The 144,179-nt window shown below is 41.0% G+C and overlaps 1 protein-coding gene across 4 annotated transcripts; it reads left to right on the top strand.

The window, feature by feature from the left end:
- Positions 1-25,206: 25,206 nt before the first annotated feature.
- IGF1 (insulin like growth factor 1) lies at positions 25,207-100,963 on the top strand. Of its 4 annotated transcripts, XM_082851192.1 has the most exons (5): positions 25,207-25,455; positions 29,998-30,154; positions 79,380-79,561; positions 81,047-81,098; positions 94,420-100,963. In XM_082851192.1, the coding sequence occupies exons 1-5, from the start codon at positions 25,393-25,395 to the stop codon at positions 94,443-94,445; spliced, it is 480 nt and encodes a 159-aa protein (XP_082707318.1). In that variant the 5' UTR covers positions 25,207-25,392; the 3' UTR covers positions 94,446-100,963. The 4 variants fall into 4 exon arrangements, with proteins under 4 accessions (XP_082707318.1, XP_082707319.1, XP_082707316.1 ...); XM_082851193.1 differs by lacking the exon at positions 81,047-81,098; XM_082851190.1 differs by lacking the exon at positions 94,420-100,963 and having other exon boundaries at positions 81,047-81,748.
- The last annotated feature ends 43,216 nt before the right edge of the window (positions 100,964-144,179 follow it).

The raw sequence follows: 144,179 nt of genomic DNA, 5'->3' as shown, positions 1-144,179 counted from the left end.
TGCTTCTCTTGGGACACTTGTCTTTGTAACCTAGACACTATGCTGTGAGGAAGCCCAAGTCACCCTGTGGAGAGGCCCACGTGGAGAGAAACTGACAGTCAGCACTGAATTGCAAGCTGTGTGAATAAGCCATCCTGGAAGTGAATCATCAGTACTAGATGAGCCACCCCAACTGGGAAGAGTAGAGATGAAACGTTCCTGCTGAGCACTGACCAGGCTGAAGATTCATGAATCAAATAAATGATTGGTTTTACTTTAAGACATAAGTTTGTGATGGTATGTTATGGATCAATAGATCAAGAAAGTTTGGTACGGAGAATGGAAAAAAAATGTGTGCATGTGTATGTGTATATGTACACACATATATACATACACACACACATATATATAAGTACATACATATATACGTATATATAAAGTCAGTGCCATATGTGTACATGGCACTGACTTTAGGATTGGACAGTGGGCAGAAACCTAGAGGGTCTCGAAGGGAGTGTTAGTGAAAGCCTAAAGAGTCTCAGGAGGCATCAGAAAGAAAAGTGAATAAAATGTTGTACTGAAGCTGGAGGAAAGAGTTTCCACGTTAGGTAGTGGCAGAAAATCTGACAAGTCAGTCACCTGGGTTAGCATGGCCCATAGGAAATATACCTAGTGAATGTGATGATTCAGCTAAGGAGATTTCCAAAAAGACTATTGGAAGAGTCCCCTTGCTTCTTCTGACTACCTATGATAAAATGTGAGAGGAGAGAGACAAGCCAAAGAATAAACTGTTGCGTACAAGTGAGCCAGGGTTGGCAGAGTTTGAAAAATAAAACCATTTCTCACTCCTGGCCTTTCTAAGATTTTTAAATCTATTAATGGTTTCAAGGCAAAGATAGCTGAATAAAGGGTGTGACTATAAACCCCTTTGTCTTCAGAAATATTTAAGGTGGTACCTCAGAGACACTTTCAGATAAAAGAACTACCAAGGATATGAGCTGCATCTCACAGATCCTCCCATTAAATGATAGGGCTTCCAAGAATCTTAAGGGCAATGTACTTCAGAAGACTTACAGGGGGCCAAAGATTAACAGCCTGTCTAACATAGGTTTGTAGGTATAACTTTTGTCTAATGGGTAAACATCAATACGATTCATGGAAAACCCACAATATATTTATGATAATTTTTTCTGGCGGAAGCACTGCTGATTTGGGCTAAAGGCGACAGCAACTATACAAACTTAAAAGAGACCTTTGGACTGGGATATGGACTAAGAAAATTACTCAACTACAAACATGGGTTACAGTTTATGGAAGATAAAGGATAATTTGGAAGATAGAACCAAGAGTCAGATGGTAGAACCAAGTGCTGTGGAGAACCATTCCAGGGAGTGTGAACCATAATCAAGGAACTAAGAATATGTGTCTGGCCGGATTCCAGAATTATTGTGGCCCCAAACAGTTTTGTGTTTCTTGTTTTTCTCTCTCTTTGAATAGAAATGTCTATGAGGTTATTCAATGCCTGTCTCAAATTATATATTGGGTATGAGGAGAGCAAATAACTTGCTTTGGTCATAGATCTTCAGAATGGTACTCAAATGGCTATACCCAAATGCCATAATGGGATAAAACTAGGATTCTGGGAAAGGAGTAAGAGTATATTTTGCATAAAGGATGAATATGAATCATTGTGCCCAAAGCGTAGATTATGCAAGATTGTATTTTCTAAAAATAGCCATAAGAATAGCTCCAATCTCACATGGTTTTTTTTTTTTACAACGTAGCACTGACATCCTCTATCAAAATGTGATGACCTGTGACTTCTGAGGCTAGGTCATAAAGGTGATACAGATTCTGCCTAGTTATCTTGAAATGCTTATCCTTGGAATCCAGGCACCATGCTGTAAGGAAGTCCAAGCTCACTGGCGGAGAGGTCATTGCTGAAATTGCCGGTCATGTAAGTGAGCCATCTTGGAAGTGGATCTTCCAACCTTAGATGAGCCATCCCAGCCAATGCCATATAGAGCAGAAATGAGCTGTCCCCACTGAACCTTACTCACATTGAAGATTTGTGCTATAAAAAAAAATGACTGTTGCTTTTAAAGCCATTAAATTTGGGGTTGTTTGTCACATAGCAATAGATAACTGGAACACTTAGCAAATGGTGGAGCTCACATTTGAACACAAATATGGATTTGCAGTTGGTACAGAGTGCTGCACTGCCCAGATCCCCCTTCAGGACTAATAGGCATATTCACTCTAATGCTGGGAGTGTTTCCCACCAACAGCTCTCAGCTCTCAGGCTTCCACAGTAATTGGCCTTGGCTGAAAATAGCCATCTTCCCCAAGGTCATGACTCCATCCAGGGGCAGCCTGCATCCAACATCTGGTTGATACAAGGATATAAAACCTCAGCCTCCGCACCCCAACTTGGGTCAACTCCAAAAACCCACCCCAGTTTCAGAACTCTCTACGGGGTCATCTAAGGCCCTGTTGCTACTGCACCACAGCCCAACTTCTCTCTTTTCCCCATCCGCTTCTTTCACTTCCTCCACAGGTGCTGATCCCAAGAGACCTCCCCCAAAACTTCTTACACACAAATCTCCATTTCAGAATCTTCTTGGGGAACCCAACCTGCAACACTATTCTTAACTATCATTAAAATAGTAAGAGTAGAATGAGATGTCTACAGAGGTGGTAAGCTCGAAGCATTTAAGTATAGGCACTTGAAGGGAATAGGGTAGAAGAAATTAGTCTATGAAAACAACTTTTACTGAATGCCTACTGCATGGAAGTATAAATTTAAGGGACTGTCTTTATCTAGAAACGTTTACCATCTAATAAAGGATATAGATAAGGAAATACGAAATTACAATACAGTGTAATAATTACTATAGTAGAGAAGAATTCTAACAGGGCCATGGGAACCCAAAGGGCTGGGAAAGGTGTCTTTGAGCTTGAAAATATAGAACAAGAGCAGCATATAAATATCCACAGGCACTGCCAAAAATACAAACAGATGAGAAACGGTAGGTGATATAGCTAGAAAAGCCGGCAAGACCTGGACCACGAGAGACTAAGTACCCTGGTTAGTGGAATGCATTTTACCTTACAGGAAACATGGAAGGCTTTCAAGAAATGCATCATCAAGGTTATATCCACATTCTAGAAAGGTCACTATGGCCACATCTTGGTAGATGGTATTAAAAGTAGCAAGACTGGAGACATGGAGAACATTTAGGATTTGCTGTTGCAATGATCCTGATGAGAAATTATGATCTTTTCTATTATTATTCAATGGCACCAACTGAGAGAAATGGGAATTCTGTACCTCTCCCCCAACTGCCTGCCAAAGATTAAACCATCTAATCTGGGCAGTCTGTACTGATTACACTGAGCAATTAGATGATTAATCCTCTTCTCCCCGAGAAGCTGAGAAAGCAGAAGAAACATCAGCAGTTCACCAGTTTCATAAGGGCAAATTAGTTCCTCTATCCCCCAGCACTCCAGAAAAAGCATCAGTTCCTCAAAATGAAGATCTATGTTAATTAGACATTTCTGTGACATGCCACTACCCAGCCAAATGTTGAGACATTCTGGGTGCCCCTACAGAGTGGCTTCCCTGCCCAAGAGTGTCATGACCACTTGAAAGACTTTCCCCAAGAATGACAACATTTCTGCTGGCAATGTATTATCAAGAACATCTAGTCTGGTTTGTGCCAGAACTTATTTGTTGTTTGTGTTTGTCTTAAAAAACATTCATCAGCCACCATTTCTTTGGTTCACAGGAAAGCAGAGACCTGTAAAACGCAACAGAAAAAGAACCCTGGAGCAGGTCACTTTCCTGATTGTCTTGGAATGGAATCATCCCAACACTAGGGCATCTAAGAGCCCCAGCAAACTGCTGGAATCCTTTTAGATTCAATACCCTTGGGATTAGAAGGTGGGAATGGAGGTAGGAGAAGAAGTTTCTATTTTGTTTTATTAACTATATCTACACTCACATACAAACACAACTACAATTCATTTAAATTTTAATTTCTTAAAATACATTCTACATGAACATATTTAAAAATTAGACAGTACAACAGATTATGGTAGAAAAAAATTGTATGTTTCCCTTTCACCTTGTCTGCCTTTTCTCTCATTCCCAATTTCCATGCCAGAGGAATCACTGGTTCCAATTTCTTCTGTATCCTCCCAGTGATACTCCATGCACATGTAACTATATATACTACATGGACGCACACCTCAAACTACTTGCCTCAAATCTTTGTCTCGGGGTGACTTCTGAGGAAACTCAGTTGAAAGGTACCCTCCACAAAAGTTGGGATAAATTGCACTTCCACCAAAAATTCTGTTCTCTGTCCCCACCTCAATTCTATCTCCACCCCAACTCACCACCAGTTTTATTGTTTATTCATTCATTTACTCATCTGTTCATTCATTCAGTAGATACTTGTTGAGCATTTTCTATGTCAGGCCTGCCCCTAGATACAAGATAGAGCCCTGGAGAGCAGACATACCATCTCCATCACCTGCACACCTTCTCCTTTAAATTGACACCTAAACATCTTTTTTTTAAAATGTAGGTCCAATATTCTTCCACAATTGGAGCAAAAGCATTTAAAATGCATAATCTTGACAAAGCAACACATGAAATGAGAGCTTCCAACAAACTGTACTGGGCAACAGGAAGAGTGATGATCAAATCCTTTCCAGGCTTGCTAGGGGATGGGGTTGAAGAGAACAGGAGATGTCAGCCCCTTGAATAAGGTCAAGGGGACCTAGGACAGAAGATATTTTTCAGAGATTTCATGTGTTGATCTAGACAAGGGTCTGGTCCAGGACAAAAAGAAGCTATGTACAGAACAATTTTGTCATAAGGCTACAAATGTTCTGCTTTCATGATTTATGGACATGTTTTTGTTTTTCAGACTGCCTGTTTTCATAGTAAAGTGCTTTATTCCCAGAGCACAAATTAATGGAGGTATTATTGTTTATAAAAGAACAAGGAAAGTCACCCCTATCCTGGATGAATGCCACAGTCTGCCTTGTCTGCTCCTAAACCAGGGCTGCCAAGCGTTGCTGGGAATTCCCTCTATTCTATAATCATGGACTCCAACCACAGCTGGGCCCTTGATGCTCTGAATAAAACTTGCACTTATCCATGGTCAGCTTTTTCACATTCTTCTCAGCAGCTCTTTCAAACTTTCTCCTTTCTCTTTAAAGCCCCTGTTCTTCTACTTTCCCCCTTGCTCTAAGCACATTAACTTCTTTTCTAATTTAAGTGGAAAATCAGGCAATCCAAACATGGGCTCCTGCCTCCACAAACCTCTCCACATCTGCTTCCATCCTCTTTTCTCAGTTACTGGCCTCTCCACCCGAGGACCTCAACTCTTTTCTCTGGTCCCCTCCAACTCATTACTCTAGGGCTTACCACCTGTATCTTCAGCTTCTCCAGGCTTCATTACAACCTTTTGTCTTCAGCAAATAAACATGCCCAAATCTCTCCCATCTTTAAACAAAAAGGCTTCCCCTGTCACTCCCTCTAGCTGGCTCCTTCTCTCATTTCTTTGATAATTTAATGCCTTGAAAATATTATCTACCTCACTGCCTCCACTTCTCCCAATCATTTCTAATTCCCTGCATCTTCTTGTGCCCGCCATAACACAGACACAGACACTGTTCTCCTTTCCCCTCTTCAAATCTTGCCTTATTCAAAACCTCTATAGCAGTGTTTCTCAAAGCTGGTCCCTAGACCAGCCAAAAAAAAAAAAAAAAAATTACCTGGGAACTTGTTAAAGACTTAAACTCTTGGGCCCCACCCAAACTTACTGAATTGAAACTCTGGGTTGGGGTTCAGCCATCTGTGCTTTAGCAAGCCCTCCAGGTGACTCTCATGTACATGCTGAGGTTTGAGCTCAATACTGCTAACCTCTCCTCTTCCTTTTCAAAATTCTTTCTTTATTTGGTTTCTGTGAACTTGATATTGCTGGTTCTGCTTTTGCATTTTAAGCTGTTTCTTTTTAGTCTCCTTCTCCTGGTCATCCATAAATATGGTATTCTCAGTGCTCTATTCTCACACTATCTCTTCTGTCCATGTGATGTCATCTATTTACAACACTTCAGTTACAACCTGTATTCATCAGGACTTTTGGTTATAAATGGCAGAAAATGCAATTCAACTTAGGTGAAGGTGAACAAAATTAAATAAAAGATAGAATTTATTGGCTCAATGTTACATGCTTGTCTTGATCCAGGATCTTAAATAATGTCATCAGGATTTGGTCTCATTCTTTTTGTCTCTCAGCACTGCATTGAGACTGGAAACAAAACCTCTGAGCTGGTTTTGTTTCCAGTCCAGCTTCTTCTGTGAAGCCCCTTGAAGCTCCAAAAGTACATGCTCACAGTTCTAGGGCCATGGTGGTTTATGTGCCCATTCTAAACCAATCGTTGTCACCAATAAAGTAGAATATGATGGTTTTATTAAGCTTTAGGCACATCACCACCCCTAAAGAGAGAAGTCAGGCCAACCTTAACCAAATTGACACTGATTTGTTTAACATACATTGAACACCTATTACTTGCCAAGTGCTGTTCTTGGTTCTGGGAATGAAACAGTGAACAACAGAGTCAAAGTGCCTAGGCTCATGGAGTTTATATTCCAGAGGCGGATATAGGCAGTAAGCAAATAAAACAAACCAATAAACAAAGATAAGCATAGGAAGATAAAAGACGTGAAGAGTGATGAGGCTGCTGGGGCAGGACACGGGTAACTTCGCAGAGAATATCAGAATGTTGTTAACAGAAGGATTAACATATTCTAGGCAGACAAAAACAATAGATACAATACCTAGGTCTACATCTTTAACCGTTATATCCAATTACCTATTGACCCTGTCACTCAATAAGGAAATTGAAATGTTCCAAACTGAAATTAGCCTATTCCCTATTTTTAACCTCCTACTCAGTTTTATTTTAATTGATTTTTCTTTTTAAATAAATAATTTTTAAACGAATAGAGTTCAATATCTTCTCTCCACCCCCTTGTATTGGAGATAATAAATAGTAAAGGGTAGTAGGCTAGAAGCCACAAAAATAGGAGTAGAGAGAAGCTACAAAGACCATTTTTGAGAAGTCTGAGGTAGGAAGCTTGTGGAAAGATAGTTAAGGTAGAAAGATATGAGTGACCTTCTTAAGAAGTCCCCTCCAATACCCCAATGAAGCATCTGAGTAAAATTCTTAAATTTAAAATGACTTCATTTGTCCATTGTTTCTAGCTTCTACCCAGCGGTTCATGATATAAGCAAAGCTAGTTATCCAATTGCCCAAGCTCAGTTTCACTCCCCAAATCATGCCAATACTGCCTCCTAAATGTTTCTGGAGAGCATCCTCTGACCTACATGCCTGTGACCACTTCCTTAGCCCACAAGTCAATCATCTCTTTTCTGAATCTCTCATCCAAATTCTACCCAGTCTTCTTGCTTGTAGTCTTGTCCCATCCCCCAATATTCTCCACATTATTTCTGGAAGTGTCATGGATTTCCAAGCAGTTCTGAAGGTTGACTTTATGTTTGTGGTCAAAAATCTAAGTGAGCCCTCTCACCTGATTTTGTGTTTTCTTCAGCCACATTCAGCTGTCCAGGTGCAGGCATGGAGTTGACAGAGGTCCAGAGTTGGGGCTTTGTCTGACAAGTACGATGGGAGGATAGATGGATGAGGTATAGGAACACAAGAGGATGGATTATAGCGGTGCGTCATGGAATCTAAGTTGAGTAAAGAGGGAAGCAAAGGCATGAGGAGACAATAGACAGGAAAATATGGTAGAATCAAAGGACTGGAGATCCCAATGGGGCAAAGAACGGTTAGAGGAAAAGTACCAAAATAAGTGAGCTGGAAAGATAGAAGATGGTTTTCAGGGAGTGGGGTATGTGGAATGAAGATTTTGGAGATAATTCTTTTTTTTCTTCCCTGAGAAGATGTTTATCTAGCATATTCTGAAATCAGTGGAAAATGAACTGAACTTGGTTTAAGGTTTAAGCACACTTAGGCACTGGGCTTTTCGTGTGATAACATTTAATAAACTAAGTAAGGGGCAAAAACCACAAATGACTGCCAGACTAGGACTTGAACCCTGGATCCTCAGATTGAAAGTCTACTGTTCTATGGACTGAGCTATCCAGGCCAGAAGACATTCAGTTAACAATGAATAAGGTATGAACATGGGGAGTGATAGCTGGAGTGGAGGAACAGATGACTGGATGTAAGGAAGTCAAGGAGTTCAGAGGTCACGTTGTCAAATAGCCTGTCCGTATGGATGCTGACCTCAAGAATGGTGCAAGAACAATGGTGGAAAGAAAGTCAATAACATAGACAATAAATCTTCAGCAAATGAAAGGGAATGATCAGGAAGACAATGGGTAACAGCAAGAAGGTGGGAAAGAAGGTGGCATATTCTGACAGCTTGTACTTCAAAGGAGCTGGAAGTGCAGTAGCTTAGGGAAGAGAGAGCAAAAATAATAAAGTAGTCACAGGGACACCCATCCGTCAACTCCAGACCCGGTTGTGCGTGAAATACAAGAAGAAAAAGGAAAAAAGTCACAAGAGAAGGCTAGGAAAAATCACTGTCCTGGAGAGGCAGATGAGTTTCTGTTAGAGCAAAAAGGGGAAGCAAAGAAGATGAAGAAATGGGAGATTTTGCTGATGACATGTCATGAGTTCCAGAGGACACAGCAGAAAAGTTTGCAGAAGGGGTACAGAGAGTAAGTCACATTGAGGGATGTGCAGAGCAGTATAGAGAGTCCCCATGGTGACATGTGACCTGTAAAGAGGGATCAAAAGCATAAGGCAGTTAGTCCATGTGGTCTTTTAGAAGAAAGTTAGGGACTTCCCTGGTGGCGCACTGGTTAAGAATCCGCCTGCCAATGCAGGGGACACGGGTTCGAGCCCTGGTGCAGGAAGATCCCACATGCCTCGGAGCAACTAAGCCCGTGCACCACAGCTACTGAGCCTGCGATCTAGTGCCCTCGAGCCACAACTACTGAAGCCCGCGTGCCTAGAGCCCATGCTCTGCAACGAGAAGCCACTGCAATGAGAAGCACGTGCAGCGCAACAAAGAGTAGCCTCCGCTCACCGCAACTAAAGAAAAGCCCGTGCGCAGCAAGGAAGACCCAAGGCAGCCAAAAATAAATAGCTAAATTTTTTTTTTAAAAGAAGAAAGTTAGTAACCAGCTCTGATTGTAGCCTCCTTTCTAAGACTTGTCTCTGAAGCAGTTTTCAGGGATGACTTAGGAAGGGTTGGAAAGCAACATGTCCTTGATAAAAAGTATGAGAACCTCCATTAGTCTTATATGGAACCCCAAAGCAATTCCTTTTAAGCTCTGGGTAAACCGGAACCTTTCCAGGGGCTGTTTGTATCTTTAAGGGAAGATGTTGTCCAGTCTAGCAGATGGAGGACAGGGATTTTGAGCCCCTACACCTTGCCTCCTCTGATCCACCTCTATGTATGCTCCCCACTTCACCTCAGCTAATCGTCTAGAGAGTTCATATGGCAGAACAAAGATTATAGCTGCACCTTTCCCATCATTAATCACTAAAATCAGATAAATACTAATATTTGATGTCATGTCTCTTGAAATCACAGCAGGTAAATATGACAGGAAGATCAATGTGACCACTTGTAGTTTGAATAAAATGTTAAAATCAGAAATTCTTCTGGGTTGAACCTTTAGATTTGGTTTCCACTATGGACTGATGACAGGGGTGATAAATTTCATAGTAGGTGAAACTTCCTAAGGGCTTTGCAATCATTCATGTGATTTGTGAGTTATTTCTCAAGGCTTAAATAAATTTAGGACTACCTAAAATCAGTTTGAAAGAGGTCACGTTAATTTTGACCCGAATTTTCTACTAAGGAGAGGCCATCAGACAGCTCTGTATGCAGATAACACACGACAGCTTCCAAATTGAAGAACTTTATAGGCCAGACGTTTATACTAAATAGATACAAACATCCTTGTACTAATAACGTCTACTCTATTAGCACTTTTTGTGTGCTCAATCTGTGAGGTAGGTATTAATATCCCAATTTTATAGGTAAGTAGTTTCCTAGAGAATGAATAATTTGTCCAAGGTCACACACAGTCAGTGATGCTGTTGGGATTTCCATCCCAGTCTGTCACATCCTAGGATTGTAGATAGGGACATTCAGGGAGAATGAGTAACTTGCCCAAGGTCATAGAACTATTTGGTGATACTCCTGGGATTTAAACCCAGGTCTTGTCTCAGTTTCTGTGACACTTACTTTGGGGGACAGTTATTTACTCTTTCTCACATGATGCTTCTATTTCCCCATCTGGACCATCTTGAAGCTTGGCCTATCCATCCAAAAATCTGTTTCTAAACTTCCTTTCTTTTAGTGTCGTCCCTCTTTTCTGAGGCACACAAATCTAGAAGAAATGCTTTTCCCCAGCAGGTGCCCATCTATGTGTCCAAGAAGCCATTCTGTTTACCATGTGCCTTTTCTACAAAGTGCCACATTAGAGAACATATGTAGCAAAAATACACATTTTTTCCTTCTTGTTCTCTTGCCCAGTTGGGATCACTGTACCCATTATTCTGTATACTATCCCTCATCAGATCTCCCATTCTCCATTTCAATGAGATATCAAATGAATAGGCAGTTGGACCTGAGATGGCCTCTAGGGTCCCCTCCAATTCTAAAGTTCCATGAGTCTATCAATACTGTACTTCTGATTCTTGTCTTGAAACATGGTCCATTAAGCACTAGTAGCAGATATTATTTTTGTTGGCACTCCCCTATCCCCCCCAGCAAAAATATGCACAGTGATTATTTTAAATGTTGGATTTGCATTTCTGTAGCTTCTTCTATGATGTCAAGTAACAAGGTTTGATCGTGAAGAGGGAAGATGGTCATGGTTTTCTGTATTTGCCATCCAAAATTCCAGTACCCAGTAGTAAGAGGAAAAGGTGACACTGATTGCCTTTATCTTTGATGCTGGGGATAGATATGTATTTATCAGATAGTTCACGTTCATCTAGATGTCTGCAGATCAACTGTTTTAGAAACTGTCTTAGCAATTTACCAGTTGACCTTTGTCTATTGCTGTTTCTGACTTTCCATGATTTTTCTCAAGTAGCTCTCCACCTACATCTAACAATTTTGGTGCAGTTCTACAAGATAAATTATTCCCTGCCAATAGACTAAAATTATCATAGTTATAATTCAGTTTTATAGATAGCAGTACCTAATTCACAAATGATTTGTGTTCTCAATGTGCATCCACTCCAAGAAATCAGAGCTGCATGAAGAAATTGAGGCTCAGGGGCATTAATCCACTTGCTAGACTATTGGCTATGACGTCTCACAGTACACAAGTGCTTACTTTTATACCAAGTCTCTTTTTACTGTACCTAATTTTAAGTGGTGCCTTCTTTTTTTCCGAAAGAAAACATTTTATTTGTATGCAGTTGGAAGCAGACCCTTAGGAATCCTCAGTACTAAGAAACTGTGATTTTCCCTGCTCTCCATAACAATACTTTTTATTTATTTATACAGCAGGTTCTTATTACTTATCTATTTTACACATATTAGTGTATATATGTCAATCCCAATCTCCCCATTCGTCCCACCACCCCATAACAATAATTAAAAAAAAATAAGTTAAGTGGGGAAAAGTTCAACAAAATAATGCTTGTGGTAAAAGGAGGGAGAGAAACGAGGTGGCAGCTACATGGGGAAGTAGAATCAAAATGGGAGAAGGGCCAGAATATTTATGTGCTGATGAGAACGATGCAGGAGAGAGAGAGCTGAGAATACAGGAGGGGGGGAAGAATTTCTGGAGTGTGGTCCTTGATAGGAGAGAGGGGACACAAGTGGCGGTTGGCCTCAACTAGGAGCATGGACCTTTATGACTACTAATAGGAAAGAAAACAGTATGTGACAAAAAAATGAGTGAGTAGGTGAGTATTATGGGAAGAGCTTGCAGAAAGTCTCTTACGGTTGTTTCTATCTCTTTGATGAAACAAGAAGTAAGGTCTTCAACTAAGAGTGAGGATGGTGGTAAAGGTGGTAGAGAATTGGGGCAAGAAGAGAAGATCTGAAAGAGTTATCTACAAAAGGAGGTGAGTGAACAGACAAGGGAAATGGAGTATGATTGTCAGGCAAGGTCAAGGGCCCATTCTCTGCTCTCTGCCCACCACAGCAATACACATGTAACAATAATCATATAATTTGGAAATTGATCATGTGCTTAATTTAACACTTCATGACTATATCATATTTGACTTTGTGTGTGTGTGTTTAGTCTCTAAAGCAAGACAGCAAATTTCTCAAGGTCATAGATCATGTCTTGTATTTCTCTGTGTCCTTATAGCGACTCCCAAGGGAGCTGGACACATAGCAGAGGTTCCGTGAATACTCACTGCATCCAGTTAGAACCGGATCTGCTACCTGTCTAGAATCAGAAACTGCCGTGGTATAGCAGAGCTTACAAGCCTGATGCCAGCACAGAAAGTGAATGTGCTTCAGGACTGTTGATTTGGAGCTCCTTGACCTTTTTAACTTGGAGATTTGGGCTTGGGGTTGGGGAGGGGTGGGGGGAGGGCGGGCGGGGCGGGGGGCGGGTCATAGGCTAGGAGGGCACCGACTGAGATACAAATATCCACACTGGAGAGTCGTCTGCTCTGTGTAGACTTAAGACCACAGAGGTCACTTTGGAAGACTTGCTTGTGTTGATCATAATGTTGCCAGGCAGGCATGGTGAAAGCTTATCCGGCCCAAGGCAACTATAGTAAAATCTTTATCTGTAGCATTGAGATGAGTTAACTGAGATTTATTCTTAATCCATTTGCTTCCTCATTTTTCAAGAACATGTGGATATTTGTTTCCTACCTCTGTGCTTTCAACTTATGGAAACTACAATTTTAATGTGGAGAAGATTTGATTCGGCTTATAACACTAAGCTTGTTCTGCCAGCTAAGAGGTTTGAAGCAACTTGAGATTTTAGCTTTTATTATTGCTTCTTTAAACCATGATGGCTATATCAGGTAATTTTTACATGCTCATTTTTTTTTTTAAAGAATGACCTCTAGATTCTTCTGTTTCTAGTCTTATTTCAACATTAAATGTACTACCATCTCTCAAGTCAACCTGCATTAAAAAAAGTTACTCAGGGCTCATGTTATTTGGTTAAAGCCCACAGTTAGTAGCCACAACACTCTTACCCTTTGTGTTTCTAGGAGGCCTTTTTTCTAAGTGGGTCAAGGCCACAATTAATTAATGCAGGTACTGGGTAGAAGAACACAGGTAGAAGAACATAGGTTGTATTTCTAGTTCTTAGCATGTTGCCTATTATGCTCAGCAGCTATTTTATGAATGAAGGAATAAATATATGAATAAAAATCTACATATGTACATAAGTGCCTACAAGAGGAGAAGGCATGAACAAAGTGATATGCGAGTTGACAAGGATGACACATCCCTTCTAGCTGGTGCAGGAATGGAGGGGTGAAGAGAGAGCAGGAGGGCTGAGGAAGGGCAGGTGGAAAATGTGCTGAAATTTTCAACCCAAAAAGCTGGGGTTGAGGTGGGGGGCGAAGATACTTCATCAGGAACTAAAGGGTCAAACGGGGCAAAGCATGTTGACAGTGTGGTAAGTAGTCCCAATTTGGCCAGAGGGGCCAATTAAGTTATGTGACGAGGTACATTTGTTTGAAAAGATCAGTTCAAGCTGAATTATAAAGGGCTTGGGAATTGTACTGGTTCCACAATAACTTCAACCAAAAAGTTGGTGTGATTCAGTACACTACCCTCCAGGATAAAGAACACTGTGAAGCAGAAAGCTACAGTCTAAAAGTCTAAACAGTTTTTAAGAGGGTCAGTAGAGGTTGCTTGGAACTAATTCCTTTTGGAGGAGATACTGAAATGTAAGCAACTCGATGAATAAAAGCATCTTTTTCTGATTGTGCAGGACATTGAATGGTCTGATTTTACAAAGGTTAGTTACTCAGTGATCCATTCGAGCTGATATACAGCTGCATTTACGTTCTGTGCCCCTAGACCTTTCCAGCAAAGGTTGTTTGACAGTAGAAATGAGCATAGCGCTGTGAGGCTTAAACAAGGAAAGAAAGACCTCAGATGGAAAGGTCCTATAGTATTGCCTCGGCTTGCTCTTTTTCTTTTTCTCTTTCTTTCTTTCCACTCGTTTTCACATGTTTGTTTTGTTTTGCACACATACACTTACCTAACTGGAACTGTAGGATTTAGCATTATAATTCCAAGTGTTTCAGATTTCAAGTGTGTCTCTGTCTCAATTACTAAAATCAGGCTTCCTGGGCAAGGAGAAAGCCTCCACTCTGCTCCCAGCGAATGATTGGGACATAATGAACATCTGGAATGTATACTCGGCTTCTTTACATGATTACTGATAGACCCAATCCCATCGCATTCTTCCAGGACTATAAAAACGTGTTAACATGGTTACATCACACACTTCAGCTGGTTTGTATAAGGCATGATTTTGCCACATGATATTTACTTAAGAAAGTAAGTAATAGTCCCATTCAAAGTGATGCTGTAGCTCAGGGCACCCATGTCAGCCCAGCCCTGGCATTTCCTGCTCATTTTCTGGACTTAACCAAATTGCTTGACACTGAGCTGTGTAAACTTACTTTCCAGTCAGCATAGTTTAGTAGTTCCAAGAGAATGATGTTTTTTCTAGTTCGGGGTGACCCCAGCTTTAGTGTGGGTACTTGGACTACCCCAACTGATGAGTTGCGTCTTTTCGTCATGTGTTTCGGAAATGGTTTCCCTCTACAAAGAAAATCCCTCTTGTGTAGGATAACACAGCCCTGGGCTTGGCATGCTCAGGACATGGTTGCTGTGAAATTTTTCAAAAGGGCTCAATGAAGATCCTGTGGAATTGTTATTTATAAACCGTAAAAATGCAGATTTATCACCACTGATGCTAACTGCTGATGATTGCTATTGTCTGGTTATTCCTGACTGCACTTATTGTCTGTTCTCGGTTCTTCTCTCCCACTGCAAAGATTCCTTTCATTCCCCAGGGTTTCGGGGTTTACGTTTTGTCTGTTTTGTGTCTGGGTCCTGCGAGTTGGCTGGGTTTGGATCACAAGAGTCCCCTGTCCCATTGAGGCTGTCCATAGGGGCAACACCTGGCTAATTGTCTGTAGTTTGAAAACCTTTGCTTTATCTGCAAAATCCACAAAAGTTACTGGGTCAGAAGAGTCCAGATATTGGAAGACTTGACCTAGATAGCCCCTTGGGAAAAACAGATGTCCTTACTTAGCAGTCCCAAACTGTCTCCAAACTTCACAAATGCTACTGGGTGTCTCTTGCTCTTCAAAGCAGAGAAGCTAGCCAGTGCAGGATGTGGGATTGCTACCTTGATGGGAACTCAAGCTAGGGAGGAGCCTGCCAGTTGGATTGACAGTGCTCTAGCCCCAGCAAGATCCAAATTTTAAGTCACTGTTTTCCTTGTGAAGAATCAGGGATGTAAAGCCAGAGAGCAGTTGATTAAAAGGAAATAGTTCAGCTAAGATTCAATAACCAGGGAAAGAAGGGGGTACACACACACACACACACACACACACACACACACAAAGAATAACTGGGAGCAAAAGGCTAAAATACTAGTCAGTGAGAATATAATCTGGTCAAACCATCCTATCTTGAATTGCAGGAAAGTCAGTAAGACTTTAGGAACTGTCCCTAATCCATCATAAGCTCCATTTGGGACTTGCCAGACAGGAAAAGCAATAGCTTTCTGAGAACCCCCAAGTTGCACCAATTCTAAGGCAGGTTGCGAGGGATTTGCTATGTCGTCTATTCCACAACAATCTGTAGATTCTTCCCTAATCTAAGGAAGTATAGACACTAAAGACTGAGTTTGCACTAGCCTCTAGAACGCTAAGAAGTACAGCATAAACCGTCATTGAGTGGGAAATGTTAAGGCCTTTATGTCTCAACAGAACAAAGTTTATTTATTTATTTTTAAAATTTTTTATTGGAATATAGTTGACTTAAAATGTTATGTTAGTTTCTGCTGTACAGCAAAGTGAAGCAGCTATACATATACATATATCCACTCTTTTTAAAATCCTTTTCCCATATAGGTCATTACAGAGTACTGAGAAGAGTTCCCTGTGCTATACAGTAGGTCATTATTAGTTAACTATTTTATATATAGTAGTGTGTATATGTCAGTCCCAATCTCCCAATTTATCCTTCCCTTCCCCCCTGGTAACCATAAGTTTGTTTTCTACACCTATGACTCTATTTCTGTTTTGTAAGTAAGTTAATTTGTACCATTTTTTTCGATTCCACATATAAGCGATATCATATGATATTGGTCTTTCTCTGTCTGACTTGCTTCACTCAGTATGACAATCTCTAGGTCCATCCATGTTGCTGCAAATGACATTATTTCATTCTTTTTTATGGCTGAGTAGTATTCCATCATATATATGTGCCACATCTTCTTTATCCATTTATCTGTCAGTGGACACTTAGGTTGCTTCCATGTCTTGGCTATTGTAAATAGTGCTGCAATGAACATTGGGGTGCATGTATCTTTTTGAATTATGGTTTTCTCTGGATACATGCCCAGGAGTGGAATTGCAGGATCATATGGTAGTGCTATTTTTAGTTTTTTAAGGAACCTCCATACCGTTCTCCATAATGGATTCAGTTGACAAATGTTTGCCAGTGTGAGTTGCTTTACTTCAGTTGCCCACAGGGAAAGCTCCAGGAAGACTACACCCCAGAAAGTCTATCCTCTGTTCTTACTGTAATTAGAAGAGTATAAGTGGCTTTCAGTATGAGGCAGGCCTTGCCTGAGCTCCTGGCTTGTACATCTTGTTTCTGGAGAGTAATTGTCTCTGCCACTTTGGTTGCTTGTTTTGTTTTATTAGAAGCAACATGATATAGAGAAAAATCTGCAGGGACTTGGTTTCCTCTCTGTGTATTCTGAGGCAGTAGCTAAGGCTGGAAGTGGTGGGAATGAGGACCAGTAAACATAATCTCTCATTGTTAGTTTCCCCTAAAATGCTCCAAACATGGCTGTAACCAGACTCCAGCCTAAGTGATCATCTCTGAACTTTTCAGACTGGCTATTTTGGAAAAGGCTATTACAATTATTTTAAACTCATGTTTAGAATTAATTATCCTTTTACTGAGTACCAGTAAAAGTCCAGCATTGTACTGGGGGGAATGTAGGGGTAGTACAACAAAACACTGCAAGAGATCATCCAGCTACCAAAGATGCATAAACCATGTAGTGGCGTGTGTTAGACCAACCTGAACTTGAATCCTGGCTCTGTAATTTACTAGCCATCGGACATCATTTAACTTTTCCTGGCTCGATTTTCTCTTCATTCATCTAACAAATATTTTTGAGAATCTGGTATGTTCCCAAAACAGCACCAGGCACTTTGAAACAAAAGTGGAAGTAAAGTATCTATTTCATTAAGGTATGTGAGAATTAAGTGAGATAATTAAAATAATATGAAATAAAGAATTGAATATAATATATACTCAATAATGTTCGTGGTTATTATCATTATTAATTAACAAATATTTATTGAGAACCTATTAAAAACCAATCACTAGGCGGGGGCCAGGGATGGACAGGTGAACAGTAACAGGCTATGAAGAAGCCATGATGGGCATTAGCAAGAGAGAGGACTGCTGAGGAAGGGAGGGTTTTGAGTGACAGGAGAGGACTTAGATGGGACCAAGGAACTCTCGGGAGGTGTAACATGAACATGGCGTTTGAAGAAGAGGATTCCAGCAACCAGAGTTGGCTAGATTGCCATGAGGGAAAACTGGTTAGAAGCCCATCCAATAATCCAGGAATTCATCAATCCAATCTAGAACAACACTGAGCAAATTGAGAGGAAGAGACTGAACTTCAAAGGCATGATAAAGGAAGGAGGGGATAATGAGGGTGAGGTTTGATGAGTGAGTGCATATAAATGTCATGTAAACAAGCCAAGACTGAGACAGTAAGCATACAGCCTCAAGCTGTGAAGAATAAAGTGACATATAGGTATAAGCTACATTTTCAGTCAATACTGAGTACAGAGAACACTATTCAATGATGTTTTCAACAACTGTTAACTATAGAAGTAATACCTTTTGAAAGTAAATAATAATAATATCTAGAAAGTGCAGAAAAGTATTGAGAAGAAAGTTAAAATCACTTGTCATCCTGCTACCCAGAGGGTCATAGGACCCCCATTAATCCAGGCATAGAGTCAGTCTCTGGGGACAGAAGCATGTGGGACATCTCTCTCTCCATTTTGCCAAAGGGCAGGACATCACCCTACCCCAAACGCTACCTTATGCCTGAAACTTCTTCCCATTGATCAAAACTGCAATTTTTAAAATAAGGGAATGAACACACTTATTATCTGGAGAAATTAAGCACAGATGTTTACATGTCTGATTGTGTGCAAACATTTGAGTGGTATGAGTGTGGCTGTGTGTGTGTGTCATATGCACACTTGTTCTCCTTAGTGGAAGGAAAAAAAATGAAGCACTGTTTACCTTCTTGTCACCAATGAACAGAATTTTCATAAAATATTAATGATATTGTCAAGGCAAGTGTGCTGTGGCTTCTTTTTGGCAACGACCAAGGAACATAAGTTCAGGAGCCAAAGTTTAACGTATGAGAGGAAAACTTAGAATTGGGAAATGTAATCCATTAACTTGAGTTTCCTTTCGTGAGGGAAGACCAGTGAGTGCACCTTTTGAGAACCACTAATGTGGTTATATGTGTCAACCTGGCTACGCCACAGTACCCAGATATGTGGTCAAACTTTCTAGATGTTTCTGAGAAGGTATTTTTTAGATGAGATTAACATTTAAATCAGTAGACTTTGAGTAAAGCAGATCTCCCTCCATAAAGAAGGTGGGCCTCATCCAGTCAGTCGAGTCACTTAACAGGAAAAGACTGGTCTCCCTGGAAGAAGAGGGAATTCTGCCAGCATAGCATCTCTGGACTCAAATTGCAGTTCTTTCCTGAGTCTCCAGCCTACCGGCCTACTCCTCAGATTTTGGACTTGCTAAACCTCCACAATTACATGAGCCAACTCCTTAAAGCATATTGATCAAGAGAGGGATTAACATATACCCACTACTATATATAAAACAGATCATCAACAAGGACCTACTGCATAGCACAGGGAACTCTACTCAGTATTCTGCAGTAACCTATATGGGAAAAGAATCTGAAAAAGAATGGATATATGTATATGTATAACTGAATCACTTTGCTGTACACCTGAAACTAACACAACAGTGTAAATCAACTATGCTCCGATATATATTTTAAAAATTTATTTAATTTTTAAATAGAAATTAAATTTAAAAAAAAGAGAGAGAGGAGACAGGCAATAGATCCTGTTTGTTCCATTGTTCTGGAGAACTCTGACTAATACAACTGAGTTTAAATATTTATTCTGAGCTCTGAAAGAAGCTGAGGCCTTTACCAAGGTGTTGGAAAAAGGAGCAGAGTGTGTGTTTCCATGGCACACCTTCATTCCACCCTCAAGGGACTATGTTGGGCATAGGATGAGGTACAGTCTCCAAGGATATATGCTTCCCAAACGGATCATTACCAAGGGTTCCCCCAGATTCTGTTTCTCCTCCTCAGTTGATTACTCAAACTTCTGTTTATGCAGGGAACCCTCACAGGAAGCAGTCTGAAATGTTTCTTAGCAGCCACCTTCAAGTAAAGAATGAGGCTGGAGGCTATGTGCCCTGCTCTCAAAGAGCACAATAAAACTGCCTCAGTTGACCCACAGGAAGCATGGGATGTTCTGATGAACCAGTTTTTCCAGAAAGTTCAGGGCTCACCAGAAATAAGATATTTTTGCTTCAACCCTTATTGTGGAAAATCTTTATCAAGCGTAATCACTTCGTTTTTCCATTAAAATTTACTTAACGAAGTATAAACACTACAATTAAATCTTTCAAAATGGAATCTCTGGCAAGATCATTGCGTGATCAATCTCCACCTCCGTTCTTCTTACCCAGCACTCCTCAGATTGGCCTAGGTTATAATGTAACCCAGGTCTGCTGTTGCACGTTTACCTTGAGGCACTATGCCATTCCCAGAATTAATCACAGATTCAGTTACATACAAATCTTTGTTTACAAGAGAATCGTGAGGGAATTAGACTGTTCTCCGATCTTACAGCTCTGTGAAGGCTACTGATGGGGAAAGGAGAGACTAAAGGGCCTCCACAGTGCAGGAGTCTGAGAGCATGGCTGCAGCATTATCTCCCACATCACAACACTGGGAACCTCTTCATTCCCATAGAATTTTGTCCATGCTGTTCCCTCTGCCTGGAATAGCCTTTACTGGCTTTAAAGAGAATTAAAAATGGAACCCCTTCCACTCCTACATGATTCTTTAATGCCATGTCTTTGACCATCAGTGTTAAAGCCCACATTTTGAACACTGATGTGGAAGAAACAGTGTAGAACGGACAGGGGGACTGAATTTGAGCTTGGTTTGCAAGCACCTCAATTTGTTACATTAAAACAAGTCACTTTTCTATCCACCGCTCCCTCACCCCTCATTTTTCTTATTTATAAAATGAAGAAGTTGGTCATTTCACTCTCAGAGAGTTTATTATCTTTTTTATGTGAAATAGTTTACCTTTATCGTCATTTATTTTCCAGACTTTGATTCTACCAACAAAATGTTTGGAGCCCATACCAAGGTAAGCCCTGGGAGTAGAGCCGTGGAGACGCCATCCCTGCTCTCGTAAAGTTTATCATCTTCCTTTCTCCCCTTAGTACTCTTCCCTTTTTTAAAACTAGAGTGAATTAAATACCTAGCTTATTTGTTTCAAAAGATAAGTGCAATTTAAAGTATATTTGAATCCCGAGCTTTGCAAAACTCCCCACGCCTCCCAAATTCCACACATCAACGGTGAAGATTGCGGTGGCAGTTTCCCCGACGGCCACTAGAGGGCGCGCACATTTTTCGATTCCGAAAGAAAGCGTTCTTTGGGTACTTGCCCCTGACGTTCGGAATTGGTGTCTCCTTTCCTCACTTTCTTTTCAACTTGGGGCAATTGTGGTGAGCCCTTAGGCTCTCTCACTCCACCACGCCACCCTCGCCCCATGCAGTGACTCCTCATCTGCCATTACGAAGAATTCTTTTGCTACCCAAACCACAAAAGTTTTGCTTCTGACTGTTCTCAGCATTTGCCCTTTTGACATTTTAGAAGAAATAAGATCCGAGTTTGATGTTGAAAAGAAAGCATTGATTTCTTTAGTGGGAGGATTTCTTCTCCCTATTACTGTTTTCCCTAGCTGTGGGGAAAAAGCGCCTCTAAGGATTTAAAGCAGCTCCTTTGAGCTAAAGATCTTTCTGAGGGCTAACAGAGCTGCTTCTGAGCAGATCTTTTGGAGCTGACATTGGTCCCCTTGTTAAGCAGCCTGTTGTATTTTTGAGGCCCAGCCTTTTCCTCTGAGTTTTACATTCTGAATTGACCAGACCTTGATCTCAGACATTGGAGAATACACTCCCAGACCAACCCTCCTCACAAACCGTGAGCCAGGAGACAGGCCCAGTAGTTTACCCCAAGTTCTTTGCCTGGTGGGTGGCCCCAAAGCCTTAAACCTCACCCGTTATTTGGTTCCAAAGTCCTCTTACCCCCAGATATCCATCCTAAGCTTTTCGTAGGAGTCAGCACTGACATTAATGAAATAAATTGTAAGTCTGCCCCACTGCACATGGATATGAGATGAGCTTTTGAATGAGCAACTCTGCAGTTGACATGGGGAGGACTGGGAATGTGGCTCGAGCAAAAAGAGTGGGGGGGGGGCTTACCTGGTGGCGCAGTGGTTGAGAGTCCGCCTGCCGATGCAGGGGACACGGGTTCGTGCCCCGGTCCGGGAAGATCCCACATGCCGCGGAGCGGCTGCGCCCGTGAGCCATGGCCGCTGAGCCTGCGCGTCCGGAGCCTGTGCTCCGCAACGGGAGAGGCCACAACAGTGAGAGGCCCGCGTACTGCAAAAAAAAAAAGAAAAAAGTGGGGGACAGGGTCTTGCCCACCCCTTTCTGTGAATCTCAATCAGCCTGCTCTTTAAGGAGATGAACGACTTTTTTTTTTTTAAGAAAGGTGTCAGAAGTCTTCTGAGACTGCAGCTTTATGCAAATACGCTACTCAAGAAGAAGGCTTTAGGGGAGAGTTATTTATATCCCTCAGGCATTACACATGCAAAAGGTGAAACTGTGAATCTCTGCATTTCCAGGAGTGGATGTTCTCATGATGAGCACATCCTTGCTACTTTGGTGGCACACAACTCCCATATCTACCTGTCAGGTTGTTCCAGGCAGGAGACTACATAATCATTCAGTCATTTTAGAATGACCCTGTATGTTTCTCTCCAATGGGGCTTCTTGACCTGAACTTTTCCTAGGGATTAGATTTACTACCACCTTGGACCCTCTAGTAATAGGTGCATCCATCTCTTTTTCTCCTAAACAGGTGCAGGATTCAGTCATTAAAAAGTCATCGTGTGGCACATTTATTGCCCTTTGGCTTTCATGTTGATTCCTGGAATTAGCCAAGAAAATGGCCATTTCCCTAGGAATTATTGCTCTGTTGCTGGCTCACCCTACCCAGAAATCTAGACCGTTCTCCATATTGAAGTATACAGTAATCACTTCAGGAAATTGCTTTCCCTGTTGGAAACTGAGAGCTCACATCGGAATGTTTCCACAGCACAGCTGATGATAATTACGACTCACTGAAATTTCAGTTTTCTTTGATTGTGACATAAAAACTGGGACATAAATTAAAACCCAATTATCCTTTAAGGGTAATTGGGGTTATAAAACCAAGAGACTGTGAATCAGTGTGTCGATAGTGCAGGAGCCCACTGTCGGATGGAACGGTATACATTCTGTCTCCCGAAGCAGCCTTTTACATGAAATGGTTGAGGATAAGGTGATCTGTTCACACGGCATGCCAAAAGAGCCCATCAAACTGGGGTACAGCCTTGGAGAGGGCAGTGAGCTCCTAGGACATCTTGGAACGATTAAAACAAGGGAAAACTGCAATGGGAAAGTCACGACCTTTACCTGTGAAGGTGCCCAGCGGTGGACCCAGGCACCCAGCACCAAGACTCAGCGGGTACCTGACTCTGCACACGTGGAAATGGCAGATCTTTCTACATGTGAGACAATCTACGTTATCAAAGTCCATGAGAGGAAGTTGGACTTTTTTTTTTTTTCCACGAAGGATGTGATCTGCCAAAGCTGTGGGGGAAAAAAAACAGATCTTCGGTAAATCAGGTCCTAAGTTAAATGTGTGAAGGGGAGATAATTAAAGGAAGTCTTGGATTATTTTCGAAGTACAGGAATTGCCCACACACCTACAGATGCCTCCCCGGCCACCTCTTGATGATCCATATTTGTAGACTCTTCAGGTCAAATCGCATCCACTGAAACTTCCCAACTTTGCACCCCAAAGCCTCTCATGACACACCCCTCCTCCCCCATCCTGGATTCTCAACAGGGTTTCACTTCCCTGTCTTTCCAGAGAAAGTGTGCACTTTTCGTATTTTTAAAAGAGCACATGCCCTCCACATGACAGCAGTTTTCCTCTCTGTCTCTGCCACTTAGCTGAAAGCCCCTGTGGGGCCTTGACCGTGACGCACGTAACTGGGCACACAGTAGGCACTCACTAACTGATGCTGAATATACTGCACCATTAAAATGGCATCACTCCGAACGTCTAACTTGTCTTTCTCGAAGGTAAACACTGCCACAAGTTAGGAATCACAGAGAAGCCTTGAGCAAACTCAATCCCCTTTCAAAACCAATTGGGTTTTCCTTCGAGGGCACTCACCTCTGCAAACAACTTCCTGGCCACAGGACAACATAAAGACCCAGACAAGGGTTTCCAGCAGACCTCTGTTTTGAGTCGATGCGTCAATATCACTGGGTCTCCTGAGAATCACAAGAGAGAGAGGCAAGGTCCAGACTATTTCCACCGTCCCTGGGGAACCATGCCCCGACAGACCTCTAGGGAAAGTGGGATGTCCGACCTGGGCTTTTGCAACCTTATTTCATAATCTACTTTCTTATCTCCTACTTCACAAAACCGAAGAGAAATTGGTGCAAACTATATCGACAAAAGATCAGAACTTGATTCTCAGTGGCAAAGGCAAGTATACATTATAAATAGCAAAACAGCTGGCTTGGACCATGTTGCCGGCCACTCATCCAGTTGAGAGATTTGAATGACATCATAACCCTTGAGAGGGTATTGCTAGCCAGCTGGTGTTATTTAGAATACACAAAAACTGGAGAAATAAAATGCACTCACGTGCGCACGCGTGCGCGTGCACGCGCGCGCACACACACACACACACACACACACACACACACACTCAGGTTCAAGTTATGCAGAAAAATATGAACGACAGGAAAATCATTTTCCCCTCAGGTGCCCTTCCCCTGGGGTGAGGCTGGGGGTGATAAGCAGCAGAGTAGAGGAAGGAAGAAAAAGATTTTGTTTTATTATTTCAGTTGGCTTTACAGCTCAGCAAAATCTTTGCCCTGTCGTGGGCAGAAAGCATTAGACAGTGTCCTAAAGGGAGCCAACTGCAAAGCTGCCCGCCCCTTTCCAGGTTCTAGGAAATGAGATCATTCCCCTCACTTGGCAACTAGGACGAGGGGTCATCCCAGCGCTGTCTTCCAATCTAGTTTACCCCAGTCATTTGAGGGTTAAAATTGTAGGGTATGTTTGAGATGGTCTTTTTTTCATTTCTTTCTTTTTTTTTTTTAATTTTGCGTTGGCTCTGGAATATAAAATTGCTTGCCCATCCTCCAAGTGTATTCCTTTCATACTGGTAAGGTGTATTAGCAGATGTGTGTGTCTTCCTGCCCAGTAGAAAGTTAATCAGAGGACAGCACTGGTATTTTAATGTCTGCTCACCCTGTCACTAACACGCATTCTTTTAAGGGAAAAAATGCTTCTGTGCTCTAGTTTTAAAATGCAAAGGTATGATGTTATTTGTCACCATGCCCAAAAAAGTCCTTACTCGATAACTTTGCCAGAAGAGGGAGAGAGAGAGAAGGCAAGCGTTCCCCCAGCTGTTTCCTGTCTACAGTGTCTGTGTTTTGTAGATAAATGTGAGGATTTTCTCTAAATCCCTCTTCTGTTTGCTAAATCTCACTGTCACTGCTAAATTCAGAGCAGATAGAGCCTGCGCAATGGAATAAAGTCCTCAAAATTGAAATGTGACATTGCTCTCAACATCTCCCATCTCCCTGGATTTCTTTCTGCCTCATTATTCCTGCTAACCAATTCATTTCCAGACTTTGCACTTCAGAAGCAATGGGAAAAATCAGCAGTCTTCCAACCCAATTATTTAAGTGCTGCTTTTGTGATTTCTTGAAGGTAAATATTTCTTACTCTTTGAAGTCATTGGGGAATTTTCTTTAAACTGTGTACTGTTTGCTTCTGCTTAGAGATGTTCTTCACTTTAGAATTTTCATTGTTTCGGCACTGGGAGTTATTTATAAATTGCTGAATATGCAATTCTGTGGGATCTGAAAAAATAGCTCCGGGAGATAAATGCCTTTGCACAGATATCTGTATGAGTAAAAACTATTGCAAGGTACTTATGCTAAATCCTCCACTTCTGCAGGGCTTGAGTGGTGTCATTATAGAAGATTCCTTTAAATCCTGTCTATGGTTAAGGGCTATAGAGCATGGATATGAACTTTTGGATTTTTTTTTGCAGGTGCAGATGTTTTATTTTTAAGACCATGTTCGTGTGTATGTAGGACTGTGTGTGTATGTATCTGTGTGTGTGTAACTTGTCAGGACTTTTATTACAAGGCATGCCACATATAAAGAGTTACATTTTAAATGATATTAAAGCTTTTAAATGTGATCTTTGGAGCGAAGGTCCCGGAACTCTCTGCACTTACGCCCAGAGAGTCAAAGTTAGAGTGAAGTTTACTTTGCTCTTCTGAAAAAGAACTCCTTAAGAACTCTTGCTGACCTTGCACATTCGTATAATTTAAACAAATGCATACTGTATATGGAAAGCGGAAACTTTCTAGCAACTGCTATTCCAAGTTTTTTCTTTTGAAGAGGATTCTCAGGGGCGAAGTTTGGACTTGGAGTTTTGTGTTGTAAAACTCTGATTTTATACTCGGTGTTGTAAAGTCTCTTTAGGTAAATTTGGCTGGCGTTGTCAATGCACTGACTTCTCATTTCCAATCACTGGCCCTAGTTCAAGTTTCCATTCTCAGCAAAATTATATCTCTCAAGACTTGTGTTTTTCCAATTTGCAAGCACTTTTAAGCCGCTGTCACTGGCTCCCCGATGCAATTGCCTGAGGACTCAATTCATAAAACGTCCCTACCACTTAGTACGGTAATCATTTGCTGCTTTCAAATACTCCACCACTAGGACTTTTCTTAGTCAAGTAAGTGGCTTAGGAGTTAAGGATACATCCTTGTCAGGCACCTGATTCTGCTGCACTTGAGATGCCAAGATGCATGCCGGCTACCTTGCTTTTAAAAGAAATGAAGTCAGTATACACATATGCTATGTGGTCTGATAGCTGGGGGCTTTGTCTCCCTGCTTAGATGATCTTAAAAGAGGCTGTGGAGTGTTATGTCTGCATTAATTACAAGTTTGGAAAACTCCAAATGAACTTTCCATGTTGTGTATGCTGAACTGTTCAGAAGTAGAGCTAGCCGTAAGTTGTTGCTTTTTCCTGTACTTGGAGCAGGAAGTGGTTTGAGGGAGCTACGTGGTCTTTCAAACGTAATTCAATGAGTAAAGGTGTCTGCCAGGCAGAACTAGCAAGCTGATTGTACTCTGAGTCTCAAGATATTTCCAAGTGTTTGAATCAGAAGGAAGAGGGCACAGGAGAGGACTGAAGCTTGGGTCACTGTCCAGGGCGGCTACTATAGGCACACAGTGGAAATTGGTGGCTTGATTTGGAGGAAAAGATTGACTTGAATCCCAGCCGTGCAATTTGTTCATTGTCGGAATGGACAAAAGGCAGTTTACCCAGGCTCATAGCATACCTGCCTGGGTGTCCAAATGTAACTAGATGCTTTCACAAACCCCACCCACAAAGCAGCACATGCTTTTAAGTCCTCAGTTTATTCACATCAGTCTCATAATACCTACCCTGACCTGCTGTAAAAGATCTGGAACAAACAAAAATGGTTACACCTACAGTGAGTATTTTCTTATGACTATTGCCCTCAAATTTTGCTGGGCATTTTTATTGTAGCCCAAACATCTGGAATCAATTGATATTCCATTTATTTAAGATAAAAAGAAAGGTCTTTTAAATTTTGGATTTGTGAATGATTTTTGGGAAAGAGTGCTCTGCAAGTTTTTTCTTTTTTCTCTTCTCTTTCTCCTTCTTCCTTCCTTTCTCTCTCTCAGATCTTTCCTTTCTCTCTCTTCATTTCTTTTGTGTTTGGAAAAATAAAAGGCCCAGGAAATGATGAACATATGGGGCCACTTGTTTCGAACTTTTAACTCCTAAGCCAGTTCCTTATTGTTTTCTTTCCGGGGAACATAATGTGATAAATTCTCTGGTTCTCTGTGGCTGTACTGGACTGTTCCCTGAACTAAAGGCTAATGCACTAGAGGTTCTATCTTGTCCTAGAACTGTAAGTGCTAGTATTTATCTTAGAACATAACTCAGCAAAAAAAAAAAAAAAGGAAAAAAAAAAAAGAAAAAGAAAAAAGAAAGAAAGAAAGAAAAAGAAAGGAAAAATCTGTAAAAAATAAATCTTACATTCTTAAATGCTAGAGATTTTTATGTATTGCTGGGTTTAAATGTGTCATATGAAATAAATAACTACTAAAATATAATTTTGACCTCTAATGAAGTTCTCAATTCACTAAGGCTATAAGCTGAGTACCTTTTCCCCTGGATTTCACGAGAACTGAAGAACTTGAAGGCATCTACAGCTGCAGGTGCTTGGCCTTAAGCATCACTATTAAATCAACAGAGAAGGAGGGATGGAGAAATCGGATTGGCAAAATAACATACATTCTAGAACTGACCCATTGCTAGAGTGTGGGGTATGTTCAGTAAGATCAGTTATGAATTTTCTCTTTTGAAAAGGGCAAGGAAGTCCAGTGGGGTTGGACTGGCTGAGATTTCCACTGGAAATATTGAAAGGGAAAACTCCCACCAATTATTATTTTATAAATAAGAAAGATAAGGATAGGATGACTTGTTTCTAGCCGTCTCCGTGGCTTTGGCTACATGGGGGTGGAGGGTTTCCATGAACAGGTCCTATGGAGAAAATGGAAGAAATGTTCCATCAAGCTTTCACCTCCTCTTCTATTTTATGTCCATTATTTATGAGGATTTGCAAATAGAGGAGGCTTTTCATCTTCCACAGTTTTACAAGCATTAACTAAATATTTACATTGTGTTAACGAGAGTCAGGGGTTTAGGGTTTTTTTTTTCTCAATTGCTGAGCTGAAAGTCTGGCCACAAAAATGGAAATCTTAATTACAATGATGGAGCAAACTTTGCCACTGATGTAGACAGCCATTAAGTTAAGAGTCCATGGAGGGCAAGGAAGGTGGTTGGAAAATAAATGACTGAGTCTGTTTCTCCAAAAGTGATGGAGTTAAATGGACCTGCCATGACTGGGAGGTTCAGAAAAGCCTCTTTTCATAATGATAGCTTCCAGCTTAACTACATGACCTTTTGATAGGGTCCCTCGCTTAACATCCTGTCACTGACTCCGCTGATGCTGCTGAGAGCGAATGCATCTGAGGGGGTGAAGCTACTCACCTTGGGAGGCTTCCTAGAAGAAACCATATCTTGGTGCCACAAGTAGCAATATGGAAAAACTTAATGCTCACCTTCGCATTGTTTCTACTGCTGAGAGTGAGGATGGAGACCTGAGCCACAGGAATCCTGCTTCTGGCGGGGCTGCCATTTGGTTGCCTATCATTTGCTAAGTCAAGCCAACCAGGGGTTCCTGCTATAAAATGGTTACAGTGACACATAAGTCCCTCCAAGAGATGAATTCCTGTGACTTAAAAAAAAAAAAAAAAGGCTTTTGCAGGTTTTGAGCCCAGTGCCCTGTTCATGGAGGGCACAGTCCACATGTGTGTTGATCTGATATTAAGCTTACACGAGGGGCTTTAGAATAAAGAAGGCGTGGGGTCTACTTAGCATAAGCCAATTTCCTTCCTAAATTTCCTCACATTTTTCCCATTCCTGATTTTATACTTCTACTTGTAGTTATTAACTGCTGATCTTCCCCAGGTAAGAAATCTCAGTCTCTCTTCCTCTGCCTGTGTTTCTCTCTGTCTCTGTCTCTCTCTCAAGTGAAAAAAAAAAAAAAAAACTGTGATGATATATAGTATTTTCACAAGTTCTTTTTCAGCTGCAGTAAATTCTCTTTAATCAGTAGCTGGGGAATGATGTTCTGGTTAATTTAATATTCTGGTCGATAATGAATGCACATGCTATCTGTGGATGGCCAATCTTGAGAGAACTTAAATGAATAAAACATATTTGGCCCCAGATCTGGACTGAGCACAATTTAACCTTTGATGATTCCAAAGGTTTACCAGGATCTCTGAGCGGTGTGGGATCCCACTGCAATAATAGCATCTTTCACGTTCACATAGTAAATGTTTCTAGATATTTTATCTCACTGAATTGTAATAGGAACCCATAGAGAAGGGGTTCAGGAAGGACTTCCCCAAGGTTCCACAGTAGCAAGAGGATTAAACTCAGGTTGCTTGATGCCAAGACCCGCTCAGCCCTCGCTGCCCTGCGGTCACTCACACACCTTGTTGCCCTTCGGAGCGGGTAGTTTTGATGAATGACAGGAATGGAGAGCTGAGGGTAAAGGCGCCCCTGCCTCACCCCCGTCTCCTGGCAAGGACCCAGGAGGAAGCATGACCCTCCTTCTGCTTCTTCGGCAGGTGAAGATGCACATCACGTCCTCCTCGCATCTCTTCTACGTGGCCGTGTTCTTGCTTACCTTCACCAGCTCTGCCACGGCTGGACCCGAGACCCTCTGTGGGGCTGAGCTGGTGGACGCCCTTCAGTTCGTGTGCGGAGACAGGGGCTTTTATTTCAGTAAGTAGCCTCCTTCTCACTGCTCTGTGGATTTACAACCGCAGGGAGTATGTGAAGAACTGAATGACTGCCCACGGCTGGCAGCCGTCCTCAGCCTCCGAGATTCCTCACCTTAAAGCGAGCCTAGTGTTTCAGTGGGGCTGTGGCACGTTTTGCAGATTTCAGATGGAATTTTCCTCCTTAGCAGTTTGTCTTTTAACGACTTCCCACTGAGCTTTCCTGCAACTATGCTGCTCTACCCTCACTCTTCCATTCCTTCCAGTGGAAAGGTGTGACAAAATGGCCCTGGAGGATTAAGGTTTCAGTTTTTGAGATCTGTGAGTGCACGTAGCCACATATGTGAACATGTGGGGCTGTTTTAAGTGCTAGGTTATTTGGAGGAAACTAGGAAGGTGGACTTGGGCAAAGAATGGAGGGGCCCTTCCCAGATGTCTCCATGCCATATGAAATCACCAGGAACACACAGAAGGTGAACCTTGCTGAAAGGCACGTTTGCAAATACACAGGCTCTCACTCAATGCAAACTGAAATGTTGAATTAATTCGCCCTCCATTCAAACTGACCTTGAGTCTCTGTTATTGCCTTCCTTTGACATCGCTCTTCTCTGGGGCTCTCCAGTGATGTCTCCATCTGGAAAAGAGTTTCTGACAAGTGCAAGGTCACTTATCCCATAAGTAGGTCTCAGGTGATTAAACAGTCAATAAAAAGTAGACAGCCAAGTCCACGCTTGCAAATAAATAATAAACACCAACAAGAGTCTGTGCTACCTGAGGGAACAGATCATTTAAAGAACCTACCTCAGAGGCATCTGTCTCATTGTATACTACAGGACACTGATGGGAAGCCAGACGCTCCTTCTGTGTAATTCTTCGGAAGTTTAGAGAGTTTCAGGAAACTGACTCTCAGGTCCTCAGGACCATGAATCATTCTTAGAGGTTCATATCGCTTAAGTGTAGACAGCTCACCTCAGTTACCCACTAGGCTTTGAATAGCTCCTGTGATGACTCACAAACCTCAAGTCTCTCTCATCTCCTTCCCAGGAAGGGGTGTGTGTGTGTGTGTGCGTGAGACTGGAAGGAGGGGTCTGTGTGTAGCAGTCCGGGATGAGTACGGAGCATGGGAAGGAAGAGGCTGATAGGCGTGTTGATGGTCTGTACTCATTGTAGATTTGGTGACAAATAGCTTTTCAACAACTAGTGACAGAAAGTGAGAAGTGCTTTCTACTCTTTGAATGGGCAAATTCCCACTCTCTGTTTCCAGCCAATGCTTTGAGTGAATTCATTTATTTTTCTGGCAATAAAGCAATTCTATCCCATTCTCTGTTGCTATGCAGATGAAAGCCTTCATTGGGTGAGTGCTTTTCAAATAGCAGGCTTGTTTTACCTTCAGAATATCTTGAGGAAGGCAAATGTGTCACATCAACGTCACCCAACGATGGGCTGTCATTATTCTTTACTTTTCTACTACTGATCCACATTTTAAAAGATGGATAAGTGTTTCTCACTTATTATGCCCAAGAGGACTTTTTTGTCTTGATAATCCATTTGTGCCATTTCCTTTTACCCAGTTCACTAAGTGACTGCCAAGCCCCCAAGTGTCTTGTGTTATGTGCCAGGTTGAATTGTGATGTTCAGTGTGACATGCTCCAGGATTTCCATGCACAGTGCATGGAAACTGGATCTTTTATGACTGTGATGCTTGCATTAAATGATTGAAAATGAGAATGGAAAGAAATAACTTGGTCCCAAGTAACCATATGATACTTATATATGTTCACACAGATAGTTAAGAGTATTGGACAACTGTGATGGAAACTGATTTCAACGCACTGAAAGGCATTCTGTTACTCCAAGGATCAAAGTTTAGCAAATGTGTTTTAATTCCATTTTAGTAACTTGAAAGGGGAAGGTTCTACATGGCAACTCTTAATGTTTAGAGTATGACTTTGGATAGAAAGTGGTTTTATAAATTGTGTTTTATTATTATTGAGAGTCTAGGTTTCGTAAGTTCTGCCTTATAGAACTCCATGACTTAATATAAATTACTTGTCTGACATAAACCCTCATGCACCAAAGTATTCTTATTAACTTTCTAGTCAACCAGACTAGCCTTTTTGCCCAAGAGAAGTTAACCCCTTTAAATTCTTTAATTCAAAACATTGCTGGAGCATCTGCTATGTGTAAGACACAGTACAAGCATGAATGAGATACCTAGAAATGAACGAGAGATTAACTTTGCCTTCAAGGAACTCACAGTCTAGCTGGGAGATTAAATAAATAAGTATCAATATTAGCAAGTGTCATAGAGAAAACTCATCATGGAAGAATAGATTATAGTCCTTTCTGCTTTTCCTGAATACTTCTTCCCAGGTTTTTGAAATCACCTAACCCGGATCTGCCCTCTCAATGGGCTCCTTGATACCAAAGGCCATATTTATTTACCATTGAATCCCAGTATCTAGCTCAATGCCTGGCTGATATAGCTGCAGCTCTAATTTGATTGCTGGACTGGCAGGACTGAACTGAACGGAATCCAGCTGAATGGGATGGCATGACTTGTTTGGGACCTTAGTCTTCAGAATCATCAAGAATTAGGTTCGTCAGGCACTTTGGACAATTCTCACCTCACATTTACCCACCTATCTGATAAAACTTTATCTTTTCTCAACTGAATACAGTGTATACTAACAATGACTTAGAGGCGGCATTTTGGTCCTCCCCAAGCTACGCTGATGGTCTGTTTTGTGTCTGAGCCAATTATTCTTACAGGCATTAACTGTTGTCAACAAATTTTATTGAGTTTCCTTTTTGTCCCCTGAGATTTACTGTGTGTGGAGAAGTCAGCTTTAAGCATTTACAGCCTTTGAAATACTTTTTAGAGGAAAGCAGTCTTCCCTACCTCTGCCCTCTGCCAATCGACTCTTATTATATTTTTTACCCTTGTTTTCAAAGTTTTATTGCGGCTGTGTGTTTCGTTTCAAGCCACTTCAAATCCATTTTGAATGTATGGATTTTTTTCATAGTGGAAGGGGGTTTCTGATCTTAGTTTGAAACACAAACATCTAAAAGAAAATTGCCTCCCTATCTATCTTTTTTATTGGGCTGGAACATTTAACAAGGAGAGTTTTTAACCCTATTAGAGACAGAACTGTTCTGAATAATTTTTTTTTGTAATGCTTAATTTGCATAGATTGACCCAGTGTTGTAAATGAGTTCCTATTTCTCTACAAGCCCAAGTTCCACTAGAGCACAGCGGAAGGCACCTTCTGGATTGTTTTGTGAACATCTTCCCAGCATAAGTGAAATAGTTCCTCTATAATAATGCAGCTTCCCCAGACATTTTATGCAATGAAATTTGCAAAGAAGAGCTAACTACTGATTCTTCCCTATGTATCATAGTAAGAGAGCATATCAACCAGTTTCATACTTTCATAGTCTTGGGAGAAAAATGGTGGCATAATGGAGCTGGCACACTGGGAAAGAGCTAGCTATTATCTTACCAGATTGATGGAACCCTCATAGAGAGCAGCTTGTTATAACCTCGCTGTGCATGGAACAAAGCAAGAGGAAAAGAGCTTCAAGTGAAATAGGAGAAGCTAAGCTTGCCATAGATATAATTTTTGACAGTCATGGTGATTAACCATTTTAACGTGCGCTTTAGAGGCTTGTGGAATTTCTCTCCTTGAAGATACTTTAAAAAATGATGGACAACCAACCACCTTGGATGGTTTCAATTAAGAGCAACCAAAAGAAAGCGAGTTTCTGGGGTCCTTTTTAGTTTTAAGGGTCTATAAACAGTCCCTTAAATAAACTGTATATGCTTTACCTCGGCGGTCTGGGAAAAAGGAGAAGTAAATCAATTAGAAAGGAAAGTTGGATGCCCTTTTGGCTATTCCAGATTTATAGCTTTTGTAAAACATACCTCTAATGCATAGTTATTAAGAACAGGTCTGAGTAAATGAATGGCATTCTTCATGTGTTAGAACATACTGTTTTATGAAGAGTTTAAGTAAAACTTTGCAATGAATTTCATTGTTATTGATTGCAACAACCTTCCTAGATCGAAGTTATTATTATTAACTCAAGCTTCTTTCATTTGAAATATAGTGCTCAGAAAGCTACTCCCAGACCTGTCATTCATTAGCTGTATGACTTTGGCAGGCATTTAAACTTCCTGAGCCAAAATGTCCTTGTCTATAAAACAAGGGGATTTTGTTAAAGTAAATGACCTCTTCTAACTTTAACAGACTCATAGTCTAGGTTGTAATTAACAAGGATTTGGTGCTATTCAAGAAAGGAGAACCTTGGATTTAAACAGTGACCGAAGAACATTTAGACTCCTTTATCTTCTCCACATAGTTTCTTTTCCTCCCCAAAGATAGGAGATCCCACCTACTTAAAGAAAGAGGAGCCAGCTTCTTTGTTTTATTTTGTTTTAAGCTGGGTTCCAACCCCTCGGGGATGAAATAGAAGCTCAGACATGACCAAATACATGCAAGTCATCTGGCCAAAGGAGCACACACCTCATGAAAACAGATTGCCATTTTTCCTTACTAGGAAAGACGAGCTGACAGTTTTCATCTTTACATTTTCTCACTCTCCTGGACGTGAGGATGGTAAGTAGGTCATTTCTTAGCTGCCCTTTATCAAATTAGAGGGGGCAAATTAGAATCTATAGGCTTCTAAACCTTGAGGAGAAGCCTTTTCCAAGCCTATTGAGACTGCCTTTCCATTAAAGGAGAGTGCACCACTGGGGACACCCAAAGACACACTCACCCACCATTAGCATTGCTGTCAGTGGGGCTGGATTTGAGCTGCACCATGTGCATTCCTTGGCTTGGCACCCCTTAGACAGCCAGCCGTGCACTTGTATGACAGCTGGTCAAGCTTTTCTCTTTGAAACTAACTGGAACATGTGGGATTTGACCTTGGCCCTGGCCTCATTAGCACCACTAAGCTAATAGGCCACAGATATTCTTAAAGAAAAACAATGAGTTTTTTTATTGACCCTAAGTGCTTTGCTACTATTTAAAAATGCCCAAGGGGACCAGTCTGGGCAACCAAGGGACTGCTACGAAAGTGATGATTTCTGTGCAAATTCAGAAAATAATTTGCATTTTCCTGACATTGTAATGCTCTTTGAGACCATGTTCTCCCTGATGGATAATTACAAGAAGCAGGAGAGGGAAGGATTCAAGACCAAGCATGGTCTCTGTTGCAAAGAATCCAGGGTTTGAATCCCAGCTCTGAAACTTACTTGGTGGGTGGCACTGAGCAAGTAACTTAAGCTCTTTTTTCCTCAATTTGCTCATCCATAAAGCGGGGCCTACCTCGTAAAACTGGTTAATATATTAGAACACATTAAATTAGAATTCTGCCTGGCACATAGTAACCATCATAAACACATTAGCAATTATATTTATTTACTCTCTTCTGGGCTCATTTGCAGAGTCTATTGCAAAGGCAGAGGTATCTGGGCAGCCCAATTCATTATACACTCATTTCTCTCTACAGGGGCAGCTGATAAAACCTGTTGCTAGTAGTAGCAGTTACATAGTAGTTTCAGTAACACAAAGGATGCCTTATGTTTGACTAGTATATTCACTTTTTCAAAATCCAGCTGTATCAGCTCTCTCCCTTTGTCTTTACTCCAGTCTTAGACGGCAAGAATTATTGCTTAATCGGACAAATGAGAAATGTGAGACACTGAGATTTTGTGACTTACCTCACTGGATGGATCCAGAACCAAAGTCAAGGTCTCTTGTCTCCAAGAAGCATGTTCATCTGGCCATTCACATTGTTTAAAGGTCCAAAGTGTTATAGCACAGGGAGATGCTTCCCAAAATCCCAGGCTTCCCTAAGAGATCAAGAACCCCTGAGTTCAGGGTGAATTCTGGACACTTCTTTGAAAGGAGGCTTGAGGGAGACATCCATGTAATGACGCTACATTTTACCTTCTAGAAAAACTTAGAAAATACTAATAGAATTTCCTCGGGGTGCACAAGAAAAGCTTCTTTGAGTAGAGGCTGCTGCTGTTCAAGACCCTTCACAGACTGGGCTGCCCTCAGACAGAACACTGCAGCTCACCTGTGAGGAGGAGGTTATGCCTATGGTCTGTGGGACCCTCTCCTCTGGCCAACTTCAAGTTTTCTTCTTTCTCTGCCAGTAAACCTCAAGTGCTTTAATTCTAGCATCTATGAGTTCTGCTGGTTTTTCTCAAAGACCTACTGAAGAAAGGCTGTTTATTGGACCAAGGATCGTTCTCTGGGTGCTATAAGAGAGGTGGCAAAGGAGAGGTGGTCACAAGGCGCCAGAGGCCCGAGAGTGAGCCGGGCAGGAAGAGTCTTCCCCAACTTGGCCATGAAAGGAGCTGTGGGAGCAGCCAGGGGTTTGGATGGGAGGCTCCCATCTGTGCAGGTGCCCCTCAACCAGTTGCTTGAAGACCAATGGTATCAGAAGTTCTCAGATCTTCAGTGGTTGGCAGGGGCATATCTCCATTTTGGATCCAAAAGATAGTGTTGGTGTTCTCCAAACCCTCTGGGCCTCCATATACCTAGTCCAGACATCACGTACCATGCCAGCATTCCTCAGGACCTCTGTAAAGAGCCGACCTCATCCCTCTAGCAGACTTTCTTCTGATTTCACAGCCCATACCAAAGAATTAGACACACTGCAAACAGGCACGAGATCTCTCCCAAGGAGATTTCTCATTGTTCTCAATAATGGGCTACAAAGCCTTTCCTCTTTTATGCAGCCAGAGTCTTTGACAACCAGAGTAGCAAAAAAATTGTTTCTGCACTGAGCTGTTGCCCTGGCAGAGCTCCATCCTACACCTCTCCATGAAACATCAGCAAAAGCTCTTACATCACAAAGAATTACTTTTGGTTGCCTGGAAAGTTCAAATCCCCAGGCCTTATTAGCTGTTAGACTAAGGAGATGACAACAGAGCATTTCACTTGTCTTTATCTATATGCGAGATCATGTTTAAAACATAGCAAAGAGCTGTTATTTGACATGCGATTCCTTAACTGCAGCAAGTCGTATGCCTATTTAATGCATTGTTTAGTCTCACATTGGCTAAAGCCACTTAAAGAAGCACTTGGCAAGCTCTGGCTCTTCATTCTTGGCATAGCTGCCCCTCTTACTTTTTCACTGAACCTTAAATACCAAGAAAAACCGTTCGCTTACTTTACATCTGGCATGTTGCTTTATGCAATTGGCCAGAACTTTTGCACGTGGCCCTCTGCATTTGTCCTAAGGTAATTAATGGCTTTGCAATATTTGATCAGCAACAGCATGGACACAAAGAGAAGTTGTGCAACCAGCAGAGACCACACGGTCTTTTAAATGAAAACCTTTTGCATTAAATGCTCAGGCGTTCTGTGGGGATAAGGGTTTCCATGCCCCCCCCAAACAGCAACAATAACAACAACAACAACAAAAATGGGCAAGCTGAAGCCCCTGGGAAGACACCCAAGAAGCTGATTCTTGATTAAGTATACATCTCTCTAATAAAACTACCTAATTGTTTAAAGGAAGTAAAATTGAAGATTGTTGTAAGCTTGGAAGCCCTGGAAAAATAACCTAGTCAAACATCAAGAGTGAAACTGAGAGAGAAGGGACATGTCCAAGGCCATGCTTCTAATTAGTGGCAGAAGTAGGAGATACTCTTGATTCTGTTTCCTGATTCCATGTGGTGCTCCACCTTGAGCTTCAATGGACCATGCCTATGTCTAAGTTACCTGGTAAATTGAAATGATCAGGGGAGGCTTCCAATCATGCTCATCCAAATGAACATAGATCTTGGTGCTGCTCTCATTCCGATAAATTCACCTGAGACTGAAGCTGACACCGTTGTTCCCCTGCTGTAGAAATTTGTACAAACTAAGGGGATTCCCTGCCCGCTTCCCATACAATGCGCTAGGCCTTTCCACATGCTTTGGGCATTGCAAGTCCACTTCAGGTCATGATTTCGACTATTATTGTATGTTATATTATTCTGACTCTTTGGTCATTCTCTCCAATGTCAACTTGGGTAGAACTGCTTTGGAATGACTTAGCAAAGCTGTGCTCCTGGAAAATCTGAAACAGCCTGACGAGTCGTTGGATCAGCTTTTTTACTGGAGATTTCTCTGACAGCCCTAAGCCAAAAGAAATTTACACCTGATTTTTTTGCAGATGTCCAAGCAAATACTCTGTGAATCTCCTCAGATTTTCCTCTTTCACCTGTGGTCTTTTTGAGGTAGTAGAGAGGCTGTTGGAAGGCGCTTTTAAACTTTGAGAATGTGTTAGTCATGGAGTCAATTCTGTGAGTATTTCTGGGAAGATGGTCCTACCTCTGTGCCATTTACCTTGATGAAATGGGTCTTTCGTCAGAGGCGAGTGATGAAGGAAGTCTGTACTGAGCCAACCCACATGCAATCAGCTCCTGATTATCTGTGAAACTGGGGAAAGGAACACCAAGGGTGAGAATTCTGGGTTCAGCTGATTTGGGGACACTGTACATTTCAGCCTCCTCATTCCTCCTTCCTCCCTGCCCCCAGCACCAGTCCTTTTGTGAGACCAAGTGGCATGTTTTAAAATTCTACTTTATTCTCCTATTCACCCCTCATGTCCCCCAGCAGTGCCACTGGCATTGGGATTTCTCAACCTCAGCACTATTGACATTTTAGGCCAGATAATTTTTTGGTGGGGGAGAAGGACTGTCCTGTATATTGTAAAATATTTGGCTTCTACCTTCTAGAGGCCAGTAGTCCCCTCCTCCCAGTGTGACAATCAAAAACATCTCCAGACATTGCCAAATTCCCCTGGGGAGTGGGGTGCAAAATCACGCTTCATTGAGAACTACTGGACTCCAGAAGAAAAGCAACTAGAGAGATGGGAAAGCCATGAGTGAAGGTGACACACATACTAATTATCAGTCACTGGTTAATGGGGTCTATGGTCCATTGCCCAGAGTAAAGCAATGAGAAGAGTTACTCGGGTTTTGAAGCCTTCTCTATGAAAATAAAAAGCTCTTCCTCTAGGCCATCAAAAAAGGTGTTTGTGGGCCCTCGCTTTCATCTGATAGCTGTGGAACTCATTCATTTTAGTAACAGCAGTAAGGGAAGGCAGACATGATGTAGAGCAAAGCTGTGTGCTTAGAAGTTTGATTGTGACCACCTGGAACAAATGAAAAACAAAAACAAAAAAAAGCTGGTTCTCTCTGACCTCAGTATTTGCGGCTGTTCCCTTCTTGGTCATATAATAAATCAGCTCTCAATTCAGAGTGAAAAAGCCTGGTTCAGAGGAAAGGGCCACAGTTTTTCTTTTCCCTTCTTGCGTCTTTCCTATCTGAGTATCATCACAGTCATTTTATTGTCTATAAACAGTCCCACCAGAAAGTAGAAAGAGAAGATCAATGAAGTTATTAGTTTGGAAATCAGAGGTTCCACATTTGGGCCTCGCCCAGCTCCCTCAACAGCTCTATGACCTTGGAGAAGCCACTTAATTTCCTTGGGTCTTACATTCCTCATCTGTAAAGTAGGAATACAAATATTATACCTCAAGGGTTTGTTAAGGCTCAACTATAGAGGGGCTTGGAAACTGAAAGGGCAACCAAATGTGTTGCTATTAGTGGACTGAATTGAATACTCACCCTGCCTTGCCCCTCTAATCACCATCCACAAGTTAGTTCAGTGGTTTGACTTCAACTTTTAGTGACATTGAACCATTAGTTCAATGGTTCTGCAATAATTTTAATCTAGAAAAGCTACTTTGGCAGTGTATCTTCTGAACCTTATTAACTAAAAATAAAAGAATGCTGGTATCTTCTATTCACCTATCACTTTGCATTTAGACCACCCAAGAGTCTATTAATGGATCTTCAGAATGCTTACTCAGTATTACTGTTTATGTCCTCATTGGAGGAAGCAGAAAATAGATGGGACCTATCACTTTACCACAATGAGCTTGCTTAAAGAGTTAGTTTCCACACAGTGGTGAGATAGTCACTGAGGTTATCACACATAAGCAAAAGATTTCCATTCTCCCAAGTCAGCTATTGGTGATTTTTGCTTACCCTCAAAAAAGCAGTGTTCAGCAGAGGGAATGTACTCACTAATCAGAAAAGTCTCTTTGTACTCTCAGGTTGCCCATCTAAACTGCTTCCTTAATCACAGCCTGACTTAGGGGAATTGAATTTTTTTGTTTGAGCATGGCCTTAATGAAATCAAAATTGTGAGTTTCATCACCATATGCACCCATGACCATGTGGTTCTTCTATCCCACAGGCTTCACATCCAACGGCTCCCAGAGATACATTTGACATAGAAACCACAATCAAATACCAGTTACTGCCACCATGAATTTTCATCCTCTCTCTTTTGAGCTCTTTCAGAAAAACAGAGACTAAGTTTTAAAAGTTGTTTTCTGTCCTCCACAGCATCCAGTGTTGGGCACTTAATAAAACTTCTTGACTTGATGTTAAAAAAGGCATTCCAAAAGCTATTTCCTTCTACTGGTCCCCAGGGTATACCCCATGACTATCCATTTGCTACTGCCACCGTTGTGGATCTGAGATTGAAGGTATAGAAGAAAAATATCTATTTGAGGTGTCATCCCTTGGGACTCCTTCACTGTGGCCCCAGTGAAAACTTATCCTAGATCAACAATAAGCTAATTCTAGTCAACAGGGAGTCTTCAAGAGCTATTACACGAGCCCACACAATAGATTCCACCTATGAAAATGGTTTTGAGAACAGAACCTCCACTCAATTCCTCTCTCTTATTTCATCTGAGGCACTCACACTAAAAGGAAAAGTGGTAGGCAAGGGAAGGTACATAACAAATGGTGCGTCCCTGGTAAATAAGCCCCAAGGTAGGTATAACAACCAGAGCACCAGCCCTCAGAGAACACAAGTAGTTTCTATTTGCCAAAGTAAAATTGAAGAATTGGAGAGCTAGAAAGAACCATATAGAGCAATCTGGTCCAGTGTTCTCCCTTCCCAGATGAGGGAAGCGTAGTCCAGAGAAAAACATGATGTGCATGAGGTCACAAAGCATGCTGGTGGGAAAGCCAGGACCGTAATTCAGTCACCTCACCCTCTGTCTAGGGCTCTTTGCATAGCAGGACATTTTAAACTTAACCTTGATAAACTCATAGGAAGGTAGCATAGCAACCACAGTCCATAAACTCAAAGTGAACAGCTATGTCATATTCTTCTGGTGTCATGCATCGGAAATTTAAGCCCTTAACCGTTCATAAGAACATTTTTCCCAATTTTTATCACCCATTCGATAATTTCATCAAGTCTCTTTATCCCAAATCTGACCAACCTGACTGCAGGACTGTGGATCTTCATAGACTCTAGTAGTTTGATGGTTTGGAGATTTAAAACAAAGAAGGAAAGGACTAATTCCTTTTAGAGGCCATTTTAATTTAAAGTCATGTCAGCTGGTTGACCGCTTGATGCGTTTTGTATTGCTTGTTAACTCAAGAAGCTACCCCAAAACAAAAGATATTGTCGATGCATTATTTCTGTCTCTAAACATTCCTGACTGACTAGTCTTCCATGAAGGCCTTCCATGAAGAAGCTTAAATTTTCCTACGTATTTTGAGTTTTATGTTTCTTTCCATTAAAGTTTCCAGCCGTTCATAGACATATTTAGTTTGGCAGAAGGTAGTGGTGACTCATGGAATGAAGAAATTTGAAAGCAAAGCTACTGAAAATGGATCTAATTTCTTTTTGGGGTAATTTGGGAGCGAGCGATTGATAATTTGTCTAATTTTTCCTGGTTTCATCAGCTGCCATACTGCCAAATATTTGTTCCATATGGATGCTTTGTTATTCCTGAAACATGTAACAAATTTCAGCTGCAACTATATCAAATTTGGTCAAAGGGTAAGACTATTGTTGGCTCATTTTCTCATTGTTTTTGGCTGGACACCCTCAATCAATGGCTATTGAGTGAAAAAGCAGGATCATATTGAAACCATTTTCAGCATGTTCCTTCCTATGGATCCAACCATTTCACTCTGAGTTTGTCAAGCACAGCAAATGTTCCTTATTAAAGGGATGATTATGTTTTCGGCATAGACGCCACTGCCAGCTAATTGCATTCACCTTATAATTCCATTCAATTTGGTATAGAGGAGATGTTTTTGGCTCTCCAAAGATTCCCTCTTCTCTGATCCTTGCCTCTCACTATGGAACAGATATTCGGGGATAGATTCTGAGAAGATCAATGACATACACCTACGGTAGGCACTGTTTCAGGTTTACTTTAAGATAGACAGCCTGTGGGCCCTGAGACATAAGAATTGTAAGACTTGTAAAAGGTATTAATGCCACAAATCTGGCTGGCATTTCTGTAGATTACTAAGTGCTTTGCATGCAATTATGGAGAGCTCCCTTACCAGAGAAATCAGACGAGGATTCAGTAACATTGCACAAAAACACCATCATATGTAAGTTATAGACACTGAAGGACTTACTTCTGGCTGGTTCTGAAGTAGACACTGATCATTTAGCTTCAAGGTCATTCAGTGGGTAATTGGTTTCAATCAATAAAAATGATTTCAATGCTCCCCCATAAAAAAATTAGCAATAATAAAGAACAGAGAGGGGCTTCCCTGGTGGCGCAGTGGTTGAGAGTCCACCTGCCGATGCAGGGGACGCGGGTTCGTGCCCCGGGCCGGGAAGATCCCACATGCCGCGGAGCGGCTGGGCCTGTGAGCCATGGCTGCTGAGCCTGCACGTCTGGAGCCTGTGCTCCACAACGGGAGAGGCCACAACAGTGAGAGGCCCGCGTACCGCAAAAAAAAAAAAAAAAAAAAAAAAAAAAGAACAGAGAAGTCTATCTCTTAGAAGAAGCCAGATTTTACTGAAGGCCAGGAAAGTGTTTTGTGGCAAGAAATAATCTCTTATTAATAATGGGAAAATTGGATTTGATTAACAAACGTTACAAGGGACACCCATCAATGTCACATAGTAAAAATCCAGGTTAGTGTAGATGGATCTAGAGCCCTGCTACTCAAAGCCAGCTGAGAGCTTGTTAGAAATGCAGAATCAGGGGCCCTACTCTCAACTAATTAAAACAAAACCTGCATTTTAACAGATACCCAGGAGATTTGCATGCACATGAGGGTTTGAGGAGCCCTGGTCTAGGGAATCGCAGGAGATAGCAGGTACCTGCTGATCGGTGTCTCTCATCTGTTAACAGAGAGAACGCAAAACAGTCAGAGCTGAACTTTCACTAAAGATTTGAAAAATGGTGTTGGGGCCAAACCTGCTTGTGGTCATTAACAATATATATGCTGATTCGACAGTATCAAATCCTGATTCTCTCAAGTTGGTGGAGTTTTTCCTCAGAGGAAGTATAGAACTGCTCCAAGCATAACCCCATGGCCTGACCTTCTGTGAACTGGAAATTGGAACTCCTAATTGCTGTGGCTGCAGTTTCCAAACCCATCACTGGGGCCAGGAACTGAGATCCAGGCCTTAAGATCTTGCCAGTTTCTTTTTCAATAGTTACATTTTTCAAGAACAGCCAAGCAAGAGTCCTTAAAAAAATTATTTCTAATTGCATTGAGTGGAGAAATGCGCATTTTACTCATATCAAATTGCTTCCTTTGTCATCCTCAGCCAGGTTCTAGTATTATTTCTTATAACTCTGAGTTGATTAGTTCCATTAGGACTCCTATTGGGATTTAAGAGAAATGGTTTTAAACTAAGAAAAAGTGGGTTTCTGTCACCTACGGGAACGTAAAGGGTAAACTTTAAATCTGCTTTTCAGAGACATCTGGTTCCCCAGTTGATAGCCTTCACTAGAGCCCATTCTAGAACTGGGTGATTTCCCCAGGCTGAACCCATTAAAGAAGGTCTGGTCATTTGAAAGACATGGCTTCCTCAGAAAGACATTATCCTATAGCAGGGTAGGTAGAAGTGAGAGAAGGCCAGTTTGTAACTTCTTTTCTTTGAATGACACTAGAAAAAAAGGGGGGATTTGAACTGGGGAGTTAGGGAATCTCAGATTTACTCAGAGCTCTTCCACTAAATAACTTGGTAAACTGGGTGATTAGTCTCATGGGTCTCCAAACCTGTTTCCATTGGAACAGTGACATTAAGATGAACTAAGATGTTCCACTTCCAAAATGGGATTATTGGGGTCTGTTTTCACAATTTTCCAGGGGCGGGGGAGGGGAATAAGCCATAGATAGAGTTTTCATATTTTTTTCACATACATTTTTCTTAAACTTTAAGTACTTGCCACCTCTTAATTGTATTCAACTCAAAGATAAGGTAGTATTGGACTTAGCTCACAAATATATATTGAATTTGTTTAGACTTAATCCACTGCATTTTAATACAATACCCCTGACTCTTTGGCACTCTACCCATTGACAGAATGTTGACAAGATAATTTCTAAGACCTTTCCAGAACTAACATTTATTGTTGTTTCATGGAAATCTCTAAAATCCTTTAAGAAATCTAACTGGATGTGGAGCTTAATGTATGTTTCTTTTCTTTATTAGCATTTTTCTTTCATTACTTTTGTTCAGTGCTTTAGTAAAATATACGGAAGTAAAATTATAGCACCAACTAACCAATTTAATTGTAACATCATCGGCTAGTCATGTGCTCTGTGCTAAGCAATACCCAAGGGAGGATGTAGCCACGCCTTTAAAGAGGTTTCATAATAGCAATTAAGGACCCATTAAATATCAATCAGACAACCCCAAGCTTGACTCAGACAGGAATAATTCTCCTCCATTTTATTCCAGTCCACACCACGCATTGAGTGCCTTCTGGTGAGCAGGGCACTAATGATGAAAGGAATGAGTAAAGCACAGCCCCTACCCTCATGGAGTTAATACTCTAGAGCAGATGTCACAAAATGGTGCCAGGCCCTACCCCCACCCCACCTGAAGCTAGCCAGCAAACATGTTTTGTTTGACCCACTCAAAGAGTTTTTTTAATTTTGAAGTTTTAAAAATCAAGAGGTTTTAAAATCAAGACAAAGATTAACAGCTTCTCTTGAAAAGTTGGGTGATCTAACATTGCTGGCTGGCATTCCTGAATAGCAGCTATTGGCTAAAGCCTTCTATGTGCCCCTCCAGCTCACCACAGTGACTTACAGGCTTTCTTTATTCATTTATGTACCCATATGGCCTCAGCATACATTGATCTATGCCACTCATGTCCCAGATATGCAAGACCTCTTTGGATATTAATCATACACCCTCCTCTCTTATTCAGTTCAACACTCATTTATTGCCTTTGTACTATCACCCAGGCACTAGGCCAGCCACTGCCAATGCACACGAGAAAGACACAAATCTTATCTTTAAGGAACTCCACGGCTCTCCTCAAACATAGCAAGAGTACAGTTCAGGTAGAATTTAAAAGGCAACCAAGTCCTCCTGGTAAAGGAAAAGCCCAAATCTGAAAAACTGAACTGAATTCAATAATTTAGAGATTATCAAAGAGATATTTCTTCAAGAGCAAGTGAAGTTTTTGGTCAGTGACTTTGTAAAGCAGGAAAGGCCAGGTTCCCAGCCAGAGCAATGGACAAGTTATGCAATCACTCTGAGTGTTTAGGACAGTGGAGACCATCAAACCCAACTCTTCAGACAAAGCGAGTTGTAGCATTGTAGTTTGTTTTGCACCAAGATCCAGAACAGCTGTTACCAATTCGCTGGAAGATTACACATGTGTCCCTCCTTCCATTCCCATCATTATTTAGGTCCTCATCACTCACCAAAACTATTGCAACAGCTTCCTCAATGATGGCTCTGTGTCCAATATTGCTTGACACCAGCCATCCCACCCATGAGATTAATCTTCCTAAAGCACAGTCCTAATCACTTTATCCCTCTTCTAAACAATTTCCAGTGACCATCCGTGGCTAAGTAAATTGAATCCAAACTCCCCAATTTGACAGTAAAGCATTTTATACAAGGCCTCTATCTAACTTTCCAATTGTATTTTTGTTTGTAATGTTTTGTTTCTAATGTCTAACTAATGTTTCCCTACAGCAGTGCTCACTAGATTGGCACATGCTTTCCCGAAATCCTCACCACTCCCTATTACCTTACTCTGGCCCACTTTACTCCTTTATATGACTTGCTTGGCTCTGATAGGCATCCGAGTTTTCATATGTCCCCTACATATTCTAATATCTGACCTAGATGTCTTACTACCACATGCTTTATTTTCCAGGGCCTTTCCTTCTGTTCTTCTCTCAAATGTCACCTCCTCTGTAAAATCTTCTACCAGATGTTAACTCTCGCTCCTCTGAGTAGCAATAATATTCCTCTAACCACACTTACCATCTAACCTATATTGTGTTTTTTTATTCAGCGTTCTTGCTTTATACCATCTGGCTGACTAGAAGCTCCTTAAAGGTGAGGGCTGTAAGGTCCCACACACTCCCTTGCACACAGATGGTACAGTCTGTTTGTATGAAATTAATTAAGTTATCCATTTTCCTTTGGCCTTCCAGGCCTAGATTAGTTGTGTGTACCCATAAGAAGGCAGTAACTCATCTGAAATACAGACATGGCTGAGTCAGAAGGCTCCCGTGGACTTTCAGGCATTTTCAAGTAGGGAGTGAGAAATGCTGGATCTAAAGGAAACTACTGAGGGAATTTAGGTAAACAGAACATGATCCTTTTGGTTGGAAGCTGGCTGTGATCTTCAGATTAAATCATTATCGCACATCTCACAAGAAGCATCAGCAAACCCTTTAGTCAGAATTACAGGAGTCTATCCATTCCTGGGGGGCCCAGCTGAAATATTGAATTGAGCCAGCACCAGGTAGAGCACAAGTACCCCAGAAAAAAATGAAACAGAAGAAGCTCTGCACACTGCTTTCAGAAATGTCTATTTCTAAAGTTACCGCATGCCCAGAAAGGAGCTCTCATTCCTGCTTGCCCTGGCGGAAGAGCTGTCAACAAGTTACAAGGTTATGGAACCAAGACTCAGTGACTTCAGAAATGGATCCAACTTATTAGATTTTGATTGAAATAACCAGTTATAAACTATGGACTAAAAAGGAGAAAGCCACTCTTCTTAAATGTAATTTAATTCAGCAATGTCTTATGGACAACTGTGCACCCGGGATAGTGCTAGAAATCAAGAGCTAGAAATAGTGCTAGAAATCAAGAGAAAGCTGAAATAAGAAAGCCAGCGGAGACAGCTAATATTAATGGGCACCTACCACATTCTCAAAGTGTGATATCAAACCTGTCTTAAGGTTGCCTTCAACCTGGTTAAGAATGCAACCCTTACCCATGTGTAGGAATTGTCATCAAAGCAATCTGACAGCAATCAAATAGATAATAATATATAAATATGGCATTCTTTTTTTCTATTCCTCTGGGACATGGCAGATCTCAATACACGTCTACAAATGAAGACCAGGGATTTTCATTTTCCTCTCCCTATCTATTATCTTGTGAGGTTTTCCACTGATGTTTAAAAGTAAGGTGGAATTTGTCACCTTCATGTACCTTCTGTCTGCCTGGGTCCTTGACTAGGTAGAGGTATGGATGGGTTCTGTTGCCAGAGAGAGGCCAGAAATACTGTATAAACAAGGTACTTTGACTTTGAGTTGATGGAAAGCTCATGAAAGAATCCTTCCTTTTGTGAAGTTGCCAGGCCAATCTTTCCAACTGAAGTTCATTGACAATCCAATGACAATTCCAGTTCAAGTTCAATGTAAATCCTACCTGGAATTACATGGTTCCCCTCCCACCTGATCCTCTGTATCTCCCAGTCCAGACAGGATCTGATGCAAAGAACATGGGCATCATTGGTTTCTTTTCTTTCAGCACAAGAAATCCTCAAAACAGAGATTTTTCTGAATTAAACGGAAATCCAACTATGAGTGCCTGGGTGTATTTGAAAAATATTTATTTTGTTACCAAAGAGTTGTTAGGTATCTGAAGGAGCTCTGAATATGAGGTGAGGAGACCTAACACCCTGAGGAGACTTGGCTTTGTTGATTATAAGCTGGGTACCTTTGGGCAGTTCTCTTGCTTGTAAAATGGGTACAATCAGCCCTGCCCTGCTTCCCAAAAGGATTTTTTGTAAGTATCAGGTGAGATAATACCCAGGGAGTCATCACAAAATTCTCAGGGAATCAAGGCCAGCTACAGACTTCTAGAGATAATTTGAATGAGGCATTGTTTGAATTGAGGGAGTGCTAGGGCGGGGTACATTCTGAACTTGCAAGGGGGTTAGCCAAGATGGTACTCAATTCCTGCGTCTTCCTTGAGATCTTCCTCCAGTGCCATTCCTTTCTGGGTCGTGTATGCTTTCTGTGGACTGGAATTACAAGGGCAAAGGCAGAAGTAGCTGTATTATTGGTCAGTGCTTCCCATAATCCACCGTCCCGTGAGTAAGGATAAGAGGTTAATTAAATACATCTCTTGGGCAACAGAAATGATCAAGGCTGTCCCTGGAACACAGTTGCTTCAAAAAGTAGGCTTTTGTTTCAGGGAAAATCTCCCACAGAGAAACATGGAACACGAAAGAGAACTATAAATAGGACTATCATTTATGTCAATTATAAATAGATTTGTTCCCTTTTGATTAGAAGATTAATGCTACCTGAAAGCCAGTAGTTGAACAGAAACGAGGGAAAAACTCCTGACAAAATATTATGACATGCTAACAGTTAAATCTGATATCTCTTCCTCCCTGTGGTATTTTCTCTGATTTTCCCTAAAAGAAGACTCTCTTCTCATTTGAGTTTAGCATTTAGTTGTTAGTCTTTGAAGTACATTTGCTCATACTTACCAGCTCCTCAAGATCTCTCCTTACCCTCCAGATTAGAACACACACACACACACACACCTTTTTAAAATGGAAAAATTGAATATTGGTGTTAGGAATTCAAAAAGGGGAAAACTTTCCCCTCAGATGCTCCCAAGATGGTCACCATGACCTATTACAAAAGTTCTCCTTTTCATGAAGGTGATTCTTTACCAAATTACTATGTACATGTAGATCCTTAGCAATTAACATATTAGCAGTGAACGTAATGACCAAAGGGATAAAGTAAAAGGTCAGTAAATGAAGGGCCACATCCCACAGGCTGCGGTTACTGAGCACGTGGTAAGATATGCAGCCTTTTCCCTTTCATTCTGGAGGGAACATTATCCGGGGGATCCCAGCTCTGTAGGCCTGGTTAGCCAACTCCTTGTCCTCTACTCGTGTTCATGACTCATCTCTTCCCAGGGCCAGGGAGAGAAATGGCAGCTTCCCATCCAAGCTGTCTGCTAGGTTCATCCTGGGACGAGGGTTTGTGGATGGAGCAGCAGGGTGCCTCAGTTCTGTACCAGGCGCGATGGAATGCAATAGAATGCGTGTCTCACGCCTGCTAGGATGAGGTGATGGAAAATCTCACCTGAGTCCACCCACCTTGCTTCATGCAAGGTCTTGATTCCAGCCACCCCAGACTCAGCATTAAGGAAGAGGCTGTAGGTAGAGGTAATTGGGAGGAAAGTGCAGATGCAATCAGTAGGGACCGGTCTGAGAAATTCCTCCCCTACGTTAAATGCCCAATTCTGGTTTCATTGTGGGATATTTTAAAATGAACTTAGCTTGTCAACTGGAAATTCACTGCCTGACCCAAGATTCAGGGGGAGATTTCTGGAAAAACACTAATCAGGGATTTTGAAAGTTTGGTTCCCAACACGTAAAGAAATATATTGAATATTTTTAAAGATATACAATTCTTAGAACCGTTGGACAGGTTTCTGCGTGTGACCGCCCTCTTCCAAGTGGCGTTGCTCAACAGCCCAGCTCCCATCAGAAGGCTGACATCATGCTGTTGTGCAACTCCCAGCCATCGCAATGTGACTTTGCTCACGGCGCTTGCTGTGCATTCACTACTGAGAAGCCAAGCGGCTTTAGGTTTTAAGTCAGAAGTTCTGAGTAAGATCATTCCCGTGAAACCTGAGCCCTTGGTTCTTCTAAAAAGTCAAAATACATTTGGATCTGCGAATCAAGAATGTCAGAGCCAATCATTTCTTCTTTAATCAAAACTCAGGAATGGCACGGTGGGTGGCTGGGGCCATGTTCTCCCTTCCTCTCGTTCCCTTCCCCCACCCCCTCAGCCAAGATTCTTCAGGCTCGAGAGGACTAAATAGGAGAGAAGCTGTCAGTCCTGAACCTCTCCGCTGAGCACTGCATCGTGCTGGACTCTGACACAGTGGGATGTGGAAACATGAGCCCGAACATCAATTTGTTCCCAGACTGATAGGTAAACAGAAAACAGAAGGGGCTTCTTCCCATGTATCCTCGCATTCCCAATCAAATATTTGGGGTTCTGTCCAACAGCCCAATTCTATAGCTAATGTTGACCTCTGACTCCGTTGACCCCTTGATGGGGACTCTTTTCACCAGTTGGATTGTTTCTTGGATTCAACCTATGGAACAATTTTCAAAGTTGAGGAGGTGAGACTCTTTTCTATTCTAAAATAGGCTGGCCCAGAATGTTCTTGGGCGCCTCATGAAGAGCTCTGAGTCCTGGCTTATTCACAAAGGTGGCAATGGCCTTCAGATTGGGTTAAGTGAAACCGTTGCACATGCAGGTGGCCAGCTTTATCTTGTTCCTTCTGTGAGGCTGTCACCTTTCAGCAAAACCTAGGAATAGTAGAAGAATGAACCCGTCCTTCCCCCTGGTGCGTGCATTTCCTCTAGGGAGAAGGGAGGGAAAACCCTGACATTCCCTAGACCCCATGAATCACTCCAGAGGGTCAGTAGTAGCCTTGGTTAATGGCAAGTTTCAGAAAGGGAGCTTCCAAAAATTGGCCACAATGCCTGTAAAGTGTAATGAGGCTACTCTCATTTGTCTGGAAGTCATATCTAGTGTTTAACATAGACCTTGAATAGATGGGATTTTGATAGATGGAGAAATTCTAGGAAGAGAAACCAACTCAGTGGAAAAGTACATAGACAGCAGAATGTAGAGTATGTTTGCAGGAGCAGACACCATCCAGCCAGTTGTTGGGGGTCACAGGCTAGTGGAGAGTCATGCAAGATAAGCCCAAAAAGATAGGTTAGAGCAACATTTATATTGAAGAGTGATAAGAGCTAGCACTTTCTGAGCTCTAATTACATGCACGGTCCTGTTCTGAGCGCCGATATGTTTTAACTATTTTAATCCTCACAACAAACCTGTGAAGTGAGTTCTGTCATTATCTTTACTTTACAAGTGAGGCCACTGAGGCACAGAGAAGTACATAACGTGCCTAAGGGCACATAGCTTTTGAGTAGGACAAAACCAACGTTCTCACCCAGGCAGCCATTTCCAGTGCCCATGGTCCCTGGCTGTCCTGACAGCCTCCTGCCCACAGCATGCCTTTATTCTTTGCTTTTTTTTTCTCATTCCCTCTTCCCTAGCTGTGGAAGTACTGTCTAACCTCTGAGGACAAGTTCATATGTTCCTTCCTTAGTGAGACCTCTTCTAGCTTTGTCAGCAAGAATTTATCTTTCCCTATTCCTGGCTCCTCTATTTTACCTACAGTAACTTTTCCAAACTTACCTATGTTAGAGTTCAGTATGTGTTCATTTGCAAACTTCTTCAGGCCAGAATTTACATCGTATTCCCTTTTATATCCTCAGAACCTGGGACAGTGCTTTGCATGTATCAAGTGCTCAATTCACATTGCCTGAATTGAACTGAATACCAGAGTCCATTGGTTGAGGCACAGAATGTCCCCTAATCATCCCACCACACCTCTTTAAGATCATCTTTCCAAATTCAAAACAAACGAAAACAAAACAAAACAACAACAACAACAAAAAAAACCCAAAGAAATCTTAGAACCCACAGGGAACTCTCCCACTCCTGAAAACCTACAACCCATTAAAAAACCATTTGGAAAAGCACAACATGGACAATCTCAGGCCACAGGCCAAGAACACCATTCCAGGTTCAGTCCTGCTTGGCTGCAAAAGAAAAGGCTAATGGTAACAGGGCTTCTAAAGGCAAAAACGCAGCCACATGTGGATGAAGTCTCTCACCAAGGGCTGGGGGTTCCAGGATTTCTGAGAAGGCTCCTTCTATCCTAATAAAGTTCTGAGCTTCTCGACCTCCCAATCCCAACTCCCTGCAGGAGACTCAAAAACACCCAATTTAATTAAAACCTCTTTTTCTTTTCACATTGAAGTCACAAGTTTTCACAGGGTGCAACGTGTTGCTAACCCAGCAATTCCCAGACTAGACCGTTCAGCAAGGCAGGTGCTGTTTTCTTTCTAGGGCCTATGTCCTTAAATTGCTTTGCTGCTTAGATATCTCTGAGGGCCAAATTGCTCTGGCAGATTCCAGCCCAAGCTCTTCCTCCTTCACCCAACTCTTTTCTGGCCTGCAAGATTTCTTTCTCCCATAGGCAAGATTAGCCAATAGGAAGAGAATTCTTACCTCTTTTTTTTTTAAAGTATATTTTTAATGTTTGTCTTTAGTTACCTTGAAACTCAGATAGTCAATAACAACAGTAAGCACAGCACTCTGCCTTCTGGAAGGATGTCAAACAAGCATGTGGAATGGTCTACAATTTTCTAATTGGCAAGACCGTTACACAGATTGAGCGTTATATTTCTGCAAATTCGAGTGCTAAAATAAAATGTGATCAGTCTGTGCGTATATATTTCCTGAGTACCTATTACACACCAGGCTCTGTAGCAGGTTCTGGGAATACAGTGTTGAACCAAAGTGACAGGGCTTCTGCCTTACGTGCTTACGTTTTGCCAGAAAGCTACAGACAGCTAGTGCTAAGAGAGAACGAGGCTTGGTGAGACCCTTGTGCCCTGGACTTGTCTGGGAAGAGACTATACAGTACATTCTCCAAGTTTTCTTTCCTTCCCAACTGTGGGAATATCTTTCTAAGCAATCTCCCATCTTCCTTCCCCCTTTTCTTCTTCTTATTTCTCTCTACAGCATGCATTGTTGCATAGCCACTGTTATAGTCACTGGTTTTAGATTCCTTCTGGCGAGGAAGTCTCACTATTAGGTTCAGTGTGAGCTCTTAATCTTTCCTCTTAACCCAGCCAACCAAGGGAGGCAACTTGAATTGTGTGACTTGTTGGTCTCCATCTGGAGTCAGACTCATTGGTACTCTCTGTTTTCCTACACATATTGAGAAATTCCAGGTACACTGGAGTCTCTTGTCCTGGGAAGGCCCACAATTCCTGAGGTGTTAAAAAAAAAAGACACCGTAAAGTATCTATGGGCCTAGGGAGCTGGTGCTTCCTAGAAATTTATTACTCACTCTGTAAACAAACAAAATAGAAAATGGTAAAAAAAAAAAAAAAAAAAAAGGCAGTTCTCCAATTACTTGCTTGAGAAATACACAAGTGCTCTGTAGAAGGGAAAGCAATGGTTCCTCTGATCCTTGAAGATTAAATCCATAAGGAAGTCACAACTTCGTTGATGAACTCAATACACTATCTAGGAGCCAACTGGTCTACCTGGAAGTGTTCTGGGAATATACAAGCTAGACTATGTGTGGGGAACCATTGATCAAATTCCAGATATGAAACTGTGACTTGATATGGCATTAGAATATATATTTTGACATTAGCTTATTTTCTTGCCAGTAACCTCTCTGATTTTCCAAAATCCTTTTCCTTGCTTTCCTCTGACGTTAGCAGATTAACTTTCTATAACGAGATCATCTGAAGCCTCTCTTATGGCTAAACCGCTGTGATTTTGTATCCCTAGATCCCAAATCCTGCAATTAACAGGGGTTTAGGAGAAATGACCCAAGACCCTTCTCCTGAAAATCTACCCAATTTATTACTGGAGTCTTATTCGCATTGGAAAGAATGAATCAAAATTAGATCCACAGATAGAAGAATATAGTATTGACAAACAGCAGGTAGATCTTGAGAAAATGAAATTTAAAATAGCAAGAGAATTTAAGGGCACCAAATGAGTTTCAAAGAAAGCAAATGTGTCCTTTATCTGTATTTGCCAACACAGAGTAATAGCCATAGTCTCCAAATTAGATGGTGCATACCCTTGGCCTTCAAATGAAGGGTGAAAATAAATTGAGAAGTCCAAAAACCTCAGTATTTTATCAGGTCTAATTTAGTCCTAGAGCTATCAGGAGTCCATTTGTCTCCAAATGGAGCATTGCCTGGTGGCTGTGTTTCCGTTCATGGCAGAAAGCTGCTGGGGCCATCAGAGCAAGGGAAACTTCACAAAGAAAGTCAGAAAGCAGGGCCAAAAGGCAAATAAGGTTCCTGTCACAGCCAAAATGGTTCACTTAGCTCTTTGTGCTCCTCTCTTACTCTTTGTAATGGAGCAATTTCTATGAGAGTTGTGTAAAAACAAGGAGATTTTTAGCTTTGAGCAGCAAATGAGAGGACTGGGCAAGGAAAGCATGAAATTTAGTGAGGGAAAGAAAGAGTGATAGGAGAATAATGTAAAATCCCTGGAAAATAGTGCTTCCTCTTTAAAGAATCTACTATGTGAAAATCCATGCCTGTAAAAGTTATACTCTGGATGGATTTTCTCAGTTCTGAAGAGTCCATCACTTTACCAAAATGCTTTTTAAGTCTTCATCTCATGACCTCACATTCAACGTGGTTGAACATTTTCTTTTGGACACCTCTCTATCTACTCAGCTGGAAGAGATGAAAAGGAGAATCCATGAGGTAGGTTCCCTTGGAGGTCTCTGTGCCTACCCATGTTTGTGCTTTGCTCTGCCAAGTACATATAATATGACAAGTCTTAGAAACCCTAGGTAGTCCAGAGGGGAGAGGTTCTGTTAAGAATGGAGGCAGAAGAACCATGGACTTACAGGGTTGGAAAAGACCTTCAAACTCCTAAAATCTCTCTGCTGAGAAGGCAATCCCTTCTTCAATGTCCTGACAGAAGGCCTCTGCTGAAATCCCCCCAAATGATAAGGACATCAGTGGTAGAACAACTCCACTGCCTCCCCTATTCTGCAAGCAGAAGACCATAGCAACAGGGTATTATACGAGCCCATGAGATAGTCATCTCTTTCATGAGTGGAGGTCACCCCTTGGTAACTCAGCAGGGTTCCTTCCCTGAACTTTCATTGTATCTGTACCTGCTAAGGCACTTGACCTCACTCTGCTTTATATTATGGTTATTTATGGGTTATCTCATCCCCCTGCTGGGTCATAAACTCCTTGAAGGCCAGAGCTTTGCCTTACCCAACCATTTTCACATACTCCACAACACTTAGGACAGTGCCTTAAATATGGCAGGTAATCAATAGTTTTGTTTGCTTTTTAACGTGATTTGTTTTTAAACTGGATTTCAGCTTTGCTCTGCAAAGACTACTCAGATTAGAAATTATTTTGTCACCATAGATTTAAATTTCCTTATATTTGATCTATAGAAAGTATGCCTGCCACACAGTAGCCAGTAAATATGTTCGTTGCATGAATTTATGAGTGAATCCATCAATGAACAACTGCTTGCAGAGGGTGCTCTCCCTTTTTCCCTGTGAGGTTGAGGCCGTATTGGGAGAATGTTTTACTGTCTGAACATAACTCTCCTGTTTCAGTCTAGTATTGCTGATACAATGGTGTCATCATCACTGCTTATCCAATATTGATGTAACCTGAACTTTTGCTCTGTGTAATCATGGATCTGGGTGAATTTCCTAGAAGAGAACAGCCCCTGAACTAAACTGTTAAGTAGACAAAACACAAATTGGGCCTCTTCCATATTGTCAAGAGCGAGGAAGGCGCTAACTCTGCTCTGCCCCTTCCATCGCAGCCCCTCAACTCCCACAGTAGCACCTACCAAGGCCTTGCACAAAATAATAGGCCCCTTAAGCTTCCCTGCTTTATGCCTCGTCCTGCTCCATTCATGCACCCTGGGTGTTATGTTACTTCCTTCCCAGAAGCTCTGTATAAGTATACCCTAATCCAATGGAACAAAGCTATAATGGGGACATTCAAGGCCCCAGTAACCATTCACTGAACTTCAGTGAACTTTGTTCATTCAAGAAGTGGTTGTCATTAAGAGAGTCTGCAAGTAACAGAGTTCTAGGTTTACATTGGCTTAAACAACATAGAAGTTTATTTCTCTCTCATGTAGACATCCCAAGATACATAGATCAGGGCTGCTGGACATCAGTTCTGTTCCACAGAGTCCTCAGGGATCCAGGCTTCTTCTAGCTTTCTACCTCATCATCCTTATATTTTGGCCCTCATCTGTATGGCCCAAGATAGCTGCTGGAGCATCGAGGAACAACATTCCAGTCAGCAAGAAGATTTTTAAAAAGTAAAGGAAGTATGCAGGTTGTCTTTTAAGGAAGGATCCTAGAAGCTGTCATGTTACACTTGCACTTGTATTCCATTGTCTAGAATTTCAGCAAAGGGTCACACATAGTTGTAAGGGAGGCTGAGAAATATGGTCAGCTGAAAATCAGTGTTTCTGTTATTACGGAAAGAGGGAAAATGGATATTGAACAATGAGTAGGAATCCCTGCCAGAAGGACCATCCCAGAATGTAAGTCATATCACTTAGGTGCTCACCTATGCACAATAAAATCAAAGGTTGATCTAGTGTCAGCCACATCCAGATGCCAATCCTGGCAGCATTACTTGATGAGCTGTGTGATGCTATCAAAAACAGGTATAGTGCCTCCCTCTTTGGTTCCTATAAGATGATGTGAGATGACCAGCAGTGCCTAACATAGTGCCTGGCACATAGTAGATGCTCAGCTAACATTTATTATTATTTTTATCATTCTGCCTACATATGAGGCTGGCTCTGCTCCTGATTGTAGACAAACTTGGGCATAAAAACATTAACAAAATTCCCAGTAGCCATGTTTCTTGAGCAATTTCATACGCTATTCCACTAACCAGTTGCATTAGAGCAAATGAATGGCTGCCCAAAAGAATGTCTTTATCCTCAGTTGCCCTTTCCTTTCTGTCTTTGTTGGATGATGTCAAACAAAGACAAAAGCAATTAACAAACTTCTCAGCAGCTTAAGAGATGACAATTAGAATCAGCAGAACTTGAAAAGGAAGCCCAGGGCTTCCCTGGTGGTGCAGTGGTTGAGAGTCCGCCTGCCGATGCAGGGGACGCGGGTTCGTGCCCCGGTCCGGGAAGATCCCACATGCCGCGGAGCGGCTGGGCCTGTGAGCCATGGCCACTGAGCTTGCGCATCCGGAGCCTGTGCTCTGCAACGGGAGAGGCCACAACAGTGAGAGGCCCGCGTACCGCAAAAAAAAAAAAAAAAAAAAAAAAAAGGAAGCCCAAAATAATGGAGGGGGCGAGTAAATTTTTCAGAATGCAAAGATCATTCATTTTCACATCGCTTTATTTATCAGGCCAAGCAAAGTAGTGTGAGAAGTCACTCTGGAAAAGGGTAAAGAAAACTAGATCTCTTTTGGCACTGTCTAACATGCCCTATCAAGTAAATAGATTAAGAGGTATACTGGGCTTTATTTTCTATTGTTTCATACTTCCTCTTTGAAGATGCTCTAAGATGCACTCAGCTCTTCCCATTGGCTTCTGTCTAAGCAGGGAGTTTCTACTCAAGTTGAGAATTACTGTGGTAGAATGATTTAGTGCTTGGGCAGAGCTGAGTCTGAATCCTGGCTTGCCCACTTAATAGGTGAGTGATCTTGAGACAAATTAATTAAGCTTTCTAATGCTCAATATTTTTAATGGTAAGACGGGGATAATAGTGTCCATCTCATTGAATTGTCTTAAGAATTAAATGATAAAGTGTATATGTAAACCAGATGTCCCCAAGTCTTCCAATCCACTTGGGTCACAGTTTTATCCAATATCTATATAAAATGTCTTGTGACCCCCTTTCCACATTCCATGGGAAATCCATGTACTTTCCAAAAGCTCTGAAGATTTGGGGTGCCATTCTTCTCCCAAGTTAGTTCACTCCGTAGTCTGTTTTCCAACTATTTCCCACACCCGCTTGTCACTCTTGACTCCTGAAACTGCTCTCCTCTGTCACCTGCCTCCTTTGCTCTAGCTCACCTGAGAGATAAATAAGGGTAGGAAAATGCTGGAAGCAGAATAGTCATGAGTGCCTGGAATTTTGCAGGAGCAGCAGGAACGGGCAGGAATAGGGAGACCTGGCAGCTATGATAAAGGAAGACTTGATACAAAACGTCGCCTGCCTGGATAAAGGGAAAGAGGAGGAGAAAGGAGTCAAAGACGATTGTAAGATTTCGAGTCTAGATAAGCAAGAGGATGATGGCGCAGACATGGGCAAGACCAGAAGAGTATTTGACTTTAGTTGACTTTAGTTAATGGCATTGGTTAATTAACTAATGACTTTAGTTAACTGACTGTGGTTTTAGAGATACTGAATAATAATGGAGGATTCAGAAGATAACCCCCATGGCTCATGAATGGTGGTGGTCCAAAGCTCTGGGAGAGGGCAGTCCAGAGCAATAGGTTTGGAAGTCTCTTCGTACAGATGACCGCTGAAGTACAACACCCTCCCGAGCTCCGACATTAAAACTTTAAGTTATATTTTAAAATAAAAAGAAAGGAAAGAAAATTGCCATTTTGGAGTCTCAAAAAAACTGCGCAGCAACCAATTACACCCCAAATAATCTCATTCCTTTAGCCCAGCAACTGAGTTTCTATTCACTATTATTTTTGTAACAAAAATTTAAAATCACAGAATCATAACACACTGCGGTTGTAATAAGCCTTAAAATGTTCCTGGTCCAAATGCCTCACTGACACAGGGGAAACTGACCTACTAGAGAGTACAGGTGACCTGTACATACTTAAGTTGAATGATGCTCCCAGGTATCCAGAACCTGCCAGAGGAATTTCTGCTCTTCCTTGCACATCTTTTCACCTACAGTTTAGCTCCTGAAGCTATGGTCTTAGACATTCTATCTGCATTTGAGACGTTCCTTCCAACTAAAGTACAGACACAGGTAGCGAGGAGACACTGCGGAATGAGGAGCCAGAAGGCGTAGATTTTAGTCCCACGCAGAAAGAACTGGCTGCACGGCCTGAAGACAGTCATTGAATCTCTCAAGGTCTCAGTTTCCTCATTTAAGCAGCAAGGGATTGATCTGGATTAGCTCTGAAATGCCTTGCAGCTCTGAGGTTCCTTGATTCTTGGAGGTATCGACTGTCTCCAAGTGGATGCACATCTTCCAATCCCACACAAGATGGAGAGCAGGCCCATCCCAGTATTTGGGGAGGTCCATCAGGACAAGAGCTGGCCTCTCTCTGTGGGGGCTGGAGAAGGGAAGCAGCTGAAGCAACACTATCAGCTTCCTTCCTATTCAGGAGAGAACAATCGAGCTCCTCCCAGGGGAAGCCTTTCGGATTTTGACAGTGTGGGGTCTGTCTTGTGACGGGAACGGAGGATTAGTGGAGAATGGGGTGCTTAGCAGCCGGGATTCTGAACACAGCATCAAAGATGGAAGGAAAGCCAAGAGGTCCTTAGGTCCAGTCCCCTGCCTCTATCTAAGCCTTCCAAGGCACATGGTTGTCATCCTACATTTAAAGATCTCCAGGGCAGCTTCCCACAGTGCCCTGGGTCAGCATGTTTCCCCCTTACAATCAAGAAATTCTTCCTGATGCTTAAGTGGAAACACTTTCAATGTAGCACAAGTCTGTTTACCCTCGTGTAGTCCTCAGTGGAGATGAGAATGAATACTCTGTGTAATGATAACACTTATACCTGGCGGCGAAGATTAAGTCGCCTCTTCGTCTTTTCTTTTCTGGGCTAAATCTTCACTCTATTTTCCACCCAGTTCATCATTTTTTTAGTCCTATCTGGATCCATTCCAGCTTCTCCAAATGAGTCTTAAAATAGGAGGATGAAATCTGAGTTCCCAGTCTAATTAAAACCTCAGCAATGCCAAGTTTTGTGGAAAGATTACTCTACAGGCTTTCATTTCATAATTCTCGACATACGGCCGCATCATATTACAATTTTGTTGTAGCCCTTTCTCACTCACTTAGGGCCCACAGCTATCTTGCTATAATACTTGTCTCTGCCAGTTGGAGCCCATTTCTGTCCATTTTAAACATCTTCCTGTTTTTAATGACCACCCCCTTCTAAACTGTTAAAGGTCACTTTCAATTCTAATCCTACCTCCTAATGCTTGAAGATCTTTTCTTGCCTTAGTGCAATCTGAAAAACATTCTAGTCTATTACCTCAGTCCCTGAGAAAGGAATCTCAATTTATATCAATCCTATAAGAGTCTGAATACCACTCATTTCTCCCAATACCCACAAGCATGGTTTGAGCATGAAAAACAATGCAGACCACCCCTCTCCATTCATTTATTCAACAAGCATCTTTCTGAGCACTAATGACAGGCACTGGGGATACAACAGTGAACAAATCACAATTTCTCTATCCATTAAGTAGCACGTCCATATGATGTAGACCACAAAAGGTATTCATTAAGCTCTTACTCTTTGCAGACCTGCGGTTGGTGTTGGGGCTAGAGCAGTGAACAGGATCTCATGGATCTCACGTTCCAATGGGGTGGGGAGGAGGGAGACAAGGTACAAGTCAACCAATAAATAAGCGGAACCGAGTCTATCTTGATAAATGTTTTCAAAGAAACAATGGAATGATAGATATCAGGGCGGTGGCTATCTTAGATGTGGAGAAAGCTCCCCAACAAGGGGTCTCTGAAGACCTTACAGCTTAGCAGGGGTCTATTCTATTCTGAACCAATGCCCTTTAGCAAACCAACCTTCTTTATAGTCTATTCTCCCAGACCTAGACTTCACTTTTACTGGGATGTTGATGGCTGACAATGCACTGTTCCTTAGTAAATTATGGACATTTCCAAAGGACTCTTTCATGTACTTTAATCAAAAGAAGTGATAAACGGAAGGAATTTCGGGATACGGTTGCCTTAGTTCCTTAGGAAGTTAATAGACATTCCTGGGTAACAGGAGTCCAGTGGCCCATTAAATCTGGGGAGAGTGGACTTCAGTACCATCAGATAGATTTCTTCACTATAGAACCTCTTACAAACTTGAATAGGCCGGTGAAATTTCAGACTCTCTAGAACGGGATAACATGTACAGCTGTTTCCTAAGTTTTTTGCATGGAACCTCTTGAGAAACACTCTTTGGTGAACACTGGGCTGAGGAGGTATCTTGGATCCTTTGGTGTCTTTTGACATTGGATGTGGCATTTGGGATATGATGTACAGGCCAGCTGGATGTTTGTGAAATGTAAGATAGGAACAAAACTGGCTTCTCTGCAAGCCTGGGCCTGGACTTCTCTGCTTTCCTCAGATCGTGGAACATTTTGGGAATCTTTTGATCCACAAACACACATAATTATACACCACACAGAGGATTCACAGGCTTCTTATCAAAACTCATCTATGGGCTACAGGATTTCTAAGGACCTGTTCAGTGCTAAAGTTCTACTAAGCTTCTGCCCTCAGGTTATGTTGATCTCTTGGTCCGTGTTTTTTATTAACTTATGGGTTTCTTGGGACCAGACCAAGTGTTTTACATCTTCCCAAGCTCCTTCAGCCTCGGTGAAGTGCTCAGTACACAAAGGATGCTAATAAGTAACAGCCAGGGAGGGTGGGGAGACCCCTCAACACAGAAGTACCAGCCAACCCTGGGGATACCCAATTGGCTTCCCAATTAGTGAATGAGGTCATTTTCCCTCTGATGTTTTCCAGAAATAGATCTGTGAAGAAGGCGTGCACTGAAATGACCTAGTGAGGCAACGGGAAGGAAGTGACTAGAAAGGGAATCATTAAAAATCCAACTTCTTCTTTAAAGGGAAATGGAAACGGGGACCTGGAGGACGGTTATAATTGCCAAGCCAGCAGTGGCCCCTGCTTTCCTCCCCCTGCTCCCAATATGGATTTCCTGCCTGCGGGGCACCATTTGATTTAAAGCTATGGGAGCCTCACAGACATTCTCATGAGAAGGGCTCGGCAAAGAAATAGAACAGCGTTTGCCCTCTTCCTGCCACTTCTGCATGGGAGCAGTTGGATTAATTAACCCTGTTTCCTCAGCAGGATTGATCCCGACACCTGCTCAAGAAACTTTGATGCTTATGTGTAGCCTGACTGACAGATAACAAATTATGATTTTCCTGTTTGCAAAATTGAATGTCCTCTAGTTTATATAACCACCTGGTTCTATAAGCGATCCTCAGTGACATATTTCCCTTTCACTCTCCTTTGCCATGAGTTTTGAATGCTCTGTGAAAAGGTGTTTTGATGATGTGGTCCTGAGGGTGTGCCCAAAACCCACCCCACCTGTTTGGCTTCTCTGCATTAGCCTGGGAGGTTATAAAGGGTGAGGGCATAGAAAAGATAGATTTGGGTCCTTGGGAAGTCGGTCTTCTAGAACTAAGTTTTACAACTGAGCAGATTGGCTTGAATACCCACCTGACAATTTTGAAAGCCTAAAAATAAATTGAACCTGGTACTTAGAAAAGGCAGCTTTCAATATCAGAGGACATCCCTGTGTTTCTAGTTTTCCATTTGGCCGGGGAATTTATTAAGGCTCTAATTTCCCTCCCTGTGACCTGGCTTGTTGTATTCAGGTGCTAGCTGCAAGTCAGAACGACACAGACTGTGCAAATAAAAAAGGCAGGGAAGGAAAAAAGGTCAACATGTGTTTTTCGTTTCAGTGTAGTTTCTTACTTTGGAGGGTTATGATTTTTTTTTTCCTTTTTGCAATAAAACTGGTTCTGCTACTAGACTGACATACGGTTACCTTTATTAGGCAATTATCAAAAGAGATAGGAGGTCTTTCTGGAGTTTTTCAAGTGTAAGGGGTCCTTCCCAGGATGCCTGTCCTCACTGGCCCTTTCCTCCTGGCCAGTACTCCACCACTTAGCCATATATTATATCCAAATGTTGGATGTCTATATCACACAGAGGCCAGAGACATGGGCATCATCTGAGAACTTGGAATTGCAAATTATCAGGCACCATCTCAGACTTACTAATACAGAAACTGAGGGCGGGACCCAATGATGTTTTAACCAGCCCTCTGGGTGGCACTGATACAGGCTCAGGTTTGAGAAGCACTGATGCTTATCATTGTGTAACCACCCACTGCATGACGTGTGAGTCACCTTGGGCCCCGGCTGCCTCAGGAGCTCCCACAGGTTTGTGAACCTGAAGTTTGTCTTTTCATGGGGGTTAGGAGGCAGGTATGTGGGTGGAGAAGTTTTACCATTTGAAATCAAAGGAACTTCCAGATTTGTGAGTCACTTAAGCTCTCAGTTTTCTCATCTATAAAATGAGGGTAATTCCATCTGTCTCACAGGGTTGTCGAAATGGCTGAAGGACAGAATATGTGTGAAAGTGATGTGGAAATGGCCAGGTGCTGTCTGTAGTGAGCTCTGGAGTTAGCTCTATGGATCAATAACACCAACATGCATTGTGAACTGCAGTCTCCTGGCTGGGGAAGGGACTGCATGTCTTCTGTCCTCATCTGTATTCTGAACCCCGAGTCCAAGTACATAGTGGCCATTCACTGACTCTTTGCTGAAATCTTGGAACTAAGTATTCACTCGTGCTGTTGTCACAAGTACCCTGTGAGGTGGATACTATTCACACCCCCACTTTTGGATGAGACCCGAGAGGTTAAGCAACTTACCCACAGGCACAAAATTAGAAATGGAGCCAGCGTCTGAACTCAGGCAAATTGGCTCCGGAGACTGTTTTCACTAGTTCGCTGTACAGCCTCACAATTAATTCATTAATGGTGATGCTGAGGACGGTGATATGAGGTGACATTTCAGGAATGCTTGTTCTATGTCACTCACTGTCCCAATCTCTCTATGTGCCTTAATTCACTACAACCCCACAGAGGGAACTGTTAGGTAACCACTGCTAGCATCGTTCAGCTTTAACAAGAAAGGAAACAGAGACACAGACATGGACCCTGATTTGGGGTTTCTTCTTTCCAATGTAAAACTTTCTTCATACTGTGCCTCTCTGTGTACTGTTGGTGCACTTGACATCAATCCACTAATCAGTGATAATTTATAAACTGCCTGATAAGTGCCCAGTGCTGTGCTTCTAGACACAGAAATATGAGACACCATTTCCACCCTTAAAATGTTTCAAATCAAGTTGGGGAAATTGATTGGTCTTCATAAAACAGAAAAAAAAAGCCTAATATATAGATTAAGTGTTAGTTTGTGATGCACAAAATAATCATTTTGCACCTTCAGAGAGGTTAGTGGGAATGAAATCCTCAGACAAGAATTCTCACAGGAGCCTGAAGGAAGAAACTCCCTTGCTGGACTCAAGACTCCAATCGCTCTGGGCAATAGTCATTGATACGTTGATTTCAGCATCACCACACTATGGTTTCCTATAAGGTTGTCATAGGAACCAGGGGCATGGAGGGCATGGTGACCTGTTATCCGATTTTTGTCTGTTTTGTTCACACCTCGTCCTCAGTACTGAGAGCAGTATCTAGAATATAGTAGGTGCTCAATGAACATTTGTGATTGAATGATTATAAGCAGGGAAGGAATAACGTGGTCAAAGAGGGGCAGATGTGGCCAAATTTGGGGTTAGATGGGGAGGTAGGTTGTCAGGGATATTACTCCCTGCAAGAAGGCTGAGAGACCCCAGGCTGGGCAAGAGGCAGGTATTCCAGGGAGGTCCTGAGTCCAGAAGGAGCACGAAAGCAGAGCCTTTGCTATTTAGAACACAAACTCCCCATCTCCCTGCAGGAGGTGTGATGCTGTTGGCAGCTATGCTCCTGGGGATCCCCTCTCCCCACCCTGGAGAAGAAAACTTGTAGGTACTTGGTGATTTTGAAAATTGAGAACTAGGGTCTCTTGTCATCAATTTCATTTTTCCTGGTTTTTCTTCTACTTAGTAAACTTTTGGACACCAAGCCCAATTCTTGGTTACATCCCATGTTTCCTTCAGAGGAAACTGAACTAGTAATTGAAAACAGAAATTGGTTCTTTTCTCTAATTCATGGGATGCAGGTAAGATTCCTGTTTGTGCTCTCCCTTGGCTCTTGCTTTTCTAATCCTGGGAGAAAATCTACATATAATTCTCTGCTTTGGTCCTTATGAAAAATTGTAGACTTTCACCAAAATAGGATTGTCTGATAATATTATTTGACTCAGTAATTCCATTCCTGGGAATTTATTCTTACAAATGATCTAGAAGTAGAAAGTTATGTGCACAAAGACACTTATTGGTGCATTAGTTAAAATAATGATAAAGCTGGAACTAGACTAAGCATCTAATAACAGGAAAACAGGAAAATGGTTTAAAAAATAAATGGTGGCAAATCTACTCAACAAAATATTCTTCAGCTTTAAAATTATAATTATAAAGATTATGGAGCAATATGGAAAATGCTCCCAATATAATGTTAAGTGAAAAAACACAAAAATACTACCTGAAATTCAGGCTGTGACTGTACCTGTGTCAAAATGATGATGCATCTGGGTGAGAACTAGAAAAAAATATAGAAAAATGATGAGATTATAATGTGTTGGGATAGCGAGATTATGGGTAAAATTTCATTTTTCAATTTCTGCTGAAGTTGTCATAATTTTGTGCAATTCAAAGGGATTGGAAACGAGATGGTCTGGCTGCACTACAGAGCTGACTGCCCCTTTTGAAAGTGGAAAGAATCACAGTGTACTGGGTGAGATGTGAACATCCAACACCAGCCATGCCTTAAGCTGCAGGACTGCCCAGACTTTTCTCTCGAGGGCAAAAGCCATGCATGACATTCCTTCTGGCAGTCTCTGGAATACCTAGGCTACAACTGTGTCTACTGCACGTGCTCAAAACCTGGGGTTGGTTGGCTGACTTAGATAACCTCCCCCATAGCCTTCATGGATTTTAGCATTATGTGACTTTAAGAATCCCAGTAGTGGTACCAACTTCAGAATTTTTCCTCACCTGAGAATTCTCCCACTTTCAAGGTGTCCCCAGCTGAAGTGAACTCTCTTGGCAACCTACTAGCTATATGATTTGGGTCAAGTTACTTAACCTTGCTACACCTCAGTTTCCTCATATGTAAAATGGGTATAGTAATAATGCCTACTCCATGCAGTTGCTGTAAATGAGATGACATGAAAAGTAACATTTACCATACTAGCTTAATAGAAAGCACTCAACAAAGGGAAGCTATTGGTAATATATTACTGCAAAGGCACGCATTTGTTCTAAATGTCAAAGAAATTAGTTTAAACATAAAATGAACTGGAGAATGAAATGCCCCTTTTCAATCTCCAGAGAAACTTGCATTTAATGGAAAAGGTTCAAACCTCATTTGATTACACCTTTAGGTCTTATTATAGTTCCTTCTTTCTCACTAGCTAATCAATATCCTCTAGGTTTGAGTCGTCTCAAACGTTCTTGAGGCATGAAGGTGTCGTCTGCACTACTGTGTTTAAATCAACGTAAGGGAGCTTAACTAAGCATCAAACCAGGTAGTACAGTCTGCAGAGTAACTCTGACACTTGAAGAAATGCATCATTTCAGGCCAGATAGAAGGCTCGGAGAAAGAGCCCCAGTTGGTGATGCCACAGATGACTAACCCGGACGAGGGAGATGAGAAGGTTGGGAAGCCAAGAGCCACAGCCAAGGATGAGAGAAGAATCTGGTTTGAAAGGAGAGTGTTAAGACATCAACAGCCTGGAAGGGGAAGTCCAGGGTGATTTGTGGCCTGTTGAGTACCAGGAAAAAAGATGTGGCCAAAGAAGGCCCAGATGTTCTGAAGAATGCAAGGAATTTATGACGGGTCATAGTCTGACTGCAGGAAATGCCTGCTGAGGGCAGATCTCAGTGGACCGTGGGAGCACTGGTTCAACGAGAAGATACGGAAAGACTACGATGTCGCGAGTACCTTTACCAGAGTATCGTCCTGAACCGGAAGCAAAGGAGGAGGAAGAGGACAAGAAGTTGCTTGAGGAGAAAAATAAATAAATTAGCAAGTCGTTAGACGTAGATTAAAATATTTCTAAACCAACAGCCCCCTTCTCCCTGTCACTCTTCTTTATAAAAGTCATTGTCAGTGACTTGAACTGACAGCTCAGAAATGAGAATGTTTGTAGCTCTCTCCACATTCTCTTATCAGAACCCTTACTACGGGTTAAAAAGCTTCACTTCTCCTCCTATCCCTATTATACAGAAGCTGCTGCAAGACCTTGACAGTCATTTCCTCTCATCAACCTAAAGGTTTATACATGCAGTTTTCATATAAATATGCATCTAACTGACATAGTGGGGATTATGGAGACCATACCCATTAAGAGATCAATGGATTTTATATTCTCCTTTCTCGCAGGTGTGACAGGCTAGGCGTGGGGTTACAAGGAAGCAGGTACTTGCTGGAAGGCTGGAAAGAGAGAATGGAGGCTTTCCTGTTCAACAACTATGCATCAGAAGAGAGCATTTAGCCCCTGAACCTGGGCCCTGACTTCCTACTAGAGTTAGGACAGAGCTAATTATGCCTAAGTATTAACATCAGCAGTGCCGTCATGCAGGCTTCCCAAACCCAGATCTGAGCCAAAGAGAGCAGACAGAAGGTAAGTGTTGAGGGAAATAAAATATCCCACAAGCAGTTATCCTGGCCCAGTGTCCCTGCACGAAGGAGCCTCCGCAGCTATAGGACACATCAGGCCTCACGTTGCTTGCTTCTAATGAGGTCAACTAATTCTGCAACCACGGACAGGTTTCGTGATAAATTGGAAAACGACTTCTGGGGCAACTGTCTCCAGTTCTCAGAAAGAAAATTCACAGAAGTGAGTGATTGGCTAAAAGGCCAAGAAACCATTGCCTCAGAGTGGGGTCCCAGAGCAGAGCAATGTGGTCATTCACAGTGTGTTTGAGTATGTGACAAAAAATAAAAATAAAGAAGAGTTTGATTTCTCCAGCCAACATCACAAGCTGAAAATATTTTCCTTTAGTAAAATAAATAAAGGAATCAGAGATTTTTCTTGATTGATAATAATATTTGCTAAAAGCATTTAATGAGGTTTGGAGATGTAGACATGATATCAGTCCCAGATGAAATAAAGATGAGAACAGGATTTAGCTTGGAGACGAGCTGCAACCCAGCCACACCTCTCTCTCCTTATTCATACTTCACTTGCTCAATTCAGAAAAATAATATTTGGGGGTGGCTAAAACTAACAGGCTCAGTGATTTTTCCAGATTACTAAGAGACTTCTTAGCTGACCTTGAATTTGCTCTCCGGTCCAAAGCTTTATGAAATTCTAAAATTTAATAATGTGAGGAAAGCCCTTAAAGTCTCTTGGTCATGTTTAAGCAATTAAATATTAAGGGGAAAGGGAGAAAGTTATGTAGCAAAATTCTATAGAAAAAAAAGAGATAAAGGATGGTTAGACAAGTCCAGATTTTAGCTGAAAGTTCCTGAGATAATATAATCTCTGTCTAAATGAACCATTTAGTCTCAGTCGGTATACCTGCTTAATATTTTGATGAACCATACTACCACTTGCTTGAGAACTCCTTGTACAGATTTAAAAATTTTCATAACCTTAACATTAGTTTATCTTACCAAAAAAAGGTGTAGCATTTGAAACAAACATGTATATAATGGTCTTCTAATTTTGTCCTCTGGGCAGATGTTGGTTCCCAATGGTAGAGATGATGACCTGTCTGGAAGCCCATTCACATTATCAGAGATGGGATAACATGTAATTGTAGATGGAATTTTCTGGGGAACCTATGTACCAGTCCCCCAGGAAGAAGCTGACTATCACACAGAGGATTCAGATACCATTGACCGACACTTAGGAAGCTAGTGAAATAAGATGTTGCCCACATTGAATACTAGGAAATTCAGCATTCTGGTCAACAATGTTAACAACCCTCCTGGGACTGGTCACTTATCTTTTGAAGATGTGGCTTTGCAAAGAGTAATGTTAAAAGACCATGCCCCCAGAATGGCCATCATCAAAAAATCTACAAACAATAAATGCTGGAGAGGGTGTGGAGAAAAGGGAACCCTCACACACTGTTGGTGGGAATGTAAATTGATACAGCCACTATGGAGAACAGTATGGAGGTTCCTTAAAAAACTACAAATAGAACTACCACATGACCCAGCAATCCCACTACTGGGCATACACCCTGAGAAAACCATAATTCAAAAAGAGTCATGTACCACAATGTTCATTGCAGCTCTATTTACAATAGCCAGGACATGGAAGCAACCTAAGTGTCCATCGAAAGATGAATGGATAAAGATGTGGCACATATATACAATGGAGTATTACTCAGCCATAAAAAGAAACTAAACTGATTTATTTTTAGTGAGGTGGCTGGACCTAGAGTCTGTCATATAGAGTGAAGTAAGTCAGAAATAGAAAAACAAATACCGTATGCTAACACATATATATGGAATCTAAGAAAAAAAAAGGTTCTGATGTATCTAGGGGCAGGACAGGAATAAAGACGCAGACGTAGAGAATGGACTTGAGGACATGGGGAGGGGGAAGGGTAAGCTGGGATGAAGTGAGAGAGTGGCATGGACTTATATATACTACCAAATGTAAAACAGATAGCTAGTGGGAAGCAGCTGCATAGCACAGGGAGACCAGCTCGGTGCTTTGTGACCACCTAGAGGGGTGGGATAGGGAAGGTGGGAGGGAGATGCAAGAAGGAGGAGATATGGGGATATATGTATATGTATAGCCGATTCACTTTGTTTTAAAGCAGAAACTAACACACCATTGTAAAGCAATTATACTCCAATAAAGACGTTAAAAAAAAAAAGTCACCAGAGGGGCTCAATAGTAAATTTGAACTGGAAGAAGAGGGAATCGGCAAACTTAAAGATAAATTGATAGTGATTATGCAATCCAAATAACATAAAGAAGGATGGAGAAGAAATGAACAGAGCTTCAGAGATGTATGGGGCATCCAATAAAAACGTTAAAAACAACAACAACAACAAAAGACCATGCCCAGGAGTTTCTAGAAAGACTCTTCTCATCCTCATTCTCACTTCCGGGTGCCCACACAAATGAGGCCACTTCCTCATTCCTCAAAGCCTTTAGGATCCGTTTCCAAAATGAAGTTGGATTCTTTCTAGTATTTCAACAGCTCCAGCAAATGACTCTCTTGTCTTTCTTATCCTCCTAATTCACACCTGTATCCTGCCTTGATCTGGCTTCTGCAGTCCTCACAAATGGTCTTGTCCCCTGCCTGTACTCAAACCCACCTCCATACTGGTCATTTCCCCTATTTTCCTCCATCAAACCCAATGCTGATCCCTGCTTTTCTTAAATTCAATCTGATATATCAATCTTGTTTTCATATAAAATTAAATCTGACAAAGAGGAAAGACCTGGCTCTCTCATCAATCTTCTCTTCACTGTATTTTTCCCTATTATTGGGGAAAAACACTGATGTGCCCTATATGCATTGTTGATTAGAAAGTGGGTCCCCTAGCCATTTAGATAATGCTTAGAGTCGCGTTGTTAGAAGGAGTGCTTGATGTTATCCAGTACTTTGTCTATGTGAGAAAACTGAATCTCAGAGAGTTTGGGTGACTTGTGAGTTTGCACAAAGGATCTGGGCTGGAATCCAATGTTGTTTTCAGTATACCATATTGCCTTCTTTTTTACTTCCTCTCTGCATATGGCACTGTGCTAGGTGCTATAGAAACACTCCCCAGGACCTTTCAATTCAGGAACAACGCTGTTGACACACCAGCATGAAAGGTACCTCACACACAACCCAGCTGGCACTGACGTGCACACTCTGCAGTTATTTATACCATGTAGCGCTCTAACCCCCTTCTCCCTCCCTCCCTCCTCTCCTGTGTTCAACCTGTCGCTGACTCTGGCTGTTGCTTCTCTGCACTAATGCCAAGGGCTGTCTCTGCTGCTGTGGAGGCTGCCCTCCAACGCCTCACTCCCTGATGCAGGCCCGGATGCCTCTCCTTATGGGGCCTACACCTCCCAACACTCTCCCTTCAGACACGCCAGACGGCCCTGGCAGCTGTCACCCCTTCACCTGGATCCTGACCGTGTCACACCCACCCCTGGGAAAATCTCCAGATGCACCCTGAGCAAAACACAGAGGCCTGAGTGAGGAGACTGACGGGGAGCAGGGCCCCTGAGAACACAGGGCAGGTGCCAAGTTGCAAAGAAAAGAGAAACGATAGACTTTAGAGTGAAACTAAAAATAAAGAGAATGTGTTTTAATACCCCTTTGGCTGATTCATCTTTCTGTGGCACCAGAAAGAAGGGCGTTACCCCCTATTCATGAATGCCTTATGTTTTGCCTACAAGGCCTCTCTTCCCACATCTGAAAGAGTAAACTGACAGTAACAGTGTAAGTATAGGAGATAATGCTGGTGGCATGGCTACAATCTCCACATTGGAGCCGGACTCATCTTACAATTTCCGTCACAGCCTTTCTCAAAAAAATGAGATAACTCAGGTCCATATGTGCGATTCCTCAACATCCCTTCTTATTCTCTCTTGTTTTGTCTGTCTTCATCTCATTCAGGCGTGGGTCCAAGATGGAGTAGTGATTAGTGGGCCTGGTGACATTGTACACTTGGTGGCTGTTTATTTCCAAAGCATGGTTGGCAGGAAAGGGAGCCTTAGATTTCAGTCATTCCAGAGAAGGAACTAAACTCTAATTCTTAGCCTACCATGAACTCTGCATAATATGAGCTTGTGCCCTAAAGTGCATCAGTGAACAAAAAGAATGTCAATGGCTGTCAATAACGGGAGACAAGCAGATATAGAGGAAGAAGAGAAAAGAAAGAGGAGAGAAATACGTATGCTGGTGGAAAGTGATTGGGGAACCACCCTGACCATGTATTTTGCCCACATCCCTCCCATGCCTTGCAGCATTGTTTTGAAATAAGTGAATAGATACTAATGCTGAAAAGCCAATTATTTTAGCCAGTGGATTATTTGGGAGAAATCAAAGGTAACAAGAGTTCAAGATAAGCCCATATCACTTGTGTGACTTAATTGGAGGATCTGTTCTCATAGAGTTCCTATTCCAGATTAAAAATATTTAGGACAGTCTATACAACATAAAGTTTGGATATTCTTTCAAAGCAACACATATTCATTATTTTCATAGAGAACAGTCCTCCTTTATCTAGAAAGGCCATCTTTTCAACCAAACTTTGGAAAGGATGCATTTTTAAGAGGAAGAGAAGAAAAGGAGGAGACCTGCCCAGCTAGCCTTGCTGGCCAGCTAACTCCATAACAATTATAAGAGCTAACATTTATTTAGAGTTTATTGCATACCAGACATTGTGCAAAACACTTTATATGCATTCTCACTTAACCTTCACAACTGTCTTGGGAGATACTCTTATGTCCATTTTACATAACAGGATCTGAGTCTTAGAAGAGTTGGTGCCTTGCCCAAGGTGAATAGTGGATAAGTGGCAGAATCCAGACCTGTCTGACTCCAAAACGTGTGCTTTTAGCCACTCCACACATTGCCTCCTTCACTGGTATGACAGATGTCACAGGCAGATCATACTCAAACCCTGCAGTATGTTCTAACTAATCGAAACTATATAACTGGAAAATGGTAGCTAACTTATATAGCAGGCTCAACTGAAATAATTCAAACATAAAAATGACCTCCTGGCATTTGATTATCTTTTACCTTAGACGTTGATAAACCAAACCATTCCCTCAGGACAACATTTCTGTCCAGCAAAGCATTTCTCTTGCCAAAGTATAATTTTGTTGGCTACATCTATCTCCTCCAAGGCCTGGAATCAAACCTAAACTAGTAAATTGTGCTGACCTGGCAAGACGCTCGCCCTCCAGGGCATTGTATCAGGCTAAAGTAATACATCACGTTGCTTCCCACTCTGTCGGCCCATTTCTCCAAAGAGCCCTAAAACGGTAATGTTTCTCCTCTGAATCTCTAGTTTTCTTGCTCATCAGCCTTGCGCTTTAGCTCCCTGGGCTTTGGGACAGAGGCAGACCGAATAGCACTAGTTTCACACCTGCCCTTGAGTTGGGGCTTCCAAAAAAAAAATGGCATATTTGAAGAAAGGGGCAGCCCCACAGAGCACTGCTTCATTCCTTTTAGGCCCAGAGATACACAAACATTGACTTGATTGGGTAACAGGAAGACTTTGGTCTTTGGGTGATGGGGATTTAGAAGCTGAGAAAGAGTTGCCGGGTGATGGGGGTGGCGGCAGGTCAAACAGAGCCGCGATTCCTAGAAAAGATGACCTCGTTCAACTGAGAAGTAGTGGGACCAGCAGACACTGGAAATTAAAAATTAACACAGGCTGAAGTGAAACTGATGACTGAATTTGATAGGTTTTCAAGAAAAGTTTATGACATGCCGTTCATAGAAGAGAGGACATTTTCTGTGTTCACTTTTATAAATGCCAAAGGCCAGTCCTACTTGCAAAGATCTTCTGCAGAAAAGCAGAAATGTGCAGAGTCCACTAGCAACATATAAGGCAGGCAATAGGTATATATTTTCAAAAAAGTTCTTCACAAACAATCCTATTTTTAAAATGTTTTGACAATAGTTTTGATACTGACAGTCAAGCACTTCATTCCCCAATATGTGTTCGAGTATGTGTGTGTACATACTCTCGTTATTCTAAATGCATAGTGATGTGGATGGTCTTACAGTAGTGAAGGCATCTTTCCATATCTTTACTAAGCACATGAACACATATATCTCAGTATTTGTTTTAATGCAAGTTGATTTCCATAGAAATTTTTAAAGGTAAAATATCGATTCATCAAAAGACTTTAAGTTAATGAAAATCCTATGAATTCAGGAAATATCAACCATTCAATGTATTACATTTGGGGTCTAGGTAATGGTCCTATCACAATTTTCCTTATATTAGGAATTCATGATAGGAGTCCAGTTTTCCACATAAAGCCATAAATAGGGAAAGTGAGAAGTGATTCTCACTAAAATGGACACAAATTTAAGATTACTCACATTCTACTCAACTTTCCTACTAGTATCCCATGCAAAATTATGTCAACTGAATGCATTTTTATTAGATTAGGTGGTCCATGGAGCACTGCTGCCTAAGAAACTAATCATTCTGAGTTATTCTAAATTGTCAACAGGTCTGGAAGTTATGGATAGATAGTTGGTGTAGGAAACCTAACTGGCTTCTACAGATATTAACTATGGTATTTGATTGTGTGATCAATCTTAAGTTAATCAAAGTTAAATGCAACTTCATTTTTTATTAGTTAATAATCCATTTGCGTTTTCTACCAGACACATAATTGTGTATTTTCTAGAAATAGCCCTGGAAATACAACTAGAACTGTCTTACTTCTTTTTCCCTGCTTTCAAAACACGATCAACTTTAGAACCTCCCCCGTTAGCAATTTCTAGAGAACTTATAGCCCTTGGAACGCAAAGAGTAACAAGTGTATATCTTCAGAACTGGATATTTCCCTATTTGGAAAACGTTTTGCATTTTTTATTATTTAAATACTGATTCTTCAAATCAATGTCTCCTGTTTCCAACAATAGAGTTAAAATAATTAAAGGGAAGCTTTCTCAATAAGCAAGAGGGGAAGTTTCAAAGGAGATTAAAGTTGAGTACAATGTCCCCACTGTATCCCCAGAAATCTATAAAGAAACACAAGCTTATGTGGCACCAATAAAGGTAGTACATATTTACCAATGATGAATGACCAGAGCTCTTTGCTCTAGAAGTGATGACCCCAGTTAAATCTCATTATTATGCCTTTTCCTTCAGAGATGGAGGGAAGCAAGTTGCTTGCATCCATGACAAAATGTGAGACTCAGCTAATTGGCATGGTTTTAATGATGCCAAAAGTCTGCCCCAAACCCTTATAACTAGCAAGTTTGCCCTGAAGATTATTGAATTACTCCACTGACCATGCATTATTTAAAGGGAAGTGCTATTATTATAGAAGCCAGCTGTTTAATCATTGGAATTCTGTCTGTTGGCCAACTTTCAAGATACAGCCGTACAACTTTCAAGATACCGTGATGACACTTTATGTCTGCTCATAGAGGACTCAAGGCCTAGGTTAGGTGGTAGCCAACTTGTCTGCTAAGCAATCTTTGGTTTGCATGCTCTGGAGCAAACCTGCTGAAAAATAAATACACAAATATATAAATTTCCAATGTCAAGACTTTGTCAGCAAGGAAAATTCTGTGAAATTATACCCATGCCTAACAGTTCACCCTAACAGTTGAGTGAGTATATGGACACTTCATAATTGGTATGACAGAACTCTGGGACTATACCTAGTTGTAGAAAGGACTATCCCAGTCACCTGTCTTTTGTCACAGAATTGAGTACAGAAAAATGTTTTGAGCATCTTGGGGAACTCAAGTGATAAACAGAAAACAAATTTTAACCTTCTAAGTTAGAAAATATTTGGTTTTCTTTCTTGAAGACAGTGTAAAAGTGGTTTCCAACCATAGTGAATATTTGGTTGGCCTAGGTGAGTTTTCTTCTTCATTTCTTTACTTATTGCAGATTATTTGGAATAGAAAGGACCATAGCAGTCAGACACTGTGTTCAATACAGGAATATGCTCTTAGGATCTCTGACAGGTGTTCATATAGCCTTTACTTAACTGCTTCCAGCAATGGGAAGTTCATTACATTTAAAAGAAGTCAGTCCCATCTTTAACACTCTTAAGTTCAAATTGTTAGAAATTTTTGCTTATATTAGTCCAACATTTGTTTCTTTTTCACCTACCAACTCCGATTCTGCCCACTGGAGCATAATTACCTAGTGCTTAATGAGGAGTTTTTAAAGGCAAGGATGGAACCGTTCACTCCATCTCATTTAAAAATTACTCATAATGACAATAGCTGCAATTCTGAGGTCATTAAAAATTCCTATTTTTCTCAAAATTGATACTGTAGCGAATTATTTTACTGTTTTCCTGGTAAACCACATTGCATCATGCTCCTAGTTTTAGCCCATAGCAAGAAATATCTTTATTTTGGTTCTTGAAAAATAAGAAATATGAGGCATTTGAAGATAAAGGGAAAAACTTTGACCTTCAACTCTGGCCTCTCAATTGTTGAGAAATGATTTTTTTGTTGTTAAATATCTTTATGTAGAACCAGAAGTCAAGTCTATAAGACACTTCAAAGGGTCAATTAAACTTTAAAAGGCAAGGTAAATACTTGTTATGTTCATATATTTTCAATGAAGTACAATTAGTCCATTGTAGACATCATGAATAGACAAAGTAAAACATCTTTCTAGGATTGTGGTGGTTAGAAATAACTGGTAGTTACATTTTTGACAAAATCCAAGTCTGTAATATTTTGACAACATTAAAAAAAACAGATATAGACATAAGGTAAACTTTCTTTTTAGAGCATTATGGAAGAGTCCTAAATTTCTCTGTTCTTAAAGTCATTGATCTATGGACTAAAAAAAGCACAGCTATTTTATAGACTGAACCATGGCAAACTCTGAGCTCATCTAAGAGGTGACAAAGCAGATGCCTGGTGTGTGCTATTATTGTTTGCTGTGCTGATGATTACTTTCTATCTCTCAAGAGGAAATAGTCCTGTGGCGAGTTTCATGGCTGTTGACAGTCACCAAGAAGGGAATATGTATACATACAATGTTTGATGCTGTTCTGAGATGAAGGTTAGTGTCCTTCTCCAGTGGCAAGCAAGAAGCTCCAGAACCTATGGAGTCTCAGAAGGAAGATAACTTTAGAGACGCTTGAAACAGAGGTGCTAAATAGGTCCCGGAATCACAGAGCCTATCCCTCTCCATCTTCAACCCATAAGGATGAAATTAGTTGTTTCTAAGTTAGCCGAGTGTGAAGGTTTCTGGAACTACTCCTGCCACATTACCTCCAAACATCAAATTACTATTCCAAATTCAACAAATGAATCGCAATCATGTCCCATCAAGAAATGCATCGTTTTGGCAAAGAGCAATCATTACCTGCGGTGGATGACAGGGACACTTACCTCAAAGTAGGCTGAGTCACCTTCCCCTCTCTCCCCACCCCAAGAGAAAACCAAAGTGTATCAGCCACTCTCCACTGGCTGACCCCTTCAGCCTCTTGAAATAGCCACTTAGCAAAAAGTATGCAGAAGTCCTTTGTGGATTACAAAGAGCCATGTAAGCCTATTTGTGTCTTTATTCTAATTTATAGTTCCAGGAAAAGATTATAAAAACAAAAAAAAACAAAAAATATTGTTTACATTGCCCAAGGGACCAGATAAGTCCTGGCTTGCCAGGGCCCAGCTGGCGAGCAGAAGCAGAGAGTCTTCTGCACTGGTTGATCCTCCAATGGCAAGTGAAAGCACCGTTGAGGCTCCAACTGAGACCAGCTGCCCGGTCCCTTCCAAATCCCTCAACCATGAGGAACCCACAGGGTTCGCCCTGAACGAAAGCAGCACACCCCACCCAAAGAGACCACAATTGAACCCTTGCTAAGTTTCTACCCCTAGCTGCCCGAAGAAGGACAATAAACCTGCCTTACAGGGAGGAAGCATCCCCAGGTTCCTGTGCCAAGCATCAGGAAAACATTTGGATTCTTAGAGGATGCCATGAACAGCTGGCCCCTCGAGCCGCAAGGCAGCCAAACTAGTTTGGTAGCAGGCCATGACCATGGGTCTGATCTCCCCCAACTAGAGAGTTCAAAATATACATGGAGATTTTGACTTTCAAAACTCCATCCTAAAGTACAGTATCATTATTATGTGAACGTAAGACTTTTTATTTAACATATAATGCTGTCTTCTGTGTCAGGAATTTAAATTGAACATATGTCACGTTGATTAATTGGATCCTTCTGGCTCAATAGTTCACAAGTTTTCTTCCATGAAGCTTGGACATCAGTGGAGAAGACTCAGGCCCTCCACCTCCCAAGGGAGGTAAGGGAGACAGAGAAAGCCAAGATCCAGTCCCCTGCCCTTGCCCAAGCCACAGCAGTTTCACTTTTGTCTGTTTTATATACGGGTATATAAGCAAGATTTGGTGTAACAAAAGTTCTACTATGACAAAAAGTTTACAAAGAATTCAAGTACGTTTTAAGTTCCATGTAAACTTGTTTTGCCTCCTTTTTACTTCTAGAGCCAAGAAAAGTGTGTCCAAATCAAAACAAAACAAAATAGAATCAAACTAAAACCTACTTGCCAAGTAAAGAGGCCTAATTGATTTGCAAATATCAAAAGAAATTTGATTCCTGGTGTTCCCTCTGGGCAATCAGAATGAAAAATGGACATTTAGTTCATTCTGTCTCCGTCTAGTGGTTATTCTATAAGAAAACAGAAATGATGGTTCTGGTCTCTCTAGGGTGATAGGAGAAGGGCCCTATCACATTGGTATTGTCATCAGTTCCAAGTTCCAAAGCTTCTGGATGCAGTCAATAGAGAGCCTGTCTCTTCACAGACCCTATATGATCCTGGAAAGCGATGTTCTGAGGAAACAAACCAACATTTATTTAGGACCTGCTAGGTGTCAGGTGATATGCTAAGTACTTTTCATACAGTATGTCATATAATCCTCAAGCAATCAGTACAAGGAAAATCTTATTAACCCCACTTTACAAATGGGTAAACTGAGGCCCAGGAATGACTTAAATGACTTGTCCAGAGTCACACAACAGGTCTCCCAGGCTCTATGAGGCACTTGGGCTTTGCCAGGAGTAGACCCGAGTTTGAATCCTGGCTCCACCACTGCATGAATGACCCTGAGTGAGTCATTCCCAACTCTGAATTTCGGTTTCCAAGTCTCGGTTTCTGCATCAGTTAAGTGAGGAGAACTTTCCAGACTTAAAACCCCTTTAATTCTCAGTCTGATGTTATAACAGAAGCAGTTAAGCCAAAGAGCAAACATCTGAGCCATCCTGCAAACAAAAACCATGCAGATTTGCTAACAAGATTAAGAAAATATAAAACATGCTCTTTTAATTAATATTCCTAGCAGCCTCCCAATTAAGTCAACATATAAGGAAAGGTGAGGATTGGGTATAGACAAGATCCTTGACTACAGGTGGCTAAGAACTTGAGGAGAATTAACACAAATAAATGCACGATGAGTGAGGTATTGCCAACGAGTGTGGCACCAACTCCAGGAGACATACTGGAGTCCAGAAAGATCTAGGGGGTCAGGAATTGTTGGAGGAGCTTCAAGAAGAGGTTGACTCACAAAAGTGTGGGTTGATGAGGTGTGGGGAGAGGAGAGTCTTCAGGGGCTGGGTGGAACTGTGGAGATAGCATATTATCCCACTCTAAAGCCAGGCCTCTCTGCGTTTGATTGGAACAGACAAGCCCACGGGGTATGGCTCGAGCAGTCGGAGGGCGCCTCAGACAGGAATCGTGGATGAATGCTGCTTCCGGAGCTGTGATCTGAGGAGGCTGGAGATGTACTGCGCGCCTCTCAAGCCTGCCAAGTCAGCCCGCTCTGTCCGTGCCCAGCGCCACACCGACATGCCCAAGGCTCAGAAGGTAAGCCAACCTGGGGGGGGATGGCCACCCCTGCGAGATCTGTATCCTATCCATGTGGGTGAGCCAAACAGTAACTAGGTCCCATAGTCTCCTGGCTCACAGGTCAAAAAAGCTCCATTCTCAACTGAGAGGTCCATCCCTTACATCACTCCACATTGTAAACTCTCCCTTCCACTGCTCTGGACCATCTGATCATCAGAAGACGGTGGAGAAGAGTGATTAAACTTGGGCTTTGGTATCAGACAAAACTGACATCCTAGGTTCGCCAATCACCAGCGGAGAGCCCTTGGCGAAATAATGTAACCTCTCAAGCCCTAGTTTCATCAGTAAAGTTGGGGTAACGGTACTATCTACCTCATCAGGTTGTTAATGTGCATGCAATGCTTTTCACATGCCTGCACAAAGTAACTGTTGGACAAGTGTTAACTTCTGTCATAACTGCATGAATAAAGTATGTGACCTTTCAAGTCCTGGTATTCTGCAAAGGTGCAAAGAAAAAAAAAACACTCTAAAATGGGAACTAATAGAAATTCACATCCAGTGGCAAACATAAAAGAAAATAAAAACAAAATAGAAAGAACATAAAAACAAATAGAAACTTCTGTTTGGCTCTAAGAACACCAAAAAATTTCTAATGATCAAAATCTGCAGGTGTCTCTTACTAAGAGCTAGACTTTAAACAAGCCTTAGAGGTACTATCTATGCCATCAAAAGTACATAAATCATCTGATGCACATTGATAACTTAATACATTTTTGTTGAATGAGTGAATGAACAAGTGAACAAATGCATATACGTGACTACATTTTAGTGATTTAAGTAGAAAGAATGAGAACTAAAGAGAAGGTGAAGAAAATGAGGAAGGATGAATAAGGAAAGTAAAAAGCTCTCAGGTCTCCTTGGGGACTCTGTTGACAAAAAAAGAAAACAACTTGAGGTTTTAATCTTTGGAGTCAAAACTTTGGTATCAGACAGAAGGCACAAGATGAGAGACCAGGAAGTACATAATAACACCTTTGCTGCTTCCTGGTCCTAATTTGCAGCTGAGGCTGGAACAGGGGGCTTAGCAGAGATGCGACCCCAGGGAGCCACCTTGAGTGATGCAAAGGGACTAGGCACAACCTGGTTCACAGAGAACACAGTAGCCAGAGGATGAGTCAGGAAGCAAGCGCCACAGAAATAACTTTTAGGTGAATGTGGCTGGAAGGTGTGCTTGAGGAGATGAAGGCAGGTTAATTCTTTCTCTTTCCAGGTGACACAGTGCCTCTCAATTTCTAGTTGGGGGTGGGTGGGTGGTGTCAGAGATGAGTCCCAAAGTTCTGGAATATCAGGTCTAGTGACTGAGGTCCAGACACCTCTCCAGCACCAATGATGTCTTCTGCATCTATGGAGCCCAGGCATTCTGGGCTGACTCAAAGGCTCTGTCTCCTGGGACACCAAGGGGACCACCTGTTCTCAATGCAATTATTTTTGTGATGTTTACAGTATCAGCCCCCATCCACCAACAAGAAAAAGAAGTCTCAGAGGAGAAGGAAAGGTGGGCCAAAGAAACATCCAGGAGGGGAACAGAAGGAGGGGACGGAAGCAAGTCAGCAAGCAGATGAAAGGAAAGAAGAAAGAGCAGAGGAGGGAGACTGGAGCTAGAAACTGAACACAGGCAAGAAAGGAAAACGGAGGAGAGAAGGACTAAGACAGAGGCAAGGAGGATGAGAGAAAAGCAGACAGCGAGAAGCAAGTGGGAGATGCTATAGAGGAAATGAAGAAAAGTAGGCCCGCTGGAGCTAGAGAGCTCATGTGACAGAAGGAGGAGAAACGGAGAAATGTGGAGAAACTAATAAACGTGGAGAAATGGAAAAGGAAAATGTCATGCCCAAGAAAGTGCAAAGAAAGACAGTGGCAAGAATGAAAAAAGAACAAAAATTATGAAAGAGGCAAATAAAACAATTCCCCTCCCCACCAAAAAAACAAGTAAAATAATTAAAATAAAAATCAAGGCTTTTATATTCATTTTAAAATTTTGTGTGAATTTTACAAGAATTTCCATGTCAATATATATCCAGAGTTAAATATTAGCCCCAAATTCTCAGCAAGAGTGAATTGTGTCATAAAAGTTCCCAGATTTCCTTTCCTACAGTGTCATTGGAGGCTGCATTTCTTAGTCAAGCTCGGGCCAAAGGGCACCCAGTATTTGCCTAAAGGCCCATGAGGCCTGAGAGCTTACCTATGAGAGGAGGTCACTGAACTTTTCTGTGTGCACTTTGGAATCAGACATAAAAGATGTATTAGTGTGATAGGGCTGCCATAATAAAGTGCCACAGACATTTTCACACATTTCTGGAGGCTGGAAGTCCAAGATCAAGGTGTTGTCAGGGTCAGTTCCTCCAGGGACCTGGGAGGGAAGGATCTGTTTCAAGTCTCTTTCCTTGGTTTGGAATTGGCCTTCTTTTCTCTGTGTTTGCACATCATCTTCCCTCTATACAAATCTCTGTACCCAGATTTCCTCTTCTCATAAGGACACCAGTTATATTGGAGTAGGACCCATCATAATGACCTTATTTTCACTTAAATATCTGTGTAAAGACCCTATCTCCAAATACAATCACATTCTGAGGTACTGGGGGTTAGGACTTCAACATATGAATTTGGTGGGGGACACAATTCAGCCCCAAACCAAAGACTTCTGATGTTTGACTACTGCCTTGTGATTCCATCACCTATAAAATTCTCTCCCTCCCCCCACCCTCTCTCTCATGCATGCACACACACACACACACACACACACACACACACACACACACACACACAAATCTAGATTTTTAGACTTGAAGTCCTATGAGTTTCTGCTCCATGGAAATACTAGGGCCATGTTATGTTAGAGCTGCAAAAATCATTTGCTTCAATCCCTTCATTTTGAAGATAAGGATACTGAGATCCAGAAATGGGTAAAGACAGGCTTGGGTTCTAAGCCACCCTCCTCTGGCCAACAGAGAACAGCATACAATCAACAGGGACTAAGAAAGAATTCCAAAAGGAAAAGATAGGGTGGAAATGGCCACATGAAGTCTGCTACTAATTTAATATTTTCCGTCAGAAGGAAGGGGATGAAAGAGAGTAAGAGCAGTAGATTTTCCTGAGGGTAAAGAAAAGTCAAGTAGAATCACAGAATTTGAGTCTTAGAGATTTTCTCCTTCAGCTTCCTTGATTTAAACAGTAGGGTTAGGGTCTTCATAGATAATAAAGCAAAAAGCCTCAAGATCATGCAAATTGTGAATTATAAGAGGTGAGAGAGGGTACAAGAGAGAAGTGCTCAGCCAAGCAAATGATGACACTTGGAGTAAGAGGATGACAACCAAGAAGTGAAGCATTTCATCGAAGTAGCCTACTTTGAAGATGTCATGGTATAAAGGAACATTCATTCTACCTGTCCTTCATGCCCCAGCCATGCTTTCTACTTCAGGATCATCCTTCCTCCATGGGTCACTGAAAACCCAGGATATATAATATATGGAGATGCCCAAGGCTCAAGCCAGGAAGGAGGAAAAGGTCTGATCACAAGCATGTCAAAGCGCCACATGGGAGCCAAGACACTGCTGTTATGGTTGCAAAGTAGGTCCTGGCTTATTAGAACAGACAAAAGCCAGGCTGCTGCCTGAGGCCATCTGGCCAGCCACCTTATTCAGGAGATGCCCAGTTCTCCTTCTGATACATACATGCTTTGGAACCAGCCTCAGGCATAAGCCAATACCTACTGTTTCTACCACCTGAGAGTAACCCCACAAACAGCGATGGCTTTTCAAGGGACCACAGTTTGGTAGAAGAATTAACAGTTCATGTCCTATGGAAAGATTTCTTAGAAGATTATCCCTTCCCTTTTTCCTTGATGACTGAATCAATGTCAGTTATAACACAGGGCTTTGGATAAACTATAGTTATACCCAATGATGAACTTCATTCAAGAAAATGTAAGGCAAAGACTTTAAAAGAAAAAAAAGGAATAGAACTTTCTAGTTAAAGAATGCTTAACTACCAGACTATTAGTTAAAACCCACTTCTTTTTACAATGGGTTTTATCAACTCTAAAGCAGTCATATTGAATGCCTACATGTGATTTCTCAATAATATGAATTAAGTAAACAGGAAGAATCTATTGTTGTCTTTCCATCTTACCCCTTCTAGAATCAGTACTAAGCACCTAGTGATACATGGCATATAATGATGGACGAAAGGATGGATGGACATGTGAGTGATATAGGGAGGGGAATAGTATTAGAGACATAGACCATAAAAGTAAGTAGCACTGCTGAGATGAAATAATTCTTTTTGTCCTTGCATAAGACAGTGAGGCAAGTGCAGCGTAAAAAAGGGAAGGCAGAGGAATTGTGCTTGCACAAGTCTTGCATATTTGGAATTTCCTACTCTAGCCAAAATTGAAATCATTCAAGAACCTACTGCTAAAGGTGGCAACTGGTTGAGTACTTTACAGTGAATGTTACGTTCCTATTCGTCCCCGCAATGCTTTCTTGAAGTGAGCAGAGTATTAATCACCATTTAAAAGCCCACTGTTTCAAATGTTTCTTTTAGGGCAAATTGATGATTGTGTGTAAAACTATCAGGAATATGTAAGGAATCATGATCCTTAAATTATTGAAAATATTTTTATTTAGTACCTATGATGTGCAAACCTCTGTACAAGGCAGGAAGGAGAATTATAAAGATTGGAGAGACAATAAAACATAGTGGTTAAGAGTACAGAATCTAGAACCAGACTGCCTGGGTTCAAATTCTGGCTATTTCACTTAATAGCTGGATGGCCTTGGGAGAATCATGTAATTTACCTGTGCCTCAGTTTCCTTATCTGCCAAATGGGAGTAATCATTGAATCTACCTCATAGAGTTGTGAGGATTTATTGAGATTGTGTGTGTGTGTGCATACAAATATATATTATAGTGTTTAAAATGGTGCCTGGCACATAGTAAGCACTATTAAATTTTTAGTTGATACTATGTTACTTAGTTCTTAAAATTAGAGCCATCTGAAAAAGAAATAGGTCTCCTCAAGTAGGAGCGAGGCTCCTATTAACAAAAACTTCAAGCTCAAGCTTACCAACACTTTCTAGTGACATGGTAGTGTGTTTCGAGCATATGATAGGAAAAGAGAACTCGATGACCTAAGAATCCTTCCAACCCAGAGAACCCCAGTTCTGTGAATTATTCCAGCTTCGGTGGAAGCTCGGCTGTCCCACGTGAAGAACCGTTAACTTTTATTTTGAGGTCATAGAATGAACTTTCAGAAAACCACCATTTTTCTCAACCAGTTAAAATCAAATGTAATATGTGTTTTCATTTCATGGTGCCTGAGGAAAATTTAATTGTAGCATGAACTCCAGCTCTTACTAGTTTAAAGTAAAATTGCCAAAATAAATAAAAATGTGGGATATTTCCGGGCTCACACAGCTTCCGGGACATTTCAGTTTCTAGGGCTGCCGATCCGGTGCCTCTCACAAACATTTGATCTTCTTTCAAACATCTCTTGAAAACAAACAAAACCTCATATAGCTTGTAATGTGCGTGCTGTTAGGATGTAAGGGTGGAAAAGAAATGAGCTCCCGAAGAGCCCCTCCCCTACTCTCTCCTCCATCTCCTGTCTCCCTCCCACGATCACCAACAGGAAACAATGTTTTCTTAAGTAAACTTTGCAATTTCTCAAGTCCACTTGCATCCATGGGGGAGGATGAGGTCTATTGTCTTTGCTTGCCTATGTGAAGGGAATAGGGCTTTTGGCAATATTTACTAGAAAACAACAAGCTGACTTTTAATCCAAGGGCAAAGTTGATAGTCTGGAGTTAAAGTGGAAGCCTTTGGTAGCAAGGAAAAGGTAAATCATTTTAGAGGAAGCAGAATGCCGTTTATGAGGTTTGAAATATCCACTATAGAATTCCTCAGTGATTAAAAGCCCAGCTACTGAATCCTTGGAAAATCAGTGACAATATGTATTGACCTAGGCAAGATAAGTTCACTTTAAAGAAGGAACAGGCAAGGTTAGCAAAGGTTCTTCAGTGGCCACTAAACTTCCAGACCTGCAAGGTCAAAATCAGCTTCTCCATCCTCAGAGGCCTAACTGAAATCTGAGTACCTTTCCCTGATAGCCATCTATTTGGGACTCCTTCTTTAATGGGACTCCTTTAACAGCCTTAGTGCTACCTCATTTTTATCTAGCAACCAAAAGAGATGGTTTAGAAATATATACTCACATTTAAATTCAAGTAGAGAGAAATGGAAATTGAGAACAGCATGGAAATTATGAGAGATGTGGGACAACGGGTCTATGAGTCCATGTCTGGTACTTCTAGAGAGAAGAAACTTCTCACCGCACTAGGAACTCAATCATAGCTCAATGGGCCATTGCTAGATAAGTAACAAGAGCTAGAAAACATTTTCCAAAATTTCCATCTATATTTTATTCACTAATGTGGTTACAGTTTTAAGACCCATTGGTCAGAAAACTAACTCTTTTGAAAAAGTAGAGGTTTGATAGAAATAAGAATGCTAAAAGTCCATCCAACTAATTTTAATTCTAAATACCCTTGTGGTAATTTACAATCTGTAGTTAACTACAGCAAATAGTTTTGAAGGGAAGGAGATTATTTTCTCTTCTTTGCTTTTTCTCTGTGCGTGTGTGTGTGTGTGTGTGTGTGTGTGTGTGCGTGCGTGCACGCTGGGATTCACATGCCAAAATTCTTACAAAATTCTGTGTAAAATATATAAACATTCACGTGGAGCTTTCTGTCTGGACAGCTCCAAGAGGTCATGTAATCAAAGACCAACCAGCTCCGCCATCCATGAAAATATGATGCACTATTTTCACAGCTGTAGGTAACAATTATGGAAAGACAAAAATTCTAAATGATTACAAGTAAGACCATGGCAGGTTGAGGGTTCGGCAAAGATTCCTAATCAGTTGACGATTGTAGACTTGGGAACATGTGATATTTATGTCATGGTATGAGTGTGGCAAGCTTGAATCATTCATGAGGCATTGGAGGACTAGTAAAAATGAAAAGTATAAAGGAATCAATAAATATATAGCATTATTTTGTCAGTATTGGTTGACCAAGGCCACGATTGGATGGCTCTGGTTTGTCTCTGTCAATAATGATATTTGTTTCCTTCTTCAAAAAACGCTTGTATGGAAGTAAAAGTACTTTTGGCACAATGCAATGATTCTGATTTTTTTAAAACTGTATACACGCATGAATTATTCTTGCACCATTTTCTGTCTTGGAAAAGCACTGGCTGGCACCATGCATGTTTACTCTTATATGCTGAAGGCTCCCATCAACCTCAAACAGATGCAAATCACTTTAACTTGTCATTGTGTTATTTTGTTCATCCTAAAAGTTCAGAAGAGCCTTCCAAACTTGCAAAATTTCTCTCAATTCAGTGAGGAGGAAAATTCAGAACACAGTATTTGAATGTTCTGCCCAGATTTGTCACACACACAAAGAATGAGTGGAAGAGGGCAACACCCTTTCCTACTAATCCTCTGAACTCATCACTATTGCGTTGAAATGACACTAAAAGGTAACAACCCTGAGCCTTGCATCTCCCCAGAATATTATAATATAAATTACCACATACATGAGTTTAAGTACTCCAGCATATGTTGTATGTCAGATGAAACAATGCCATTTTGGAGGCTTAAGAGAAAAAGAATAATCAAATCCAGTTTTTAGGTAAAAATGTGCTGAATCTTTAGTACATATCAGTGAAATTGCTAGAATCTGGTGTTCCACTTTTTTAAATACCACAACATTTGAACCTTTCAGCAATTCCAAAATCAACTCCCCCTGGGAAAGATACTGTGCTTAAAGTTTTTTTCTTAATTTAAAAATGTAAAACAAACACAAACAGCTAACTAAACAGGCTGCCCATATAATCAACAGTCTAAGCAGCCCTGAAGTATTTTACAACATCCTTCAAGACTATTAAAGGCAACATAAATAACTATTGCCAGCAAGGGAAAATACCCTTCAGATTTTTTTTCCCTTTCCTTTTTTTTTTTTTTTTTTTTTTTGGCTGCATTGGGTCTTTGTTGCTGCGGGCGGGCTTTCTCTAGTTGTGGTGAGCGGGAGCTACTCTTTGTTGCAGTGCATGGGCGTCTCATTGCGGTGGCTTCTCTTGTTGCGGAGCATGGGCACTAGGTGTGTGGGCTTCCGTAGTTGTGGCACGCGGGCTCAGTAGTTGTGGTTCGTGGGCTCTAGAGTGCAGGCTCAGTAGTTGTGGCACACGGGCTTAGTTTCTCTGTGGCATGTGGGATCTTCCCGGACCAGGGCTCAAACCCATGTCCCCTGCATTGGCAGGCAGATTCTTAACCACTGCGCCACCAGGGAAGTCCCTCCCTTTCGTTTCTTTTTTTTTTTTTCTTTTCTTTTTCAGGCTTTTAAACCATTTTGGTAGTTTTTTTTTTTTTTTTTGAGTAAGTTATATGCTTGGAATTGCATTTATTATTATTATTTTTTAAACATCTTTATTGGAGTATAATTGCTTTACAATGGTGTGTTAGTTTCTGCTGGTAGTGATTTCTTACATCACAGATAGAAATACTTGAAACAGAGTCAGGTGGTGTCCTTTGAAAAATAAGACAGGATAATCTGTGAATAATTATGGGATAAATACACTCCCTAAACCTGGGGATTCCTAGGGATGTACCAGTCACTAGAAAAAAGAGCTATACATCTGCTATCCCAGCACTCAAGGGAGCCCTGGGCACCCAGTAAATAACTACTCTTTCACCAGCCAGAGAAAGGGCAGCACCCAAGCATGGGGCGTGCTTTGACAACAGTAACTATTTTTTAAAAGGCAATAATAATAGCTGTTATTTATTAGGCATATGCTCTGTGGTAAGCACTATCACGAATCACCTCATTCAATCTTCAGTGTTAGCCTGTGAGGTAAATGCTATAATTACCCGCATTGCACAGATTAGAAAACTTGGGCTAAGGGCAGCTAAATGTCTTGCCAAGATCTTGCCCTAACTAGTGGTCAGACCAGAATCCAAACTCAAGACAGACTCTAGCGTTTTAATCATGCATTGTGCTCTCTCTTCTGCATTTCTTCACTGATATATTACTGTACTGCAACCCGCCAGTTGTAAGTTCTGAGACCGGAGTGGGCTCTGTGCACAGCAGGAAGTAGGAAGCCATGCAAGGCTTGCTATGACCTGAACTCTATCCCACCACTCCTGCAGGAGATTTAAATCAATTTAACAAGCATTTCCTGGTTTGCCACTTTGCTCAAAGCAACATGCATCCAGGGAGGAGACAGAGGTGCGGGAACAATGCTACCTGCCCTCAAGGAGCTTACTTGTTAGTGGGGAAGTGAACACTTACATAATTTATCCCACAGCACATCAATGCTCTAACAAAGGTAGACCCAGAGTGTATTCTGACAGCACAGAAGCCAGAACAGACTGGTAATGCCATCAAGTTCACAAAATAGATCTAAACCAAGGGCCCTTGAAACAGTAGGCTCTCTTGCATACAACTCTGCCAGGTAAATGTGTAAGGGTGATCACATGCAATCATAACATTATGAGGTGGGTGCTCTTACCCCACCCTTTCATTTTACAAAACAGGAAACAGAAGGAGAGAAGAATGTAGTGATTGTCAAAGGTCACACAATTCTGTGCTGGGAGCTGGGAGCTTAGGTATGTAAGTCCAGGACCTCCGAGAAACATAAATGAGACTAGGTTAAAGGAGCAAGGATTTCATTAGGGGAAATGCCCGTGTGAAAAGCCATAGGAGAGGATCAGGGAAGCCTGAACAAGCCATCAGAATGCAATGCAAGTCTGACCCCAATGAAGCAGAGGAAGAGAGACAGTTGGGTGGAAGCATCCTAGACTGCTGAACAGTCTAAGCAAAGTTCAGCAAAGCCACTGAGGAGCCCTGGAGCCAAAGCTGGCCAATAAAAGAATCTTGTGTTTCCCAGAAATTGGGTTTCCCCACCATACTCTTCTTGAGCTATGGGAGGGGCATGCCAGGCCCATCCACTATGGCCAGAGGAGACAATCATATTGGAAAAAATGTGCATTCCCACTATAACCACATAAAAGATAGGATGAGGTCTTTCCAGAAAAAATAAGTAAATAAGAGGCTGAGCAGACCAACACTGTGCCCAGACTATACATCTCTCACTTTGTTAAAGAGGCAGTTACTCCACCAGGAGCATACATCTCTTGAAAAGTGCACTTTGTCCTATGGTTTTAAAAGTCACATCCCAAAGCACTGAGTTGATTGCATGACACTCACTCTGCTTGGCTCCCAGAGATGAAAGACTGACCTCACTCTCCTGGAATTTGAACTTGTAATCCCCCAAAATAACAAGACATCAAAGTTGATGTTGAGACATCTAAATCATCCTCTACAATTTCACGTGTCTCCAGACCAAGCCAGAAAAATAGCTAGAGCACATCCTTTTCAACAGGTAAAGAGCTGACATCTGGGCCATCTCTTCAATCATACACTGCTCTTTCTTTTTTCCATTTTGCCCTGTTAAGGAGAAGGTCAATGCTCAGTTAGAACTTTATGCTGTGCAGTAGGCTGCTAACATTCCATGATGGATGGTATTTGCCTAGCCTTTTTTATACGGTGCCAGTCTTTTCTTAGACTTTATGTCATACAATACCTAACTTGTTTGCAGTGGGTGGAGATGGAAACAGAGTCTACTGAAAACATCACTGCTCCCTCCCTAAAATGTAAAGGGCCTATTATCATCCTTCTTTTAGATTCTGTCTCTTGGGCAAAATCTCATAAAGATAGGCAGGGAGAAAATAAGGGCTTATAACATCCACAGGGTTAGCTTTTGTTAAATGAATGCTGTGCTACTAGACCTCTATCACTAACCATAAAAACAGGAGTCAGCTCACATGTGATAAGGGAGGGCATCCACTTCCCTAGAGTCTTGCCTTACCCTCCAAACCAGCATCTACCACCATTTGGGATCATGGGCAGCTCATGACGTTATCAGTTATCGTTACCGGAAAGAGAATTGGATTTTGAGGCACCAGATATTGTCTTACCCCTTAGAGAGGCAGTATGGCCGAGTGGCTAACTGGTGAGCTCCAGAATCAGAAGGGACTGATACAAATTCCAACCGTGGTCACGTCTTCACTGTACGAAACTAGGAAAGTTGTTTAGCTTTTATAAGCTTCATATTCCATAAAGGTAAAATGGGCAAGGCACTAGTACCCATCTCCAAGAGAACTATGAGAATTAAATAAGAGAATGTATACAATTAGCACCTTATAATACAGTGTCCAGAACATACAAATGTTCAAGTGATAGAATTGTTATTCTTTTATTAAAATAATAAATTATTTTACTATTAGTTCTAGGTCTATTGATTCGTTCCTATGGGACCTCAAGCAAGTCATTAAATCTTAGGGAGCCTCAGATTGTGAATGAGACAGATGCAAACAACATCATCTCACAAGGTTGTTGGGAGGGTTCACTGACTACTGTGTAAACTGTAAAGTGTGTGCAAATTTTAATCAAGATTACTAGTATTGCCATTGTCATTAGCTCTCAGCAATCTTAATCCCAAAGTTTGTGGATAGCTTTCCTTTGGAAAAAACCAAGAGCTAGGATGTGCTAAGAGATAAGGGGGAAATATGAATGACCCCTTCAGGGCATTTTCCAGCTTCCTAAATACCTGTGTACCGGTACACACTGTGTAATAAAGTATATCACAAATTAACCCCTATCAAACCTATTTCCTCGTGAGTTGGTTAACCCTTCCTTCAGAGGGTATATTTCCTCAACCAACCCCAGTGAGCTAAAGGACCAGCATTTTTTTTGTAAATAATCTTACCTTCCCTGGTGTCAATAGGAAACAGTATTTACTCACTACTGTTTTCCTTTCAAAAATCTGTCTAGTTACATACTAGAAACAGTTTCAGCTGGTTTGTTTGTCTTGGACAAGCTGTTGAAGTGAAACGTTTTTGCTTGGCTGAATGTGGGACAGTTTCCTAACCCCTTCAAGAAGTGCGCTGAAGGTGGGCGCCAGCCCCGACGGCTGCTTCTGACATGCCTCCACTTGCCACCCATTGTCAGGTGGCCCGCGTCATTAAATTAAGACAATGAGCAAAGCAACAGATGCAACTGAGACTAAATCCCTGAGTGCCTTTGTTTTGTCACTGTCATTGTCTGCAACAAAGAAGTCACATGTGAGAGCCCGGGAAGAGAGCCAATGCAAACCAGACGACATCCCAGCTGGTTTTGAATGGCCTCCACCGTACGCCTGTGTGCATGGGAACCATGCTGCCTGGAGCAGTGTCAGCTTTAACAAGTGAGTGAGTTTCTGCCCATGACTTTGCTGCGATGCTGAAACAGACCCAGAAGAAATAGGCCAGAAGATCCCTCCACTCAGACTTTGCACTTTACACTTCTGCTTTGAGGGAAAAAGAATCTCTCTGTTGGGGAGAAGAATAAGATCTATATGGTTGGCCAAGCTAACCCCAATCCTTTTTGCTACAGCCCTCATGAATTTGAAGAGGGAAGCACAGAAGATACCTGAATTTTTTCTTCTGGAAATCTGAGATTAATTTGGCTTGAGAGGAAGACTGGAGATTAAATACCTCATGTGCTTTCTTTTTACTTGTTACCATCTCATTCTGGAGCATTTTCCTAGTTGGGGCTTTATCCAGATTCTTAAAAATCTTCTTTTTCTAAGCTGGCATGCCTCTTAAACAGAAAAAGAGGTAAAACCCAAGTTAGGGTATTTTTAGACCTGTTGGTAAATTTGGTTACTAGTTTGATAGACTGATAGTGTCCTTAATAATAGCGATTGTGGGGTTTTGATGAGCCATATAAAATCAGCAGGGTCTACTGAGAACTGAACAGGAATGTTTCAAGGAGTTTGGGACAATAGTGTCTCTACTCTGTAGCCCCATATGTCTTTCTTCCATTTTCTGGAGAACTCCTTTAAGGAAGCAGATTAAAAGGTAAGATTAGGAAGGAATACAAACTTTACTGTTAGCTTAACAGCAGATACTTTACTGTTAGCTTAACAGCAGAGCAACAAATGCGTAGAAGTTGTACGATATTTGGGGGGAAAGTGGCAGGATTTTAAATGACAGCATTTCAAGCTATACAAGTACCCAATTTCGCCCCACAAAGTTTTTTTCAGTGGCCACTGAGCTAGATATTTTAATAAACATCTTTACACAATGATCTTCCTTCTATTCAGTAGGTACAAGATATTTTGACCGTCAACTTACAAAGTGCTAACTTGCTTTTATAAAGGTCTTGGTGATAACTCTAATGTTCCAGGTAGAGCTGAAAAACATGTGTAAGAAAAATTATCAAATCCCCATGGGTCTTCGTCAACAGGTACAACTTCCAGGGACTGGTAGTTGATACTGCCCCACCTTCTTACCCTCTCCAGTTCTCAGGGCTAAGTGATCTCCAAGGTCCCTTACAATGATCTCTAAACTTCTAACAACGATTGGGTGATTGATCATTTCCTTAGCCAGAAGGAAGAATTTGGAGATTCCAGTCACCATGGTGAGAATTCTTGGTTTCGGTCTTGATGGAAAATGTTCCCAGGAAAAAGGACACTGAATCCTTGAACCTCACTCTGTACCAATAATTATCTACTACATCCTTCTCTAAGGGCCTCCTGACTAGAAGTGAAATCAAGACAAGCAGCACCTGATGTTTATGCATGCAAATGTTATTTCCTCCCAGATTTTATGTTACATCTTATTTGTCTAAATTAATGTTGCTATTTAAGTATATTCAAGGATAAAATAATAATTACAGAAAAAGTATAATGACTTGATTCTTCACATTATCAGAGGTCCATTATATTCATTCATTCATTCAATTCATTCTATAGCTATTTATGGAGCACCTGAAATGTTCTGGGCACTGCTCTAGACATGGGGCTGTAACAGTGAACAGAGACAACTCCCTACTGTCATAGGGCTTCTAAGCAAAACTCAGTATTCCTTGGATAACAGAATTGCTTGTTGATAGGTGAATGGTAGCACCAAAACAAGGAATCCAGAATTTTTAATCCAAGAATGGTTACTTTCCAATAAAGATGAAATAATAAGAGTAAATAACAATTGGTAATACTTACATAGTGCTTACCATGTGCCAGGCCTATTATAAGTGCTTTTATGTTCTAATTCTTTAATCCTTAATCCTACAATGTAGAAACTATTATTATCCTAGTTTATGGATGAAATTGAGACACAAGAGATTGTCACTTGCACAAGTTCACATAGCTAGAAAATGGAAGAGCTGGATTTGAGCACAGCTTAGAATGTCTGTGACTTTATAGATTCTAAATCATCTACAAAATTCCCAATCTTCTAAAGCTCTGCCTCTCTCCAAAGGAGATAAAGAAAAAATGAAAAAGAAATAGCTCCTTTTTACAAAAACTAAAACAGAACAAAATGCAATAAAACAACAGAGGATAGTCCCAAAATGTGATTTTTTTCCTCACTAGGAAAAGATGTTCCAGTCCAGAAGACTGAATTTTAAAGGATCTCCTTCCTGTCAAGGAATCTGTGATAGTAGCTGATGAATAAAAACACATTTTTGTGTAATTATAAAGCAATCTGTGGTTCCCATGCCATCAAGGATAAATAGAAGCCTGAGTGAGGTTTGGCTAAACTAAAAACTACAGGTCCATCTACCTCTATGTCTTTCTCAGAAAAACTTGGCCCAGCTGTCTGTTAAATTGAGTGGTGAGGCATAGATATGAAAGGTTGAGACCCAATGTTAGAAATAGATAGGTAGCATACAAAAAACTTCATCAAAGTAATGTCACTTTTTCTCCCTTATTTTTAGGAAGTACATTTGAAGAACACAAGTAGAGGGAGTGCAGGAAGCAAGAACTACAGAATGTAGGAAGACCTTCCTGAAGAGTGAAGAATGACATGCCACTGGCAGGATCCTTTGCTCTGCACGAGTTACCTGTTAAACACCAGAAGACCTACCAAAAAAATAAGTTTGATAACATTTCAAAAGATGGGCATTCCCCCCAATGAAATACGCAAGTAAACATTCCAACAATGTCTTTAGGAGTGATTGTTAAAAGCTTTGCACCTTGCAAAATGGTCCTGGAGTTGGTAGATTGCTGTTGATCCTTTATCAATAATGTTCTATAGAGAAAATATATATAGAGATCTTAGTCCCTGCCTCTCAAGAGCCACAAATGCATGGGTGTTATATAGATCCAGTTGCACTACATTTGTCTCTGAATCTTGGCTGCTAGAGACATTCATTCAGCAGCCTTATCTAAGTGGTTTATTAATTTTTTTATTTGCACTTCTTTCTACGCAACACAGGCTGTTTGTTTTACAGTGTCTGGTAATCTTGTTCGTCTATCCCCCTCCCCCCTTCATCACCTTTTTATTTGCCAAATTTGGCCTCCTCAATAGCAGCAGCAAGCAGTCAAATAGAACACCGATTTTTAACCCACAAGATTCCATCTGTGGCATTTGTACCAAACATAAGTTGGATGCATTTATTTTAGACACAAAGCTTTATTATTTCCACATCTTGCTAAAAAAAATTGCAAGTAGTTGCAACTTTGAGGCCAATCATTTTAGGCATATGTTTTAAGCATAGAGAGTCTCAAACTCTGAATGGTTCCTTCAAATGATGAGTGAGTGTGCGACCTAATCAGTACTTCTCTCTTTTTATTTTTTCCATATAAAGCACTATGTAAATTTAGCATGTCAATAATACAGGATGTATCAAACAGTATGTAAAACTCTGTTTTTTTAGTACAATGGTGCTATTTTGTAGTTTGTTATATGAAAGAGTCTGGCCAAAACGGTAAAAGGTGAAAGCAAATTAAAAGAGGAAGCCTGGAGCCAAAGGTGACACAGAGGGGAAGGGTACTCAAAATTTAACCATTTGGGAAAGAAAAGTTCCCCAATTACGCCTTCCAGAAGGAATAAGACACAAAGTCCACTGATGCAAATTTGATTGGCGAGTCCAGAGAGGAGTAGAAGAAGCAGAAGGCTAGGAATTTTAACAGTCCTGGTTTCTTATTCTCGCTGAAGAAACAAACATCTGCCGACTCTGTCACGGATTCACCACTCTGTGACCTTGGGCAAGTCACTTCACCTCTCTGTGCCTCAGTTTCCTCATCTGCAAAATGGGGGCAATATGTCATCTACCTACCTCACAGGGGTGGTATGAGGATTAAAAAGATAAAGCTCCAGATTTTTATCCTGAGTTGCTATGAGGGCGTCAAGATCAGAGCCCTTGAGCTGCTGGGATGCAAGGAATTCTATGAACAACTCATTCACAGCATAGCTATAAAATTGATAAGCTGAATGCTCCTGACATGCCAGTTCTTGTCAGTGAAGCTATCCAACTAACTATCCAACTAACTAGTTGTTAAAAGCTAACAGCTCAATCTCTTTTAAAACACTTTTCAAAATAACCTAGAAACATTTGATCTGCAATTTGATTTTGAATTCTGCATTTGGATTTATGAATACAAAGTGAAAAGAGAGGAAAAGAAAAAAGGAGAAAAACAAAGATTTCTATCAGCGAAAGGATGATTATTCCATTTGCTAGCACTTACTGACTCTGCCGGGAAGTTACTAATAACCTAATAATACTTCTTTTCATATTATAAATGATACTCTATTCATTTTGAAAAACAGTTCTTTCCGCTTTTCAAGTAATCTAAAAAAAGTCCCAAGATTTCCAATATTGAAATAATAACTAATAAAATGTCACAAATTTACTTTCTTTAATGAATTTTGTTTTTATCCTTGGAGATACTGATATATACATATATTTTTGGTTAAAGTATGCTTGACTAGAATTGCTAGTTGAAAGATAAACATTTCCTTCACAGCTAGAAATTTTCCCTCATGTCTGCTTAGAAGAGTGGCCTCTAGTCCTCTGTGGATGTGTCTTATCCATTCAACTGAAAACTGGTATCAAGAAAATCCAATGATGAGGACAGGTCCATGCTGACCTAGAAAATATTTCCTGTCTACATATCAAGATTTTCTTATTAAAACAATGAATCATCCATCATTCAGATCTTTTTATCTGCCTTAGAACTTTTTGGTGAAAAGCAACCAGGCTTGATTATTCCATGCAAACTATATCCCTTTTATTCTTGGAGAGTGTACATGCAAAACAAAAATAACATCTTTAGTCTTCTTCATCCCACTGGTTCACCTCAAGGTTCAGAGGCCAGAAAAAAACAAGATTTCCTGGATCTCCGAACATATGCAAAAAGAAAGCCTATTTAATGGACACCTCTGGTCAGCCAACTAGTATTTTAACCTTAGTCCACAGTGTTATTTGAATTTAGCACCCCTGGCATGCAGAGCTATGTTCTGATCACTGTGGACAGATGTAAAAGAAACCATAGGTAATTTTGCCCTTCATCTGTCTTCTAGACATATGGGTTCTATGGAATGAGATGCTAGACCCATTTTCCCAAAATGGCACTCTGATTTTTATTTCTTATTCCTAGTGTGTACCTTTTAAAATTACTATGAACAACGCTTTACATGCAACCTTCTGCAGACCTGTAAGTTTCCAGACATAGTTGAATACGGTAATTCTAAGAGTGTCTATGACTTATTTGATTCACTTAATAATTCCGTTCACAGCAAAAAATACCCCAGTGAGGAAAGCTTAAATATGTGAAGTCATATTACCCTTCTTAACTTTTTCTAGTACATAGTCCTTTCCAACTGTATCATAAATTAGCTAATTAAAAATTAACTAATTATACTAACCCACTATCTTATTTTCAAATGATTTAAAACTAGAAGACAAATTGCTGTCAACTCCAGAAGTCAGCTGATCACTATATTCTACAGCAGAACGACCTGGTACTGACAGAAGGAAGCACATAAAATCTTACAACTCAAAACTTTATAAGCTTTGCTTTAGAATTTTGAGATGAGGCAATATCAAGACGTTTATGAAAGAGCTATAAATACTGGTAAGAATGAGCTTTTAATTTATGGGTTGATTTCCAGTTTAATTGACAACACTGAATACCTAGGTCAAATTTCCATTCCCACTTCCCCAAATAGTATAATTGTATTATTCGAACATTTTAAGATGAGGAAGCTCCACTGAAAAAGTTAAAGCATCTTTCCATCAGAATCCACTCTTCTAGAGATAAAGAAAAACTCTCCCAATACCCACCCTACACACACACACACACACACACACACACACACACACACACAGAGACACGTGCACACACACACTCATCCTAAGAGTCCAATGGAATACTGAGAAGAAATCACTTCCTTGAAAAATCTTAAAAAAAAAAAAAGCCTGGCCTCCCTTGAGAATCCTTCCCCTCCTTGGAATGTCAGTGTTTGTGTAGATGAAACCATCTCATGCACTATGACTTCAGGGTTTCTGTTATTAGTTTATGCACTTGGGAGAATGCTTAAAATGGAAGATGTAGCACATTTTGCTTTCCCATTTATTGTTTGGCCAGCTATGCCAATGTGGTGCTATTGTTTCTTTAAGAAAGTACTTGACTAAAAAAAAAAAAAGAAAAAAAGAAAAAAAAAGAAAGCATAGACATATTTTTTTAAAGTATGAAAAAAACAATTCTTTAGATAGATGGCTTAAGAAAATAGCATTAGGTCTAGTCACCACCACCTTTCAACTTTATATCACTCACAAGTAGTGTACTGTTCACCAAATTGTGAGTTTGGGGGTGCAAGGGCAGAAGAAGGAAATTTTTTTAAGTTAGAAGGCTCCATTATTTTGTTGGCTCTCAAACTCAACAAAATTAGCAAAATATTATCCAATATGAACACCTTGATTCAAGAGCATGGAGTATAAATGGGAAAGAAAAAAAAAAAAGACCTTATAGGCAAATGGCAGAACTGAAAAGATGATTAAGTTACTCATTGTGTGTGTGCGCATGGGTGCGCGTGTGTGTGCATGTGTGTGCGCGCACTCTCTGCTCTAAAACAGATATTCAGCAAGTGGAGAAAATAAAAACAAAAAGAAAAATGCATAGATTCACCTTCTAAAAATAGCTTCTGCCACATCCCCCTTGAGTAATTCTTTGGAGTTTACTGGTTTATAGAAGATATTCTCCCTTCACCTAAACATCTCAAAGAGCAGTAGCTCTCATAAAAAGCAATCACTGATCTCATTGGGAAGTGTTGGCAAGTATTTCCTTCTGAGATGGGGGTTATCTACTGATAAGGAAAGAGAAGAATTTATGAGAAACCGTTGAAAGAGATGGCTAACAATCTGTGAAGATTTTTTTGTTTTTGTTTTGTTTTGTTTTTTACTTTATACAGTCTTTATGAATATCTTAATGTTCAAAAATGACTTGTTCTTTTTCTTCTTTTTTTATATTGGAATGAGGGATGATAAGTTAAACCCACATAGACTCTTTAAAACTATAGGCTAGATAGAAATGTATGTTTGACTTGTTGAAGCTATAATCAGACTATTTAAAACGTTTTTGCTATTTTTAATCTTAAAAGATTGTACTAATTTATTAGAGACAGATCCTATTTGGTTCTCTTCATAAGAAAGAGCATTCCCACTCAAATCACCTGGGCTTTCCCATCAATGTTTTCGAAAGATAAATATGATTTATGCATCATTATGGCATCATTTATTTTGAAATTTTAAAATAAACTAAGTGCGATTCTTTATGCCCCTCTCCTGCAATGCTCATAAAGTCCAGAATCTGAAGGGGCTAAAACAAGAGGAAAATTTTGTTGATTCTTTGTTTTTGGTTTGTTTGTTTGTTTTCAATGCTAGTGTTTAATCCTATAGTATATATTTGCTTATTGCTATGTTAATATTCTAAAAGACTTTCCTGTTAGGTATTAGAAACTGATACATAGATATCTTTTTTGTGTGATTTCTATTTAAAAAAAAAAAAGGAGATGAGAAGACTGTCTGAGCTTTAAGTGCGTATGGTACAGGATAAAGATACAAATTTAAATAACCAAATCCTATCTGGAACAATACTTTTTGTAGGAAACCTCTCACAGATGAGACAGAGGCCCAGGGAGTTTTTGAAACTGTCTTTTTTCCTCTTAGTCCTTGTTCATTTAGTATCTGCCTCAAAATTTTGTAGAGGGCTGACCAAGCTGAAACCCTAGAATTAAAGGGGCCTCTTTTAAAGCATACATTTCACATGTTCCTTCTTAATTTATGATGCCACATTGATCTTAAACACGGTCACCGTTTCTCCCCATTCTTCAGCTGTCATTGATAAGGTCTTTCAAGAAAAAACAACTTAAAAAGAGAACACAAAAGTTCAAATGTTACTGCCCAATTGAAATGTAAGTTAAGATAGAGATAGTTTCTCCCATTTAACCCCTGCTGAATCACCTGTCACCTTCCAAATGACCTTCACAATCCTTAGAATATTCCTTTTTTTAATTGTCCAGCCCTACTGTATCTAAAAATTAAACATTACTCATTTTCTTTTGCCCAAAATGCACTGATGTAAAAGTAGGAAAAATGAAAAAAGAACTCGAAAATCCCTTCCAAACCACCCATTGGCCCCACTCACCTACCCATAGCAAGGTCACTACTGTTAATCCCTTAATCTGATTTTGTTTGGATATTTATCTTGTACCTGCTGCTAAACACACTGCAGGAGGGACTCTGAAACCTCAAGCCACCTACTCACATCTCTTATCTGTGTCTGTGTATTATTAAAATGTCTATTCAAATATCAAAAACTTTCAAACATCATGTAGCTTGTATTCAGTTTATACAAAGGCCCCAAATACTATGTCAGATCTCTTTTTTGCTGAGAGAGCTAATGAAGTGTGAAAACTGGGATTACATCATGTGTTTTGCTTCATTTGTTTTTATCACATTTAGGCCAAGTGTGATAAATAAACTTACAGACACTGAATTAATCTTCCCTGCTACTTTGAAACCAGAAAATAATCATTGGTCATTGATTTTATCTGTCTTAGTTCAAAAGCATATTTTTTATTAAATTAACTCTGATTGTATTTGAAATTATTATTCAATTCATTTATGGCAGAGGAATATCAATCCTAACGACTTCTAAAAATGTAACTAACTGAATCATTATCTGACATTTACTGTTTAATAAGCATATTTTGAAAATGTATGGCTAGAGCGTCATAATAAAATGATATATCTTTCTTTAGTAATTACATTAAAATTAATCATGTTTGATTAATTAGTTCTTTTGGACAATGTTGGTGTAATGTGTCATTCCTTAAGAATTCTATTGTCATGTAGCATTTTTATTAATTAAGGTCATTGCAACAAATAAACATGAAAACTTACCCAGAAAATAAAACTAATCATACACCAGAATGGAGATATCTTATAGAATTTACAGATTATATTTAAAAATAAATGTTTCAAAGAACTTGGACAAACTATGTAAGAGATGTATGAATTGTACAGTAGATGCATTAACAATAAAGCAGGTTTAAGTAATCCATCCCCACTTACCATAACCCAACAGTGAGTTATAATCCATGACAAAGCATTTGGGAAAAGGTTTTCTATCACGTAGGGTACATAATATACAAGTAGCATTTAATACACTCCCAATATCGAGAAATGTTATAAGAATGTGATCTCTCAACACTGAATTTCTGTTTCAATAAATCTTTCTAATTCTTTACTGAATAGATACTGTGAATATCAAACTCACAGTAGCATTTGTGGAAGCACAAAGTGGAAAGGTTAGTGATTTCCCTCTTGTTATTTGAAAGCAACTCATTCTATTTCCCTTTTCTTAAACCGTCCATGAGTTATTTGGAAAGCTACCTAAATGTAAAAAAGGCTCATGAGATTTTGTACTTGATTTTAAGGAACTAATAATATTACTAAAGTTTCCTGTATCATTTTCCCACGTGGGGCTCACCATCACGCCCAACTTCACTCACTCAAAGTATTCATGGTTCTCCCTAGGCCCAACAAGAGACTAATCTCCTCGTTCTGTTTGTGCTCTGCATCGGACCTCCCGGGGCCAAAAGCTTCTAACAGCAGGGCGTGCACGCGTGTGCATGCGCATGGCTAGCCTGGGGACAGCCTTATCACTAAAGGTTTTGTGGATGTTGAAGTAAGAGGGCAGAAAGATCTCAATCATCACTTTCATCTTAGTAAGATTCCCTTCCTCTCTTCTGCATACTCTCCCAGGAATTACTTCCTATCCAATCCTTCATCCTCTCTCTTAGAAAGAACTGGCAAGAAAATTCTGCTACTTCCTCCATCACAGCTTTGCCCGTAGTGGGGATGGGGGCAGGCCCGCTCACCTTTTATCATTGTATATGGCCGAAAGTTGTTTTTTCCTAAACAGAAGAGCAATTCTGTCCCTAAGGAATTCTGTCTTCCTTCAAGATCATCTAGGCCACATTACAGCCTCTTTTTGAAAATGCTATTTTTCCTTCCTGTAAGATCTGTGTGAGTGATAATTACCACCACCCCAACAATGGTTAATATTTGCTGAGAACTTACCATGGGTCAGTCACTATATTAAATGGTTCACCTATGTTATCTCATTAGTCCTTATGAAAACCCTATGTGTCAGGCACTGCTATGAACCCTATTTTACAGATGAAGAAATGGAGGCTCAAAGACATTATTTAACGTACTGAAGGTCACAGCCAGGCAGGGTAGGCTTGAATCTGGGTTTGAAGACATCGAACCTGTGTTTTCACTACTTCACCATTCATGCCTCAATCTAGACACAAGGACAATTCCAGGTACCGACAGTCACCTTCTTGTTCAAATTTGGTTATACATGCTAGAAGCAGAAATATAGCTAACTTTGAGTGATAAAATATTTTTGAATATGGTATTATTAAGATAAATTAGAATTTCTGCTCAATAATCAATATATCTAACTGGGCTTTTAACCTTACCTACTGCCATTCCTCTAGTGTTCACATCACAATGTCATTTCGTGATAGTCCTTCGTATCACATATGTAATACCCAATGGTAAGTCAATCTCAGTGAGAAAGGGTATGTCTTAAGCCCTTATACAGTCCAGAAATAAACCATTTCTGCATAAGTAAAACTAGAAGTTGATCATAAAGAATCTTGCCAAGAGCTCTGGCAACACTACACCTATTGTTTTCCTGACAGTTTGTCAAAGCCACTGTGGTCTCAAGGAATGTGGTTGAAGCAAGGCTTCCACAGACAAAAATGTGGACTCACAGAGTCCATGTTCCTATATCCCTGTCCCTCAAAAAGGCCTTAGTTATCCCACTCTAGGGATTCCCAATGGGTACAGTTCTAACCCTAGATGGCATTTTGGAAACATGCAGGGACATTTGCAGTTGTCAATCACAATGACTGAGGGGGGGGGCGTTATAAGGTATTTATTGGGCAGAGGTTAGAGCTCCAGACACTTCATGTAGATGATAAACCTACTTATAATTACCTAAGCCTAGAATATAACTCCAATTTGTTTATAAATTCAAAGCATTTTTGCATGATTTTTATATAAGCTGAATTTTCCAGGAATGCTACCACTGTCAGTCAGTGGTAGTACTGACTACCACTGTATTCGGTATATATACCACAGTATAAAGGTGGTACTTTATTTCGTTTGGAACTTTACCAAGCATTGTCCACTGTTCTAGAAAAAACATCACTTATAGCAATGCTAATTGTACTATTTGAATCTCTCTACTCGCCACCTGTATCAGTAGCTGTCACATTCATAATTCTCAACATAGGGGTAAATTAGCTGACCACTTCCCTATGCTTTCCAATAGAGTTGGGCCTTAGCATTTCTATCTTGTAATGCATGTTATTTTACTATGAACTGTTTTCATTATACTTTATATTACAGTTCAGGCATCATTTTGATTTTTGTTGAAATTGTGTATTATCTATGAATTTCACTTTGGGATATTAAAGGGTATATCATAACATGTTTGCTATGAAAAGGGGAGCTTTGGGTCTGATAGGGATGAACACAACAATTATGATCCTGCCTGAGTAATAATGCCAGATGGATGGCAGAGCCTTTGCCCTCTTCCCAGTGAGGCATTTAAAGTGTAAAGCTGGGCCGAAAGCTTGTATCTTCCTCACCTGTTTATGGATAGAGATTAAACCTCTTTGGGATCCAATAAAGGATAATGGTTATGGTTAATACAACATCTGGTTTCTAAATGTTCTTTCCTTCACCCTGTGATGGGATGAGATGATTTTGAAAAGAATAAAGCAATCACTAAAATCAGAAACAGATGTAAATTGGATTGGAGACAATACCATCAGTACATCAAAAGTAAAATTTGACCTTGGATTTCAAGCAAGGTTGGAAATGTGGCCTAGAAGGGAGGTTTCTCATTTTAATGGTTACTACCAGGAAAGTTAAAGATTAAGTAACTGTCCCATAACTTCCTAACTATACTTTGTTTATTGAAATCAGTGGCTCCACCTTAGCTTCCAACCTACTCCAGGGGGAACAGTGGGAGTCTCTCCAAACGGAAATCTGGGGGGTTCATAGTCTCTATTCATGGCAACTTCTCTATATAAGTGCTGTGGTTGAATCCATCAGTCCACCCCACAAACAGGGAACTCTCTTTCCCAACCCCAAATGCCTAAAAGATGTGATAGAGAGACAGACAGATAGACAGACAGAGATGGAGGAAGTGCTCCCCTAGAGAGAGAAGGAGACAGCAGTAATAGAGGCAGAAATGATACCTAGTATTGTACTCTCCACCTTATTTGGCCCAGATCTTCTAATTCAGCCACCATCCTAGAACCTAAAATATTCAAAGATAGGTTACTCCAACACCAATATTCTCTCCCTATTTTTTCTGTCTCTCTCTTCTTCAAAGGGCTTTGGGAATGGAAACATTTCCATTCCCCTCCTATAGCCAAGTAAATTCTCTTAGTTAATATTGAAAAGTCTCTTCTGGTATCTCTAGCCCTCACTGCAGTAGTAAAAGATACAGTGAAATAATTAAATACATATTTATGCTAGAATGTACTGGATGTTTATCTGTTTGCTCTCATATCCATTTCCCAACATTCTACATTTTCCAGCCACCCCCCCCCCTATTTTTTTTCTGATTTCCAGGTAGGCTTGGCTGTAGGAGACACTAACAAAAATGGAGGGCAGGAAGAAAGTAGAAGCCAGGGTATTCCTGCCTTTTCTCTCTGCTTCAAGCAGCATCTTCAGCAGTAATTGCTGTTCCTGCCCCCCCACTTGAAGCGGCACCCTGTCCCCTCCGTGGACCTAGATCCATCCAGATGGTTCTTCTCAGATGGGAACACTACTTCCTCTCTGTGTCTCTCGAGTTCTAGGGATGGTAGTGACTTCCCAATGTTGTTAATCTCTGGGTTGACTCCCATCTCTTATTTGGCTACTCATCTCTTCCATCACCTGTACTAAATCCCCTCTGTTTAAAATACCTAGAATAGTTTCTGCTGCCCTCTCTGGACCTTAACTAATACCCACAGGAATAACATAGTGGTAAGAAGCGTGAGTGCTGAAATCAAGCAGATGTTGGTGTGTGTTGTGGCTCTGACACTTCTGGCTGTGTTCTTTAGACAAATTAAAACAACTTCTGGGGCTTCCCTGGTGGTGCAGTGGTTGAGAGTATGCCTGCTGATGCAGGGGACGCGGGTTCGTGCCCCGGTCCGGGAAGATCCCACATGCCACGGAGCTGCTGGGCCCGTGAGTCATGGCCGCTGAGTCTGCGCGTCCGGAGCCTGTGCTCCGCAACGGGAGAGGCCACAACAGTGAGAGGCCCACGTACCGCAAAAAAAAAAAAAAAAAACAAAACACTTCTGTGAGGCTTAAACATTATCATGTAATAGTTCCTAAATTTCTAGATTTCTCAAAATTGTAAAATTTCTAAAAATCAAAGAATTTTCAAGAAATTGAGATAGGGTGGCAAAATCTTTATTGGGCTAAAATAAGGACATTTTAAAAAAGCTATCATAACATCATGTCATTAAAAGGGAATTCATTTTAATAACATGGCATGGATATAATCTCAGAATAAAGGGCAGTTTCTTAAATTTAATAAATTAAGCTTTATGAAAAACTCATCACATTGTCTTAATTTATCCGTTTCATCTTTTTAGTTTCTCTATGGCTAGATGAAAACACGGGCACAGTCCTGCACTGGTCTGCTTCTCAGCTCTTGTTTATGATACTTTTGTTGTCACTACTTCTATTGTTACTATTAGGAATGAGAGTACTCATTAAGGATCTAAGGTATCCAAGGCAAAATTCTCTCCATTGGCTTTATCACACTCTTTTCTCTTTTCTACGTACACTCTGATTCATGGCCCCAACTTTTCTGAGCAAGTGACCACCTCTTCCTTTAATTTGACTCTGACTTAGCAAAATCAGGGAAAAAGTACTGTTTGAGCCTAAAAAATCCTTATACCACAAAAGCAAACGTAAAAGTTCAAGTCCAGCATTTTCTTGCTATGTCACTATAATCCTTCCTCTTTCTTCACCTCATCCCAGCCCAGCCAGCAGAGCTACAAATTTTCCATATAATGATTTCTAACTGTTTATATGATATTTTCAGGCCCTCCCTATATAGTACTGAAATAATTATTCTAATTAATTCATGGAAACAATGCAAATAAGTCAGTTGTTTGTCATTATGCACAACCTGAACACCAATAATTTTTCAACCAGTTTTACTGGCTTCCTCAGCACATAACTTCAGTTATTCCACCTTTTACTTTTAGTCATATTTGTTCCACACCATATTCTTCTAAGTCATCACTGTTATTCTTAGCAATTGCTATTAAATGATATTTGATGGTCTGGCCTCTTACTCCTCAGCCTTTTAAATTTTCCATAATGTCAAATAATAGAAGTATCCCTGATGAGGCAAACATGTCCCTGAAAGAAAAGTGAACCTATTTTCAAGTCCTTCTTAAGCTGTGAGGATTTATTTTTAATCTTTCAATGTGTGCATTACATTATTCCAAATTCTCTTTGGGGTTGCTCCTGCAGGACCCAGGGGTGTATCAGTCACTGGAAGAGCAATCTGAGAACCTCTAGGACTGATTTTTGAAAATGCAGTATCCACAGAAACACTCTTCAGACGCTATCCCAGCAGATGTTGGCAATTCTGCGCTTGTGTGGAAGGTGGCTTCTGTGGGTTTGTCCAACTGCTGTTCTATGGAGACCATCACTCTTTTAAACACAGCACATTCTATGCTGTATCCTTGCATGACCATCACAAGAATTATGAACGTAGACTTGTATTTCCCAGAAAGAGTATGCCTCAAGCTAAAAGCAGCCGGATGAGATAAGGAAAATCAGTCAGTGAAAGGTTTGCTTAGAGTCTTTGGGGCATGTTCATGCTCTCCAGGGTTTATGTGTACAATATTAATAAGCCAATTCTAAAAGTCAAACAGATAATACTCCAAAACTTGTACGTAGACTCTTGCACCAAAGAACCACATACTCCTGGATCAGCACACTGCTTTTTACCTAAGAAGTAAATGAATGTGGGAAACAGATGTGGGTCGCCATCAACAGGACAGTCCCATGTGCATTTGGTCAGGATATTATCTCTGAAAATGTGATCTCTGTCCCATGAACTGAGGGAGGAAGGAAGACAAACTTCTTGAAGAAAAAACCCAGATAAACCCACTTGAAGCCATTCTTCCAGTAGTTTTAATGGATTGCACACAACCACTCACACTTTCTCGCCAGGCCCACTTGGGACCAACACTACATAGTTTAGAGACAAGCAGACAGGATTAAGGGTGAAGTCTGTGAACCACGGAACACAATTTTCCTCTCCATGAAACTAACTGGCCCTTCTGGGGACCAAACCCATGACCCTGGGCTCATTAGCACTCTACTCCAACCATACCCAAAACAAATACAGGTTTGAAGCCAGAGGAGCTTCAAACCACACATAAGAATGTAATCAACAGAGCCACAGGGAAACACATAAAGTAAACACTTTCTATATAGGCAAAAAGAACAGAAGATTTGGAAAGAGCCTACATTCTCTGAATCCCTTAGTCATCTGAAGGCTTACTGGAAATTTCCACTTGGATATCTTCCATCATTTTGGCTTCAGCCATTTTCCTCTCTCAGCCCCCACCCCTGAAAGGAATTTACCATTTGGAACTTTCAGTTTATGGCACCATCACTCAGTCAACCAAGTTCAGAACCTTGGAGTTGTCCTTAGCAACACATTTGACAATCCAATGCATATTTAGTCCAAAAACAAAATTCATTGAGGACTTTACTCAGACATCTCTCATATCTCTCCTCCTTCCTATCCCCAAAAGCATCACCACAGTCCAAACCTCATCACCTTCTGGATATTATGATAACTGCCTACCAGTTTTCGCCTCTCCGATCCATTTTGTATACCATTCTTAAAATTCTGCTTTGCACATCTTCTCAAAAACTTCAGTGGCTACTGTTCCAACTTGATATCTTACATTTTCCCAGAATCTATTACAACTAAACTGTTCATATTCATCCCCACCTTTGCATAAGCCCCTTTTTTCTAGATGTCCAAAGACTAGCCACCATTTAAGACACAGACCATATTTCAATTCTGTTTTTCTAGGCTACTTCAAACCCTTTGAATCTTTCTCTTTTGAACTCCTGTACCCCACATTAGCAATACTAGGAATCTGATTCTCTAATAATCTATCACTACTTTATTTTTTGCTCTATGTAACACTTTACAATCATATTGTAAATTCTCTGAAGGCAGAGACTTGGCTTTTATCCCATGGGTATTTTTGAGCCCTAATGTGTGAGCGATACTATTCTGGGAATATAATAATGAATGAAACAGACTTACATTGTAGTAAGAAGGAGATGGACAGTAGACAAATACATAAACAAGGTACCTGCAAATAGTAGAGAAAACAAAAGGGCAACATAAGAAAACATGAATTGAATCACTTATTAATTCATCTCTTTTCTGGGGCCAGGCAGTCCAATGGGGAAGTCAAACCCTTATAAAATGAATTATTACCCCATTCTGCCTTGGGTTCGCTCTTCCTCTAGCATTCTCTCTCTTACAAATTCCATCCTGTCATCTGGCTTTCTCCTCCATGAAGATGATGCCAAACTGATCTCTCTCTTCTGAAATTCAGTCATTATAATCCACCACCTGACAATCACCTCCACCTAGAACTGCACTGTCCAATACAGCAGCCACTGGACAGCTGGTCGAAATTGGGATACACTGTAGGTGGAAAATATGTACTGGATTTCAAACACTTAGCATGAAGAAAAAGGATATAACATAATTGGTATTTTTATATTGACCACATGTTGGCATGATAATATTTTGGCATTAAGTAAAATATATAATTAAAATTAGTTTCATCTGTTTCTCTTTTTTAAATGCGACTGCTAGAAAAATTTTAAATTACACATGGCTTACATTTGTGGCACTCATTATATTTCTATCAGACAGTGCTGACCCAGAAGTTTTGAGCACTGACTGTATACCAGGCATGATTCTACTTGATGCCCAACTTCTAGGATTGCTATTACTTCAATTCAAACTGAAGATGTCTTTTCTCCTCCCAAGGCTACTCTATATTTTGGCTTTCCTACCTTTGTCAATGATTCTGTTCCAACTTTCCAGAGTTACAAAATCAGACATCTTTATCTTTTTTTCAGTGTTCATCATTTGCCAAGTCTTGTAGAGTTTCCTCTGTAGCACGATCTCTATTTCCTCCCTCCCTTCTGTTCTCATACCACTGTCCTTGATATCTCTCAAAGAACAATTTAGTAAGATCTCTGCTTTCATATCTCCCCACTCCAGTCTAATCTGTATGCTACTGCTACATCAGTCTTCCTAATCCAACACAACAATACCAGAATCAAAGAATGGTACAATTGAAGGAACATTGGGTATCCTTGTGGAATCTTTTCAAAATAATGAAATGAATAGATAAGATTTATAGAGGGGGTGCTGCCTGTTTGCCACTGACTCTTAAGTATCTCACATATATAATCACATTTAATCATCCCAGCAACCTTATGAGGAAGATATTATTAATATACCCATTTTGCAGATAGGAATCCCAAGGTCCAGGCATATTAAGTAACATGCCCCAAAGGCACAACACCAGTTGTCAGCCCACGTCTATCTGACCCCAGAGGCCTTACTCTTAACTTCTATGCTATATTATCAGAGTGAATGGGAAAAGTCTTCATAATCCTGTCCCCCAAGACTTGCTATTCTATCCAGATCAGTAAATGATATCACTATTCACCCAGGGGCTCAAGTAAAAAACCTGAGTCATTCTTGATGTCTTTCTCCACATTCCAATCAAATCCATCATCAAACCCCATTAACCCTCTATTAAAAATATATCCCAAGTTTGCCTTCCCACTATCTGCATACATGTATCCTTATCATAAGCCCTGTCATTGCTCACTTAAAAATTCTAATTTGGTTCCTTACTGCTGTAGTGGATTGAATTGTGTCCCTTAAAAAGATATGTTTGATTCCTAACCCACCCACCCCCAGAAGCTATGAATGTTGGTACTCTATTTGGAAATAGTCCTTGCAGAGGCGATTAGTTAAGGATCCACAATGATATCACCCTGGATCTAGGGTGTGCCCTAAATCCAATGACTGACGTCTTTCTAAGAGAAAGGAGAGGGCAATTTGGACACAGAGACATGGATTAGAAAAGGCCATGTGAAGATGGAGGCAGAGACTGGAGTTACGGTGCCACAAACTAAGAAATGCCAGGAGCCACCAAGGCTAGAAGAAACAAGGAAAGATTCTTCCCTAGAACCATCAGAGGGAGCATGGCCCTGTCAGTACATTGATTTGGGACTTCTGGCCTCCAGAACTGTGAAAGAATAAAATTTCTGTTGTTTTAAGCCACCTAATTTGTGGCAATTTGCTATTGCAGCCCTAATATACTGCCCTTTCATCTGCTTTAGTCTATTCTTAACATAGAGACCAAGAGTCGTTCATTTGACTGAAAATCAGATCAAGGCCCCCCCTGCTTGCAATCCTCCCTTCTGTAGTTTTTCATCACACTCAGAATACTATCCAAAGTCCTGCCCATGGCCTTCCATGTTGGATGTGAACCTGTCTCTAGCTACTTGTAGACCTACTCCTGTCAAGTCCACTCACTCTGCTCCAGTCTCTCTGGACTCTCACTGTTCCTCAAAGGCAAAAGTATATTCCCACATCATTACCTCTGCACTTGTTGTTTTCTGTCTGGAAGGCTCTTCCCCCAGCTCTTCTCATGGATTTCCCTTGCTTCATACAGGTTTCTGCTAAAAAGAAAGGCCATCCCCAGCCAACCTACCTAAAATAGCATACCCTGTCCTGGCCTTTTGATCCCCTTACCCTGCCTCAAAGCACTTCCCACTGAATCAATATTATGCATGTACTTTTGTATTGGTTTCCTTACTGTCTATCAGCCTCACTGATGCATCCCTAGCACCTACCATGGTCTATGATACATAAAGGCTCTCTAAAGATTCATGTAATGCACGAATAAATGAATGAACACTTGAGTTGGAGCCTAAGGAAAATTTAGTATGATTGACTTATGGGCCAAGTATTTTAAGTCAGGGTAATAAAAATATAATCAATAGCAGCAGTAACCATTTCTTGAGGGATTTCTATGTGCCAGGCACTGCATGAAGGGTTTTAAATATCTTATCCCAATTAATCCTCAAAACAATTCTATTAGGTAATCATAATTAGCTACTGAGTAAACTGAGCTTAGAAAGGTTAAATAGCTTTATATATAATTCTTACAATTCAATATAAAAATACAAATAACCCAATAGGAAAATGGGCAAAGATATGAACAGAGAACTCGTGGAAATTAACATATGAATGGCTGATAGTCATTTGAAAAAAAGTGCTCAATTCCATTTATAATCAGAAAAATAAAAAATTAAGCATGAAACAGAATTTTTACTCATAATATTGGCAAAATTTTAAATTTGGTAATACCAAGTATTGACTACAGTGTGGGAAAACAGGTATTCTCATATCCTGCTTATGGATGTATACCCTGGTTCATTGGATGGCAAGGGGGAAATAATAATTAAAATTTTAAATGCCTGTATCCTGTGATCCATCAATTTTGCTTCTGCCCTAGAAAAGTCCTCACACATATGTACATGAAAGAAAGAACAAGGGTATTCATTGCAGTATTGTCTGTTAGAGCAGAAACCTGTAAATAACATCAGTGTCCACAGTAGGGGGAACAGTTTCATAACAGTGAATGTATTCATGGTAATGAACACTATGAAACAGTTAAAAATAATGGGGTAGATCTCTATGAACTATATGATCAGATTTATAATGTTAAATAAAAAAGCAAGATTTAGAATGATATGTGTAATAACATCATGTATGCAATAGCAAAACAATACATTTTCTATGGAAATGATTGATAGATGATAGATAGATAGACATATAGATAGACAGACAGATATCCGAGTTCATTTGAGCTGCTATAAGAAAATACCATAGACTGAGTGGCTTCCAAACAACAGAAATTTGTTTCTCATGGTTATGGAGGCTGGAAGTCTGAGATCAGAGTGCCAGCAAGGTCAGGTGAGGGATCTCTTCCAGGTTGCACACTTCTCATTGTGTCCTCACGTGGCAGAAGGGAGTAGGGAGTTCTGTGGAGTCCCTTTTATAAGAGCACTAATCCCACCAATGAGGGCTTCATGACCTAAGCACCTACTAAATTCCCCACCTCCTAATACCACCACATTGGGCATTAAGATTTCATCATATGAATTTGGGGCAGACACAAACATTTAGACCATAGCAATAGCTGTAGATAGATGATTGATAAATCGGTAGATAGATAGATAGATAGATAGATGATAGATAGGAAGAAGTGAGGGAAGAAGGGAGAGAGGGAAAAAGGAAGATAATTTAGAGCAAGGAAATGGATGATATCATGTAAGGGGAGAGTGTGGAAAGAAAAGAGTGGAGGGCCCAGGTCTAAACCTGAAAGAACTCCATTACTCAGAGTTTGGGTAAAAGAAGGGGATTCTGAGATGTTGCAATCACAAAGGCAAGAACACTGTGGTGCCACTGAGTCAGAATGACAGTGTTAAAAGGAGATGTTTTACTATATTGAAAGGTGTTAAAATGTTTAGTAAAATTACTTTTGCGGCATAGCATATATTAGTGGCTTTTCTTGAGTAGTTTTGGTGGATTAGAGAGAGCAAACACCACACTGAGGCTGAAGTAAAGAATGAATGAGAAGTGAGGAAATGAAGAAAAAGGTATAGAAAACTTTTGACCAAGAAAAGGTCAAAGACACAGGGGAATGTGGGCCCAAGAGTTATTTTTAATGAAAGATACTGGAGAAGGTATGTATGCTAATAGAAATGACCCAGTAAAAAGGTAAAGATTAAAAATGAAAAAGAGAAGGGGACTTCCCCGGTGGCTCAGTGGTTAAGAATCCGCCTGCCAACGCAGGGGACATGGGTTCGAGTCCTGGTCTGGGAAGACCCCACATGCCGCGGAGCAACTAAGCCTGTGTGCCACAACTACTGAGCCTACGCTCTAGAGCCCGTGAGCCACAACTACTGAGCCTGCATGCCACAACTACTGAGCCTGCGCTCTAGAGCCCACGAGCCACAACTACTGAGCCCACGTGCCACACTACTGAAGCTGGCATGCCTGAGCTCATGCTCCACAAGAGAAGCCACTGCAATGAGAAGCCTGCGCACCGCAACGAAGAGTAGCCCCTGCTCGCTGCAACTAGAGAAAGCCTGCCCGCAGCAACAAAGACCCAATGCAGCCAAAAATAAATAAATAAATTTATAAAAAAGAAAATGAAAAAGAGAGAAAAGGGAAAACTTGAAGAACAAAGTCCCTGAGAAGATGAGAATATCCAGACCTCAACAGGAAAAAAAAATGGTTTTTGACTAGAGAAAGGGTACTTGCCCAATTGTAACAATGGAGGGAAAAAGAAAGATAGAAGTGCAGGTAGGTTTGTAAACTTGGTAGCAAAAAAGAAAGGAGGGTGTGCCTATTTGAGGATGTTTACATTCTCCATGAAGTAGGATTCAAGGTCATCATTAAAATTGAGGGCAGCATGAGATGCGGAGAGAGGGACAGGGTAGGTGGAAGTTTGAGAGGGTAATAAAAGGTATAAAATATATTCATTGTGGTTGGTAATTGGGGGATATCTATTTGTTCCAGTGGGTAGAAGGACATACAGTAGAGAAATGTATTATCAGAGAATGTCTATTTGAGGTTGAGGGTTACAAATACATAGTGATGCCAGTATGACCGCTTGTCTCTGTGGCTATAGGTTGCATGTACTAGAGAAAAATGTCAAGGTCTTTGTTAAATACAGCATTAAATTTTACTTTCTTTCAACCACCAGTAAACTCCTTACAGTCAGTCAAAAAGTGTGCATTCTATCTGGTATTTTTTTAAGATCAAAGAATTATTTGGGGAATATTGTCTAGTGTTGGTTCATTAAAACAGTTCTGGGGACTTCTCTGGTGTCGCAGTGGTTCAGAATCTGCCTGCCAATGCAGGGGACATGGGTTCAAGCCCTGGTGTAGAAAGCTCCCACATGCCACAGAGCAACTAAGCCCATGCACCACAACTACTGAGCCTGCGCTCTAGAGCCCGTGAGCCACAACTACTGAGCCCGCAGACCACAACTACTGAAGCCCACACGCCTAGAGCCCGTGCTCTGCAACAAGAGAAGCTGCCGCAATGAGAAGCCCGTGCAACGCAACGAAGAGTAGCCCCTGCTCGCCGCAACTAGAGAAAGCCTGCGCTCAACAACGAAGACCCAATGCAGCCAAAAATAAAAAAAAAAAATTTTAATTAAAAAAAAAAAAAACGGTTCTGGAAGCCTCCCCATCACTTAAATGAGCAGTATTCTTTTTGTTTTTATAAATGAACTGAGAACAATATATATAAACGTGTTATCTTTGACTCTGCTCTCTCCTTCATTCCTTTTGCCACCTGTAGCTGTCAAGCCCTCCCATTCTGCCTTCCAGGTCCATCCTTCTTCAATGTGTCCTCCTGTTCCATAACCACTGCTATCACTCTAGTCTGCACAGTAGTGTGGCCAAAGCCGGCTACACATGAGAATTCTCAGAGCTCTACCTAAACTGGTTCAGAACTTCTGGAAATCATGACCCTAAAATCTCCATTTTTAACAAGTTCCTTATGAGGTACCTTTTCAGTCCACCTCAGCCCACATTTGGAACACACTCTCCCATATGCAAGGTGTATTTTGGTGTTTCCTGACTTTGAAAAGAAGCACCCGCCACCACATAACCACTCAGAAATAAATCTGAGGAAGTGAAATGGAATTTCCATTTCTGAACCAATAAATTATCCTCAGAGATGACTGCTTGAGTGTAAAGTACACAAGGCCATATTGTGTGTAAGGATTAATGTTTGTGGAAGGAATAAATGACTGGATAACAATTGAACCCAAGGTGGGGGTGAGGCGATGTTGCATTTCGTAGTAGTCTACAAGACTGGACGAGAACTTTGCACATTCTGTTTTGAAGAGCTGCCAGGGAGAAGAAATGCCAGGCCAAGGAAAAGTTGTGTAAGAGGAAAACTTAAAGAGGAGTATCGAAGCTTGGAAGGAGCCACATATGAAATAAAATGTCATTTATTCTTTTCTAATCACAACTCAGTTTAATGAGGAGATTTGGCAGGGAGGGGACCCTGGTTGGAATAGAGATACTCTATTAACCAAAGAAGCCAGTAGAGGCTACACAGCCAAATAAACTGTACCGGCCTTCCTTAATTTACCAGCTGTTTCCTTTCTGTTGAATGGAAATAGAAAAATTAAACCTTCTAAACTCAATATGAAAATGATTCCTTCAGACTCTAGAGAGCATGATCAGGTTCTTACAAGAGAAACTATTTAGCGGTGACTTAATAATATGTCTCCAGAATACAAATTCAAGGGACCAGACATGGAATGTTCATCAGCCTTTCTAATGACATTCACAGAGTTATTTTTATGCTTAATCAAATGAGTCTCAGACAGCTTTTGAATATGGAAAGGATGATACACAAATGTTTGTGCCAATTTCTGGTTATGTACTTTGCTTAAAAATTGACTTGGACTAGCTAAAATTTTGGCTGAAGGCTTTTCTTGGTAAGAATGCAGTAAAATATGTGGGCATTTCATCCGAGTTGGGAGGGTATCACTTCACTGTGGGTCGCAGCGTTGTAAAAGGTCAGTTAGGTGACAAAATGACAAATTCTCTTTACACTACTTACCAAGATTTTATAGATTACACATTGAAGTAGGCAATTTCCATTACCATTTCCTGGATGGGAATTACATTGATATCTTCTATTAAAATGATAAAAAATGACTTAAAATGTAAACATTAAAACATGTACTCTTTATTTGTTTTTGCCTTAGAAATACAAATTCATAATATAATATAATTTGGAACTAATATAGACATAAGAGAGCATCTAACTCAAAACATTTGTTTCAAAAATTAAGAGAAGCTGTCAGATTTAGTTCAAAATTAGAGCACCTAAGAGTTGATTGTATTTATGATAGTACTGCCAACTTAGAACTTAGTACGACCTAGAACCCTGCTTCTATATTCCACATGTGTACTAGAAATAAAATCAGGGCTCCCTAGGGCTTCCCTGGTGGCGCAGTGGTTGAGAATCTGCCTGCTAATGCAGGGGACATGGGTTCGGGCCCTGGTCTGGGAGGATCCCACATGCTGCGGAGCAACTAGGCCCGTGAGCCACAACTACTGAGCCTGCGCGTCTGGAGCCTGTGCTCCACAACAAGAGAGGCCGCAATAGTGAGAGGCCCGTGCACCGTGATGAAGAGTGGCCCCCGCTTGCCACAACTAGAGAAAGCCCTCGCACAGAAACAAAGACCCAACACAGCAAAAATAAATTAATTAATTAATAAACTCATACCCCCCAACATCTTCTTTAAAAAAAAAAAACAAACCAGGGCTCCCCAAATAATTCCCCATGAATGGATGGTGGTCATTTCCCTCAAAATCCTTGTCTTTGTGGCTTTCCCACAATATGTTGGTTTCTAGGAACTACCTGATGGAATAAAGCAAAAAGGGGAAGGGAGACCCCAGCAAAATCTTACCAAAACTACTAATCCATGCAAAGAGAAAAAAAGCATTTTTTCCTTGGCTAAAGTAATTTGGTTTGGTTTTCCACATGACCCAAATTCACCAGATAATTACCAGTTCTCTGTTTCTCTTCGTGCTGTTTTGGTCTGGTCTTTGAATCCTGAGTGTACCCACAGTCTAAGGGATTAACTGAAAATTTCCCCTGACATTATTAAACCCATATACCATGCATTTTATGGCCTGTTGCAGGACCCCAGATTGCCAGCACTAGGAAATGCACTCAGGAGATTGGCCCTGGCCCCCAGATCAGTTGAAGGGAAAGGGGTTATTGAAAGAGAGCAGCTGGGGTGGCAAACTACAGGAGGACGGGGATATGTCTGTTTGATATGTCATTTTATCCACAGTACCTTGCATAGTGCCTGATGGGCATATAGAAGGGGCTTAATAAATATTTCTTGGAAAGCATATTGAAGTGAATGAATAGAAAACTCAAGTGAACAACCCCAGAAAGCTGAGAGAGTGAAGATGTAAGTTCTCTCTTGGTTATTGTAAAAAACTATCAGAGCTTCTCAGCTCTATAACACACACACACGCTAAGCTAAACACGGACAGTAAGAGCAACCATAAGTGACAATTATTGAACTCTACTATGTATCGGGCATTGTTCTAACCAAGTCTTCCATGTGTGTTAATTCATTTACTCACTGAAAACCTATGTGGCAGATACTGTGATTATGCCCTCTGGGAGATGAGGAAGCCAAGAGTTTCATAAACTTCTTCAGTTTCCCAGCTAATCGAGGGATAGAACCAGGATATAAAGCAGGCAGCCCAACTCAAGAGACCACAGTCCTAATAACTATGCTCTATTAATTCCTCAAAATTGAAATTAAACCTAAGTAACAAAAATGGTTCGGTATGAGTGCTAGGGGCTTTCCCTCTACTTTTCCATCCATCTTCTGGGGACTGTGCCTATGTTTCATGGCATTTACTAGTGTCCTTGGCCATTAAAAAGAGAAATATCCAAATAGGTAGCTCCTATGGAGTTTAGCAAAATCTTGGGACATTGTGGGGTATCATTTCTGATGACAATCCATGGATAACATGCAGGCAGCTGTTTACAGAAGGTCCTCAAAAGAAAAGGCTGAAAGAAACAGCCAGCATGGCCCTCCCCTAAATAGCAGTGCATAGTCTGCAGGGCACCCCATCCCTCTATGCTCATCAGCTCCCTTTCACCTGGTCCCCTCAGGCCTGGCCTGCTCATCCCAACCCTCAGCCTCCCACTTCACCTCTCCCTCTTCTGATGAGATGACCACCACCTGCTAGCCCAGAAAGGGGGCTCAGTAACTTGGTTCTTTCCCTATTCTCTTTTTTTTTTAATTTATTATTTTTATTTATTTATTTTTGGCTGCATTGGGTCTTCGTTGCTGCATGCAGGCTTTCTCTAGTTGCCATGAGCGGGGGCTACTCTTTGTTGTGGTGCACGGGCTTCTCATTGCGGTGGCTTCTCTCGTTGCGGAGCACAGGCTCTAGGCGCGCGGGCTTCAGTAGTTGTGGTCTGCGGGCTTCAGTAGTTGTGGCTCACGGGCTCTAGAGCACAGGCTCAGTAGTTGTGGCTCACAGGCTTAGTTGCTCTGCGGCACATGGGATCTTCTCGGACCAGGCCTCGAACTCGTGTCCCCTGCATTGGCAGGCGGATTCTTAACCACTGAGCCACCAGGGAAGCCCTCCCTATTCTCTTTGTCACCTAATTCTATGTCATAGATTCTGTAGCCTGCTTCCTTAAGAACCTTCCTTTTGGATTCTCAAGGGCTCTCTCCTCTCTCAAAACCTGGCTCTTCAAATCAAAAGTTCTGGCATTGGAATCCATGCTTCTATTGTGGGCTGCAAGAACCTATTTTATTGGTTCCTTCCTTTTTGCTTTCCTGATCTAACAATCCTAACTCTCCTCAAATCAATACAGATGCCTCTGGCTGAACAGGGAAGAAATACTGAAACATAAAGAGAGATTTTATTTCAAAAACAAAACCAAAAACCTTTCTTTCAAGCCAGTCAACTACAGGTCACTAAGTTTAAGAAATCACCAAAGCTTGGGACTTCCCTGGTGGCGCAGTGGTTAAGAATCTGACTGCCCATGCCGGGGACATGGGTTCGAGCCCTGGTCCAGGAAGATCCCACATGCCATGGAGCAACTAAGCCTGTGTGCCACAACTACTGAGCCTGCACTCTAGAGCCCACGAGCCACAACTACTGAACCCGCGTGCCTAGAGCCTGTGCTCTGCAACAAGAGAAGCCACTGCAATGAGAAGCCCGCGCACCACAACGAAGAGTGGCTCCCACTCGCTGCAACTAGAGAGAGCCTGTGCGCAGAACGAAGACCCAATGGAGCAAAAAATAAATAAATAAATTTATTTTTTAAAAAAAAGAAATCGCCAAAGCTTAAGAGTTCACCTCGTTGAAGTGTTGTATTTCATTTCATTTTGTTCTTTTGTTTTGTTTTGTCTCCTCCCCAAACCTGCAGAAGCAATTCTTGGACATGGCTCCCTTTGCTCCAGAGTGGAAAAGAGTTCTGGGCCTTAGCTTTTGTCCTGAGTCTGTCATTAATTTACTGCAAAACTTGGGCTGGCCACTTCTCTGCACTCGGTGACTGTCTCAGTTGCACCAACTACGTAACAATCATTTCACCCACTGTTTATGAGGCAATTATCGTGGACAAGACCTCTCTGGGAAGGTGTCCATGCATTGCCTCTTTTGACTTCACAAGAATCCAGGGAGCAAGGAAGGTATTTTTATCCCCATGTCACAGACAAGGCAGCTGAGGCTTATCATCCAGGTATAGTGATAAATCCAGGATTCAAACCCAGGTTTTCGGGACTCTGAAACCCTTTTCACTCTACAACTATAGTATTTTATTTATTTTATTTTATTAACATCTTTATTGGAGTATAATTGCTCTACAGTGGTGTGTTAGTTTCTGCTTTATAACAAAGTAAATCAGCCATACATAGACATATATCCCCATATCTCCTCCCTCTTGCGTCTCTCTCCCACCCTCCTTATCCCACCCCTCTAGGTGGTCACAAAGCACCAAGCTGATCTCCCTGTGCTATGTGGCTGCTTCCCACTAGCGATCTATTTTACATTTGGTAGTGTATATATGGCCATGCCACTCTCTCACTTTGTCCTAGCTTACCCTTCCCCCTCTCCATGTCCTCAAGTCCATTCTCTACATCTGCATCTTTATTCCTGTTCTGCCCCTAGGTTCTTCAGAACCTTTTTGGTTTTTTTTTAGAATCCATATATATGTGTTAGCATACGGTATTTGTTTTTCTCTTTCTGACTTACTTCACTCTGTATGACAGACTCTGAGTCCATCCACCTCAATACAAATAACTCAATTTCGTTTCTTTTTACGGCTGAGTAATATTCCATTGTATGTATGTGCACATCTTCTTCATCCATTCATCTGTCGATGGACACTTAGGTTGCTTCCATGCCCTGGCTATTGTTAATAGAGCTGCAATGAACATTGTGGTACATGACTCTTTTTGAATTATGGTTTTCTCAGGGTATATGCCCAATAGTGGGATTGCTGGGTCGTATGGTAGTTCTATTTTTAGTTTAGATTAGGGGTGTTCGTGTGTGTGTGTGTGTGTGTGTGTGTGTGTGTGTGTGTGTGTGTGTGTGTTACTACAGAGCTGCTAAGTCTATCGCAGAGGAAATGTTAATGGGAAAATACAAAGTCTGAAATACATTAATGCATAATACTGGAAAGGGAATACCAATAGTTGGTCACCCGAGTCAAGTGGCAGAGCCATGGGGATATCCTGGTCCAAGAAGATACAGGCATCAAATGTGAATGAACAAGCAAATTCCCTTTGGTTGACCAATCTAGGTTGATTATGTTGTTGGGACAGTTTCTCACCCTGCTAAGGCAAGACCAGAGTTACAAAATCTTAAAAAAGGGCAAGGCAAAGACCACAAGCATTCTGGCAAAATTCTGGTTTGCCGTGGCCTCTCATGCTGACTTATTTCTGCTGAAATGATAAGGATCCCCGGCAGGCTCTCTGGGCAGGAAACTCCAGTGCTTAGGGAGGGAGCCTAATTTGGAAAAGGACAATGAACCATATGCAGACTTTTGTATCCCTGACACAGCAAAACACTGTCTTTGCTCTGGATGGCAAAGTTGTTTTCCCACTGTGTGCGTGGGAGAGAGATGACGCATTCTGTGACAGTAACTGTGAACAGGTTGGGGGGAAAAACAAGGGTCACTTCCAAGAGGTCTGTTAAAACTTTCCCTTTTCAAAGTCTGAGGAAATAATAATGTGGCTGCCCAAGTGAAAATCTATCTGTTGCTATGCATTCAGTGTACACCTTGCTTATCCACTCAAAACTCTCAATTAAAATCGCAGCTGTTATTTGTGTGTTGGGTTCAGACATTCTCCCATGGCCATGGCAAAGGAACAAAGGAAAATACCCGTGTTGGTCGTTACACCTGCAACTGGGAAGAATGGGATTGATGTCAGCTGCATTCATATTGTATCTGGAATAATAATAATGCCTTTCATTTGCAGAAAGCTTTACAGTTCATGAAGCCTTCATGTGCATTTCATGCATTCATAAAATTAAACATGGTGACTCCCTTATAGAAAACAATACAAAAAGATACTTTTTTTGAAAAATCACCCTCTGCAACATGTAGATGACCAAATGTTTGAGTGTCTAAATATATTTTTTACATAGTCATAGCACCCCAAGATTTCCCACTCAACAAATTTCTTCTCCATTGTAACAACAGTAACACACACACACACACACAAAAAGCGTATTTCCTGTTCTTAATTGAGTGTATATCTTTTTTGCTTAATGATTTATAGGAGTCCCTTATACATTCCTGATATGAGTTCTTTGTCACATATAAGATTGTTACTCTCTTCCAATTGCTTATTGAGTCTGTGATTAGCACACTATTGGTTGAACTTTACAGTTAGAAAAATTGCTTTAGTCCAACTTCTTCATCCACAGATAAGGAAAACTGTCCCAGAGTGAAGTTTTCACATAGCTACTTAGTGGTAAAAAATAAAATTAGAACCCAAGTCTTCTCACCTTTTCTCCTGGGCTGTAGCTAATATTCTACATTGGTGAATTCCTTTTTTTAAAAAATTTTATTTATTTTTTTATACAGCAGGTTCTTATTAGTTATCCATTTTATACATATTAGTGTATACATGTCAATCCCAATCTCCCAATTCATCCCACCCCCCCACCCCTGCCACTTTCCCCCCTTGGTGTCCAAATATTTGTTCTCTACATCTGTGTGTCTATTTCTGACCTGCAAACCAGTTCATCTGTACCATTTTTCTAGGTTCCACATATATGCGCTAATATACGATATTTGTTTTTCTCTTTCTGACTTACTTCACTCTGTATGAGAGTCTCTAGATCCAACCATGTCTCTACAAATAACCCAATTTCGTTCCGTTTTATGGCTGAGTAATATTCCATTGTATATATGTACCACATCTTCTTTATCCATTCGTCTGTCGATGGGCATTTAGGTTGCTTCATGACCTGGATATTGTAAATAGTGCTGCAATGAATATTGGGGTGCACGTATCTTTTTGAATTTTGCTTTTCTATGGGTATATGCCCAGTAGTGGGATTGCTGGGTCATATGGTAATTCTATTTTTAGTTTTTTAGGGAACCTCCATACTGTTCTCCATAGTGGCTGTATCAATTTACACCCCCACCAACAGTGCAAGAGCGTTCCCTTTTCTCCACACCCTCTCCAGCATTTGTTGTTTGTAGATTTTCTGATGATGCCCATTCTAGCTGGTGTGAGGTGATACCTCATTGTAGTTTTGATTTGCATTTCTCTAATAATTAGTGATGTTGAGCAGCTTTTCATGGGCTTCTTGGCCATCTGTATGTCTTCTTTGGAGAAAAGTCTATTTAGGTCTTCTGCACATTTTTGGATTCGGTTGTTTGTTTTTTTAATATTGAGCTGCATGAGCTGTTTATATATTTTGGAGATTAATCTTTTGTCCGTTGTTTCGTTTGCAAATATTTTCTCCCATTCTGAGGATTGTCTTTTCGTCTTGTTTGTAGTTTCCTCTGCTGTGCAAAAGCTTTTAAGCTTCATTAGGTCCCATTTGTTTATTTTTGTTTTAATTTTCATTACTCTAGCAGGTGGATCAAAAAAGATCTTGCTGTGATTTATGTCAAAGAGTGTTCTTCCTATGTTTTCCTGTAAGAGTTTTATAGTGTCCGGTCTTGCATTTAGGTCTCTAATCCATTTTGAGTTTACTTTTGTGTATGGTGTTAGGGAGTGTTCTAATTTCATTCTTTTACATGTAGTTGCCCAGTTTTCCCAGCACCACTTACTGAAGAGACTGTCTTTTCTCCATTGTATATCCTTGGTCCTTTGTCACAGATTAGTTGACTATAGGTGCGTGGCTTTATCTCTGGCCATTCTATCCTGTTCCATTGATCTATATTTCTGTTTTTGTGCCAGTACCATACTGTCTTGGTTACTGTAGCTTTGTAGTATAGTCTCAAGTCAGGGAGTTTGATTCCTCCAGCTCCGTTTTTTTCCCTCAAGACTACTTTGGCTATTCAGGGTCTTTTGTGTCTCCATACAAATTTTAAGATTTTTTGTTCTAGTTCTGTAAAAAATGCCATTGGTAATTTGATAGAGATTGCATTGAATCTGTAGATTGCTTTGGGTAGTACAGTCATTTATACAATATTGATTCTTCCAATCCAAGAACATGGTATATCTCTCCATCTGTTTGTATCATCTTTAATTTCTTTCATCAGTGTCTTATAGTTTTCTGCATACAGGTGTTTTGTCTCTCTAGGTAAGCTTATTCCTAGGTTTTTTAATTCCTTTTGTTGCAGTGGTAAATGGGCGTGTTTCCTTAATTTCTCTTTCAGATTTTTCATCATTAGTGTATAGGAATGCAAGAGATTTCTGTGCATTAATTCTGTAACCTGCAACTTTACCAAATTCATTGATTAGTTCTAGTAGTTTTCTGGTGGCATCTTTAGGATTCTCTATGTATAGTATCATGTTATTTGCAAACAGTGACAGTTTTATTTCTTCTTTTCCAGTTTGTATTCCTCTTATTTCTTTTTCTTCTCTGATTGCTGTGGCTAGGACTTCCAAAACTATGTTGAATTATAGTGGTGAGAGTGGACATCCTTGTCTTGTTCCTGATCTTAGAGGAGATGCTTTCAGTTTTTCACCATTGACAATGATGTTTGCTGTGGGTTTGTCATATATGGCCTTTATTATGTTGAGGTAGGTTCCCTCTATGCCCACTTTCTGGAGAGTTTTTATCATAAATAGGTGTTGAATTTTGTCAAAAGCTTTTTCTGCATCTATTGAGATGATCATATGGGATTTTGTCTTCAGTTTAATATGGTGTATCACCTTGATTGATTTGCGTATATTGAAGAATCCTTGCATCCCAGGGTAAATCCCACTTGATCATGGTGTATGATCCTTTTAAAGTGTTGTTGGATTCTGTTTGCTAGTATTTTGTTGAGGATTTTTTCATCTATATTCATCAGTGATATTGGTAATTTTCTTTTTTTGTAGTATCTTTGTCTGGTTTTGGTATCAGGGTGATGGTGGCCTCATAGAATGAGTTTGGAAGTGTTCCTTCCTCTGCAATTTTTTGGAAGAGTTTGAGAAGGATGGGTGTTAGCTCTTCTCTAAATATTTGATAGAATTTACCTGTGAAGCCATCTGGTCCTGGACTTTTGTTTGTTGGAAGATTTTTAATCACAGTTTCCATTTCATTACTTGTGATTAGTCTGTTCATATTTTCTATTTCTTCCTGGTTCAGTCTTGGATGGTTATACCTTTCTAAGAATTTGTCCATTTCTTCCAGGTTGTCCATTTTATTGGCATAGAGCTGCTTGTAGTAGTCTCTTAGGATGCTTTGTGTTTCTGCAGTGTCTGTTGTAACTTCTCCTTTTTCATTTCTAATTTTATTGATTTGAGTCCTCTCCCTCTTTTTCTTGATGAGTCTGGCTAATGGTTTATCACTTTTGTTTATCTTCTCAAAGACCAGCTTTTAATTTATTAATCTTTGCTATTGACTTTTTTGTTTCTATTTCATTTATTTCTGATCTGATCTTTATGATTTCTTTACTTCTAGTAACTTTGGGTTTTGTTTGTTCTTCTTTCTCTAGTTCCTTTAGGTGTAAGGTAGATTGTTTATTTGAGATTTTTCTTGTTTCTTGAGGTAGCCTTGTATTGCTATAAACTTCCCTCTTAGAACTGCTTTTGCTGCATCCCATAGGTTTTGGATCATCGTGTTTTCATTGTAATTTGTCTCTAGATCGTTTTTGATTTCCTCTTTCATTTCATCAGTGATCTCTTGGTTATTTAGTAACGTATTGTTTAGCCTCCATTTGTTTGTGTTTTTTACGGTTTTTTCCCTGTAATTCATTTCTAATCTCATAGTGCTGTGGTCAGAAAAGATGCTTGATATAATTTGTTTTCTTAAATTTACTGAGGCTTGATTTGTGACCCAAGATGTGATCTATCCTGGAGAATGTTCCTTGTGCACTTGAGAAGAAAGTGTAATCTGCTGTTTTTGGATAGAATGTCCCATAAATATCATTTAAATCTATCTGGTCTATTTTGTCATTTAATGCTTGTGTTTCCTTATTAATTTTCTGTCTGGATGATCTGTCCATTGGTGTAAGTGAGGTGTTAAGGTCCCCCACTATTATTGTGTTACTGTAGATTTCCTCTTTTATAGCTGTTAGCAGTTGCCTTATGTATTGAGGTGCTCCTATGTTGGGTGCGTATATATTTATAATTGTTATATCTTCTTCTTGGATTGATTCCTTGATCATTATGTAGTGTCCTTCCTTTTTTTCTTGTAACATTCTTTATTTTAAAGTCTGTTTTATCTGATATGAGTATTGCTACTCCAGCTTCCTTTTGATTTCCATTTGCATGGAATATCTTTTTCCATCCCCTCACTTTCAGTCTGTATGTGTCCCTAGGTCTGAAGTGGGTCTCTTGTAGACAGCATATAGATGGGTCTTGTTTTCGTATCCATTCAGTGAGCCTGTGTCTTTTGCTTGGAGCATTTAATCCATTCACGTTTAAGGTAATTATTGATATGTGTGTTCCTATTACCATTTTCTTAATTGTTATGGGTTTGTTTTTGTAGGTCCTTTTCTTCTCTTGTGTTTCCCACTTAGAGAAGATCCTTTAGCACTTGTTGTAGAGCTGGTTTGGTGATGCTGAATTCTCTTAGCTTTTGCTTGTCAGTAAAGCTTTTGATTTCTCCATCGAATCTGAATGAGATCCTTGCCGGGTAGAGTAATCTTGGTTTTGGTTCTTCCTTCCATCACTTTAAATATATCATGCCACTCCCTTCTGGCTTGTAGAGTTTCTGCTGAGAAATCAGCTGTTAACCTTATGGGAGTTCCCTTGCATATTATTTGTTGTTTTTCCCTTGTTGCTTTCAATAAATTTTCTTTGCCCTTAATTTTTGTCAGTTTGATTACTATGTGTCATGGCATGTTTCTCCTCGGGTTTATCCTGCCTGGGACTCTTTTTGCTTCCTGGACTCAGGTGGCTATTTCCTTTCCCGTGTTAGGGAAGTTTTCAATTATAACCTCTTCAAATATTTTTTCAGGTCCTTTCTCTCTGTCTTCTCCTTCTGGGACCCCTATAATGCGAACCTTGCTGCATTTAATGTTGTCCTAGAGGTCTCTTACACTGTCTTCATTCCTTTTCATTCTTTTTTCTTTATTCTGCTCTGTGGCAGTGAATTCCACCATTCTGTCTTCCAGATCACTTATCCGTTCTTCTGCCTCAGTTATTCTGCTATTGATTCCTTCTAGTGTATTTTTCATTCCAGTCATTGTGTTGTTCATCTCTGTTTGTTTGTTCTTTAATTCTTCTAGGTGTTTGTTCTTTAATTCCTCTAGGTCTTTGTTAAACATTTCCTGCATCTTCTCAATCTTTGCCTCCATTCTTTTTCTGAGGTCCTGAATCATCTTCACTGTCATTATTCTGAATTCTTTTTCTGGAAGGTTTCCTATCTCCACTTCACTTAGTTGTTTTTTCTGGGGTTTTATCTTGTTCTGTCATCTGGTGCATAGCCCTCTGCCTTTTCATCTTGTCTATCTCTATGTGAATGTGGTTTTTGTTCCACAGGCTGCAGGATTGTAGTTCTTCTTGGTTCTGCCGTCTGCCCTCTGGTGGATCAGGCTATCTAAGAGGCTTGTGCAAGTTTCCTGATGGGAGGGACTGGTGGTGGGTAGAGCTGGCTGTTGCTCTGGTGGGCAGAGCTCAGTAAAACTTTAATCTGCTTGTCTGCTGATGGGTGGGGCTGGGTTCCCTCCCTGTTGGTTGTTTGGCCTGAGGCAACCCAACACTGGAGTCTACCTGGCTCTTTGGTGGGGCTAATGGCGGACTCTGGGATGGCTCACACCAAGGAATACTTCCCAGAACTTCTGCTGCCAGTGTTCTTGTCCTCATGGTAAGCCACAGCCACCCCCACCTCTGCAGAAGGCCCTCCAGCACTAGCAGGTAGGTCTGGTTCAGTCTTCTATGGGGTCACTGCTCCTTCCCCTGGGTCCCAATTACACACTACTTTGTGCGTGCCCCCCAAGAGTGGAGTCTCCGTTTCCCCCAGTCCTGTCAAAGTCCTGCAATCAAATCCCACTAGCCTTCAAAGTCTGATTCTCTAGAAATTCCTCCTCCCGTTGCCGGACCCCCAGGTTGGGAAGCCTGACGTGGGGCTCAGGACCTTCACTCCAGTGGGTGAACTTCTGTGGTATAAGTGTTCTCCAGTCTGTGAGTCACCCACCCAGCAGTTATGGGATTTGATTTTACTGTGATTGTGCCCCTCCTACCATCTCATTGTGGCTTCTCCTTTGTCTTTGGATGTGGGGTATCTGTTTTGGTGAGTTCCAGTGTCTTCCTGTCGATGATTGTTCAGCAGTCAGCTGTGATTCCGGTGCTCTCGCAAGAGGGAGTGAGCACACGTTCTTCTATTCCTCCATCTTGATCCTGGTGAATTCTTAAGTTGTTGTAGTCATACAGTGTGATATACTCATATAATTCAAATATAGTAATTAAAAATAAAAACCATCTACTGACATATGAAACAACATGGACAAATCTCAGATATAATGTTAAGTGAAAAAGTCAGACATAATAAGCTATATACTGTGTGATTCCATTCACATCTAGCTCAAAACTAGGCAAAACCAACCTATGGTGGTAGAAATTAAATCTCTATTCCTTGGGAGAGGACAGTGACTGGAAGAGGCCGTGAGGGACCTTCTCTGGGTGTTGAAATGTTCTATGTCTTGATGTGGGAGGTAATTGCATGGATGGCTACAAATGAAAAAAATCATTAAACTGTACATTTAAGATATGTGCATTTTCAGGGAGATCAGCTCAGTGCTTTGTGACCACCTAGAGTGGTGGATAGGGAGGGTGGGAGGGAGGTGCAAGAGGGAGGGGATATGGGGACATATGTATATGTATAGCTGATTCATTTTGTTGTACAGCAGAAATTAATGTAACATTGTAAAGCAATTATACTCCAATAAAGATGTTAAAAAAAAAGATATGTGCATTTTGCTGTGTGTAAGTTATACATTAGTAGAAAACAAAGAAGAAAACCAAAGCAGAGACTTAACTATTTCTCATTAACTTGATGGATATTGAGCAAAAGAGAATAATTCTGGCCCTCAAATGATTTTTAATCTGAATTATTCTTCTTGGATGACTTTCACTATTACATAAACCAGAAAGCTGCCAAATCTCTACTTCTTTGAATAGTCTGGCTCTGCCTTGAACAAGCTGTGGGTTGGGCTAACTGACCTTCAGAGTCACTCCTAGGTCCAGATTTCTGGGATTTTTGGAAAAAGAGATGCCAAAATATATCTCTGAGTGGAAAGGAACATCAGAGCTGTCTGGTTCTTGTCTGTAATTTTTTAGGAGAAAAGAATGAGCTTAGAAAATGGAAATGACTTGCCTAAGGTTTCCCTGATAGTAATTCAGCACAGCTCTGCTGACTTCATCTCAACTCGGGTCAACAAACATCGTTGAGTGCCTGCTATGTGCCAGGCACTGAGTCAGACACCACATTGGGCTCTGAGGTTCCATAAAGCCACAGCTAAAGGTGGCATTGTGTTCCTTTGTGAGGGAAGCAGTGAGCTCATTTCCCACAACCTAGCGTGAGAGCACCAGCAGAAAAATTTAGAAGACTTCAAAAGGAAGAAAGACAAAGGTCAAAGCGCCAAAGTAATGTAACCATATAATGTCCTTTCCTGCACTCAATCACAGAACTATCAAAGTCTCTCCTTGTCCCAGAGTAGTGGTTCTGGGACTCTAAATCATCATAATGGTAAGCTATAATTCTGGAATCTATTATATGAAAATTCTGGTCATATGGCTTAACATCCTGTGAACCTGAAGTTCCCTATTTTATAAACTTCTACTTCCTTTCTGGTGAAGCTTGTATCTTTAAGCAAAGTTCTATTCTCCTTCAGTTGATTTAGCAAACATGAGGAAGTAATTGCTCTAGCCTTCTTACAAAGTGGCTGTAGGAACCCAACATGATGAATGTGAAATTCACCACTCAAAGCATGCAAAACACAAGAATTCACCATTGTGACAACAGCTTAGTAAAGTAGACACAGGCTCAGAGAGTAAGCCAGGGACATGGGTCTGTCGTAATTGTACCACTGACTAGCTATGTGATCTTTGCCTCTCTGGGCAGTCACTCCACCTCTCTGAGCCTCTATTTCTTCATTTACAAATGGAAGGGATTGGACCAAAGAACTGTACACATTTTTCTCAGCTCTGAGAAAAAGAGCTGTGACTCATGGGCTTATGAAAAAACTTCGGAGTTTTGTGGGTTTTGCTGGTTGTCCCTAAGAGGACTGTTGGTAGTGAAGAGGCAGAGGGTTAAACAAGAGGGAAAAGGGTGAAGAAAATACAAGAGGGAAATGAGAGGAAACTGAGAGGACTATAAGAGGGAGAGACTTTCATTGAGGATCTCATGACCATTTGCTACAAAGGGCCTTCAGGTGGCTCTTGCACTGGACGTCTGACCTCCTTTCCTTTTTCTTCACACTGGTACTCACAAAATTTCTGATTCTATCTTGATCAAATTGGCCCACTAAGTCCCCAAACCTCAGCCTGGGGTGATGACTGGCTGTTTTCCTAGACTTTCTCCCTCCCCTCCCACCTCTCCCTCTTCTATCCCATTGTGATCCATTCCAAAACTTCTCCGCACTCCAAAGTCACCATAACCCATACAATACTTTTCTTTCCATTCATGAAACTTAGGGACTTGGTTGAGGTTTATACCTCTAACCTCTGAGCCTAATGGAAACTATGTGAATGTGTAACCTCTACTACCAATCTCCCTGCACTCTTGCAGTCTTGCCTCCTTGAACTTGGCATGGCTCAGAATTCACCTGGGGTACAGATGGGGATTTTTCAACCATGGGCACAGAATAGGGGCTTAATGCATCTCTGAAGAAAGTAACAGGGGTTCTGAGGACTCGCAGCCCTGCCCAGACCCTTCCTACCTTCCCCGCCCACCCATTCCCCTGTGCTGGAAGCAGTTGTTAATTTCTCTGAATGAAGAAGAGCAACCTTTAAAAAAGAAAAAAAAAAAAGGGCTTCCCTGGTGGTGCAGTGGTTAAGAAACCTCCTGCCAATGCAGGGGACATGGGTTCGAGCCCTGGTCCGGGAAGATCCCATGTGCCGTGGAGCAACTAAGCCCGTGTGCCACAACTGCTGAGCCTGCACTCTAGAGTCCGTGAGCCACAACTACTGAAGCCCACGTACCACAGCTACTGAAGCCCGGGTGCCTAGAGCCTGTGCTCCACAGCAGGAGAGGCCACTGCAATGAGAAGCCTGTGCACCGCAATGAAGAGTAGCTCCTGCTCACCGCAACTAGAGAAAAGCCCGCATGCAGCAACGAAGACCCAAAGCAGCCAAAATAAATGAATTAATTAATTTTAAAAAAAAAGTAACAGGAATACTCAGTGCCCAAGTATCAGGAAAGAACAGTTCTCCTGAGGGCACAGCTGAGACACTTTTGGGGACAAGTTCCCAGGAGAGTATCCCTTCCCAAACACAAAAGATGTACAAACCAGATTGGGTCTTGTTTCCTAAAAACACTATTTCATAAGAGCTAAACAGAAGTATGAGTTTGTAGGAGCCACCTCTCCCAATCTCTCTCCACCTCCTACAAAATCAAAACCAAACTCCCCAAACTGGCATGGAAAGCCCTTCATGAATTTCTTACATCTTCTTCATAATTTGTAGCCATTCTCCATGTGTCTGCTTCACCTTCTGATGCTCTGTTTCTGTGGTTCTCAAGTTGGGTGAAGTAGTTCTCCACATTAGAATCACCAGGGAACTTTAAAAATTCAGATGCCCAGGCCACACCCCAGACCCATTAAATGAGAATCTCTGAGGGTGAGGCTGAGGCATCAGTATTTTCTTAAAGCCCCCTTGGTGATTATAGTGTACTGATGTGGAGAATCACTGCTTTAATTGGTTTAAGAATCATCGGGGGGGGGGGTGTCAAAAATAAAGATTGCTTAGGCCCCCACCCCTGAGATTCTAAATCAGTTAAGTACAAGGTGGGGGGGCCTTGAAATGTGCATTTTCAATAGGCTCCTAGGGGAATTACAGTGCAGATATCTGAGAACCACACTTGGAAAAAACATTGCTCTTGGTCCATCAGACTCCCCGTCCAAGTTGTCTGAGTCCAGTGAGCACTCTCACTCTCCTTGGCTTTGAATAGGCTTTGCTCTCTGCCTGGAATGCCCTCCCCTCCCCCTGACCTCTGAGAGAACTTTCAGTCACCTTCCAAATGTAAACTCTTCTCTGTGACTTTTCCTGACCCTTCCCAGGAGGAATTAATTACTCCCCTGTATAAGTTTCCATAGCACTTGGTACATGCTTCTGCTAAAGCATTTATCACACGATATTATGGCTGTTTCCTTATGTGTCTGTCACACCATTTAAACTACGAGTATTTTCCTTTTTTCATCTCGCCAGGACCTAGCACAGTGCCTGGGACATAACTCAAGTCAGTAAATGTTTATTGAATTAATGAAGTTGTTTGTGGAGTTGGTCATCATATTAGATATCCATCCATCTATGTGTGGCAAGACTACAGATGCTGGGATAGGGCACAGGAAGAAAGATGCTAGTGCCAGAGAGGAAAGCCAGCCATAACAAGGCCAAGAAATGCCAGGTTGCAAGGTTGCAAATGCAAGGTTGGAGAAATGCCAGCCCTAGGACCAGGGCTAGGGCATGACTCCTCCAGAACAGAGGGCATACAGACAGGTTCAGGTTTGCTTCCTAACATCAGGAGGGACAAGAAAAATACTTAGGATGGTAATTGCAAGTTAGAAGTAGATATGAAGCAGAAGTCCAAGCTCATGGATATGGTTGGTGACCCTAAGAATGATTGGGGTACCTAGCATTTATATTAAAAGAACACAAACATCTGAGCCAGAGTCCAGACCTACAATAAAAATCTCCATGAGACATGTGGAGAACCTGAACATTTAACAAGAGCCCCAAGAGAGCCTCATGATCCCTCAGGTTTATGAAACACCTGGCTAAGAAACTTCAGGAAGTGCTGAGAATGGGTAGAAAAAGTTTTTAATGCAAAGGAAAGGCAGCATCCCCAGGCACATAATGACTTGCCGTGGTGGCATTAAGTCCATATATTATGGGGAGCAAGGGAAGTTTGAAGTTTAAAAAACAGGGGCCAAGGATCATCGCTGGGTCCCAGGAGGCCAGAGACCTTTAGAGAACCTTAATGTGGGCTCACCAGCTGAGAGGCAGCTCTTCTTATCTATCCTACCTCCCTGAAGCCCTGGAGTTGGGCAAGTCTGAGTACAAGGTGAGGGACGTTATGAAGAGAGGAACCAGAATCTGGAAAAGGCTGTAGAAATGAAGCCAGCAGAGTAGGCAGAAGAATAAATCAGAACACAAGCAAAGTACAGCCCTATCTCTCCCAAACTACAATAATGTAAAATTATTATTCCAGCCATGTTCCAAGCTCAGAGAAAGAGTTGGGATGAGGGTTGTCATTACCAGAGTTAGCCAAACTACAGTCTCAGGGCACAGTCTCCCAGACTGCCCTTACTTCTGACACTAGCTGCTAGTTTGGGGGATTCCCAAAACCACCCCAGGTTTGATCATTCCCTAGTAAGATTCACAGAACTCACTGAAAGCTATTATCTATACAGTCATGCTTTATTATAGGGAAGGGATTAGAACCAACAAAAGAAAAATTCACAAAGGGCCGAGTTTAGGAGGCTTCCAAACGCAAAGCTTCTGTTGTTCTCAGGACACATTACCCTCCCAGCATCCATGTGTGACAATACAAAGAGTATTGCCAACTTGGGAAACTCGGCCTCCGTGTCCAGAGTTTTTATTGGAACTTCATTACATAGACATGATTGATTGATTGATTGACTGATTGCCCACATTATTGAACTCAGTCTCTGGTGGCACTTCCCCTTCCCCAGAGGTTGGGCTAGACGCCTGAAGGGAAGAGGGTGCCTGCTCTTGGCCATATTTGAAATGGAGTTGATGTTGCAGAATCAAAAGTGGATTTTCTGTGAAGCTGTAAGGCCCTCATCCACATTGCATAGTCATGGGATCAATCAAAGAACAGATTAGAACTAGTATAGCTTTACTAAAGGTTTGGAATAGAGGTAAAGATATTCAAATATATACACATAATGACTCACCTAAATTTCAGTGAAACCCTTAGTTAGACATCAGTCAAAAATCCCAGCCAGGAATATGAAAATGTCCTTGAGGGTAAAATTAACTATCTACAATCAGCAATCTCTTCAACAGTGCCACCCTTTGCAGATTCTTGAACCCTCTGACCCTCATTGTTTCACCAGCAAACTAATGCTTTAAACCTATGGTTTTTGTGTTGTATCTGGCCTTCCTGGGTGTACTCAGAACATTACTAGAAGAGGAGTAAATCTATCAACAAACTCTAAAAAAAAAATCTACCAATCAATTTCTTTTTGTTGAAAACTATGCTTACTATGTGCCCAACACTATCCCAGATGTTAAGCTACTATTTTGGGGAATACTATAGAAACATGAGATACAATCAAGGATCACAGAAGTTAAAAGCCGGTTGAGTAAGGTAAGTCAAAATACTGAAATAGGCAGAGGTTTTTATATAGAATGTAATGGGGCATGTGAAACTCTCCAATACTGATGATCACTGACAGGAGAGATATGTTGATGACTGGAATGTGTGGGCTAATAACTATGTGGGGGCAGAAAAGAGCTGGAAACTCCACTGGAATAGAATGTTTAACAGTATATTATTAAGGGCTTAAATGTCAGGTAGAAACTCTGTATGTGAAATGAGCTCAAAGGGAAAACCAGTGAGACCTGGAAGAGCAGCAGGAGTTTCTGGACAAATCTTGAAGTAGCAGATGCTTTGGACAGAACAAGTGGAAAAAGAAACCCACTTTCACTGCCTTGATGGACAGTAAAAAGCTAACTCAATACTACATCTATTTCACTACAGCCAGCCATCTGAGTAGCAGCGTGTACTTTCTGATAATGAAAGTATCTAGCAAGAGCTTCAGAATATCTTGCAAAACTTATACACAGAAGCAAATGGCACATTAGTCAGGATGCTGGGCCATAACAAAGATATAAGGCCCTTTCCCACCATCTTTATGAAGTAGCTGCTGAATAATCAAGATATACCACTTGGAGAAGAAAAGGTTTTTTAAAAATAGAAGTCAGTAGTTTGCTAGAAAAGGAAACGAGGGTACTCAGAGGGAGATTTGGGGGTAGTTACTGAAGAATAGGTATCAACATAAAAGCATTCTCAGGAATAAGCGATTGGCACAATTCTGAACAGCTAAAGAATTTGGAAGATAGCAAAAGTCCCCGAGCAATTTCAAAAACTCTCTAAAACATCTTCTATTTTATGCCTTATTATGCTGTCTGAACTTTGAGAGGTTCAAATATCTCATCTGATTTCTAAGGCTTTCCATTTCCTGTTAATAAATCTTATCTTTGTCATTACATGAATAATTAAAACACTTATTCAACAAATATTTGAGGACTTCCACTACTCTAGGTTCTATGGGTACAATAATAAACAAAAAACGTCTCTGTCCTCATGGAGATTATATTCCATTGGAGAGGGACAGATGATAAACACATATATGTCTAATATTTACTATGCAATATAGTTACTAGTTCTATAATGGGAGTTAAGCATGTTTAAGGCAAGGGAAAGAGAGAATGGGGAGCAGGGTAGTACTGTCTATATAAGGTAGACGGGGAAAGTTTCACTGGTAAGGGTGTGAGCAGAGGTCCAAATGAAGTGAGGGGTTAAGCCATGTGGATATCTAGGGGAAAAGCATTCCAGGTTAGGGAAACAGCTAATACAAATCCTGGAGGCTAGAATGAGCTTCACCTATAGGCTTTAACATGATGGGCAATGGGATGAGTGGAATGAAATGAAGTGGGAGAGGTAGGTAGCAGCCAACTCACGTAGGCTTTTGTAAATCAGAACAAACTTTGGATTTCATTCTGGTTGTAAAAGACAACCTTTGGAGGGTTTCCTTTATGTTCTTGCAAGTGCAGATATTTCCTGCTCTTTTCATGTCTACTCTCAAACCATGACTTCCCTGGTAAGAAGGCCACAGTGAATATTTATTACTTCCACTCTCCACTACTCATCCTATGTTCCCTTTACTTTCTCTTCAGATGGCCAGTGTTCCTACTGTGGAGTGACCCAAAACTTTATTCCAGAGGGATCTGAGCTTTCAGGGGTTCCCGGTTATAAAGAATTGCTATAGTGGGCTTCCCTGGTGGCGCAGTGGTTGAGAGTCCGCCTGCCGATGCAGGGGACATGGGTTCGTGCCCCGGTCCAGGAGGATCCCACATGCCGCGGAGCGGCTTGGCCCATGCGCCATGGACGCTGAGCCTGCGCATCTGGAGCCTGTGCTCCGCAACAGGAGAGGCCACAACAGTGGGAGGCCCGCACACCGTAAAAAAAAAAAAAAAAGAATTGCTATAGCCTTCCTTTAACTTATGACTGGGCAGGGAAGACCTAGGAGGTTCCTCTGGATTTTATTCATATTCTTCTCTGACTACACTATGTATCAGAACCTTTGATAACCAGGATCAACTATAGCCTATATTTTCCCTACCTGGTGTTAAAAGGAGCCTGGAGTGTCAGGGTAGCAGTCTCTGTTGTTTCCTCTGGTGGAAGCATTTCTTCTCCAAGTACAATACTAAAGCTCCTATACAAGCATTACCCAAAGTCATAGGTATAATATGAAATGTAATTGTGAGAAGTGGCATTCCCATTTCTCACCTTGGTCCCTGGATCCACGTTTTCCGCAAGGGCCTGCACCATATATCAAACACAGGTAGACACAAGTCTCACCTCTAAGATGGCACTCCAACCTTTCAAGATGCTGAGTTTCAGTTGGCACCATAACTGATTCTTACTTCAGTCATTTCACTGTTTTTTAAAGCCAGCTGCTTCTAGGACACAGTTTACGCTAAGACCATGAATTTCCATGGGCATCAGCACATTGTCTTCCTCTCCTAAAGTGCGAGCTTCTTGTTGAGAAGCAACATTGTATGGGATACTGTGATAGTGAAAAAAGACATTCAGAATACCTATAGGTGATGGCTTTGGCAGAAGCACTGAGGGAAGAGAAGTAAATCTAAATCATGTCTATTTTAGTAAGGACATACCGCTTCTCCCTCCACAAAGGAAGGAATTAAATGCTATGAACCTGCCATCTTGTGAATGACTGGTCTCCTTGGAGTGTTATCAGTTGCGAAGGTCAGGGTTGGTCACTAGAGCTGGCAAGTTGGTGATGCTGGGAAAGCCTAGGTGAAGAGAAGTCCACATAATTGAGCTAGTATGTCAGTTCCTGCCACCATGGTCACTTAACTAGTGAGCCCACTGAGCACCATTGGCACAGCTGAGGTTAAAGAGCTACTGGCATTCAAATGGCTGACTCTATTGATCACCTAAGTATTACAGGCCCTTTTTGTGAATATTTACATGGAACTCAGATATTGTGGACCCATTTTGAGAACATATCAGATTAGAGTGCACCTGGGCACACTTGAAGGTATGATTTTGTGGATCAGAAAACACTGTGCATGGTTCCAATTTCTATACCTATTATTTAGTTATAAGCATCAGAAACTAATTTTTAATGACTTATGGAAAAAAATGATATTGGGTAGCTCACAAAATCTCTAGGAAAGTCAGCACACCAAGCTCAGAGGCTACACATTCAGGGATCATGTTCAAAATCATGCTACAGAACCTGGTTGGTGAAGACACCACTGCCACAACCAAAAACAGTAGGTGACCCACACCCCTATCACTGGACATTGCTGACAGCCCTGCACCAGTACTGTCTCTAGAAGGTGGATGTAGCTGCCAATCACTTTAATGGATCTGTGGGGTCCTCGATGCTCTCTAGCTTGTTTTTGTGTTTGTGTTTATTTGTTTTATTTAGAGGCTTGTCTCCCAACAGCAAAGTCTACGGGGATGACATAGAGTTTATAACATAAGCCAAGGAAAAGAGGAGAATAGATGATGAACTAAGAGTAGTTTTGGACTCTAAAAGAAATTAGTTTAACCAATGGGTGGGAAGCCAAAGACAACCTGAGGAAGCTTGACTGGCATTTATATAAAGTAGGTCACTAAGAAATGACAAGCACCCTGTCTCCCTCATAGGTTCAAAAGCCCACAGAGGTAAGTGACCCCAGGATATGTTCAGGGAAACCTGAGGGCTGAAGGAACTATTGCTCAGTTTCCCAGTGGATGGCCTGGGAGATGACAAACCTCACATGAGAGACTTAGGTCCAACATGAAGGTAAAATATCATTGACTGAAGGAGGTGTAGCCGTGAGAAGCTCATCAGGAAAACAGGGTCCACCCAAGGCATTTTAAACAGAACCAACTTAATATAGGGAATTGTTTACATAGGTAATGAAAGAGCTAAAAAGCCAAGAGAAGGATGGTGAGGCAACCCAGATATTAGCAAGAGCAGAAAGCCACAACCACCCCTAGGGCTGTAGGCACCCAGGGAGGATGTCATATTACCAGAGCCAGAACCTGAAGCCATTGGTTGAGAGTTAGAACTGTGGCAGGGGCTGCTCCACAGGAGCTGGGAACCCAGAGGATGGGCTTGACCAACAGGACCTGAAACTGCATAAACAAGCAAGCAAACTAAAGCAGACAGTGCTGGAAGCCTCATTGGAAGCAAAAAGGAAGAGAAATACTCTGGTTCATCCTGCCCTCCAGTCTTCCACCAGTACCACCCATTGGCCAAACCTACTTGAAAGCCAGTTGGTAAAGGAACCTGGGAAATGTAGTTCCCTGCAATGCAGATGACATGAGCTCTTCGAGCAGCCCACCAAAAGGTAGTCCACACAAGGCAAACTGTGGGGCTCTACCCTCTGACAGTACCAATTCTGTAGGCCTGAGAAGGTCACAGCCAGACAGGAGGTGCTCAATCTCTCCCAGACCTTATGGCTAGAAGGTGAGTCATCATTATAGATGCACTTGTTTGACTCCTAGTGATTATTTTACAACCTGTGGCTAAAATAGAAATGCAATGCTGGTACAACCATGAGGTGACCACACTGAGTTCTGGGCTGATGTGGTTGAGGGTCAGAGACGTACCTAAATGTATCTTTTGTTAGGATTTGTGGGTTCCTGAGAAGCCATACTAGGCAAATGCCCCTATTTGATATCATCCCTAGGCTTGCTGAGACCTGTTTCCTTCAAATTGACCTTCAGTATAGTAGAACTCACATAAAATGTATGTGTACTGGTGCTCACTTTCACGAATTCTCATACCCAGTCCTCTGATGGACTTATGGAAGGGTTAGTGGCTCAGTCTTTCAGGCAGCCAGAGTTCCAAGAAGAGGTCTGCAGCTGGGGGATGAAAGTAACAGGGGATTGTCTGTTGCTCAAGCCCATTTGGCTACTTAAGAGAAAGCTTCTCTTTTTGAAGCAGTCTTTAAGACTCTCACACAAATTTGGCTTGCTTTTTTTTCTGGGGCAAGATTCCCCAAGATTACTGGGACAAAGAAGATGAGCTAGATGCCTGGCATTTTGAGAGAAAAAGGAAAACATCTATTGGAGGACTTCTGTATGCCGCATCCAGCCTTGGCACCTTTCAAATGTACCATATCATCGGTTCACACAACAGCCCTATGTGGTAGTGGTGGTTCTCCCATTTATAGGTGAGGAAACTGAAACTCAGGTAAGCAAGGCAAATTCCTAAGGACATGTAACTAATGAGTGGAGAACCAGAGTTTGAGGTAACAGCACCCGAGGCCATACTCCCAGAAAGTATTTGAGAAGCCCCCCTCAGAAGGAACGAGGCAAGTCAAGGGATTCTTGGGGTCTAACTACCCAAACTGGGGGAATCAAATTCCCAAAGACTAAATTAGATGGGATTCACTTGGGATTCATAAAGATTGCAAGGGAAAAACAGGTAAGGACTCATAACACTGGATTGACAGAGGATTCTGGAGCCTTGTCTAGCATTGGTCGTTTTCAAAACGCTTCCTGTATCTGCTTTGGATTCTCAGTGACCCCCTAATGTAGACTAAACAATTTAAATGTTACAGTGAATTACACAACATCATCATGTGAAAGCAACCTACTTAGTGTAATGGATTTACTGGGGTTCCCTATTACTCACCTGATCTGAGAGATGCAGGAAAGCAAAGAGGGAACTGCCGCATTTGCACTTGCTTTTCAGCGCAGGATACCAGTACCTCTTCTGCCCCTTCTCTCCAGCCCCACTCACATCTGACTCAGCTTCCGAGTTGTCTCCCGCACATGGTATCCATTGGGCACCAAATCCAGACAAGGTACTTTACCACCTGGGAGGGAATTTCAGGATCTCAGCTTTTAGAGTTGAAGTCGAATGCCATGCTGCTGGTAAGCCCAGCTCAAGTTCAATGCTTCCCACTCCACATGCTCACTTACTTGATAAAAGAATGCTTTTAAAGTATGAGACAATGGCCTGTCCCTGCAGGCCCCATTAGTATGCTGGCCTTCCTGCCAGGCCTTCCCTGGCAGTCTCCTGCCTCGGGGACTCAGTTCTATCTCCTTTCAGACAGTTTGTCCCATTTCCACCTTCTAGCCTCAAGTTAAGCTATTATCTTATGAGAAGGGTTAGGGCAGGGATGAAGGGAGGGGGGAAGGAGGGACAGGCCTTGTTCTTTGGGTCCCTAGAGAAGCCGGGTTCTTTCCTGTTATCTATCTTCTCCATCCAGCCCATAACCTAGGTCCTTTGAGAGGATGTCCTTTTTCCTGTCTCTGGGCTAAACAAACTGGGATTCTCTCTGGCTTTTGGTCCTGAGGGCTTTGTCTGCTGCCCTGCCTTTATTCTGTATCCTCTCGGATCTTGTCCCTCTTCCTGCCTCAGTTTTTCTCCCCTCCCCCACCCCCGGCTCACTTTTCCTGCCTCTACTTTTTCCAGTCCCTGATCTCTCAGGCTATTGTCCCAGGAATTCAGCCATCCTCCCCACCATCATCTTTTTTACAAATAACCTTGGCATTACCTGCTCACATTTGGCACAGGTCTTGGCCTTTTCCTCCATCCTAGACAATGCCATTTTCCTTGCACAGTCCCGTTCACCGGCTTCACAATCCACATCTGCATTTCGAAGCAATAGTCATTGATCCCAACCACACTAATAAAATTCTTAAGACTGCACTTTTATATTTGACAAAAGAGTTTTAGCCAAAGACGACTAGTTTTTCAGGGGACAATGCATTCTTTCCTAGAGAGAACACTGGTAAATAAACAGAGTAAATCAGAAATACTCCTGCAAATATGTGCATATAAAACATTTTGGTATGATGTGAAGGTCTATACGTGTCTAACAAGTTTTTCTCCTCTCCCTTCTTCAGCGTCTCTAGCATATCTAATACGCTTACCATCAAAAACCTGCCTGATCTCTTGGGGAAATTTCCCTGACACAGTCCTGGTCTTATTTACTATATACATGGGCAAGTCTATTAAAAGGAAAATTTATGTTGTCCAGTGTCAAAAGCCAAAAAGAAAAATATATTTCAGAATGAGAAAGAAGAAACTACAAAGTCAAACAGAGTTCTGGGACAACTTCAAGAATGATGGAGTAGAAGGAGGAGAAAGTCGAGGCAGAATGAATTGATTTTTTGTAGATACATTTCTCACTAAGCCAGCTAAGCTAGCATCAGTTCTCATATGCACCACAAAATTCAAACCACAGCTACAGCTACTCTAAGGAAAGGTAGGGACCAGAAAGCAAGGTATTTCATGGAAGCATAGAGTTTTGGAGCTGGAAGGGACTTTCACAATCAGTTATCCAAACAATTAGACTGAAAAAGATAAGCTCCATAGTCATTGTCAAATGTACTGGATAATAATAGAATGATACCTAACATTTATTGTTTAATTATTATGTAGAAAGAATATTTAACCTGAGATCTATCCTCTTAATCAATGCTTATGTATACAATGTATTATTAGGTGTGATGGTGTACAGCAGATCCTGGAGCGTATTCATCTTGCCTGACTGAAACTTTATGCCTGTTGATTAGGACCTGTCCATATTCTCCTCTCCTCAAGACCTGACAAAGTATTATCCTCCCTGCTAAGTGTTTTTTATACATTATTTTATTTCATCTCACAATAGTCCTGTAAGGTAGGTATTACTATTATCCTTATTTTCCAAATGAGGAAATTGATACTCAGAGAGATTAAGTAACTCATTCAAATCTTTACAGGTAGAAAGCAGCAAGGTCAGTATTTGAACAGAAACAGCCTGACTGCGCAGATCTCTTAACCTCTATGTTATCTCATTATTACAAGGGTCTGGTCAATTCAAACCTCTGGTTAAACTATGCAGATAATGAAAGAAGGTACATTTAGGAAGGACTTTTTGGGTTTCTACTTTCTGGATGAATGTTAGAACCATTCTACATTAGTTAGAATAATCTAGGTTGTGCTACAGTAACAAACAATCCCCACATCTCAATGTCTTATAACAACAGAAATTTATTTCTCACTCATGCTATATTAAGTCAGTACTGAATTTGGCTTCACATGATCCTTACTCAGGACTCAGGCTGGCAGAGCCTCCCCATCTGAAATAGTGTTGGTCACTATGGCTAGAGAATGGGAAGATGGGGACTTGTGCACTGTCCTTACAGGCTTTTACCTGAAGGTGATGCTAATCAATTCTGCTCACATTTCATTAGCTGAAGCAAGTTACGTGGCCACACATAATTTTAAAGATGTGGGAAAATACAGTCTAACTACAAGGATTGCTTGCTAATGCATTATATGGCAGAAGAGCACTGACTGGAAATATTGAGGAATAATCCCAATGACTACAATAGTACCAAATCCATGAAACTGCCCTGTGAGCTTACTTCACTCTGGTTGTATTGACCAGCCCTAATTTTGTAATTTACATTTGTGGGTGTACTTTAAATTTATTTGTGTACGTCATGAACAAGTTTAATTCCAAATTATTTACTACCGCTGTTGCTCTTCTAGAACACTAAATACACTTTCCCTCAAGCACAAAACTACATAGGTAATATTTTAGACCAAAGTAATAAAAGTAAGATTTGAATAAAACTAAATAAAATCTATATTCCAATTACAATCGTCCTCCGTTTCTGTAGGTTCCACATCCGTGGATTAAACCAACTGCAGATCAAAAACGTTCCCCCTCCAAAATTCCAGAAAGTTCCAAAAAGCAAAACTTGAATTTGCCACACATAGGCAACTATTTACATAGCAATTTAAATTGAATTCACAACTGTTTACACAGTATTTACATTTTATTGGGTATTATAAGTAGTCTAGAGATGATTTAAAGTATACTGGAGGATTGTGTGGTTATAAGCAAATATTATGCCATTTTACACAAGGGACTTCAGCATCTGCAGATTTTGGTATCGCTGGGGAAGGTGGAGGTCTTGGAACCAATCCCCCACAGATACCAAAGGATGACTGTAATAAACAGAAAAATTGAGACTTTATGACATGAGATAATACATGTAAAAATTCTTAGCATATTGCCTTGCACACAGTAAGCACTCAGTAATTGTTAGCTTCCTTACACATACCAGACTTCAATTAATTTTTCTCCAAGAGACACATCTATTTCAATACCTCCCAAAGACTGCTTAAGTCTAGCAATATTTCTGGCTCTAATGCTGATTACCAAGACACCAGGCATACTAATAGATTAAAAGATAAAAATGAATGACCTTGAGAGATACTGCCCCAAAGTGCTTCTTCTCAAAGGGAGTAAATGTTGAAGAGGAGTTAGATCTCTGGACCACAGTTATTTTCACATGAGCTAAATCTCCTAAACCATAGCTCTTTCTATGTTAACCAGAACAGTTTTCAAACATTTGCGACATATGCTGGTCATCGTCACCACCCTCTTTGACATGCAATTACATATTAGTGCAGAATACTGGAGGTAAAAAGAGGTGGAAGACAATAGAGGTTGTTTTCACAGGAAAAAAACACAATTGGCACAATGAAATTTTCCTATTAATTGCTGGAAAGAGAAATATGGGTATCCAAAGGCAAAACACAGAAAACTCCACATAAAACTGAACCATGGAAATCAGAATTGTAGATCTTGAGGGAAACCTATGGTATGAGAACAATTCTCTCTGAGAATTTAGAAAACAAACAAGGGCAGTGCCAATCGCATAATTCTGCTCATCGCTTTTCTGATTAAAACCAGGGTCAAAGGAATGCCAGTCTACTAGAAAAAAAGAATGGATTTTTTTTACTGGTCTCACCCATGATAAAGATATTTTGATGATGGAAGATCTCCCCACTTTACTCTACCTTACTTGACCCCAGATATGAATACCTCCAACTGAAACCTTGCTTCTTCATTTTGCAATATGAAGAAATGCTTGCTGGGGGAACTTTCTAGCCGGATACCCTTGAATGCACTTCCTGATGAAGTGGGAGATGTGCCAGCTGCCACTACAGATGCTGAAAGAACTGGGAACAAGTGAAGCTGATTGTAATAATATGTTGCACAAGGCTGAAGGAGCTATGGTGGTGGAGAGCCCCAGTTCAGTGGTAGGCACCTTACAGCTAAACAAAGGCCAAGGAAAAATTTGGCCCTTTGCTCTAGCAAAACTATTATGATCTCTTGCTAGTATGTTACATGGAACAGGAGAGCTGCAGAATATCCCTTAAAAAGAAAAAGAAATAGTAGCATCGAAGGAAATTGAAAGTTTCTTGTTCCTAGAGATTATGATTGGCAATATAAGTAAGCTGTATAGCTGTGACTTCAGAAACAGGGAGAAGGTTCTCAGCCAAGAAATATATCACTTTATTACTTGCAAATGCTTTAATTTCCATTATGACAGATGTATTTCTTTGATCTGTTTTGTTCTGTTGT

This window comes from Leucopleurus acutus, assembly GCF_964270905.1.
Source record: "Leucopleurus acutus genome assembly, chromosome: 11".
Classification (NCBI taxonomy): domain Eukaryota; kingdom Metazoa; phylum Chordata; class Mammalia; order Artiodactyla; family Delphinidae; genus Leucopleurus; species Leucopleurus acutus.
This window is presented reverse-complemented; position numbering and strand designations above follow the sequence as displayed.

Bases quoted from the DNA above. Each gene is read 5' to 3' on its own strand.
- IGF1 (XM_082851190.1), top strand. From the start codon at position 25,393: ATGGGAAAAATCAGCAGTCTTCCAACCCAATTATTTAAGTGCTGCTTT. The intron at 30,155-79,379 runs GTAAGTAGCCTC...TGATTGGAACAG, and splicing joins AGACAGGGGCTTTTATTTCA to ACAAGCCCACGGGGTATGGC. The intron at 79,562-81,046 runs GTAAGCCAACCT...TGATGTTTACAG, and splicing joins ACATGCCCAAGGCTCAGAAG to TATCAGCCCCCATCCACCAA.